Below are 144179 nucleotides of genomic sequence, written 5' to 3'. Positions count from 1 at the left end.
GATCTGATATGATGGAACCACCATTGTTTTCTCCTCCCGTAAAACACTATTGTAAAACCACCAAATCACTATCGCTACTTCAAATATTCTTTGAAGAGGATCCACGTTGGGAATCTTATATCTAGAATATCCAAAGACTCTCCATAACATTAAAATATTAGATCTAGAACATCCGACCACCATCAGATCTAGATCTAGAAACTACCATCGAGAATTTAATCGTCGTGGTCTATGCGCTCCATCACATTACCTTACTATTGTGAATTACCATCGTCACACCAGTCTTGACTATCGTGAAACTCAACCACTTCTCCAATAAGCTCAGATTTGTAAATCATCTCTGATATGGAAACAAGGTGCAAATAATGTGTTCAATGAAATGCATTAATGAGATATATAAGTTTTAAAGTTGTGAATGAGTGTCTGAAATTTTGTGTTAAGCTGTGAATGAGTGTCTGAAATGTTATGTTAAACTATAAATTTTATTTTTTTCTTTTCCATATCTGATTTTAGAAAGGAAGGCTGTTGACGTTGATGGCGGTGATGGATGGTGGTGATTGTGATGGTGGTGGTAGAGTTTAATTTTGACTTCTACAAAGCTATAAATTAGTCTATAATGGACTATATTAAGTTATGAATAGATTGTATTAAGTTGTGAATTTTGTGTATTTGTGAATGAACGATATTAAGTTGTGAATGTAGTGTATTAAGTTGTAACTTATATATATTTTTTGTGTTAAAATATGAATGAAAGTATGAATGAAAATATTTAAATGCAAAAAATCAACATTTTAATATGTTTAATTAAGATTAGTAGGTTAATAAACCACTAATTGTCTTGTGTGATGTGTTTTTTCCCAAAGACATTGACTTAATCCTTTATGTCAGTTATATTTAACCTATTTATTAGAAAACGAAGAAAACATACATATACAAAAGGTGTATATGTGAAATATTTTCCAATGTGTTTTTTTACGTCTGTGCATGCATGCACCATTCGTATATGTGCAAATTTAATTATTATTTTTTACAAATGGACATAAATATAATCAACTTATTGCTTTAAGTTTTTTTTTTAAAAAAATAACATAAAAGAGTTCGCGAGTGTATGAAATCTTTTGGTTTGCACCTGGGAGTGAAATGAAGCACCTTGGTGCATGGATGCACCATCCATGCTCAAGGCACGCCACTCTAAGCATAGAAGCACCACTCTTGAAGCATGGTGATCCATTTGAAAGGTTGATGCACCATTGGCAAGCCAAATACACCACTTAGAAGCGATATGCACAATTTGTGAGAAGGGTGCACCATTCATGGAGGAGATATGTTAACCCTTGCTCAAGATGCACCATCTTGGTGCAAGTTGTGCCATTTGGTTCCCTGATGAGCCATGATATCCCTTGATGAGCCACATATGTTATGGAGTCCTCTATGGTCTTCAAGATTGTTTAAGGATGCTCAGAAGTTGAAGATGCTCAAAGAATACACCATGATACACCATGTAACTCCCCATTTCTAGTATGTGATTTAAATATAAGTATTTTCCTTCCTTAAGAGGAACTCGACGAGTATGTAGCCCGACTCGTCGAGTATAGACGGGATTTACACACGTTCTTAGTTGGAGACTCGACGCGTCCATATTCCAGACTGGGAGAATCCGCTTGTCTGGATGAAACCCTAAATCCCAGGGTTTGTACCCTATTTAAATGTCATTATAGCCTCCCAACCCAGCCTCCAGCACCTTTAGAGCATTCCTATGTAAAACCCTAGTCCTCCTTTGTTGAGCTTAAGTGTTTTGTGATAGTTTGGGAATTGTAGAAAAGAAGGAAGGAAAGAAGTTCCATAGAAGAGAAAGGAGATCCAAGAGCTAGCTTCCATCTGTTTCTCATTCAGGTAATAAAGTTATTACCTTGTGTATTCCTCCATTAAGCCCTCTTGTATGCTTTTTATGTCTCTTTTGGAGCCTTTTATGATTCAAACTCGAGATATGAGCTCTCCTATGGATGGAGACCATAGATCTGGATGTTATTGAAATATAGGAACTCAATGTAGCTATCTTTATGAGGAAATAGCCTTGTTCCAAACCCTAAGCGCTTAGTATTGGATGATTTTTGGTATTTTAGCCTCATTCTCGTATGCATGCACGTAAATTTGGAAACTTTACATGCAAAACCATCCCTGGAAGCCCAGATCTATGAATTGGATGCACTTAAATCAACTAGAATCGGATGTATAGTAATGTCATGCAAAGGACTTGGCGAGTCGACGTCGTGACTCGGCAAGTACAAGGCAATATTCTTGTCCCCAAGATCAGACTCGACGAGTTGTTCATACAACTCGGTGAGTCACAGACAGACATGTTCATATGATGAAGGAGCACTCGATGAGATGTTCTTACAACTCGGCGAGTCGGATGAAGTTAGACTCGATGTTAGTATCAAAGAAGAACTCATCGAGTCTGCCAAACTTGATGAGTGGAAGCGGGTAGAGGATTAGAATGGATGATAGGGACTCAGCGAGTTAGCGGCCCAACTCGGCGAGTCTGATCAACTGAAAGTTAACTTTGACTTGGATGCTGACTTTGACTAGGGGTAAAATGGTCATTTTACCCTAAGAATAGTTATCAATATTTTAAATAGTGTTTATGGGATTTGTAGTCGGGGAGTTTCGGAGCAGCAGACAGGCAGTTTCAGATTTAGCATCTCAGCAGCCAGCGTTACGAGGTGAGTTTCCTTCCAGTAGGAACGGGTCTACGGCCACAATGTCGGCCCATTTTTTAGCAGTAGTTCCAAACTTCGGTCTGATGTAGTAGTTTAGGGTGCTTGATGTCTTTATGATTCAAGCATATGTTTGTGTTATGTGTTCCGGACTTCGGTCCGATGCAGTATGCAGTATATGTGTTTATGCTAGTAGTTTATGATTATGCTATGCTATGTTAAGTTAGTTTCCGGACTTCGGTTCGATGCAGAGGGCAAGGCCATAGATAGTTCCGGACTTCGGTCTGATGCAGTTTCCGGACTTCGGTCAGATGCAGTTTCCGGACTTCGGTCTGATGCAGTTTCCGGATTTCGGTTCGATGCAGAGGGCAAGGCCCTGGTCAGTTTTCGGACTTCGGTCTGAGGCAGTTTCCGGACTTCGGTCTGATGCAGTTCCGGATATCGGTCTAATGCAGAGGGCAAGGCCCTGGTCAATTTCCGGACTTCGGTCCGAGACAGTTTCCGGACTTCGATCTGATGCAATTCTGGATTTTGGTCAGATGCAGAGGGCAAGGCCCTGGTCAGTTTCCGGACTTTGGTCCGACGCAGTTCCGGATTTCGATCCGATGCAGAGGGCAAGGCCCTGGTCAGTTTCCGGACTTTGGTCCGTGGCAGTTTTCGGATTTGGTCCGATGCAGTTTCCGGATTTCGTCCTGATGCAGAGGGCAAGGCCCTGGTCAGTTTCCAGACTTCGGTCCGAGGCAGTTTCCAGATTTCGGTCCGATGCAGTTTCCGGATTTCGGTGCGATGCAGTGGGTAAGGCCCAATACGTGCATTATATGTTATTGTATGGTATGTGGTAGTTTTGGGGGAGCTCACTAAGCTTTGTTCTTACAGTTTCAGTTTTGGTTTCAGGTACTCCTGCTAACAAGGGGAAGAGCTCAGGTTGATGGCATGGCACACACCACAATCACAGTTTTATCCTGGGAGTTTATTCAGACATTTTGATATGATATTGATTTCAGTTTGATTTAATACATTTATTATGGAATTTTGAGATACACGATGCATGGTTTTGTTATATAACATTTGATGTTGTGGCTTTTAGTAATGTTAAAACAAAAAATTTTGGGTTGTATTTTTGGGATGTTACAAGTTGGTATCAGAGCCTTGGTTTGAGGGATTCAGGCACACTTGCTGGTATGATTGGACTCAAACTAAGGAAATGGTAAAAGGTTTTCAAAAAGAAAAATATTTTCAAAAGAATTTTTGAAAAAAGAACCTTAAAGGAAAAGAGTTTTTGAGAAAGAGAAAAGGGTGTGGTGCATGCGATCAGCCGAGCTCAAGTAAGTACTCCCAAATTACCCATGCAAGTTTATATTATTATTATTTGTTTCAGTTTCAATAGAACTGTATGCTAGAATAGGACTAAGGATCTAGGGGATGGCTTAAGTGCCTGCTTTATGTGCTTCAACTTCATGAGAATTGCATGCTAGTATTGAGTAGACAGTAGTAGGATAGCATGTTAGGGTTATGATGTTAGGTTTTGAGCAATCTAACACTTCCTAAGTGTGCATGCAACCCTAATAAACCTTGGATCTATGTTTGTCTAAATACATGCAAAATAATAATTTTCCAAGGTTTATAACCTATCTAACATGGCATGGGGAACATTTCAACATAAAAGAGTTAGAAGAGATTACATACCTTTTGGTGAGTTTGGTTCTAAGGAGTTTGAGGGCCAAGCACCAATAGTGTGAATGCCTCAAATGGAATCACAAACACCACAAACTCTTGGAAAACTTTGAGAGAGTATACACCTTGTATAAAATCGGCCACACACAAGCACACACACACTAGTTCACTAGTTTTCTCTTAGGCTCCATTTCATGCTCCATAAGCATGCTTATATAGTGTGCATGGTTAGGGTGAAACCCTAATAACCCATGTCTTTTCCTTTTCCAAGGATCCATGGGTTAAAAGCTCCATGGATCATCCATGGACTTCCACATAAGCCTAGCCCATTAACAAATGAGTATTAGCCCACACTATATAAAACAAATAGCCCATAATCTAATTAGTCTTCCTTTTAATCTCCAAATTAATTCATAATTAATTTAAGACTAAAACTAATTAAATAACGTAACTTCATATTAATATATTATAACTCATAATATATTAATAAACATATGTGTATAAATCTCATAAAATTATCCATAATAGTTTGGATGAGATGCAACCCAAATGGACCATGTCGGTCGGGTCAAGTATATACCAAATAAGTTATCGACTTAGACACCTTATCCAACAGACTCCCACTTGGATAAGTCTAATAACTATATTTGCCTATAACTTCAGGAACCAACCAGCAATCGTAGCTCTCGAAAACTCCCTCGAACAATGAAGACTCTATCAAACTATGAAGCGCCATTTTAGATAAGTGATCACACAATCCTCCGTTCTCATGATATCAGCCGGACAAACACATGGAACTGTGTCTTGCTTATTGTCTAGCAGTTGTTTCTCGATTTTCCGATTTGTTTGACGAAGAACTTCACTGAACACATCGGTTTAGTTCTGACCAGGCCTGGTACATGGGTCAACACAAAATCATCGAGGGGCCCAGATATCGCTTCTATTTCTAGAAGGAACAGATAAACTTCGACTGATATGCTTGTTCTACTACTTATTGAATTGTACACAAAGGCACGTTTTATAACATCAAGTTACTGATGTGTTTACGTGCAATCAATGCACAACCAACTCATAGGTAACAACTCATATCTCTAGGTTTAAAGATTTATATGATGTTATCGTCTCACGATCACTCGAGATAAATTCCATGAAGTGATACAAGTGAGCGTGAGTTTATACCAATACTCATAACTTATGAGTACTCATGAATGTTGCAGCAACCATTGCCATGTCTAAACACCTTTAAGGCATCTACAAACCCATTTCATGACAATCTTGATTCATACCTACTTCCGACGTATGATCGATTGTGGAGGTTTGAATAAATTAATTATTCTGGAAGTCAAAACATGCAAAACTGAAACAATAGTAAATAATTGACAATGATAGTAACACTTTACTCATAAATAAATCACAAATTTTATTCATCATCAAACGTCAATTACATTTTACAAGTTTCAGGAAAACTATCTAATCTGTAAGACTGATATCGTCCCTCAGTCTGATGCGTCTTGCATGCTGAAAATGCTTAACCCTTGTCAGTCCCTTCGTAAGGGGATCTGCAGGATTCTCATCCGACGATATCCTCCTTGTCACAAGGAGTCCTTCTTCAATCTTGTGTCTTATGAAGTGATATTTTCTGTCAATGTGTCGGGATCTGCCATGATCTCTTGGTTCCTTGGCTAAGATAACCGCACCATTGTTGTCACAGAAAATCTCTATAGGTTCCTTAATAGCTGGTACAACTCCAAGGTCTCCGATGAAGTTCTTTAGCCATATCGCCTCCTTTGCTGCTTCACTCGCTGCTATATACTCTGATTCACAAGTCGAATCAGCCACCGTCTCCTGCTTGGAACTCTTCCAAGAAATTGCCCCTCCATTTAAGGTAAAGATCCAGCCCGACTGAGAGCGGAAATTATCCCTATCAGTCTGAAAACAAGCATCACTATACCCTAATACTCTCAAGTCATCACTGCCACCAAGGATAAGGATCCAATCCTTAGTCCTCCGTAGGTACTTGAGAATGTTCTTTACCGCTGTCCAATGAGCCTTGCCAGGGTTCCCCTGATACCTGCTGACCATGCTCAAAGCAAATGCCACATCAGGACGGGTACAAGTCATAGCATACATGATCGAGCCAACTGCGGAAGCATACGGTAATTGGCTCATCTCAGCTATCTCTGCCTCTGTACTCGGACTCTGAGTCTTACTCAGTTTGGTATTGCTTTGGATCGGTAAATCTCCTTTCTTGGAATTCTCCATGTTGAACCTTTTCAACACCTTATCCAATTAGATACTCTGACTAAGTCCAATTAGTCTTCTACTCCTTTCTCTTAATATCCTTATCCCTAGGATATAGGTAGCCTCCCCTAGGTCCTTCATAGCAAAGCACTTCCCAAGCCAGGACTTAACCTCCTGCAAGGTTGGGATGTCATTTCCTATGAGTAGTATGTCATCCACATACAGTACCAAGAAGCTAACTATACTCCCACTAGCTCTGACATACACGCAAGACTCATCTTCGCTTCTCGAGAAGCCAAACTCTTTTACCTTCTCATCAAAACAAAGATTCCCGCTACGAGATGCTTGTTTTAATCCATAAATGGATTTCTCAAGCTTGCATACTCTATTAGGGTACTCTGCACTAACAAAACCCTCTGGCTGATTCATGTACACATCCTCAGCCAACTTTCCATTAAGGAAAGCGGTTTTGACATCCATTTGCCATATTTCATAATCATGAAATGCTGCAATGGCTAACATAATCCTAATAGACTTAATCTTTGCTACCGGCGAGAAGGTTTCATCATAATCGATACCTTGAGTTTGAGTAAAACCCTTCGCAACCAGTCGAGCCTTATAAGTATGCACTTTTCCTTCCATGTCTGTCTTCTTCTTGAAGATCCATTTGCACCCGACTGTTTTACGTCCTGGTACATGGTCAACCAAGTTCCAAACTTGATTGTCATACATGGACTGTATCTCGTTGTCCATAGCCTCCTTCCATTTAGCAGACTCCGGGCCTGCCATGGCTTCCTTAACACTGCTGGGTTCATCCAAATTTACCAGTGTACCATCACTAATAAATGTATCACCTTCCGTAGTAATATGAAGACCATAATAAAATGAAGGTGTGTTCCTAACGCGTGTGGAACGCCTCGGAGGTACAGACTCGTCAGCTGGATCAACAGGAGTTTCCTCCTCAGGTTGATTGCTAGTGTCTGAGGTTCCTTCACCAATTGATTCTTGAATTTCTTCAAGATCAATCTGCCTCCCACTGTCTCCTTGGCTTATAAATTCTTTCTCGCGAAAGATCCCTCTTTGTGCTACAAAGACCACATTCTTACTGGGTCTGTAGAAGAGGTAACCAAAGGATTTCTGTGGGTAGCCGATGAAAATAAACCTTTCACTTCGGGGTTCAAGCTTATCATGAGTTTCACGCCTCCCGAAAGCTTCGCAACCCCAAATTTTGATGTGGTCCAAATTGGGAACCTTCCCAGTCCACATCTCATGAGGTGTTTTGGTAACCTTCTTTGTAGGGACTAGATTAAGGATATGGGCGGCAGTCTCTAAGGCATACCCCCAAAAAGAGATTGGTAACGAAACTCGACTCATCATAGAGCGAACCATGTCCAACAAAGTTTGATTACGCCTCTCAGCTACACCATTCAGCTGTGGTGTCCTGGGAGGAGTCAATTGTGAGACAATCCCACACTCCTTAAGATAGTCAAGGAACTCGGTGCTAAGATACTCACCACCTCGATCGGATCGAAGCATCTTAATGTTCCTGCCCAATTGATTTTCTACTTCCTGTTTGAATTCCTTAAACCTTTCAAAGGTTTCTGACTTATGTTTGATTAAGTAGACATACCCATATCTACTAAAATCATCAATAAAAGTCACATAATACCGATTAGCATCCCTTGTGGCGGTTTTAAATGGCCCACATACATCAGTATGTATTAGGTCCAACAAACCTTCACCCCTCTCATAAGTTCCAGTAAAGGGTGATTTTTTCATCTTTCCAAGTAGACAAGATTCACAACTATCATCCGATTTAAGGTCAAATGATTCCAAGACTCCACTCTTTTGGAGTTGGCCTATGTGTTTCTTGTTTACATGTCCAAGACGACAATGCCACAATGATGCTTTATCTAGGCTAGTAGAAGAATCAATATACAACACATTATTTCCTAAGTTGTCTACAATCGACACAGTTTCATACACACCATCACAAGGTAACGCTTTAAAATAAAACACATTTCTAAAGAAAGCATTAATACCACCACATTCATTATCAAACGAAAAGGTAAAACCTTGTTTGTACAAAGCATGAAAAGAAATAATATTCCTCGCCATTTCAGACGAGTACACACAAAATTATTCAAATCTAATTTTAACCCATTATTAAGCAATAAAGTATAAACTCCAATCTTGGAAACAGGTGAAGCCTTCCTATTCCCCATGATTAAGTTTATCTTCCTGTGCTCCACATCCTCACTTCTTCTTAGGCCCTGCAAATCAGAACATATGTGAATACCACATCCTGTATCAAGCACCCAAGAGTTAGAATATGTTGAGTAATTAGACAATATAGTGTAAATACCTGCATGGGTGGGTTTCACTTTCCCATCCTTTAGATCCTGCAAGTACTTAGGGCAGTTTTGCTTCCAGTGTGCCTTTTCATGGCAATAAAAGCATTCAGCATCCTTGGGAATGGCAGAAGGAGTGGCAGAACCATTCTTGGTCTTTGATGAGGAGCCTTCAAGAGACTTTCCCTTGGTACCCTTCGAAGGGTGCTTCCTCTTCTTCCCTTTGCCTTGCCCAATAGCTAAAACAGGGGTAGATGTTGGAGTAGGAATAGTAGAGGTAACAACCGCCTTACCCTTAAGACCGGATTCCGCGGTCTTCAAGAGTCCTTGAAGCTTGCTGAGGGTAACTTCCTCCTTGTTCATATGATATGTCATTCGAAAATGATCATAACAAGAAGGCAAGGAGTGCAAAATGATGTCAATTGCCAACTCCTCAGGGATGTTAACATTCAGCTTCAGCAAACGGTCCACATACCTTTGCATCTTTTGCATGTGACCCGTGACGGATTCACCGTCCTTCATGCGGGTAGTTATTATGGAGGAGATTATTTCATACCGCTCCTGACGAGCACTCTGATGGTACCTTTCCATCAGGTCTTGGTGCATCTCAAAAGGGAAGAAATCTTCATACGACTTTTGGAGCTCGGCTGTCATCGTGGCCATCATGATACATGCCACCTTAGTAGCATCTCTCTCATGAGTCCTGAATTCAGCGATCTCCTCAGGAGTAGCAGTAGACTCATCAAGTTCTTTTAACTCCTTATCGAGGACATATTCCTTGTCCTCATAACGAGTAACCATCCTGATGTTCCTAATCCAATCCATGAAGTTGGAACCATCAAAGATGACCCTCCCACAAAGATTCATGAGAGAGAAAGAACCAGTTGGGTTAGAGCCCGAAGCATTAGTGTTGGAAGACATCTGAAAAGAGAGTAAGTTTAGATTAGATATATATATGATCCTTAATAAGACACCCAAATGTAATATTAAGGCTAGGATCCAATCACAATATATTACACTTAGAAGAGGGATGCCGTAATCTAAGTAATAATATATTTGAAAGGTAGGTGAATGACGATTCACCAATTTCCACCATGAAAACGAAATGATTTATTAGGTTTAATTGGATTTGAAATTCCTAGATTCTTTTGAAATTCATTGAACTTTTCAATGGCATGTTTCAATCTCGATTGTGCCCTTCAAGTTTTGTGACTGGGATGCCGAGGATCACAAAACAAGGTGTGAATAACCATGCTAATTCACTTGGTACTCTTAATATTATCACCTAATCAATGTGCCGGTTAACCACACACGCTCCATTGATCTATGACAAACATTAAGTCACCCTTCGTGATCCTTACTAGTCCTAGTTAGTGTGCCGGTTAACCACACACGCTCCACCAACGACTTGGTAAGGTACAAAGTGTGAATTCAATGGACTAGCACCATGTTCACATTTTCCTAAAATAACTAAGATTGGGAATTAAAAGAGTTTAGTTCTTTTATAATATTCATTATACTTTTAATGAGGATTTAAAGTCATTGTTCTACCCGTTCGGCTAACGACCCTCCACCGATCAAGCAAGCGGTGGGTGAGAGTATACACCCATTAAGTCGCCATTTTATAGGCAACAACCTTATACCCACCTTATAGACCGGCTTCGTGAATGAGGCCTACTAATGGTAAAATGACTTATTCTTATACATATACATAATAATTAACCATTAATGTTATAAATAGTATAAGGGTTGAATTTTAACTATTAAAACTCTAAGGGTTGGGATTAAAGTTTATTAAAGTGTGTGAAACTTTACAAATTCCAAAACTTGAGGGCAAGTTTTGTAACTTTGCAAAACTCTTCATTTCATAACTTATGAATTAAAGGTTCATAAAAATGAAGACTCTTCATTTTCATGTAACTTATGTGTTTTAAGTGTGTGTTAAATAAAAGTGACCTTTGGTAATCCATAACTTGAGGACAAATTATGGACTCCATTAAAACACATAAATGATAAAGAATTAATCCTAAACAATTCAGCAAATAATTCCTATCATTTTCTGAATTCATAAGAACATGAACATGATCATCAAAAATTCAAGAATTATATGAACACATAAAATCATGGAATTTTGATATATGCTATTGTAAATGGATTAGAACAACCATTACACCAACTAAAATAAGTTTTATAACACCAAAACAATTTAGGGTAATGTTTCTAGTCCATTTCCAGCAGCAAAAGTCGAGAATCTGCACTCTTTCGATCCTACTCGTCAAGTGCATGAACTGACTCGTCGAGTAGGTTGAAGTTTGCCTTGGACTCGTCGAGTCCCCCCAATGGACTCGGCGAGTCCACCATGCAGACAGCAACGATTTCGACTTTTTTCACTATTTTGCATCAAGTATCAAACAAGCAAGCCTAGGCTCTGATACCACTGTTGGGTTTTGAGAAATCTAACACTTCCTAAGTGTGCATGCAACCCTAATAAACCTTGGATCTATGTTTGTCTAAATACATGCAAAATAATAATTTTCCAAGGTTTATAACCTATCTAACATGGCATGGGGAACATTTCAACATAAAAGAGTTAGAAGAGATTACATACCTTTTGGTGAGTTTGGTTCTAAGGAGTTTGAGGGCCAAGCACCAATAGTGTGAATGCCTCAAATGGAATCACAAACACCACAAACTCTTGGAAAACTTTGAGAGAGTATACACCTTGTATAAAATCGGCCACACACAAGCACACACACACTAGTTCACTAGTTTTCTCTTAGGCTCCATTTCATGCTCCATAAGCATGCTTATATAGTGTGCATGGTTAGGGTGAAACCCTAATAACCCATGTCTTTTCCTTTTCCAAGGATCCATGGGTTAAAAGCTCCATGGATCATCCATGGACTTCCACATAAGCCTAGCCCATTAACAAATGAGTATTAGCCCACACTATATAAAACAAATAGCCCATAATCTAATTAGTCTTCCTTTTAATCTCCAAATTAATTCATAATTAATTTAAGACTAAAACTAATTAAATAACGTAACTTCATATTAATATATTATAACTCATAATATATTAATAAACATATGTGTATAAATCTCATAAAATTATCCATAATAGTTTGGATGAGATGCAACCCAAATAGACCATGCCGGTCGGGTCAAGTATATACCAAATAAGTTATCGACTTAGACACCTTATCCAACATATGCCTGATAGTATGAGCTTAGCATTGTGTGCTACTACAATTTCTCGTTATGAGGATAGATATGCTTGAGTAGTTTACTGTTTCTGAATGATGCTTGCTTTGTGCTTTGTGGAACTCTGAGTGATGGGAGTTAGCCATTAGGTGAATACGTCACGTCACATGTGAGCAATGTCACATAATCTCAGAGGGCTGGATTTAGCCCGATTGTGCAGCTCTTGTCTGAGTCTAACCGTTGTAGGGACGAGTCTTTTACTCGAAGGATTATCTAAGCCTCGTCACATGTGATGGTATTCAGGTGATGGCTAATTGGCATTAAAGGAGGTCTTCAGCAGTTGAGGACTGGTTTGGGCGGAGTCAGAGATTTCCGTAGGGAAAGCCTAGGATCAGAATAGCAGAGATCAGTAGCAGCAGTAGTGACTTGGTGGCGTCAAGGCAGTTCTTGAGAACAGTACGGATAGATGTGGAAGCTAGTATGAGCCTTTACTACTGAAAGCAGAGGATCCGTACTTGAATCAAGGAAGGCTGAGATGAGACCGGGAAACTGTAGTAGTTATCCCTCGAGATATATCAGTGTTTCTAACGTTTATCATGGTGTGTTTTCAGAATGGTGGTTTTACGTCCTAGGCCAGTAGTCGCCAGTTCAGGAGCCAGCGAGGGATCAAGATCAGGCTCGAGGGCCGAGCATCTAGCTGAGCAGACCAGAGAGTTCATCACCTTAGAGGTTACTTACACCATACTTGAGCAGACTCATGTGATCGTCGGTTCGATCAAGGAGGGTATTCTAGAGTTGATGGACGAGAGGTTGACCACATTCCGTGCTGAGGTGGCGGCAATGATGAGGTCGTGCACACTCACCTTCAGGAAGTTCCGGGCTTGTGGAGCTCCAAACTATCATGGGGCACAGGACCCCATAGCGAGTACTAGGTGGTTGGCAGATGTGGCCAATGCATTCCACACCAGGAGGTGTCCCCAGGGGGACAAGGTCAGACTAGCATCCTGTCTTCTGAAGGATAGGGCACGCGATTGGTGGGAGGAGATCGGACATGTCATCGGGGATGATGTAGCACTTGATGCGATGACTTGGGATAATTTTACTACCATGTTCAGAGCCGAGTTTGCACTGGTTATTGAGGTGCAGCAGTTAGCCAGGGAGTTTCAGGATCTCACCCAGACTACAAAGACAGTGGCAGAGATTACCGCCAAGTTTAGGGAGATGGCTCTTCTCATTCCTCAGTACGCAGCTGATGAGGAAATGAAGAAGTCCCGTTATCATGAGATGTTACAGAGTGATATCCGTAAGTTTGTGAGCCAGTCTAGTTGTAAAACGCTGGATGATATGATTGCGAGGGCTCGTGAGAGAGAGATAGATTTGGAGATGGAGAAGAAGACGAAGCCAGAGGCGGCATCTGGCATAGGGATTTCGGGCAAAAAAATCTAGAGGACAGCATAGCCACAGTCAGTGTGGCAAGTGTGGGAGATTGCATGATGGGGCGTGCAAGCAGGTAGTACCGGTTGCTACAAGTGCGCCCAGACCGGGCATATGAGTAGATATTATACAGCTACTGCCACCACCGCAGCATCTGATCTGATATACTTCCATTGCAATCACATGGGACATAAAAAGTCCTAGTGTCCAAGTTAAGCAGCAGCAGGGAAGGTGGTAGCACCTGCCCCTGCAACATTGAGGATTACAGACAGCCGTCAAGGCCTGAGTGAGATGCCAGTAGCGAAGAGTAGAGCTTTTCAGATGACAACTGAGGAGGAGCGAGCGACTCCTGACATGGTGGCGGGTATGTATCTTTCTCTTATCTCTTTATTGATATTGATTGTTTCTCATGATTATATGTTTTCATATAGGGTCGTTCTTAGTAAACAGCATTTCAGCTACAGTATTGTTTGACTCGGGGATACCCGATCATTTGTCTCACTTGCGCTTAGTAAGAGGTTTAGTAGAGCTCCGGGGGAGCTGGATTGTCCACTTGAGGTTGAGATAGCAGACGACAGGACCGTCAGGGTTGCGAGAGTACATAGGGGTTGTTCGCTGCAGTTATTTGATGAGCAGTTTTCAATGGACTTGGTTCTTATTCCCCTTCGATGGAATAAGGTTATAGTGGGTATGGATTGGCTGAGCCCCAATAGGGTAGTGATTGATTGTGAGCTGCAGTTAGTGAGGTTTCGCACTCCCAGTGGAGGAGATTTAGTGATTCAGGGCGAGAGGCCATAGCGTGGACCATTCCTTTGTTCTTCAGCGAGGGTGAGCCATTGCGTTAAGCAGGGTTGCACAGGGTACATCACGTATGTTATAACTGCCTGGGAGAAGGGTAAGGCGATAGTTGATGACGTACCTGTGACATCCCCATTTTCACGGCCAGAAAAGACCGATTTGTTTATGCTTTGTTTTATAAAATCAGAGTAATCTTTTAAAGAAAACAGTTGCGGAATTTGTTCCCAAAACAAAATATGATAAAAATTATCAAAGCATTTCTCGAAGATAATGTATTTTCATTTAATAACAAAACCTCGTGATGTCATGTTCCGATACAGACATATAAGCATAAACAGAACTTACATTTAATTACACAATTGATTTATATCTCCTTTAAATCTCTCTGTGAAATATGTCTTCGTATTAATACCTGTGATACAAAGAAATCTGAGTGGGTCAGGCTTGGGAGCCTGGTGAGCATATAGGGTTTTCAACCCACAATAATATAATTATTATATTCAACCATCAAACAAGCAACTCAATTACCCATCCCTATTATCTTCTTTATTTCTTAGGATTTTACCCTAGGAATTCAACTACCCGTCATTCATTCATTCCTAAGGATTAACCTAAGGAATTAGCACAAACTTCCATTGCTACATAAGGCGCATTTGCCAACATTATCCTTTAAGCGCCTCTGCCAGGATTACGTCATACACTATGAGACGCGACTGCCAGGTTTATGACATTCTCTTTTAGGCGCATCTGCCGACATTATCCTATAAGCGCATCTGCTAGGATTATCCTATAAGTGCATCTGCCAGGATTACGACATTATCACATACCAACTATCTCATCAACCCATGTTCTACCCAACATATTTCTAGATATAAAATACATATACAGTTTAACTCATTTAAAAACTATATAAAACATCCATCCCACACTCATCTCAAATAAACAACAATATATAAACACATAGCACGTATTTTATAACAAATACTTCATATTTATGTGTTAAAAGAAAGTAACTACACACTCACCCAAACATATACTTAATACAGTCAAACAATACTTGTATTATACCCGTGTTTATGAAAGGGACTATACATCCATACATATAAACAACTTTATATTATACACATAGCACGTATTTTATAGCAAATACTTAATATTTATGTGTTAGAAGAAAGTAACTACACACTCACCCAAACATATACTTAATACAGTCAAACAATACTTGTATTATACACGTGTTTATGAAAGGGACTATACACCCACAAATATAAAAAACTTTATATTATACACATAGAACGTATTTCGTATAAAATACTTCATAATTATGCGTTAGAAAAAAGTAACTACTCACTCACTTGATCAGAAGATGATCGGACAGCACTACGGCTTGTAGAAGTAGTATTCTTTGGTAGATCTGGAAGATTTTCACAAAAACCGGACTTCTCGCGGACAGAGCTTCGGCTCAGGAATTGCACTTCTCGGGATCTTCGGGGCCTCGGGACTTGCTTCGGGTCTCGGGAATAATACCGGGGCTTCGGGATGATTCTTGCACGAAAAACGATGCAAAAACGCGAGAGAAAGGGAAGAAATGAGCAAATAACTCGGCTGCCCTCGATACCCTTTTATAGGGGGCTAGAAACCCAAATTACGCTGGGCGTAATTCTAAATTATGCTGGGCGTAATGTGGATCAGATCGCTGACTCCCCCCATGGATAATATCGGTTAATTTATAATTAAATTAATTATCGAAAATATTTAATAAACTTCAAAAATTCATATCTTCCTCATACGAACTCTGTTTTCGACGTTCTTTATACCCCGCGTAGGTGAGACTATGCTCTACATCTTTCGTTTAGACTCTGTCGGCTAATTTTGAATTTATTTTTATTATTTATTTTTAGTAGGCCGGGATAGGAAAACTCCGTTATAAAATCATAACTTCTTCATCTGACGTCCGTTTTCGCCTATCTTTTTTTCATTTTACTACAATTAATGAGATCTTCGATTCTCATTTAGATTGTTTCGACTAAAAACCGCTCGGTCTCAAATCGAGTATTCGGGCTGCATACCGTTAAGTCGAAACTTCGAAAAATCATAACTTCCTCATACGAAGTCAGATTTGGGCGTTCTTTTTATGCACGCTCATGGTTTAATGTATTCTACGACTTTCATTTAGATTGCTAAGACTAAATATCGCTCTAACGTAAATTCACTTTTTACGTCGCGTTGTGTCGTGCCGGTTCTATCGCGAAACTTCGACAGGTCATAACTTCTTCGTTATAACTCGGATTCCGGCGTTCTTTATATGCACGGAAACCTTGTAACATATACCATAACTTAATTAAGATTAACTTCAAAATAATCTTCCATCAAAAAGTCATTTTTGACGCTTAACGTCTCTAATTGACTAGCCTGGATCTACGGGCGTTACAGTACCAGTAGTGCGATCCGGGCGTATTCCCGGGGGATTTACCTAGGATACCTCCAGAAAGACAGGTCGAGTTTCGGATTGAATTGGTTCCTAGTGCGGCTCCGATAGCCAAGGCACCGTATCGGTTGGCTCCTCCACAAATGCAGGAGTTGTCTACACAGTTGCAGGAGCTGCTAGACAAGTATTTCATTAGGCCGAGTAGTTCACCATGGGGAGCCCCAATCCTATTCGTAAGAAAGAAGGATAGGTCGCATCGCATGTGCATAGATTATCGGGAGCTGAATAAGGTAACGATGAAGAACCGTTACCCACTCCCGAGGATAGATGACTTGTTTGACCAACTTCAGGGAGCATCTTGGTTCTCCAAGATTGATATGCGGTTAGGATATCACCAGATGCGGATCAGGGAGGAGGATGTGCAGAAGACCTCTTTTAGGACCCACTATGGTCATTATGAGTTTATGGTGATGACATTCGGGATCACCAACGCTTTGGCCGCATTCATGGATCTCGTGAACCGCGTATGTAGACCGATGTTGGATCGGTCTGTGATAGTATTTATTGATGACATCATGGTTTATTCCAAGACTCAGGAGTAGCACGAGGAGCACCTGAGAGAGGTGCAAGAGACGCTGAGGAGGGAGAGACTTTTCGTGAAGTTCTCCAAGTGCGACTTCTGGTTGCGCAAGGTGCAGTTCCTTGGACACCTCGTCAAACAGAAGGGTATACTAGTAGATCCGGCCAAGATAGAGGCCGTGATGTAGTGGGAGGTCTCGAGGTCTCCATCTGAGATTCAGAGCTTCCTAGGCTTGACAGGCTACTATAGGAGATTCATCCAGGATTTCTCCAAGATAGCAGTTCTACTCACCCGACTGACCAAGAAGTCGGTGCTGTTTCGTTGGGGGCCTGAGCAGCAGGTAGCATTTGAGGCCCTTAGAAAAAGATTATGTGAGGCGCTGATTCTTACCATGCCAGAGGGTGTACAGGATTTTGTAGTCTACTGTGATGCTTCGATCAAAGGTATGGGAGCAGTGTTGATGCAGTGGGGGCATGTGATAACATACGCCTCTAGACAGTTGAAGCCTCATGAGAGTAACTATCCAACGCACGATTTAAAGCTGGGGGCAGTGGTGTTCGCCCTCAAGATTTGGAGACATTGCCTCTATGGGGTCCGTTGTACCATTTACACGGATCACAAAATTTTGAGGTACCTCATGGATCAGCCGAATTTGAACATGAGGCAGCGCCGATGGTTATACGTGGTAAAGGATTATGATTGTGAGATCCTTTATCATCCGGGTAAGGCCAACGTAGTAGCCAACGCCCTAAGCCGCAAGACGGTAGCAGCACCGATCAGGGATATTTGTCTGAGGATGACAATGATTACTCCCTTGTTGGAGCAGATTAGAGAGGCACAGGTTGAGGGACTGAAGGAGTTGAGGCAGAAGTGTGAGAGGATTGTGGGTCGAGTAGCTTCCTTTGACTATGACAGTCAAGGATTGTTGACCCTTCATGGGAGAGTATGGGTACTGTACTGGGGCGGAGTACGGAAAGTGTTGATAAACGAGGCTCATAAGTCTCGTTTCTCCATCCACCCAAGGCGACGAAGATGTACAAAGATCTTCGACCCGACTATTGGTGGCTCTGCATGAAGTAGGACGTGGCCTAGTATGTGGAGAGATGCCTAACCTGCAAGAAGGTCAAGGCGGAACATCAGAGACCCGACGACACGATGCAGCCGTTAGACATTCCTGTGTGGAAATGGGAAGATATCACTATGGATTTCATCACTAAGCTTCCCAGGACCGCAAGTGGAGTTGATTCAATTTGGGTCATAGTGGATTGGCTGACCAAGAGCGTGCATTTCATACCAGTTCAGGAGAGCATTTTGGCCGAGAAGCTAGCCGATATTTATGTGCGCGAGGTGGTGGCACGGCATGGAGTGCCTGCATCAGTAGTATCAGATCGAGACGTCCGGTTCACTTCCAGGTTCTGGAAGCGGTTTCATGAAGAGATAGGGACTCGTCTTCACTTCAGCACCGCCTTCCACCCTCACACGGACGGGCAGAGCGAGAGGACGATTCAGACTCTCGAGGACATGTTGTGGGCATGTGTTCTAGATTAGGGTGGCAGTTGGGATACATATCTTCCATTAGCGGAATTTTCGTATAACAACAGTTACCACACCAGCATTGACCGACCTCCTTTCGAGATGCTTTATGGAAGGAAGTGTAGGACCCCGATTTGTTGTGATGAGGTTGGTCAGAGAGTCATCGGGAGTACGGAGGTGGTACTCAAGACTACAGAGTTGCTCCAGCAGGTCCGTAGCAGACTGCAGACTGCGCAGAGTTGGCAGAAGAGTTACGCCGACAGGAAACGTTTGGCCTTGGAGTTTCAGGTGGGCGATATGGTCCTCCTGAAGGTATCACCCTGGAAGGGTGTTATCAGGTTCAAGAAGCGGAGCAACCTGGGCCCCAGGTTTATTGGTCCTTTTAGGGTTTCGGCGCGGGTGGGTCGGGTTGCTTATTAATTGGATCTTCCAGCAGAGCTTAGCCAGATCCACAACACTTTCCATGTTTCCCAGTTGAGGAAGCGTTTAGTGGACGAGTCAGCAGTCGTGCCTTTGGAGGATATTCAGGTTGATAGCAGACTAAATTATATTGAGAGACTAGTTACGATCTTAGATCGAAAGACGAAGACCTTGAGGAAAAAGGTGGTTCAACTAGTAAAGGTGCAGTGGCAACACCGGAAAGGTTCAGAGTGAATGTGGGGGACCAAGGAAGAGATAAGGGAGCATTATCCAGAGTTACTTTTGGATTCAGCAGCAGCAGACTTTGAGGACGAAGTCTAAGATAAGTGGGGGAGAATTGTAACACCCCATTTCTGGTATGTGATTTAAATATAAGTATTTTCCTTCCTTAAGAGGAACTCAACGAGTATGTAGCCCGACTCGTCGAGTAGAGACGGGATTTACACACGTTCTTAGTTGGCGACTCGACAAGTCCATATTTCGGACTGGGAGAATCCGCTTGTCTGGATGAAACCCTAAATCCCAGGGTTTGTACCCTATTTAAAATTCATTATAGCCTTCATCACCTTTAGAGCATTCCTATGTAAAACCCTAGTCCCCCTTTGTTGAGCTTAAGTGTTTTGTGATAGTTTGGGAATTATAGAAAAGAAGGAAGGAAAGAAGGTCCATAGAAGAGAAAGGAGATCCAAGAGCTAGCTTCCATCTGATTCCCATTCAGGTAATAAAGTTATTACCTTGTGTATTCCTCCATTAAGCCCTCTTGTATGATTTTTATGTCTCTTTTGGAGCCTTTTATGATTCAAACTCGAGATATGAGCTCTCCTTCGGATGGAGACCATAGATCTGGATGTTATTGAAATATAGGAACTCAATGTAGCTACCTTTATGCGGAAATAGCCTTGTTCCAAACCCTAAGTGCTTAGTATTGGATGATTTTGGTATTTTAGCCTCATTCTCGTATGCATGCACGTAAAGTTGGAAACTTTACATGAAAAACCATCCCTAGAAGCCCAGATCTATGAATTAGATGCACTGAAATCAACTATAATCGGATATATAGTAATGGCATGCAGAGGACTCGGCGAGTCCAAGGCAATATTCTTGGCCCCAGGATCAGACTCGACGAGTTGTTCATACAACTCGGCGAGTCACAGACAGACATGTTCATATGATGAAGGAGCACTCAACGAGTTGTTCAAACAACTTGGCGAGTCGGATGAAGTTAGACTCGATGTTAGTATCAAAGAAGAACTCGTCAAGTCTTCCAAACTAGACGAGTGGAAGCGGGTAGAGGATTAGAATGGATTATAAGGACTCGGCGAGTTGGCGGCCCAACTTGGCGAGTCTGATCAACTGAAAGTTAACTTTAACTTGGATGCTGACTTTGACCAGGGGTAAAATGGTCATTTTACCTTGAGAATAGTTATCAATATTTTATATAGTGTTTATGGGATTTGTAGCCGGGGAGTTTCGGAGTAGCAGACAGGCAGTTTTAGATTTAGCATCTCAGCAGCCAGCATTACGAGGTGAGTTACCTTCTAGTAGGAACAGGTCTACGGCCACAATGTCGGCCCGTTTTTTAGCAGTAGTTCCAGACTTCGGTCTGATGCAGTAGTTCAGGGTGCTTGATGTCTTTGTGATTCAAGCATATGTTTGTGGTATGTGTTCCGGACTTCGGTCTGATGCAGTATGCAGTATATGTGTCTATGCTAGTAGTTTATGATTATGCTATGCTATGTTCAGTCAGTTTCCGGACTTCAGTCCGATGCAGAGGGCAAGACCCTGGATTGTTCCGGACTTCGTTCTGATGTAGTTTTCGGATTTCGATCCGATGTAGTTTCTGGATTTCGGTCCGATGCAAAGGGCAAGGCCCTGGTCAATTTCCGGACTTCGGTCTGAGGCAGTTACAAGACTTCGGTCCGATACAGTTTCTTGATTTCTATTCGATGTTGAGGGCAAGGCCCTGGTCAGTTTCCGAACTTCGGCCTGAGGCAGTTTCCGGACTTTGGTCCGATGCAGTTTCCGGATTTCAATCCGATGCATAGGGAAAGGCCCTGATCAATTTCCGGACTTCGATCCGAGGCAGTTTCTGGATTTCGCTCTGATGCAGTTTCTGGATTTCGGTCTGATATGGTGGGAAGTCCCAATATGTGCTTTATATGTTATTGTATGGTATGTGGTAGTTTGGGGGAGCACACTAAGCTTTGTTCTTACAGTTTCAGTTTTGGTTTCAAGTACACCTGCTACAAGGGGAAGAGCTCGGGTTGATGGCACAGCACACACCACAGTCACAGTTTTATCCTGGGAGTTTATTCAGACATTTTGATATGATATTGATTTCAGTTTGATTTGATACATTTATTATGGCATTTTGAGATACGCGATACATGGTTTTGTTATATAACATTTGATGTTATGGCTTTTAGTAATGTTAAAACAAAAAAATTTAGGTTGTATTTTTGGGATGTTACACACCACCAAGATGAATGATGCACCACTAGTGTTCATAATGTGCCACATGTGCGTCATGATGCTTCACTATGGCTCATAGTGGTTCATCATATGCATTGTTGATGCTTATGTGTTGTTTGTCATGGATGAACGTTCCAGAAGATGTTGCATGGTAGATTGTGTTTCGTTGACACCTATCATGGGCCTATGGGCCAATGGGCTTTGCTCATTAGGATTTTAGGTCTAATCCCTTCAATATAAATAGGGATATTTACTAGTTATTTGACGTGTCATGTATTTTACAGTGGTAGGCGAATCTCTGTTGAAATTGTACTTGTCATCTCTATGTAAGAGCTCATAAATAAAGAACTCTCCCTTCGTACCCGTAGGCGTAGGTCACCTTGACCGAACCACATAAATATTGTGTCTTGAGTAATATTTTTTGGTTGTTTTCCGCTTTACTTCCTAACGTATCTATTTAAGCAACCATTGTAGTTGTTTAACTCAAGGTTTGGGTTTTCAAACCTTATCTACGCAATCCTTGTTTTCACATTATTTATGAGATTTATTTAATAATATAGTTTATTAAAGATAATATATTAATCTGAAATATATACTTTAAATAAATTATTTTACATGTAATATTTAATAAATGTAAAAACTAAAGGTTTTAATTATTAAAAAAATAGAAAAGTTGTAAACAAAAAATACGTTAATAATTGAAGGACTCAACTTATAACTTATAAGGTTCAATAATGATAATACATATAAGGCCATTCAAAATGTATAGCAAGAAGGGATTCGTGGTCTAGATGGCCACGACCGTGGTTCATGCACACCAACCTGGACCCTCGTGGTTCGTCATAGTCGTTGTCGAGGGTGATGCCAACCAGATTAGAACGGCCAATCAAAATCATTTAACATTTGACTCTTCATTTGACAATGTGTAATAGCTACTTTTGACATTTATTTATTTATTTATTTATTTTACTTTTACATACATAAATACCACTATAAACCTTTATAAATACCACTACAACCTTTCCTATATTTCACACCATTATTCTCTTATTTTATTTACAACCACACATTTGTTTTACTCTACTATTTCGAAAACAATGACTCTCAAAAGGATGAATTGGTCAGAAGAGGAAGAAGAGAAGTTATCACAAGTATATGTGTCGGTTTCCAAAGACGAAGATAGTCAAATATGTAGAGATTTTTAGGGAAAAGTTCAAAGCGATTTCTAAGGCTTAATGGGTTATTTAAATTTAAATCTTGATGACATATGTTCAAAGTGGCACGATATGAGGGTTAAATTTTGCGATTTCGATAGAATTTATAACTTTGCTATAAATAGTGTACACGAAGGTAATATGGATTTGGTTAATGTGGCAATAGATTAATACAAAACACAAACAATAGATGTGTTATATATCTCAAAGCTTAGCAAAAGTTGAAGAATTCCCCAAATGGAAAAACATTGTTTAAAAAAATAGGTTTAAGGGTAATTGTTTGTGTTTGTAATACTTATTGTTTTTTTCTATTTTGTTTTATGTTGTTTTTTTAATTAATGTAATGACTTTTTTATTGAATAAAAAACTAGTTTTATATATATATATATATATATATATATATATATATATATATAGAGAGAGAGAGAGAGAGAGAGAGATAGGAACGGGTGTGGATTTTTTTTCGGTGAGGATTCGTGAGGACATCTTAAAAAAATGAAAAAAATATATATATAAATCATGAAATCGAACATAGTATTATATCGGAAAGAAAAAAGATTGAAATTTTTTTTGGAACATTAAAATTAAAGCATGGATTATTTTTATGATCCATGATTCACTTTTTATAATCCATGATTCTATTTTAATGATTCAAAAAAATTCTAATTTTTTTTCTCTCCGATATAATGCTATACTCGATTTTATTATTATTATTATTATATATATATATATATATATATATATATATATATATATATATTCTTTTTAATATATTTTTAAATTAAATTTAATTAAAAAAATAATATGGAGTAGAATGTTAGTAGTTAGTAGGATGTGATGACATCCACTTTATAATAATAGTTAATAATAGTTAGTTGTGAGTATGTGGATGATTTAATATAAGAAGTTAGCTATTCTAAATTCTAAGTAACCTATTTCTAACAAAAAAAAATTATACAAAAAAAATAAATAATAATAATAACTCAACCTATTTTTAGCAAAAATAAACTCTTGAATGTAGGGTGGATGTTTTGACATCCAATCATCGTATATAGTTATCCGATTAAAGCTCTTTGCCTCTACTATCACTCCTATTCCCCCGGTATCGCATCTTTTGAAACTGCATTTACAGTTTCATAGTGTATCGAACATGCCCTCCCCACATCCACTTTTTTACATGTACAAAAACATGACATCAGAATAATTCCTATCCCCCTTCCCTTCACTTCTTCCTCCTTAATTTTGAGGTTTGATAATTCATTATCAAAGTTAATTTCATCCATACATCATGGCTTCCTTTGCTTCGGTACGTATATGACATCAATTTCTTCACAATACTCCTTTTGCATGTAAAAAATAGGAATTTCTTTTTTGGATCACATGGTTGTAAAAAATTGGATGAACAAATGATGGAATGCTTTCATGCAGAGGTATATGCGATCGATTTCTTGCTACAATCATTTGTGTGGAACGAAACGCGGGTTTGTTTCCTCAACCATCCCCAAGTCTGCATCCGCCACCAAGACCGACATGAATACTACCACAGCCAAGCTTAAATCAAGAGCCGATCTTTTCCCGATATATATATTGCTTGGATTCACGGGTGGAGCTGTGTTTCTTGCAGTGAGGAGCGTTACAATGCAGCTGTTTCATCACCCTGGAGTGCAGGTAAACAAGACCAATAGAAGCATGATGCCAGAGGTCGATAGTCCAGACTCAGCCCTCGCCTCTGGAGACAAATTCATCAGCAAATCAGTCCTCCGAAAAGTGGCTCACATTCAGAAACGTGATGACGCGGTGCCCATGGATGGAACTGCCAATATTTACTCAACCCGGTTCGCTTGCATTGCGATTAATTCTTCACTTCATATTCATCAATTCTTGGTTGTTTTTTTTATTGTCTATTCTTACGTGGATAAATTGTTAAAACGCAGATCTAGCGACTCTACGAACCTGAAAACAGTGGGAGTTCAGCCTAGAGCCAATCGCGGTTGATTTAATTTGCATGTGCGTTGTTGGAATGTGCATCTCCTAGAATAATAAGATATTTGTTGCTACCAATGCTAGCTCTTTAATTTTGGCTTTCTTTCATGTTGCTTCCGTACACTAATCATATATACTTCCGATATAAAAGTAAAAGCTTCTATTATTTATTAAAGGTTTCATTAATATTACAAGTTTTCATCTAGTATATATAAAGATATATAAAAGCTATCGAGATCACTTTACACCGAACCATTCATGTAGACTCACGTTTCTGGTTTCTACTTTTCTGGTTCTATTATTAACATTTATTATTTATACAATAATTACGCATGATGATGGTCCATACGCATCCTTCCCAACCAACAAACATAGATACATAAAAGAGATCCATAAACACATAGACTATACAAGTATACTTATCCAAATCATCCACCACATTGTCTTCGTTGTATCATTAATGTAATCAGAAAACACAAAAATAAAATCAAGTAACTTATAGACCATAAAAAAGGTTGGAGAAATTAAGGGGGTGTTTGGGAAAACGTTTTAAGGTTAAAAGTCCTTTTTGTAAAAGGATTTTTTGGCTAGTAACTTTTTCCAACAGAAAATCTTTAAAAAATGTTTTAATTTGCTTTTAGAGTAAAAGTGAACTTTTCAAGTTAAAAAATCTCAAAAATCACAAAAAGATAGGATTTGTGATTTTTAAAACACTCTCTTTTCCTTCTATACAAAAAATCATTTTAAAAGATCTTTTTCAATACTTGAACATCTTTTTGATTTTTTTTTAACTTTTTAGAAAAATTTAAAAGCCAAAAGTTATTTTAAAAGCTATCCCAAACACCTTCTAAATAGCCTCCTACTTTTTGAATTTATTATCCTCCTACATATTTTAGATGGTGATAAGTATTATTAAATTTAATTTAAATTTGATTGAGATTTTAAATTTATAAACTTATCATGATCTTAGATTGGTAGAAAGAAAAATAATAACAAAAGGTTAGATATTTGCTCTTTAGTTTTGGCCTTCTTGTTTCGCTATTTACAATTTAAAATATATATAAAACAAGAATAATGTCCCACAGCCCACCTCACTCCCAACCCAAACACCACACCCACACCCCTACCCCCCCCCCCCCCCCCCCCCCACCCATTCACCCACAACATTATTCTCCTTCTTCGTGTTGTTGTCTACCATCTCCAATTGTAGAGTCATTGGTTAAAGAGAAATAGCAACGTACAACAATGATTTACATCAAATGCTCTCTACGTGTCGCACACATTTATATTACACGCACATAATCATTTTAGTTTCGACACTTTATCACTTTTCCAGTTCACGAATAACACAACATTTACCACCTTAAACATGATTTCAGTCACTTCCTAGGATCACCACAATATTTATCAATGATATGCATCCGATATAATGTTGAAATCTCATAATATTTATAAAATGACCAAATTACCTCTATGGTAAAATTACCCTTCTAACATAAATATTAAGTTTGCAAAATGGGTATTCCATTATAAGATACAAATTTATTGAAGTTATCTGATAAATTGAGTATAATATCGTCCTAAGAAATTTAGTCTCATTCATTGATAATGGTTGAATATAAGGGCGGATCTAGTATGTAGCATGTATCCTTCAAATTTCCCGTTAAATGGAAATTTAGTAAAAGTTCGTTGAAATCCATCGGAAATCCGAAACAGTATCATGAATCCGTTGGAAATCTATCAAAAAATCTGATAAGTGTGAATTTAATGTAAATCCGTTAGTTTAGTGACGATTTTGTGATATAAATTAAGTCGAAAATGAGATTAGTTCTAGACTTCTAGTAGTTTAACCCTTAAATTTTTTGTACAACCCCTGAAATTTTGTACAATTTTGTACAACCTTGAGTTTTCTTTCTGTGAGTGGATAACCATTGATAAACCATTACTTTGAAAAACTGGAAAAAGGCTAGATTTGTCTTTGTCGCTGATTACCTAAGACACATTCCTCGTTCCTTCGTTTGCTAAGATTTTATATTATTTTAGTCATAAGAAATCCTTTTCTATGATCTAGTTGATAAGTGGAGGTTTGTTTAAGAAAAATAAAAGTTTATTTAACATCACTCCAAACATTAAATTTTTTAATTATTAAGCGGATAATTATGACGCATCAATCTCATTCCCATTTAAACGCTTATATTTGTTGCTAGAAAACATTAATTTTTTTAATTATTAAGCGGATATCTTTGTTATTTAGATATTTATTGGTAATAGTAAATAAAAAAAATTCTAATTTGCATTTACATTTTAAAAAAGCATAAATTAAACATGAAGTAGTTGTCAAACATTACTTTTTAAAAAAATTTAACTAGGTTAATAAAATTTCAAAAAAGCAGTTGTATATTGTGAACCAAGGTTGTCAGGATCGGGATCTTACCTAGGATCGTTTTTAGGTTTGCAAAATCGGAATCGTAAGATCGGGATCGAGATCCTAAGATCCCACAAAATAGAATATAATTTTAATTTATAATATTAATCATAAAAAATATTTCAAACATTTAATTTTTCGTTCAAAAGTTATAAAAACTTTAAAATATTAGTCATAAGTCACAATAAAAATGATAAATAGTAGATTGGTAAAGGGTAAAAGACATAAAATGGTAAAAAACATTCATTTGAAAAAAAAAATAAAGGAAGGTAGGATCGGATCGGATCTCGATCCTACGATCCTACCTACGATCTTACGATCCTACCTGCGATCCTACCCAAAATACGATCCTTTTACGATCCGGATCGTTTTTCATATATAGGATCGTAGGATCGTACGATCCTACGATCAGGATCGCGATTTTGACAACCATGTTGTGAACATTGACTTTGCTGTTTTCATCGTTTTAAAAATTCTACGCGTCTACCATTTGATCTTTAATTAAATCAGACTATAAATATACTAATACACAATTTCCTTTATTATTCTAATTTCAGGTTACATAAAAAAAATCACAAAAGCCCACTTGACTTCTATTTTATCATTGACAAAATTGCAAAAATATCTTTGTCAAAATTATTCGGTTTTTGTCTAAAAAGTTTTGGTAGTACACAAATTGTCCATAGTTGGATCTTGTTATTAGTTTTGGTCCCTCAAAGTAACAACCGATAAAAACCACACTTAATCTATATATATATATATATATATATATATATATATATATATATATATATATATATATATATATATATATATAAAGGAGGGTATTTTCATGATCAATTGCATCCAAATGTGGTGCCTCTACTTTTACTAGGCATCAGACGCTAATCTTATCCTTCCATTTAAGAACACATGTATCCTATAAAATTTTCTTCTTACTTTCCAAAAACACACTTACATGGCTACCATCTATCCCCCATTAAATTTTAGAATTTTTTATTTAAGTCATCCATCAAGTATTGGGTGTTTTGTATTCATTTGTAGTTTTTGTTCATTATTTTCTACAATTAGGCTTTCCAAAAAATTTCTAAACTTTTGATTTTCGAGATAAAGGTTGAAGTTTTTTTATTCTTGTAATCTCAGTATCTATATCTTCTATGCTTTTTGTTTTTCATATGACATCTCATTTGAAATGCATGGTGATTTGGAAGATTTAATATTTTTTTCTATAGTTTGATAAAATGTTTGAGAGAGTTAATATCATGGTCATTCAGGCGATGATTTCAAGAAAATTACACCATATGTACATCTTTCCTTCCCCTGTATACTTGTCATAGAGGAGGTTCAACACACAAAACTAGAGCATATATATGATGCAATAAAGAGAGGAAATGGAGTATCTATGGGTTCAATTATGTGTCCCCTCCTCCTCCATGAGTTCCAATCAAAAAATCTAAGAAACTATCTATGTTGGAAGAAAAGAAAATCAAGAAACTACTAGAAGTAGTTAAGACTCGTAGGGAAGCTACCAAGGTCAAGACAATAGCAGTCATGAAGAAGAGACTAGGAATTGGCATTCATTTTTTGTAAAACATATTCTGATTCTTGATTACTTTTTGTAAAATCCTATTTCACAAACAAAATTTTCATTTTTAACTAAGGAAAAACATCAATTCCATGAAACCCAAGTTAAAAAAAACTCATTTGTTCCAAAATACAAGTGTTTGGAAATCAGAGTAATATAATAAATGCGGAATCTCCAATGTTGTTGATGAGTGTTTACAGTCTTGCCTTCGTATTCTCACGATCACCAATGGCACATGAAAGATATTTAATCCACAACTGTAATCCAAAGCTTAGTGATTTCTCCCAAAATACCACACACCACAATACGCATACAATGCATGCACACATGAGCCTACAATTTGATCGGGCCACCTCACAAGGCCTATCGTATACCTGGACCATTCTCCTTGGGTCTCTAGTCTGTGAATGGTTCCCCATCCATGCCTACAACATACATATGGTCCACACATGGCCTACAACACATTATTGGCCCACCCGGGTATCTTGGCCTACCACACAAAGCAAAACCACCTTAACACACCACTCGATGTGTTGACATATAAATCAAACAAGCAATCAAACAAGAACATAAACACAAGCAACTATATACATTAGTCTACTTGTCTAATAGTTTACTACAACATATCGGACCAGGTACAGTACTCTACATCACCACTAGCATATCATTAATGAATACATAACTATATGAAATCATAGGTGAGATAGACAATCGAACATGTGATCCCACTTTACAACCACAACCAAACAAAGAACAGGCAAGAAACCCTAGATCAAGAGTTTGCAAGCTATCCTACTTGACTATATACAACCCTTGGGCACTCAACTAGACGATCACCGACCCTGGTACTCAAACCAACATACTACTACTCATATATCCTAACATACATGGATATAGAATGTAGCATATAGTATAGTGAGGAAACTCACCTAAACCGAAGACCCAAGAAAACACAGCAACGACCTCACTTCCTGCACCGATCGCACATGCGAACCGACTAGTCACTAAACATAGATATATCCTTAATCAATAACCCAAGTCTATCAAGTTTGACTCAAATTCAAATGGGTTAAAACTCAAATCGTCAACGGTCGACCAAGTCAACACTCACCACGACGTGGAGACCTCTTGGCCATGTCATGGGTTCATCAGGACAAAATAGTCGCGAAGTAGCGAACCACCATGTCATGACAAGCCCATTATCATGTCGTGGAAACTGGCAGATTGCGATATTCTTCATTGAGAGCTTAATCCTAACAAATATAAACGCATAACTTAAGATCTAGTCCTTTTCAATGACTTAATGGATAAAGTTTCCAAATTTATCCATTAGGACGCCACTACAAGGAAAGATCTACACTTCTAAATCCAATAAGTCCTTAATGAGGCCAAATCTTGAGCATGGACATAAACTACTCCGAACACAACCCTTTTCTCATTAATTAGAAGCCTATAGACCTCAGAAATCCATCACAAGCTCTGGAGTCCTTCAAACTCCAAGAGCATCAAAGGAAGGAATCAAAATCATACAAAAATGAACTTAAACTTGCATCAAGAAGATCAACGGTCAAGATGAGGGCTTTTATAACATCCCAGAAATAGAGGTAAAATTTTCCATTTTTAAAAAAGATCATCAATCCAAATATCAGGTGTCTCAAAATCAATCATAATATAGTGTATCAAAATCATCAGAGTAAAATAGTAATGAATGTGGAATCATAAGGGGGGATGTTGTGCGAACATGTCAGGACGTTCCCTTTCAAACCAGAAGGACTTGAAACATAAACTAAAACCGTAAGCACAAAGTTTAGTGAGTTCCCCAAAATACCACATTCAGTGGTGGAGCCAGGGTTAACGTAAAAGGGTATCCCGAACCAATGGGTTCGGTTTCTCGGTTTTTCAGTTTTCCAAACTCAGTTTCGGGTTTAAACCCAAACCCATTCAAAGGTTTAAGTTGTTGAGAATTGAGAATCTTGTGTTGCTTATATAACAAATGTATAGGGGCTATGTTTCATTTTATGGCCGATGTGGGACAATTTTAAAATTATAAGAAATAAGAAAGAAGTTGAAGGGATATAGGATAGAAACTGATAAACAAAAAAAATTAACATATGTCAAGCCCAAGATTCAAACTTCCAACCTCCGAAAAAACACCATGTCATCATAACCAACTGAACCAACTAGAGCTTTTGTTATTTTTTCGCAAAACACATTTATATTAAGGAACGCAAAATAAACAAAAAATTTCGGAAAAATTTATACTACTAAAATATTTTTGAGGGGCATCCCGGGATACCCCGGGATCCAATGTAGATCCGCCAGTGACTACATTCCATACTAATCAGTTGGCCCAACTCTAGGGTATATTCCTGATGGAAAATGTGACATCCCCAATTTCTCGGTTAGAAAAGACCGATTTGTTTATGCTTTGTTTTATAAATCAGAGTAATCGTTTAAAGAAAACGGTTGCGGAATTTTTTTCCAAAACAAGATATGATAAAAACTTATCAAAACATTTCTCAAAGAGAATGTATTTTCATTAAATAATAAAACCTCGGGATGTCATGTTCCGATACAGACACATAAGCATAAACAGAACATACATTCATTTACTCTAGTGATTTACATCTCCTTTAATCTCTCAGTGCAAAGCAGCTTCGTATCGATACCTGTGATACAATTAAACTGAGTAGGTTAGGCTTGGGAGCCAGGTGAGCATATAGGGTTTTCAACCCACAATAATATAATTATTATATTTAATTATCAAACAATCAACCCAATTACCCATCCCCGTTATCTCCATTTATTTCTTAAGTACCTTCCCTAAGGAATTATCCTAAGGGTCATCTCCTATATCATATTTACCGCTCATCTCCTTACATCTTATATCCTTATATGGTTGTTCCTAAGAACTTTTCCTAAGGATCATCGCCTACATTGCATAGACAATACTAATTCGGGGATCACTCCCTCAATATATGTCTAGTAAGGGTTAGGGTATCATCGCATGATTACGCAGCCACAACATCGCCTGGACTCGTAAATCATAATAAGGGTTAGACTATCATCGCATGAATACGTAGCCACAACATCGTCTGGACTCGTAATTCATAGTAAGGGTTAGTCTATCATCGCATGAATAGGTAGCCACAACATCGTCTGGACTCGTGATTCATAGTAAGGGTTAGAGTATCATCGCATGAATACGTAGCCACAACATCGCCTGGACTCGTAATTCATCACCTATAGGTTATGAGCTTGCTGGTGTTTCCACGGGGTCATCTAGAATAGTCCGTGGTCGCCATCTATACTCTGGTAGATGACTACATCGCCAAATTGCCACATCGCCTGTCAAGGTTATGGTATCTCCATTCATCTCACATCACCTATTTATCATCACCTATCTATCTTCACCTTTCTATCATCACCAATTTCTCATCACCTATTTCTCATTACCTAATTATCATCACACATCATCTAATTCATCTACCCATGTTCTACCCAACATATTTGTAGATATAAAATAGATATACATATTAACTCATTTAATACCTATATAAAACATCCATTCCACACGCATCTCAAATAAACAACAATATATAAACACATAGCACGTATTTCATAGCAAATACTTAATATATATATATATATATATATATATATATATATATATATATATATATATATATATATATATATATATATATGTTAGAAGAAAGTAATCACATACTCACACGTATAAACAACAATATATATACACATAGCATGTATTTTATAAAATACTTCATATCTATGTGTAAGATGAAAGTGACTATACACTCACTTGATCAGAAGATGATCGGACAGCACTACGACTTGTAGAAGTAGTATTCTTCAGTGAAACTGAGATCACTTCTCACACCGGGTTTCTCGCGGGCAGAGCTTCGGCTCTGAAACTCTTTTCTTCTCGGGATCTTTGGGCTTCGGGACTTGCTTCGGGTCTCGGGGTTGATACCGAGGCTTCGGGGGGTTAAAATTGCATGTAAAACGATGTAATATGGGAGAGAGATGAGAGAATGAGCAACCAAACTCGGCTGGCCCTTCAAACCTATTTTTAGGGCAAAACTGGCCCTTTCCACGTCGTGGAACCTTTTGCCACATCGTGGGCTTGATCGTCACTGCATGTGTCATCCCAAGTTGCATCTGGGGGACTCCCGGAGGTGTCAGGAGACTTTCCACGTCGTGGTCTCGGATAGTTTTGGGGTTTCGCGCCCCGAACTTTAGAAATTCATAACTTTCGCATACAAACTCCGTTTTCGACGTTCTTTATATCGACGCGAAGGTGAGATTATGCTCTACAACTCTCGTTTAGACTCCATTGGATAATTTTGACTTTATTTTTAATATATTATAATTATATTACTTATATATTATTTTTAGTAGGCCGGGACAGGAAAACTCCGTTATAAACTCATAACTCCTTCATCTGAACTCCGTTTTCGTCTGTCTTTTTATCGTTGGACTACTATCGATGAGATCTTCAATTCTCATTTAGATTGTTTTGGATAAATATTGCTCTTAACATAAATTCACTATTTACGTTACGTTGTGTCGTGCCGGTTCTGTCGCGAAACTTCGACAGGTCATAACTTCTTCGTTGTAACTCGGATTTCGGCGTTCTTTATATGCACGGAAACCTTGTGAAATATACTACAACTTGGTTAAGATTAATCCTTCTAAATAATCTTCCATCAAAAAGTAATTTTTGATGCTTATCGTCTCTAAATTGACTAGCCTGGATCTACGGGCGTTACAGAAAACATAGGTTACAAAACAATGCTTTAAGCGGAAAAACATTTAACGATTAAATGATTAGGGCACATGCAACCTAAAGCAGATCTATGTCTATCACATAAAGTAAACACACTATGAACTATAAAACTAAAAAAATAAACCTAATGAAATCAAAATTCATAAAGGAAGATTACATGCCTCTTGATTTGTTATAGTAAACAAATCTAAAATCCTTCTTGAAAGCTTTTGGAAGTGAGCACCAGAAATCTTGTGCCTCTGATGGTTCACACCCAACCCTAGTAACTAATAGAGTTGAAGAGAGAGGAGATAGATGATAGAAATTTTGGCCTTGGATCTTAAGAATGAAGTGGCCGAAAATTGAGCCTTAGGGTTCGTTATATAGTGCAACTTAGAAACCCTAAAATGAAAAAATATATATATTCAAATTGGTAATTATCAAGCTTCCTATTTATCGGCAATGAATATTTCAGATGCCCTAGAATATCCTAGAATATCCACCCCTTCCAAGGAAGGTTTTGGACTCTCTCTTTTTTAACTATTAAACAATTACACTTTAACCCTTGCACTTTTAATTAATCCAATTATCTCAAAATTAATTTTGATCAATTCTTAATTAACTGTTACTATTTCTAATTAATTTATTATTTTCATAATAAATTAACAAATTCATTTATTTCTATTAATTAATCATATAATAAATCCATAAATCAGTCTCTCTCTCTCTCTCTCTCTCTCTCTCTCTCTAAAAGTCATCATTTTCAATTACTAGGTTTGAGGGCAACCCAAAAGGACTTTGCTAATAATTCAAGTATATATTAATTCAGTTATTGTCTTAGACATCTAATCCAACAGTGTCCCACTTGGATAAGTCTATAACTGCAATCACTAGTATAACTTCTAAATTAGGCAGCAAAGAGTGTTTCTATAGTAACTGTCAAACTCTGAACTAAACATACATTGGTCCAAAGATAAGTGATCAAATATTCATCCGTTCTACTAGATATCGTACGAACATGAGACATGGATTATAATCAATCTTATTTTGCAAGTTTTGTTTCCTGATTTCCTGATTTGTGATGACAACATAAGAATTCAAATTGAACACATCAGTTGAGTCCTGATTGGGCCCAACACTATAAGTCAACACTAGATCACCAAGGGGCCCAAAGATATCAGATAAAATTTTACTTATATGCTTGTATCATTTACTCACCAAATCATGCATGATATTGCGTTTTATAACATCATGTTACTAACATGTTAATGCAATACCAATGTACAATTGACTTGTAAGTTACAACTCATATATCTCCGTTTCAATATTATAAGATATTCTCGTCTCATAATTACTTGTGATATAATCCATGAAGTAATTCTTTGAGTGTGAGTTTATCTCATACTTAAATCTCCATTTTTCAGTACTCATGAATGTTGCAGCAATACAATTGCTATGTCTAACTCCCTTAGACAATCTGCAATCTAATTCATGACAGTCTTAAATCTCTACTTACTTCCCAAAGTATGAGTAAATGTGGAGTTTGAATAATTAAATTATTCGGGAAGTAAAACATGCAAAACGAAACACAAGAATAAATAGTTGACAAAGGAAGTAAACAAACTAATAAATAATCTCTATTATTTAATCACCAAAAATAAATTACATTTATTTTGTTACAAGTTTGAAATGAATCATCTAACTACTAAAACTAATATCATCTCTTAATCCAATGCTTGTAACATGTTGATTTTGTTTAACCCTACTCAGAGCCTTCTTCTAAGGATCTATAGGATTCTCTTCTGATGATACCCTCTTCACAATCAGGTGACCTTCTTCTACTATATGTCTGATATAATGCTACTTTCTATCGATATGTCTTGATTTTCCATGATCTCTCGGATCTTTATTCAAAGCATCCGCACCTTTGTTATCATAGAAAAATTCCATAGGCTCCTGAATGGTTGGGACAATTCCAAGATCTAAGATGAAGTTATTCAACGAAGTTGCTTCCTTTGATGCTTCACTTGCCGCTATGTACTCTAATTCACATGTAGAATCAGCCACTGTATCTTGCTTGGAACTCTTCCAAGTCACTACTCCTCCATTTAATGTAAATAACCGGCCAGATTGAGAACGAAAGTTGTCTCTATCTATTTGAAAGTTGGCATCACTATACCCTGTTACTCTCAATGTATCACTGCCACCAAGAACTAGAACCATTCCCTTTGTCCTTCTCAAATACTTGAGAATGTTCTTAACTGTTGTCCAATGAGCTCTACCAGGATTTCCGTGATAGCGACTAAAGATGCTTAAAGCAAAGGACACATCAAGGCAAGTATATATCATAGCATACATGATCGATATTAAAGTCAAAGCATAAGGGACTCGACTCATATCTACTATCTCCTCATTCGTAATTGGGAGTGGTACGGTACCAAGTTTTTTTCCTCAAAACCGTGTACCGTACCAATTATAATTTGCACAAAGTTTTACCTACCAATATTGTACCAATGATACTTGGTACCAACTTAGTTGGTTACCAACAAATTTAGTTGGTACATATTGGTATTGGTATATACCAAAATATTTAAATAATATTTATACTTGAAGAGTTTAAGACTATAATCTATATAAGACTTCACATTATAATCATCACTGAATGGTTAGAAAGTTTTCCAAATATGAAAGCGAGTTGAAGTTGTGGTCGTCGCTTGTTTTAGTAAATCCTTTTAGTGTCATGTACCTTCTTTAACCTTGTGTTAGTAATTTATTTTACTATAATGTTTCTTTCAAAAAAGAATCAATATCAATTGAATTATATTAGTAACTCCGACTATTACTTTTTAGTTGTTACTCCTAACTAAAACTTGAAAATGTAAGGATTGATATATATATATATATATATATATATATATATATATATATATATATATATATATATATATTGGTTGGTATGGTACAACCGTGGTATTCAAAATTTTGTATCGTTACCGTACCAAGACTACTTAATTGGCATGGTATTACCGGCCAAACATATTGGCTACCAAACATGTTGACTACCGATTTTATTGGTTCGGTTGGTAACATGTTGGTTGGTTCTCTGTGGTACATTTTTATCAGCCCTAGGATTTTAGTCTTACTCAATTTGGCATTTCTCTGAATACGTAGCTCTCCTTTCTTGGGATTTTCCATACGAAATTTTAGTACCTTGTCCAAGTATGTACTTTGACTAAGTCCAATTAGTATGTTCTTTCTATCTATCAAAATTCTTATCCTGAGAATATAGGTAGACTCACCTAGATCCTTCATAGCAAAACACTTTCCAAGCCAAGATTTTACTTCTTGCAAGGTTGGAATGTCGTTTCATATGGGTAGTATGTCATCAACATACAATACTAGAAAATGTACATATACTCCCACTAGATTTTACGTACACACAATACTCATCCTCACTTCTAGAAAAAACAAACTCTTTGACTTTCTCGTGGAAGCAAAGATTCCAGCTACGAGATGTTTGTTTCAATCCATTGATGTGTAACGACCCGTTCCCGGTATGTTGATTTATTGGTAATTATAGTGAGTTTTTCAAGAGGGACTCGGCGAGTTCTAGCCTGACTCGCCGAGTAGGGTCGCGCCTGAGGGCACGCGTGAGCCGGGGACTCGGCGAGTCCATATCCCTGACTCGGCGAGTCCATCTGTCTGGGTGAAATCCTAAATTCCCCGGGTTGCCCACTATTTATACCACCTTATAGCCCCCATTCTCGCCTCCCTCACCCTGAGAACGCAGTGATAGAGCCTTAAACCTCCCTTGAAGAGCTTATATGTGTTTTGGTGCCATTTTGTGAAGGTGTGAAGAAGGAGAAGAAGGAAGAAGCAAGGAGAAGTGTTGTAGTGCAAAGATCCAAGGCCAAATCAGAGTTAATTGAGGTATTTTCGGAGTTCCATCTTGTTATATGCTTTAAACTTCCATTAGAGCTCTCCTAAGAGCTAGTTGATGCTTGTTCCAAGCCTTACACTTGCATGAACGTCTTATTAAGTCGATATATTTATGGATCTGAATGTTGGGGTGTTGTAGAGCCCAGATCTACTGTCTTTTTGGAGTTATATTGCATGATAACCATAGATCTACCCATTTTATGCATCTTTTAGCCTTATTTCCCTTATTCATGAGGTTGTGCACGTAAAGTTGGAAACTTTACGTGGTAAATCAGCTTATTGGACTCAGATCTATCAATTGTATGCATTGGATTCAAACAAAATCGAGTAAAAATCTGTTGCATGGCGGAAACTCGGCGAGTCGGAAGAACGACTCGACGAGTTGGGTCGCGAGTCCCGAGTTCTTCAGTTTTATCAGTGTCGAGTGGACGAGGTGAGTTAGAGAGTGGAATCAGCGAGTTGAGGGTGAACTCAGTGATGGAGGGACTCGGCGAGTTGTTCATCAACTCGGCGAGTCCAAGGCAATCTTCTTGGGATCAAGAACAACTCGTCGAGTCTGTTCATACGACTCGGCGAGTCGGATGAAGATTGTCTGAGTTCTTGGATCAAGAGGGTACTCGTCGAGTCGATGCCAGACTCGACGAGTAGCAGTGAGTAAAAGTGAAAAGTGAGAGTAGGACTCGGCGAGTTGGGTGGCCCAACTCGGCGAGTCAGCCCAAAGGAGAGTTGACTTTGACCAAGGGTAAAAGAGTCATTTTACCCCAAGCGCAGTGTTTAGTATTTGATTGAGTGTGTTTATGGACTTGTAGCCGAGGAGATTCAGGAGCAGCCGCCGTTAGCTTTCCGAGCCACACACTCAGCAGCCAGCTTACGAGGTGAGTTTCCTTCCAGTAGGAACGGGTCTAAGGCCACAATGCCGGCCCGTTCAGTTAGCAGTAGTTTCCGGATTTAGGTCCGATGCAGTAGTTGGTATGTTCGATGCCTTCGTGGTTCGAACAGGAATTGTGTGCTATGTTTTATGTGTTAAGTACTATGTGTTCCGGGCCACGGCCCGATGTAGCATGTCGTATATGTGTTATGCTAGTTGATGTGTTATGCTATGCCATGTTCAGTCAGACAGTTCCGGACTTCGGTCCGATGCAGTTAGTTCCGGACTTCGGTCCGATGCAGGGGACAAGGTCCCAGTCAGTTCCGGACTTCGGTCCGATGCAGCTAGTTCCGGACTTCGGTCCGATGCAGGGGACAAGGTCCCAGTCAGTTCCGGACTTCGGTCCGATGCAGTTTTCGGGCTTCGGCCCGATGCAGTGGGCAAGGCCCAATATGTGTTTATATGTTATTGTATGGTATGTGGTAGTTTGGGGGAGCTCACTAAGCTTCGTGCTTACAGTTTCAGTTTGGTTTCAGGTACTTCCGCAAGCAAAGGGAAGAGCTCGGGGTGACAGCATCGCACACACCACAACATAGCCTTTATCCTGGGGATGTCTTTTGATGTTTTGGATTGATGTTGTATGATACAGTTTTCCGCACAATATTTTATTATGTTTTGGGGATACATCGCGTATGTTTTATGTTATGATACTTATATTACGGTTTAGATTATATTGAAAAACGAAAATTTTTGGGTCGTGTTTTTGGGTCGTTTCATGATGGATTTCTCAAGCTTACACACTCTATTGGGAAACTTTGCATCAACAAAACCCTCTAGCTGACTCATGTAAACAACTATAGCTAACTTTCCATCAAAGAAAAGTGGTTTTAACATCCATCTGCCAAATTTCATAATCATGAAAGGTAGTTATGGTGAGCATTATCCTTATAGATTTAATCATAGCCACTTGTGAGAAGGTCTCATCATAGTCAACCCCTTGGGCTTAAGTAAATCCCTTCATAACCAGCCATGCCTCGAATGTGTGTATATTTCCGTCCATGTAGGCCTTCTTCTTGAAGATCCACTTGCAACTAACTGTCTTTCGACTAGGTTTTTGATCAACTAAATTCAAACTTGGTTGTTATACATGGACTTGATCTTGCTGTCTATTACTTCTTTCCTTTTAGCATCCTCAAGGACTTCCATTGCTTCCTTGTAGTTTGTTGTTTCATTCAAATTTACCAGTGTTTGATCACTGATAAACGTATCACCATATGACATTATATGGAAACCATAGAACGTAGGTGGCATGCTAACTCTACTAGAAAGTCTAAGAGGTAACAAACTGTTAACAGGGTCAACCGGAGTTTCATCCTCTAGTTGACTGCTAGTATTATCTAAGATTCCTTCATTGGTTGGCTCTTTAATTTCTTCAAGGTCAACTGTACTCCCACTATCCTCTTTGCATATGAGCTCTCTTTCGCAAAAGACTCATCTTCGTGCTACAAAGACCACGTTTTCACTAGGCATGTAGAAAAAATATCCAAAAGACATTTGTGGGTAGCCAATGAAAATAGATCTCTCACTTCTGGCTTCTAGCTTGTCATGAGTCTCTCGTCTAACGAAAGCTTCACAACCCCCGACTTTGATATGTGCTAACGAGGGAACTTTCCATGTTCACATATCGTGAGGTGTTTTGGCAATCTTTATAGTAGGGACGAGATTTGGGATATGGGTGGCTGTCTCTAAGGTACACCCGCATAAGGAAATGGGAAGAGTGGCTTGACTCATCATGGAATGAACCATGTCCAATATGGTCATATTGTACCTCTCAGCTACACCATTAAGTTGTGGTGTCCTATGAGGAGTCAATTGTGAAACTATTCCACATTTCTTGAGGTGGTCATGGAACTCGATACTAAGATACTCTCTGCCTCTATCATATTGGAGCATCTTTATCTTCCTGTCTAATTAATTCTCGACTTCATGTTTAAACTCTTTGAACTTTTCAAAGGTTTTGGATTTATGTTTGATCAAGTACATATAACCATATATACTATAATCATCCGTAAACGTTACATAAAATCGATTATCATCCCTTGTGGTAGATCTGAAGGGTCCACACACATTTGTATAAATGAGGTCCAACAAACCCTCACATCTTTCACCAGATCCAGCGAAAGGTGATTTTTTCATCTTGCCTAAAACACAATATTCACATTCATCATTTGGCCTTAGGTCAAACGATTCCAAGACTCCATCTTTTTGGAGTTAAGAGATGTGTTTCTTGTTATTGTGCTCAGGACGACAATGCCATAAGCATGCCTTGTCTAAACCATTAGACAAATCAATGTGAAATACTTTATTTCCTAAGCTATCAATACAAGTCACAGTTTCATATACACCATTACAAGGTAAAGCTTCAAATATATAAACACCATTTTTATAAACCATAATTGAACTATTCAAATCATTAAACTAGTAGCGAAAACCTTTTCTAAACAATGTATGAAATGAGATAATGTTTCATCTCATTTCTGACGAATAGCAACAATCAATTAAACTAATCCTAACATCACTACTAAGCACAAGCTGATAAGGCCCAATCTTGGTAACAGGAGAAGATCGCCTATTTCCCATGATCAGATTCATCATCCCATGTTCCACCTCCTTACTTTCTTTTAGCCCTTGCAAACCATAACAAATGTGAAAACCACATCCTATATTAAGGACCCAATAACGAGTAAATTGTGAGTTATTAGTTTGAATGGCGTATATACCTGCTAACGATGGCTTCACCTTGCCATCCTTGATGTCTTGCAAGTATTTGGGACAGCTCCTCTTCCAATGGCCCTTGTCATTACATTAGTTACAAGTGGCCTCTTGGGAACACTAACAAATGGAATGTCTGAGTTAGGCCTCGCCTTTGGCCCATTGCTGGATGACCCTGCATAGGCCTTGTTCTTCCAGTTAGCTTTAGGAGTAGCCTTCCTTTTCTTCCCTTTTCCTTGTCCAATGGCGAGAATGGGAGCATTAGTAGAAGGGGCCGAATTCTTTCCCTTTATTCCCAACTCAGCAGTCTGTAGCAAGTTGTGGAGTTGGGCCAATGTGGTTTCTCTGTTGTTCGGATGATAAGCCAATATGACCTGATCATAACAACTTGGCAAGGAGTTTAAGACCATGTCAATGGACAACTCCTCGTCAAAGTGTACAATTACCCTAACAAGGCGTTCCACGTATCTTTGCATTCTTTGCACATGGTTGCAGACAAACTATCCCTCTTTCATCTTGCAAGCCATAAGGGACTTGACCACTTCATATTTCTCTTGATGATATCTCTTTTGGTACTTTTCCACAAGGTAATTTTTCATCTCAAATGGCCAATAGTTCCCATAGAAACTCTACAATTCAAGATTCGTTGTAGCGACCATGATGCAAGCAACTTCTGTTGCATCATCATAGTGTTTCCTATAGGAGGCTTGTTGTTCAGGAGTAGCAGTGGCTTCATCGATTTCAACGAGATTTTCATCAAGGACATATTCTTTTCCCTTAAATCAACGATCCATCTTGATATTGCACATCCAATCATTGTAGCTGGTGCCATAAAAGGTCACATTGGACATGATGGTAGGGAGAAACCTGAATGGTGGGAAGACAATGATGGAGCAGAAGCATCACCAGGAGTAGACATCTATAGAGAAAAATAATTGTTTTAGTTAGATGACAATTATCCTTAATATGTTAATCCATAATAAACAATTAAGGCTAGGATCCAAAATAACAATTCACAACTAAGAAGAAGGTTGTCGTAATCTTATTGCAAATTTATAAAGGTAGGTAAAAGCAATTTAGCAATTTTGAACCATGAAATTCCTAGATCTTTTAAGATTCATTAAATCTATCAATGTAATGTTTAATCGTAGATTATGCTCTTCTATTTGTGACTAGGATATCGAGGATCACAAACAAGATGTGAATAATCATACAAATATGTTTGGCACTCTCGATATCATTTATCATCTAATTTTAATGTGCCGGTTAACCACAAGTACTTCAGTAATCAACAATAATTTTCGAGATTCCCATTATTACTCTTTATAGTCACTATTAGAATATCGGTTAACCACACACGCTCCACTAACTACTATGAAGTATAATGTGTTATTTTATGGATTAGCATACTTTTAACATTTTTCCTAAGGTAACTAAGAATGAGATTTTATAAAATAGTTTATTACTTAATAGCATTATAATTTTAATGAAGTTAATGTTCTATCAAATCCGTTTTGCTAGCGACCCTCCACCAAACATGGAAGCGGTAGGTGAGAGCGGACACCCATTCAACTACCATTATGTAGGCAGCTTCCTTATACCCCACTTATAGTTTGGCTTTGTGAATGAGGCATACTAGCGATCTACTGACTTAGTCTTATACATATAGTAATTAACTTTTAATATTATATATAAGATGTATTTTAAAACTTTTCTAAAATACTAGGTTTATTAAAATTTTAAATTAAAGAATTAATTTAATTTAAATAAACCAATTAATAGTTGACATTAATTATTATAATTAATCAATATCTAAATTAATTATTTACATACTTAAAAAATTAATTATATCAATCAATTAAATAATTAATCAAGTAAAAGATTTATCTCCTAATTTGTAGGCTTTTATTTAATTATCAAATATGCAGCAAATTCGGATTTGGCATATATAAAACAGATAATTACCAAATAATAAGCATACAAAACAGATTAGGCAGATAAACTCGAAGAAATCGAATTTTTTCGAATCTCACGTCGTGAGCATCAATGCTCACGTCGTGAGATGCAAAAAAAAAATGAAAAATTTTGTTTGATCGATTCACTAATATGCAACTAGATGAAATACAACCATAGGCCCTGATACCACTGATGGGAAATGTAGGTTACAAAGCAATGCTCTAAGCGAAAAAACATTTAACAATTAAATGACTAGGGCACATGCAACCTAAAGAGGATCTATGTTTTTCGCATAAAGGAAACATACTATGAACTATCAAACTACAAAAATAAACCCAGTGAAATCAGAATCCATAAAGGAAGATTACATACCTATTGATTTGTCATAGTAAACAAATCTAAAATCATTCTTCAAAGCTTTTGGAAGCGAGCACCAGAAATCGGGTGTCTCTAATGGTTCACACCTAACCCTAGTAACTAAGAGACTTAAAGAAAGACGAGAGGAGTGATAGAATTTTTGGCCATGGTTCTCAAGAATGAAGTGGCCGAAAATTGAGCCTACAGGTTCATTATATAGTGCAACTTGGAAACCCTAGATAACCTTAAAATGAATAAAATAATATTTATTCAAATTTGTAATTATCTAGCTTCCTATTTATATGTAAGGAATATTTCAGATGCCCTAGAATATCCAAGAATTCATCCACCCCTTCCAAGAAAGGTTCTAGACTCTCTCCTATTCCACTATTGAATAATTGCACTTTAACCCTTTCATATTTAATTAATCCAATTTATCCCAAAATTAATTCTACTTAATTTCTGATTAATTCTTAATTAAATATCACTATTTCTAATTAATATATTATTTTCATAATATATTAACAAATTCATTTATTGCTATTTATTAATCATATAATAAATCCATAAATCAGTCTTTCTCTCTCTCTCTCTCTCTCTCTCTCTCTCTCTCTCTCTCTCTAAAAGTCATCATTTACAATTACTATGTTTGAGGGCAACCCAAAATGACTTTTCTAATAATTCAAGTATATAGTAATTCAGTTATTGGCTTAGACATATAATCCAACAATTCTAACCCAACATACAATCATGGGCCCAACCATGGGATATATTCCAACCCAACATTCAATCATGGACCCCATCCTGGGGTATGTTTCAACCCAAACATGCAATAATGGGTCCATCATTAAGCGTTATTTCAACCCAAACATACAATAATGGGCCCAACCTTGGTTTGTATTTCAACCCAATCATACATGCAAGAGTCATAAAGAGAGCTAACATTCTATATAACACAATCCAGTGGCAAGGTATTGGTGCTTTCTACCCATAAGTACAGTGAGAAGACTCACCTCAATAGTTAGCCAGATAAAACTCACACTCAAGCAGCTGCTATCTCCTCACACTAAACATATCCAAAACAACAATTAGCAATTAAGGTGATAATCCATAATCAAGTGTCCATTACATACTTTCTCTCTCTAGGTAAAATTACATTATTGTAACATCGTGATTTTTCACCCAGTTTTTTTTGTTTTAAACACTTTTAATAGATTACATTTGCGGAAGACTTATTATGAATATTTTAAAAACATCAACAATGTTACTTTTATATCAAAACAAACCCATCAAAATTTAAAGTTCACAAAAACAATATGATGAAAACCTAACATGTCCAAAGATAGTAAAATAATACTACCAAAAAAGCTCACATCCTCACCAATACATCATGTCAAGCTACTTGTTCCAATGCACAACAATCAACAAGCAAAGAACAAGTGTTAGTATAAGTTAAGTGAGTCAATTATAGTATAATGTTAAAAGAACACACATATCATAAATGGATCACACAACACATTCATAAATAATCAAAGACTCACAAGCAAGACATAACAACATCACACCGCAAATCCAAAATTGTTTAGCTCAATTAATTGTATTCTTCTTTTAGAGTTTTTTTAGTTACTCTCCTCAACCACGCTGTAAATAATTTTCTCTTTTCACTGCTAAAATATTATTAAATAATATTTATCTCCGCTTTATTTTAATAATTGTTCACCGCTTACCATCACTATACTTATTATAGTAATACTTCCTAGTTAATATCTATTTATTCACTGCAAACCCCAAGGCAAGTATCCCGTTTGCTACTAACGTGACTAACACGACCAAATGCACCAGGTAAGGCATGACTCACACTCATAATCATTGCTAACGGTGCGTTGCATTCGCTACTCCGACATTACGCATGCATATACGTGCACTATCATTAAGGATTGCTACAAATGGTGTCAATTCCACCGCGTTACACCTCGCAATCTCATGTGATGTTTCTAGCCCCACCGTTAGACCAACATCATTGCAGTCCACCCACCGTTCGGATCATGTCTCGAATGATCTACTAGAAAAATCATTTGATGCCGCTTTTGGCGTAAGCTCTTTTCTCGTAGGTGTTATTCAACCCATCGGGTCCCCATAATAATCCATATAGGGTATATACCTATGTCTAGGTTACTACCTTTCACCCCACTGGTGTATTCCTTTTTTTAATTTAATAATAATTAATCAATTAAGGAGTTACATTTTTACCTTCTTCAAGTAATCATGCAAATATTATGAATTTTCTTTTATTACCATATTACTTCTTTAAGAGTTCATTTTCATGTAAACATGTAATTTTTTTATTTAATTATTACATTATGTGACATCCCCAAAATATCAGCCTAGAAAAGACCGATTTCATTTATGCTTTTTAAAATAATTTCAGAGTAAATCATTTTGATTTATAAGAGTTGCGGAATTTGTTCCCAAAAACAAAATATGATAAAATAATATTTATCAAAACATTTCATCAAGAGATGCATTTTCATTATATAATCAAAACTCGGGATGTCATGTTCCGATACAGACCATAAAGCATAAACGATAACATTACAAGTCATTCAACAAATATATACATATATAGACTTGTAAACAAAACAACTTGATGATTCATCTATATTATGCCCTCGCGCCACTACGTGTAATACAAATAAACTGAGTGGGTCAGGCTTGGGAGCTTGGTGAGCATATAGGGTTCTCAACCCACAATAAATAATTATATTTAATTCCACCATCCAACAATAACCCGATTACCCATTCCCGTTATCCTCACTTTATGTCCCTAAAACAACATCTATCTCAAGGGACCTAATCTAGGATTTTCATCGGGACGGACATTACTACTAAGGGGTTTCCTTAACAATAGATATCCTAAAGGCAACCATGAGGGGGATAGAGTACACCGGTAACCACATCGTTCACAACACCTACAGGCTATGAACCTACTAGCATTCTACTGGACTATCTAGAAAGAGTTTGTGGTCGTCATCCATACTCCACTAGATGACTAGGTCAACATCAACAACATCGAGGCCTTTCATCTATTTATCACACATCAACTATCTACCCATGTTCTACCCAACATACTAGTAGATAAAATATATATTTTTATACATAGTTTAAAACCAATATAGCACGTTCAATCAATACATATTCCATATAACAGATGAGGCACACACACATAACACGTATTTCATAGAGAATAAATCAGATCTATGAGATAGAAGAAAGTGAATATACATTCACACTTATAACAACAAAATATACACATAACATGTATTTTATATAAAATACTTCATAATTATGTGTTAGAAGAAACTAACTACACACTCACTTGATCAGAAGATGATCGGACAGCACTACGACTTGTAGAAGTAGTATTCTTCGGTAGATTTGGAAGATCTTCACAAAAATCGGGCTCCTCGCGGGCAGAGCTTCGGCTCGGGAATCTTACTTCTCGGGATCTTCGGGGCTTCGGGACTTGCTTCGGGGCTCGGGATTGATATCAGGGCATCGGGATATTTCTAGCACGTAAAATGATGCAAAACGGGGGAGAGAGGAGAGAATTTGGCAAAAGAAGTTGGCTGCCCTCGCATGCCTTTTATAGAGGCTGAAGCCTTGCATTACGTTGGGCGTAATGCTCTACGCGGGGCGTACGCTTCGAAAATCGTCATCGCTTACGTCATCAGAGCTCTTGAGTGCGAGGCGGTGCATGCATTGGGGTACGCTGGGCATACTGAACTACGCTGGGCGTAGTTCGGATCAGACTGGTGACTCCTTCGGATATACATCCGAATTAAAGATTAATTAATAAATATTAATCATTTAAAAACTTTAGAAATTCATATCTTCTTCATACGAAATCCGTTTTCGACGTTCTTTATATCCACGCGTAGGTGAGACTACGCTCTACAACTTTCGTTTAGACTCCATCGACTAACTTTGAAATTATTTTTATTATTTATTTTTAGTAGTTCGGGACAAGAAAACTCCGTTATAAATTCATAACTTCTTCATCCGAAGTCCGTTTTCGCCTATCTTTTTATCGTTTCACTACAATTAACGAGATCTTCGATTCTCATTTAGATTGTTTCAGCTAAAAACCGCTCGGTCTTAAATCGAGTATTTGGGTTGCATACTGCTAAGTCGAAACTTCGAAAAATCATAACTTCCTCATACGAAGTCAGATTTGGGCATTCGTTTTATGTACGCTCTTGGTTTAACGAACTCTACGACTTTCGTTTAGATCACTAAGGCTAAATATTGCTCTAACGTAAATTTCACTTTTTACATCATTCAGCGTTGTCGGTTCTGTCGCGAAACTTCGACAGATCATAACTTCTTCGTTATAACTCGGATTTCGGCATTCTTTATATATTCGGAAACCTCATTTCAACTACTACAACATTATCCGTAGATGTCAAGCTTATCTAGCATTTCATTTTGACGCTTATTTTTTATTCTTAATTCAATTAAGTCACACAATTAAGCACAAAACACATAATACTCAAATAATACACTTCTATTATTTCAAAACGGGTTAAAAATGTTAACCTAGACTATTATATCAACATTAATGACAAGCCCAGAAACACAGGCGTTACACATTAAACATCACACACTACTTTCATCCAAAACACCTCCATAATGGTTTTACATCACTATCATGCTTGTCCTAAAACAACTTAGGCAAATATTTTCAAACAAATATTGACATGCTTACATCACATAATATCCGTGTATAACACTCAATCTAACATGATGCTATAACTAGCATGCAAACACCATAGATTCTCTTACACATAAATCAATAAAACATCCATGGCACATTACTCAATACTAAATAGGGTACATACATCCTAGGTAACTAGGTTCATCCCATTTCGTCTAAGATATGAGATTCTTTTAATAATGTACTTGAAAAACCACGAAATTAACTCATAATTGCCAAAGATGTGTCCTCTCCACACTTCAAACCTTGTTGGAACTGAGGTATCAAACTTTAACATGTTAAAACACAAATAAAGGGATTACTATAAGTTTATATGAACAAATAATGACAATTTGCTACCCAAACATGCAAATTAGTTATTAGGTCAAATTCTCAAATTTTGACCTAAAACAATGGCATGTTCAAGGTCACTTTATCCCCATTTAAAACTACAGAATTTATAATATTTCTTCATATTCTAGTAGTTTAGACTTTTAGTTTTTCAGAATGTGTTCGCAAAAGCCCATACGACTTTTATCGAATTTTATATGAATTTTACAAAAATTGCACATATGTGCAGTTAATTTCTAACCAGTCGATGAAAATGATGATTTTCACCTTGGTTAGAGACAAAATTAGGTCATGGGAAAAATCAGGGAAAAAATAGACTGAAAACTCAAAATTTGAGAGTTTACATATCCCAATGCGACTCCTGATGATTTTCTAGATTTTTTTTCAAAACAGGGACAAAATGGAAATTCTCCTGAATTTCCCATCTTTGAAGCCATAACCAAAATTGACTATAAATATGGAAATTAAGTTCTTAACATTAGCAACATGTCAAGAAGTTAAAATAACAATTTCAACCTTAAACTATGACTCAAAGTACATTGTTTTTTAAGGGAAAACAATAGAAAACACCCTTAAGGCTTGAGTTTCCTCCACCATTAAGCCACATATAAATACCTTTAGGAACGGTTTTGATAACCTTATAAATGGTCCAAAACATGTTCTTCTATACAAAAAAATTCCACACAAAAAATCATTAGAATTAAATTGAAAGAAACATGAACTTCTGACACCAAATGCAGGGCAATTTCTTAATCACCAATTCCAACTTATAATAGGGCATTTTGGGAGACTTTTGACGGAAAAAAATAGCCTAGAACATGACTGGAATTCGGCCATATGACAATCCATAAGAATTAAGATGAATGAGAACAAGATTAGTCAATAAACGGGAAGCAAATTGACTCGTAACTTCAACCAAATTATAATCAATTGAAAAGAAATCACATAGGAAAGAAAACCAAAATCTTACCAATAGAAAGGACTGATTATCAGACTCAATTGGAACATCAATTTGGTGCTCCTACACTTCGTTCTACCGATAATTTCAACATGTATCCCCCCCACCTCTCGGTTCATGTCGCCTCCCCATCACCCTCGCTCTTTTTTTTTAATAGATGCACATATGGACGCCTGGGACTGGACTCTATGTTGTCTTGCCCTCTTTCCTTCAAATTTGTTTTTTTTTTTTAATTTTATCACATTATGATCGATGCATAATTGCAGGTAACCCAAGAACATGTTGAAGTGGAGTGATGCAAATGTATGGCCTAAGGACGAATCGATTACAAGAAACGTACATCCAATCCATGTATAAAGAAAACGGGCGTACCCACTACAAACATCATAACACCCATTGATCCATACCCTTGGGGTTACATGTGATTTTTCAAAATAGCCCCCACAGTCCAATGTTTTAATTCTAAACATCCCTAACCCTAATAAGTTGACATTTTGAGTTTCCTTTAATGACATTTCAACCCTTCTGCATCATATATATACATTTTAATGAATTATATAAATACCTCATTTTTTCCAAAATCATTTAATTAAATTAAATATCAGTTACTTGTTTTAGATATTAATTAATATCTTTTTATTTAATTATTCCATTTTAACCTCACAATACTATAATCATTTGCATAATTATTTATTTGAGTAACGAAAAGCTAATGTCGTTAACGAAGGGAAATTCAGGTTGTTATAATTTTACCCTTCCATAGCCATGATCCACTCAACTTGACCTAAAGTCCATGTTAACCAAAAGTCAACATCTAGGGGGTATGTCATACGTAACATGCTCTACACCCAACGTAGAGCCTTTGAATGTAACTCAAGACAAAATCAGGCTTTGCGCTGCGTAGCCAAGATTACGCCCTGTGTACCTACACTATTTGCCAACTTTCTCAATAAGTCCTTAATACCTTTATACCAAACTTCCAACTCCCAGATCTGAACCTAATGAACGTCTAAAGTGATAAAGTTCCTGACTTTATGCATTTGCATGGCTTAATGGAGCACAAGACCAAACCCTAGTTCCATATCATCCTCCAATGACCTTAAATCTTGCGTGGGTGAAAGATAGAAACCAAGATCCCATTTTTATGATATGTGAACCTCATAAACAACAAGAAATGACATCCTTAAGCTTTGGAGTAACTCTTACTCTCAAAAACTAAAATCAAGAGACTAGAAGCATGCAAACCAACAAGCTAACCTAGATCTAACCTAATAAATCATAAATGTGAGAACTTTATACATTTTGAAGTTGGAAAATAAGATGAAAGCTCTGGATCTTCAAGCTTGAGCCACACCAATCCACAATGATAGACTTTTATTTCTTCAAAATGCACCAAAGCACTTAAAAGGCTCAAAACAAGATCACAAGGGATTAGGGTTTCGAAATGACTGTCTGGGAGAGTAAAGGTTGAGGTTAGAGATGCCTCAAGGGAGTTAAGGTCCTTAAACCCTAAAATTTTAGGGTTTAGATACTACATACCTACGCCCTACGTAGGGTTGGTACGCTTTGCATATGACTTTAATCCCTCGTATCCTTAATCCCTCATATGCCCTACGTAGGACCATTTTGTAAAAGAAATTATTACTTAATTTAAAAAGGCAATACTTGGGATACAGATGTTACAACTTTATACCTCCAATACCTCAAAAATATGAAGGAGATGATGATTTCAAGCTGGTCTCTTGCTCCCTTGCACCAAAATGATCTTTCTCCTTCCTTAAGCTCCACCAAAATCCAAGAATGGGGTCTTCAATTAAGCAAACAAGCTTTTAAACAACCATGGAGGCTAGGGTTTCATTGGAGAAGGGTTGGAGACTGAAGGGGATGCCCTAATCCATGAGATTATGTGATTAAATATGTAGGAAACGCTAAAAATCATGGGTTTGGGCTGCAACAGCTGTCATGTCGAGGCCGCCATCCAAGATGTGCGTTCATATATTAGGCATGCGATGTCATGGTGCTCCATTCATTATGTCATGGTACTAGTTTTTTTCCAAAAACCTTACATTTGATCCCTCTATGTCTTCAACTGACCCATCATAGAAAACGGATGTTACAATTTTTTTTACAGGTGAACTCAATTTTAGAAGGGATTTTTTCAGTTGATTTTCTTTCATGTGTTTCAAGTGTTAAAGTATCATGGTGACATCAATGACTATGGGGGTAAAAGGAGGTGGTGTGGGAGAACTACCATCTCTAGAAGGCAACAACAATGCTAAGGAAGAAGAAGGGTGTTGGATGGAAGTGGTCGCTAATGACGATGATATAGGAGGAGAAAATGATTCACACAGATGGAGGTGTTGAGAGGATAATGAATTACAGGGAGGTGTGGTGTTCTTATTAGCCGATGATAAGAGGGAAAACTCTCTATTGATTTTAGGTTTTTTACAAATATTGTACATGTAGTTTAGTATTTTAAAAACAAGTTTAAAGACGAAAAAGTCTTTTTCTTTGTATTAGATAATGTTGGTTTTTAAAGTTTGTTAACAAGAGAGACCAAAACCAATACTAAGATCCAACTTTAGATCATTGGTGCATCATCAAGCTTTTTTGGACCAAAATCATATAGTTTTTACAACCATAAGGACCATTTTGTAATTCTATCTTTATCATATATATATATATATATATATATATATATATATATATATATATATATATATATATATATATATATATATATATATATATATATATAGGAAAAGTGAATATGTAGTTGTTATGTACCTAAGCTTAGGTATAGAACCTTTTAAACGACGTAGTTTTAAACAAAACAAATCCAATTTTATTTTCTCTTAGTTTTGTTTTTATAGAATACCATTGAATTAAGTTCAATTATTGAATAAAAAAGATTAATTATATATATTTTTATTGCAAATAATTATTGAAATTTATTATGAAAATAAAAAACCAATATTTTTTTAACGAATACAACTCAAGCGTTTTGTCTTTCAATTGAAAAACTATATCCAGTGATTTTGTGAAAATGTTGATTGAGTTATGACATGTTCTTCTTTTATCTTTTACTTTATTCATTTTTATTTAGGATTTAGTAGAGTTAATTAAATGGTCACGACTTTTAATGCTTTCAGTTCTTAAACAAAATGAAGAAAAAGAACATAAATGTGATTGACTTACTAAGTCAAATGATTAAGGAAGAATGATAAAAGAGATATAATGATTAGTATGGATATAAATGAATCAAAACTACATTTTTTGGAGGGTTCTAAATATAAACTTAGGTACATGACAACCACATATTCCTTAAGCTCTATATATATATATATATATATATATATATATATATATATATATATATATATATATATATATATATATATATATATATATATATATATATATATACACACACCAGATTAGATATATAATAACTAGAGTAAATTACACGAATGGTCCCTATGGTTTGGGGTAATTTGCTCGGTTGGTCCCTAACTTATTTTTTTAACTCGGAAGGTCCCTATTGTTTGTTTTTGTTACACACTTGGTCCCCACTGTTTGTTTTTGTTACGCACTTGATCCCTATTTTACCTAAAAATACTATTATTTAAATAGAGAAAAATATTGAGGTAGGTAAGATAAGGAAAGAGGTGTGGAGTTTGGGGTCTGTTTATTTAAATAAATAAATAAATCAAGGGAAAAATAGTATTTTTAGGTAAGACAGGAACCATGCACGGAACAAAAACAAACAGCAGGGACCTTTCGAGTTAAAAAAATAAGTTAAAGACCAAACATGCAAATTATCCCAAACCATAGGAACCATTCGTGTAATTTACTCTAATAACTATTATAAATTCTTTTCAATTTTAAATTCAGATTTATTCAATTTCTTGCAAAACTAATAATAAGGTAAGAAAGATTTTTAGTTTTGTACTATACAATCTATACAAAACAAATAATATAATAAAAGAACATTATTTTTTACCCATGCCGACCACCCCCTTCCTATCAACAGATCCCCCTTAATCCTCGCCTTTTGCTTATCAATGTTTCTTCTCCCCCCGTTTTCTTTTTGATTTTTTTCCCATTGACTTTTAATTTATCATTATAATAATGAATTTAATATAACATATCTTTTCTATTTTAAAATTTCCCGATACCAATAATATCAATTAAATGTTGAATGATTTATTTTGGCTTTTCTTTAAGGTGAGTGGTCTTTTTCAGAACCTTTTAATTTTTTAATGTTTTTTATATAATAATATCTAAGAGAAAATATAAATATGTGAAATATAACTAAATCAACTTTAGGTAGTGTGTTTGTGGATCACGCGATTTGTTGCGCGTTTGACTAAGAAACAACGAAAAGAAGCTCCCTACTAACTAATGTGGAAGCAAGTGAAAAAAATCAAACATATACATACACGGCTCCTGTATGTATATATATTTCTAAATTCGTACCATGTTCATCTCCACCATCATCTGAGCACGATAACGAACAAAGCAAAGCGAAAAAAACCCTAATTTTGACCTGTTCGTATATCATTTTCTCATCTTCTACTGATCTCTGGTTTCTATATCTAACTATATAAAAAATCCTTTCATGGAGATAGCAACAAGGCGAAGCAGAGTCGTACTTGAGGTGGCTGTACTTTCCCTAATTTGCGGTGTTTCATTGGTCTTCGCTGGAGATATTGTACACCAGGACGATATAGCACCTAAAAGACCTGGATGTGACAACAACTTCGTTCTGGTATACTTCGATTTCAGTTCAAATTTAAGTTATCAGTATTATTAACTTCTGCTCTTGAGATTTTTATATCTTGGTTGCAATATTTTTCTTTACTCTTTTTATAATTATTCTAACTTGGTTATTGAATCTAGTTTATTGTCAGTTTCATAGACTAGGATACGTGGTTTGAAGAATCAGTTAATTATTCCTTTTTTAACAGTTTAATGAATGGAATTTTGTTAATTTTATCTTTCCAATCGCCGTTTCATTTTTTTCCCTAATGCATTTCGTTGACTAAAAATGACAACTGTTAGCCTGTGATCTATGATTCCGGGTAGAAAGTGGAGCTTTTGTTGATTTGGGTTTTAGAGTTTGGTGAAGTATGATTTGGGATTTCTCTGTCCAATTCAGCGTATCTTTAGAAACTTGATGTTTGTTCTTTGCATAACAGGTGAAAGTTCCAACTTGGATTGGTGATACCGAAGAAGAAGAATTTGTAGGTGTAGGTGCCCGATTTGGACCTACTTTAGAATCAAAGGAGAAGGATGCTACTAAAAGCAGAGTTACCCTTTCAGACCCTCCTGATTGTTGTAGTCCACCAAAAAACAAGGTTCAGTTTTCATCTTTTATACTCCTTCTCCCCCTTCACATGTGAAGATTGAAGATTGTTATTAAAAGCTTTTCAAGTTTGCTACTTATATCAGAACTCAGCATTCGGAGGTGTTATTGTCTGTAGCTTACGGGTGAAGTTATCCTGGTGCACCGAGGTAACTGCAGTTTTACAGCCAAGGCACATGTTGCTGAAGCTGCAGGCGCTTCAGCAATCCTTATTATCAACAACCAGACACGTACTACACTTTCTTTTACATGCCTTTTCTCTTACTTCCATCTTCAAGATCTAAAATTCTTTTTTCTATTTATATATAAAGTTAAACTAACATATGATTCGCTTCTACAGAACTCTTCAAGATGGTGTGTGAAGCAGATGAAACTGATGTGGATATTGGCATCCCTGCAGTCATGCTTCCACAAGATGCTGGTGCAAGCTTGAAAGAGAGTCTTGAGAACAAATTAAACAGTATGGTTTAACAACTGAGTTTAGATATTCTTGTTGTCTAGTTATTTTTCTCTATTATTGATATAAATGTTTTTCTCTCAGTTTCTGTGCAATTATACTCTCCAAGAAGGCCATTGGTTGATGTTGCTGAGGTGTTCTTGTGGCTTATGGCTGTTGGCACCATACTGTGTGCATCTTACTGGTCTGCTTGGAGTGCCCGAGAAGCAGCTATTGAACAGGATAAAATATTGAAGGTTTTTACTTTTTATCATTTACAAAGAGCAAATAGTCAAATAGTCAAATAATAATAATAATAATAATGTTGTTGAATCTTGGCAGGATGCTTCTGATGAATACTTGAATACAGAGTCTTGTAGATCAAGTGCTGTGGTGGACATTAACACAACTTCTGCAGTTCTGTTTGTTGTGATTGCGTCTTGTTTCTTGGTGATGCTTTACAAGTTGATGTCATATTGGTTTATTGAGGTTCTGGTTGTCCTATTTGCCATTGGTGGGGTCGAGGTGTGTGTGTGTGTGTGTTTCTTTTTACAAAATAAGAATTTCATTGCTTTGATGAAGTATAAGCTTTAGCTCTTCTAATTTTCCAGGGTCTGCAAACATGTTTGGTGGCCTTGTTATCATGGTATGCGACTTCCTTTTTTTTTATTTTTTCTTACTTTTATTCACCCAAAGTTTATATAAAAGGTAGATCAGTCATCATCATCATCATCATCGATTGCAGTTTCAAATGGTTTGAAGATTCTGCAGAAACATTCGTGAAGGTTCCATTTTTGGGAGGTGTGTCGTATTTGACTCTGGCTGTTTCTCCATTCTGTGTAGTATTTGCTGTTGTATGGGCTGTTTATCGCAGAATATCCTTTGCTTGGATAGGTCAAGATATACTTGTAAGATCATTCTTATCTATCTTTCTTATAAATTCGATTGAAACACTTATAACATAAGTAGATTCGTTCTTCCTCTTAAATCAGGGTATTGCGCTTATAATCACAGTAATCCAGATAATACGAGTGCCTAACCTCAAGGTACTTCTCTAACTCCATTATCAACTAACTTCGCTTTTCCCATTTATGTTAATTTTTTAACTTTTTCAATTTTTTTTAATGAAATTAGGTGGGAACGGTTCTCCTATGTTGTGCGTTCATGTATGATATTTTCTGGGTGTTTGTTTCCAAATGGTGGTTCCATGAAAGCGTGATGATAATGGTGAGGTTCTTTATGGCTTTTGATCATCTTTATCAACTTTATTTTTATGGAATCAAGATAATATAACTTTTTTTTTTTAATGAAGGTGGCTCGTGGCGACAAGAGTGGAGAAGATGGGATCCCGATGCTACTGAAAATTCCACGAATGTTTGATCCTTGGGGTGGATATAGCATCATTGGATTTGGTGACATCATATTGCCAGGGCTATTAGTCGCCTTTTCTCTAAGGTTTGAACGATTGGAGTTCATTTTATTAAACTTTTATACAATTTGCACAATCATGGATCTCTCACTTGTACCCTAGCAAAATAAAGGGGTTATAGGTAATTGTGAGATGAAATAAAGCGAAATAGGAAATATTGCAAATTCATGATACAGGTTATAACTTAAAGGTTTTAACATTATTCGTTTATTTTATATTAAGGTATGATTGGCTGTCAAACAAGAGCCTGCGAGCTGGATACTTCTTATGGGTGATGATTGCTTATGGATTAGGTATGCTAATGCTATTGCTATTGCTATTGCTTGTGATATTATTTATAATCAAATTCATATTTTAAAGACGTGTAAATATTAAATATCCAATATGCTTTGATACTTTTCAGGTCTGCTAATTACCTACATTGCTCTGAACTTGATGGATGGCCATGGTCAACCTGCCTTGCTTTACATTGTTCCTTTCACAGTTGGTAAGCTTCTAAATTCCAACATGAAAAACTAGACTCCCAACATATACAGAGTCAGAGTGGGTGGACAGTGACAATGAGATTGAAACTGAGACTGACACTGAAACTGGCACTGACAGATGCTTGAAAGTAATAAAAGTTGAAATTTGCAGGTACGTTGCTGACATTGGGGAAGTACAGAGGGGATTTGAGGCACTTGTGGTCAAAAGGAGAACCGGACCGGCTTTGCCCTCATGTTCAGCTTCAACATGAGGAACAATAAACTCGCGTTCCCCTTGTTGCATATGCAAATAAAAAAAGTTGTTCCTTTTAGATATAATATGATATGTAAGCGTGTTGTTGGTAATGGTCGGTGATACATTGAGAAACAAACAGTATAGTTAGATTAGAAGAGTTTCGGTTGCTTATTGTTGTGTAACTTCATACACCAACTTAATGTATTTCCACAAATACAATTATCTCATCTCATCTCATCTCACGTGTTAAACCAACTATATATATATATATATATATATATATATATATATATATATATATATATATATATATATATATATATATATATATATATATATATATATATATATATATATATATATATATATATATATATGGAAAAGTGAATATATCCTTAATTGTATATAAGCTTAGGTATCCAAACTCATTATACTACGTCGTTTTGTATCGTATGAATATATTGTAATTGTCCAATGTTCTTATAATTCAACTTCTAACTTGATTTATTTCGAAGATTTTTATAAATTTCACATTTATTGTCCTATTACATAATTTTTATTTTCATCTATAATATATATAGACTACTAGTGTTAGACAAAAAGATGTGATGTAAGAGGAAGATAATAATGAAATTTTGGAAATGTTGAGGTAAATAAAGTTAGGGGTTAAAATTTAAGAATATTATAATGAAAATATCAAACAAAAAGACGTATTATGGTGAGTTTGGGTATCTAAGTTTATATACCCTTAAAGGTATATTCACTTTTCCCATATATAATTACTAAATTAACTAGGCAACCAAATGTAATAGAGCTTCGTTATCAAATTTTCATCACATCCAATTTGAAGTGGTAAGTTACCATCTCGTTCCAACATACTTTTATCAATATGATGGTATTTGATAGTTGTTGCCACCTTGAACCTTTATGATTTCCTTCATACACATTTGTAGAGTTAAAAATGTATTGTTAAGTTGTTGAGATTTCATTTTTTTTTTCAAAAGATGTTTGAACCAATTCATCAAATGTACCTAAAGCCTTTTTTTCTTGATGTGATTGGATTGTTCGAAAGAATTTAAGGTCTAACACATTTAAAACGCAAGGGGGGGGGGGGGGGGGGGGATTATGGTTTTGACATGTAAAACCATTTTTCATCATTATGGACAACATTAAACATATCATGAAATATGGGAATATGAATTTATATTGACCAATTAACTTTAGATAATCAAAATTATAATCTTGCTCTCTTATTCTCATGAGTAAGAGTTGGATTGATGGCATTTGTGTGTGGTCGAAGTGCACCTTCCTTGATTCGTCTATGCATAGTGGATTTAAAAACATTTAAAGAATTTGCAAGAGACCATATATTAGATCGATGACGTAATGGAATTTCTAAAACTTGATTAAAATTAACTTGTACCTTTTTTTTCCAACAACCTTCGACATATTTGAAGATAAAACAATTGATAGTCCATGATCAATCTAAAATTTAACCTAATGTCAAAAGCAACTAATAGTCTGGTTTGATACTGTAAAACCCAAAATCTGGAAGACCAAGAAAGGAAAGAAAACCCTAATTTTAAGGGGTGACTCGGCGAGTCCAAGGAGGAACTTGGCAAGTCCGAGCGGGATCCGGGTCGAGGAGTAAGTGACCGACTCGGCTAGTCGGCCAAGGGGACTCGGCAAGTCTATTATGTGCAAGGAAAACCCTAAATTCGGGACTTGGAGCCTATTTAAGCGCCTCATTCTCTTCCCTAGGGTTCCTTTACTGCCTCTCTAACCCAGAACACCAAATCCTAGCCGCCATATCCATTGTTTGAGCCAATTGTTGCCTTGAAGAGTGCATTAAAGCTTGGAGAAGGAAGAAGGATCTTGGAGGTGCAAGAAAGGGCTATAGATATGGGATTGGGAAGATATTTCTGAGCATTTGGAGGTAATAAACTAGTTCTTGGACTCTTTTGCACCTAGATCTATGTGTGAGTGTTGGGGCTTTTTAGCCATAATGGTATCCATTTGAGTTAGAAGCCAAACCTGAAGTTGCTACTTCGGATCTAAGCATATTATGGTCCTGAGAAGCATAAAGTATATGCCCTTGAATTGATTATGGAGCCTCTTTGCCTTAAACCCTAGTTTATGGTGTATTTTGCCTAGATCTCCTTCTCTACACGTAAAGTTTGCAACTTTACGTGAGGAATAGGCTTGGGAAGGGTATATCTACAGTTTGGAGTCTATGCATGACTCAAAAGTTCTCTGCATGTAAGGAGATCTGAATGGACTCGGCGAGTCCTTTGAGTGGACTCGGCGAGTAGCATGAAGATTAGGAGCAACTTGACGAGTCGGATGAACAGCTTGTCGAGTCAGATGAAGATTGCCTTGTACTGTGACATCCCCATTTTCATGGCCAAAAAAGACCGATTTTGTTTATGCTTTATAAAAACCAGAGTACTTCTTTTCATAAAAATGTTGCGGAATTTGTTCCCAGAAAAATACGATAAATACGTTATCAAAATATTTTCGAAGAAACGTATTTTATTCATTTTAAAACGTTTGGGATGTCATTGTCAATACAGAAACATAAGCATAAACAGAACTTACAATTATTTACACTAGTGATCTACATCTCTGTAATCTCTCAGTGTAATGTGACTTCATATCAATACCTGTGATATAAATAAACTGAGTGGGTCAGGTTGGGAAACCTGGTGACTACATAGGGTTTTCAACCCACAATAATATGATTTTTATGTTTAAACAATCAAACAATCAAACAATCAATCCAATTACCCATCCCCATTATCTTCTTTAATCTTAAGGATCTACCCTAAGAATCAGCTATTCCTCGTTCATTCATTCCTAAGGATCATCCTAAGGAATTGGCACAAAGTCCATCACTGCCACGGTTTACACAACGGTTTAGGCATCAAGTCTGCATGATCACCAGGGTTTAGGCATCAAGTCTGCATGATCACCAGGGTTAGAGTACACCGGGTTAACACATCGTTCACAACACCTACAGGTTGCGAGTCTACTAGTGTTCCACTAGACTGTCTAGAATAGTCCGCGGTTGTCATCCATACTCTGCTGAATGACGGGGCCATCATTTGGGAAAAAGGCTTCTCACATCGTCCACCTCTCACCCTCACCTCGTGGTCTATAACACCTCTCAACTCATCATTCAACTCATATTCCATCTATTATATTTACCCATGTTTACCCCAACATTATCGTAGATATAAAATACATATACAGTTTAAATCATTTAAAACATGTATAAAATCGTTCATTTAGCATTGACAACAAGTACTCAGATAATCTGCACACATAGCATGTAATTTATATAAAATGTTTCATATCTATGTGTAAGATGAAAGTAACTATGCACTCACTTGAAAAGGTGGTAATTCCGAACTCAGACAGCGCTTCACTTCTTGAAAAAAATAATTTCCTTCGACGAAACCTAGTATTATTACCACTAGAGTTTAGTCTATTATTCACCAAGACTAATTAATAGTCTAGCTATTATTAGGGGTGTCAATTTATGACACGACACGACAAAAATACACGACACGAAACGAAATCGAGACGAAATCAAAATTCGAATTCGTTTTCGTGTCGTGTTCGTGTCAAGTTTAAAAAACACGATGTCGTGTCGTGTCGTGTTCGTGTTTACAAATCCACACGAAATTGACACGATTGAGCATGTATTTGTCGTGTTTTCGTGTTTGTCGTTTTTATCGTGTTATATATGATTAAATATGAATTAAATAAAATAATAGTTATGTAATATTATCTTTTTCGTGTCGTGTCGTGTTGTCGTTTTTTTAATTGGTTCGTTTTCGTGTTAGTGAAAAAAAACACGACATCGTGTCGTGCCGTGTTCGTGTTACAAAAAACATTGTCGTGTCGTGTCGTGTCAGACAAAAACACGACACGATGGCCCGATTTGACAGGCCTAGCTATTATTACTATTATATAACCGTTAAATAATACTTATATAACCTATAATAATAGCCTAATTTCTTATTATATGTTCTTAATAACGTTAATATAATTAAATAAAAACTATATTGAAAATAGCGTATGCGTAGTTCACTTACAATGTGTTTTATAGAAAACCAGGCTTTGCTTGGAGCATCATTCCCATGCGGAAAAGCTCTTCTTCTTGGAGCCGTCGAGCACTCAGGGGCTTCCGCCTTGTGCTAGGGAGGTTCCTTAGGCTTTTCGGGGGGTTTCGGGGCTAGAGAGAGGTTCTAGAGAGAGAGTAAAGAGAAGAAAGAATGAGAAATGTGTGAAGAAAATGAGGGTGGGAGATGTTCTATTTATAGGGTGAAAATGGCTGAACTTGATGCCACATGTCACCATTTAGTGGCAAGACTTGGGGAGAAAGCAATGACCAACATTGTGCCACATCACCCATTTTCGCACAACACACTTCCGACTTCTAAAATCCGTAACTTTCACATACGACCTCCAATTTCGACGTTCTTTATATCCACGCGTAGGTAAAAATCATATCTACAACTTTCATTTTGACTTCGTCGGCTAATTCTCAACCGGTCTTAAATTTAACAATACGAGACGTTTAGACTGTTAAATGACCGCGAAGAATTCGTAACTCCTTCATACGGACTCCGTTTTCGTCTGTCTTTTTACCGTTGAGTTCCTATTAATGAGATCTTCAACTCTCATTTAGGTCGCATAAGCCAAAAACCGCTCAAACTAACATTCGAGTTTCGGGTTGTACACCGCTAAGCCGAATCTTAGAAAAATCATAACTTCTTAATACGAAGTCAGATTTGGGCGTTCTTTTTATGGATTTTCTCGATTTAACATATTATACGACTTTCGTTTAGATCACTAAGGCTAAATATCACTCTATCATAAATTCACTTTTTACGCTTCCCGGTGCCGTGTCGGTTCCGTCGCGAAACTTCGACGGGTCATAACTTCTTCGTTATAACTCGGATTTCGACATTCTTTATATGTACGGAAACCTTGTGACATATACTACAATTTGGTTCAAATTATTTATTCTAAATAATATTTTGTCGAAAAGTTATTTTCGACCCCTATTATCTTTAAATTGACTAGCCCGGATCTACGGGCGTTACATGTACTCGGCGAGTCTGCTCTTGGACTCGGCGAGTCAGGTCGCGAAACCCCAAACCCTTCGAATTGAGACTCGAATCAGTGAGTCGAGTGGAGACTCGGTGAGTTGGTCAGGTCAGGACTTGGAAATCGGTAGATTCGGCGAGTCGAGACGCGAAAGGAAAGACTCTGAACATATGAACTCGGCGAGTTAATAGGGTGACTCGGCGAGTAGGGTTGACCTGGAAGGTTGACTTTGACCAGGACTTTGACTTTGACCAGAGTTGACTTGGTTGTCTCTCGGGGGTCAGTTAGACTCAGTGTTGCTTTGATATTGATAGTTCGGGGAGCAAGGGGAGCAGAAGTTCAGAGAGTTGTCGGGCAGCAGCTAGTGAGATCATCAGCAAGTTCAGCCAGTGCATGTGAGTTTCCCTTTGTGTGAATGGGTCTAAGGCCACAATGCCGGCCCATGTAGTTATGAGTAGAAGGCCTAGGGGTTAGCCCTAGGCACAGTATGCTAGTATGATAATCAGGACGAGGTCCATTAATAGCGGGCGGGTGCCCAAGGATTTGTTTATATGATAGTTTATACTTGTTGTCTGTGTGATACATGTATGTGCCTGGTAGGGAGGTGAGTGTGGGCGAGGTCCCTTATCTCACCAATAGCAGAGTGTGGATGGTGTTCCACATCTCATTAGTAGCAGAACAGGGTGAGGCCCAAGTTAGGGAAGGAGTGAGAGTGGGCTAGGCCCGTATCTCACTACCAGTAGGAGCGTGGATGGGGTTTAATGACTCATCAGTAGCAGGATAAGGGCGAGGCCCAGGATAGGCGAGGCCTTAGGACAGGATCAGTCGTATGAGTTTAGCTTATGTGTTATGATATGTTTATGTGTTATTATTTGATTGCGGGCGAGGCCCTGTGACAGGCGAGGCCTAAGTCAAACAGATCTGTATTCGAGCGGGGCTCGAAGCCAGGCGGGGCCTGGAGCGGCGGGGCCGTTATAGCGGGCGAGGCCCGAGGCAGGGGGCGATGCCCAGGATAGCGGGCGTGGCCCAGTATGTGCAGTATGTGGTTATGCATGGTATGTGGTAGGGTGGGGAACTCACTAAGCTTCGTGCTTACAGTTTTCAGTTTTGGTTTCAGGTACTTCCAGCAGCGGAGGGAAGAGCTCGGGGTGATCGCATGGCACACACCATTGATTAGACAGCCTGGAAATGTTTTACTCTGATAACGAACATGTGTTTTAGAAATTAATACTCTGTTTATGTTTTGGATTGATGATTTTGCTTTAAGTAATGTTTTATTAAAAAAAAAAAAATTGGTCTTGAATTTTGGGACGTTACATATACCAAGAATTATGAAGCTACATCACTTATAGCATCCCTTTGTAACTCTCTAAAAAACTTCCTTGAAATAAGGCTTCATAGATAGTGTGACGTTGTTCAGCAAGAGTGTTCTTTTTAATGACTATAATATCGGCATGATCCATACAAATCGAATGAACTTGGAAGAAAAAAACAGGATGTTTCTGGGAAAAAAAAAAGTAGCAACATTAAACAATTTATCAATAGTTAGCTAGAAGTGGAACTAGCCTTCTAACCGTAGCAATCATAAATATTATGTAACACTCGTGTTTCTTATTGGTTTAGCTTTCTATTTATCACGAACCAAAGATGGAGTTTTGGAAAGAAAAAAAAATGTTGTGCCACGATGTGGCAGTATGTTGGTCATAACGTGGCAGCAATTCGAGTAGACGAATTTGACAAGAGTAGTCACATAACTTAAATCTAGTATGTGAATTGAAATAGGAACAGAGAATTGAAGGAATACCACCTAACGAATTTGACGATGACGTTTAATTAGATGGACCTTTCTTTGTTCGAGTAGGATAAAAACAACAACCACCGAGAAGAACATAAGTGGAGAAATACAGCAACTATCGACGATTCATTGGAACCCATCTCCAATATTTATTCTGTTTCGATCTAGGTTACGGCAGAATCCGACGAAGCAAGTTGCTTCTAGGGCTTCGACGGTGAGCTCTAGTGGGTGAGGCAGTGGTCGGTGGAGGGAGCAACGGGTCAGAAGGTTGGATAAAGGTTCTTCGTGTTCTGGTGTGTGTGAAAGAGAGACGATGGAGGAATATGGAAATGTTGGAGGTCAAACAACGTAATAACCTACACATGTGATAGAAGATTCAAAGTCAAATCTTACAGGGAACGAGTAGCAATCACCACTTCAACACAATTAATTGGAGTTATAGACTAAACTGTCAATCTTTTAAACAGGTGTAGAATAAAATTAATATATATATATATATATATATATATATATATATATATATATATATATATATATATATATCCAATCAAAATAAAGTATTTTTTGGAAAATTCTTTTAATCTATTTACAATATAATGTTATATTTAAGTATATTTATTTGAATTTTATAACTAATAATCCTGAACCATATCATTTGTTATATAGTATTTATTTGAATTTTAGAATACTGTTAACTTTTTGTATTAAAAAATATTATTTCAGAACTAATAAAAGTATTTATATCATGATAATTTTATTTCTGCGGGTAAACATACATCTAATTAGTTGTAGATAATTTAGTTACCGAAACACTATTCAACAACTTGAAATATACTACAATATTAACCATTTGGGTTGTGGTGACTTGGTAAGGCATGTGGAAGATATGGTGGATAACCTATTGATCCATGTTTAAATCCTGGCACCACTCAGCCCTTGTGGCCATGGAGGTTCGTCTGCAGTGACTCCAGGGCATGAGGCAAAGCTTTATGTTTGCAGCGGGGATTAGTCGGTGCGCGAAAGCTGGTCCGGAAACCCTCGTTAGGGAAGTTACCTTTCCAAAAAAAAAAAAAATTACTACAATATTAATATATAATAAAGATCAAATACAAATAATAAAGTTGTACACATTATTTTTTTTACTAACGTGACAACATATTTAATGATTTATTTTTTAAGATGTCCGATCTCATAAATAATTTCTCTCTAGTAATTTAATTCATAAAATCGTTATATACATAATACATGCTTTTAGGGTGAATATATATAAAGGGAATTTGGGTTTTTTAGCATGACTAACACGTAAAGCCTGTTCCGGTGACCTTATCTCTCTGCCTCCTTTTTCCGGTGGTAATAGGATGGGGAAAATGTTGCCGCCGGAGATGAAAACTGGCAAGAAATCGTTTCCTCCGATGTCAAAGTGCGATTTATCATCGGTCAGCCACCTCTCAATTGCTGCGGACCTCGACGGAACCCTACTGAAAGCGAGCCTTCCTTTTCTATACTACGTACTCCTCGCAATCGAAGCCGGCAGCCTTCTCCGTGGCCTAATTTTGATGCTCTCTCTTCCGATCATTGCAATAGTGTGTATTTTCATCTCCGAAGATTTAGCCGGAAAGATACTGATATTCCTCGCATTCTTCGGGGTTAAGGTCAGCGACCTTGAGAACGCTTCGCGCGCCGTCCTGCCGTGGTTCTACGCGATGGATGTGAGGAGCGACAGCTTCGAACTGTTTAATAGTTGTCGGAGAAAGGTAGTTGTGACGGCAAACCCGACGGTGATGGTGGATGCGTTCGCGCAGGAGTTTTTGGGAGCGGATAAGGTGCTTGGAACGGAGATCGAGGTGGATCCGTGGACGGAAAGAGCTACCGGATTTGTGAAAGCGCCTGGTATTTTGGTCGGAAAATTGAAGAAGATGGCTGTTCAAAAGGAGTTTGGAGAAGATATGCCTGATATCGGACTCGGTGATCGGAAATCTGACCACGATTTCATGTCCATTTGCAAGGTTAGATTCCCTCTTAATTTCTTGTTTCAAAAACATCTTAGAAAAGTTCCGATATTGATCCAACATAAAAAAATTCCCTCACAGTGAAAACCCATGAAAATACTAAGATTAAGGTATTATAACAAGTTATAAATTACACAACATAATTTAAAATACTAAAACATAAAACGTTTTAGGAATCAGAGAATTTGGGTATCGATATTTAATTGTTGGTTCTACTGTTTTATTTAAACTTTTCAAGCACTTCCTTTCTATCACGTAAAGGATATAACCAACACGTTCAAAAAAAATCAAAATCAATTTTGAGAACAATTTTTAGTTGCTAATTTATAACAAGTTACAAATTACACAATATAATTTAAAATACTAAAACATAAAACGTTTTAGGACAAGAGAATTTGGGTATCGATATTTAACTGTTGGTTCTATTATTTTATTTAAACTTTTCAAGCACTTCCTTTCTATCACATAAAGGATATATAACCCACACGTTCAAAAAAATCAAAATCAAAAAGAACAATTTTTAGTTGCTAAAATATCTTTAATATTAAATACTACATCACAAATCTTTTGAAGATGTCATTTTCTAGGCTCTTAGTTGATCCAGCAGTTATATATAAAAGTGGAAATCTCCTTGGGATCTATGTTCATAGGTGGGTATCCACTCCCAGTTATATCATATTTTTAGCCGACACAATACGATAAAATTATTTTTATATAACATGAACACGATACGATTTATTTTACAAACACAAAGATAATACAATGAAAACACACTAAAAACGACACGATTTGTTTTACTAACACAAAGACAACACAATGAAAACACGCTAAAAACAACCAAAATGACAAACACAAAAAGGATAAAATAAAATAAATTTTTAGTTAATTTAATTCAAATTTAATCTTACAAAACACAATAAACACCCATTACTATCGTGTTGAATCTTGAACACGATATGATGTCGTGATTTTTACACTTGATGTGAACATTAATTTGAATTTCAGTTCTGTTTTAATTTTGTTTTGTATCTCGTATTTTTGTAGTGTCATGTCATAAATTATCACCATGATGGATTTTAAATTTTATCGATTGTAAAAAATTAAAATTAACTGGTTATACTCAACCACTCACAATAAGTTATCTATTCATGTAAAATAAAACATTTATAAAAGCATGAAAATTCTATTTACTTTATTTTTATAAAACCCATAATTCATTCGAAGCCAACATCTTTTCCCTTGATTTGAGTTGAAATTTTTGAAAGGTTAATGTCTTAACAACTCAACCAACTATTACGTTTAGGGCCTAAACTGCAAACATATCGTTTTCATGTTGGGTTGAAACTTAAACAGGTCAAGATAACTAATCTTAACCAGATCTATGTAATTATCTGTCAACTCATTTATTTTCGTGTTGAATTCATGTTGGGTTGATGGGTTTAGGGTTTGAATCTTATAAATATATAATGTCGTGCTAGATATTGTAAATATGTCATGATTGAAATACTAAATATGATGAAAGAGTAGCACATGGAGAAGCGGAAAAAAAAATGAAAAACAAGTGGAAAAGAAAAAATGAAAACATGAATTATTACTTTGGAGGCAAAGGGGTGGAATTCACAATAAGAGGAAATCAACTTTGGAGGCAAAGGGGTGGAATTCACAATAAGAGGAAATCATGTTGAAGGAGAAACCCCATTGATGTTTGTCTCCAACTAATTTTTTTCATCGATTTTGATTTTTTGCCATACTTTTTTTTTTTTTTTTTTTTTTTTGTAGTATGAGAGAAAGACGCAATCCATGTTTGTCTCCAACATTTTCACCAACAAAAACTTGCCGTTCAACATTGTAGCTATTGTGAGACGGTGTTTGCCGCCGGCAATGTTGTCAACGTCGTTTTTTTTCTGACAGCAATTCATACCCCCATACCGTTTATACTAAACTGAAAAAAGTTAAATTTATTAAAATTTAATTCTATAGAAAAATGGGCATAATAATATATATATTTTTTAAAAATTACTTTTTATAAAACATAGAAAGTAAAATCGTCTCCAAATGTCATGAAACACTATTTAAGTGAGTTTGGAATTAAAATTGAAAATAAATTTTCGTATTTTAATTTAAACAATATTAGTTTTTATGAAATAAAATTGAAATTTGTCGTCTCTAAAATAAAGAAAAGTTAAGGGGATCTTTATATTACTATATTATTTAGTGCAAAAAAAAAAACGTAAAAATGTTATTGTTAAAGGGTCTTGTCTTTTTAAAGAAATTCAAGTTTTTTTAAAAAACTATTGGATAGGAAAAAAAATCTCTAAATCAAAAATCTCACTGAACTTTCGAATTTTTAAAAAATCTGCAAGATTATAAATATTTTTTTAAAAAAATAATATTAAAAAATAAGATGATTTAATATGTTTATGATAATTAATTTATTATGATTCGAACAATGTTATTATACAAAACTTGATTCGGCTGAAAATCATCCTAAATCATATGTTCCAAAAGAACATTATTTCCTAATGAAGATGGATGTATCGTCCTTTCCTGGCATGTTGCTAGAATCTCAACTTTTGTGGTCGTTAAAGTGGTTTTCCATATGGAAGTATTCAATAAAGACTCCACCCAAAGACACGCCACACATTATCATAACGGTTTTTCGATAGATAATGCCCCAAATCCTATTTCCCCTAACCATGGATCATCATAAACTCGTTGCGGACGACATATTTAGAAACCATTTTATTCTAGATTAAAAAATCTTTCTATCAATTCTTTTGAAAATCAATGGCCTATTCATGAAAGAATTTCGGTTTCACTGTAATTATCGATTCTAAAATGTATTCCACATTATTTTTAGGTTCCCAAAGGAACTCTTATAGTTTTTTGGTATTCCTTCGAAAACTATACCATAAATATCTCATTTAATGCTGTGAAACTTATCACCTATGCTTTTCATTGCGAGTTCAACGAAGCACCAACAAAAAAATTGTTTACCCTACTCCAACCAATGGTATTGTGTTGTCCTTCAATCGGCAAGTCACATGAACATATGTCAAAAAACATACATTGTCATTATTTTCGGACATCCTATCACCCACTACCTAGGTGGGATACAATAACATCGTAACAAATGCTCTTTAACCTATCAACCAAAATACTATCACAATTTTCCCTCATCTCATGTATGATGTTATCATGACTAAATCTTAAGAGGTGTTTGAGATTGCTTATTTAAATAGCTTATGTTTTTTTTTAATAAAAATGTTTATTAGCTTATCTGGTGTGAAAATAGAGTTTAGGGAAAAATATTTAGATTCGTTTATCCGATACCAAACAATATCTAGATATTTCCAACTCCAAGTAAAATAGGAAAGTATATAAAACAAGTTTTGCATTCATGTTATAGTCTAATTGTTTGAGATATGAAATTACACATATTAGGTCTAGTCTAATTGTTTATATGTGAAATTACACATATTAGGTCTACTGTTCAAACCTCAAACATTGATACGTCCAAAATATTGCTAGCGATCTAAACCTCTTAATTAATAACATACCGACTTGTTATAAATTATTTTAATATATTTTGTATTTAGTAAAATTGTTTTTCAGTTTTATTTTCTTTCTATTTGATTTTTATATTTCTTTCTGAACGGCTGAGAAAAAAAAAGATGCTTGGGACAAAATTACAAAGAGTAATCTAACAATGTGTTTAATAACCACTTGGACCGATTAACTTTAGCATTTTTACATCTACTGGTGAACAAATTAAGTAAGAACAATTTTATCAAAAAAATCAAATGTAATTATTTTTATATAACTTTCTTAAACCTATAAAGCAAATCAAATTTATCAAACAAGTCATATACTAATTATTTTTAATTTAACTTTCAGTTTAAACCTATAAAGCAAATCAAATTTATAAAATGTATGATAGGAAGTAATGTTACAAAAATATATACTTTACTGGTATTAGAAAAATATAAAAGTAATACTTTATTTTAATGTTTGTTATAAACATACTAAAATATTATAAAATAATTATGATTTATAATTTTAACTCTGTTTGGTGTATTCTATGAGTTTCATTTGATGTATATGTTTAAATAAACTCATAAAGTTAGAAAAGAAAAAAAAAAAAAAAAAAAAAAAGTTGTAGAAATAAAACGAAACTGAAAGTATAAGCAAATAAAACAGATATTCAATTAAAAAAACATTTTGAATATTTAATATCATACATTACTAGCCAAGAGGTTTGGGTTTCAATTTTCAAATTAATTTTGTTCAATATTTATGGCTATGGATGTTACCACACCTGATGGCCTTACAATATCTCTATGTTGATTTGGAATTTTATTGCCACATCATTGGTTAAAATTGAATGCCACGAAAACAAAAAGTCGATATCAATCAACATATCAAAAATCGAGTGGGCAATAATCATAATGTTGCTATTTTTTGAAGCCATTGAAAAAACACGGGCCAAATAATATGGTCAAACCTTATCCGGATAAGCCTCAATTGGGTGGACTTCGATCATACGGTCTAAGCCCTACTCAATTGGGCCAAATTTCTCATTATGGTTCGTGCTAATTTCTAATCTTAAATCTATGGCTATGCGTTAATTACTAACTAATAATAATTGATTTTTTTTAGGAGGGCTACATGGTGCCAAGAGACCATTCTGCAAGCATAATTTCACCATATCGTCTAAAAAACAAAATGATCCTCCAGCTCCACCACAACCACAACCATAATGACTCTCCACTCCAACAACCAAGAAACGCTCTAATCACCACCTACATTCGACTGCCATTCACATTCATCCATTCATTTGTCAGTCTCTACTTCAATCTTTCACTACTTAAAGCAATCATAAGATCCGCAATTTATTAAGTATGTTATACTCACATATATATGTAAACCGAATAATTATTGTAATAAAAGAAACAGGTTTAATTGTCTTGTATTAACATCAAATATAGCAGTAACAAAAGCAAACACGGAAATTGAAAATACTGTTGATTCTAATCAACGGTGGTAACCTGTTGCCATTCTCCATCAACAGCTTCTTTCCACATGGTGACATTATTATCCCCAGCAGCCACAGCCAAAAGATTACCGGTTAATGACCAAGTTACCCTCCAAACCGGAACCTTAAAATCAAACAAAACCTTCCCATTCCAATTATCACCTTCTTTCCCCACAGTCCATATCACAACAGTCCCATCCTCAGAACAACTTGCAATAGTCGATTTCGGAAGCCCCAAATTCGGGGCCCACGCAACACCCCGAACCCAATCCGTATGCATTTGTAAAGCTGGAAAACAGTCCATTCTCCAACTCCCATTGGATAACTTCCATACCTTCACCGTGTTATCGCATCCCCCAGAAGCCAGCTTTTGAACCGGTTCAAAACTACCCGACCCGACCAAAGCCCCGGGAGCCATCGACGGGGCCCACGAAACCGAAGTCACTCCAACCGGGTGAGCCTGGTCGATCCGTGTGGTGTCCCACCCGCCATCTGACCTGGCGGTGTGGACCGTGATGTTCCCGTCGGAAGACCCGCACGCCAAACATAACCCGAGCTCGTGTGGGGCCCACGCGATGGAGTTGACCGAGGATTTATGGTCGGTGAAAGTGTGGACCTGGGTCCATTCGTTTGGGTTGGTTTCTTTCCAGAGGATGACGGTTGCATCGTAGGAACAGGATGCCAGGAGGGACCCGAACTTTGGGTGGGCCCACGCGACTTGCCAGACTGGACCGTTGTGACCGGTTAAAGTAGTGAGGTGTTGGGAAGTGGAGTTGTTGGTGACACCGATTATTTTGATGGTGGAATCGGAGGATGCAGATGCTACTCGTTTTCCGTAATAGTCCATGCACACATCATGGACAGTGTCTGTGTGACCCGTTTCGATTTTTTGTGCAGGCATGTTACAAGATAACTTTAACACGGACCTACATTTAAAAAAAAAAAATAACTTTTGATAAAACTAGCTCAAATATGTCAAATAACATAAAAGCTAGCTTATAAACAACTTTTTGGTTTGCCAAACATGACAACCTAAAAAAGCTCGAAAATAAGCTAGATGTAGTGTGCTAAACAAGTTTCTCGAGAAGCAAAAATAACTGTAAACTATGCATTGATTGAATTTTTAACAACTTATGTCCTAACATTCACCTTGGTCCAGTTAAAACTTGTATGTCTTGCATCATTGAATTATTATTTATGATTATGAATGTGGTGTTCTACTATTGTTTGGTTTGATAGAGCACAACAGCAACGTTGAATTTTGTAATGCAATAGAATATGGATTGGAAAAACAAGGAGGATATCAAAAACTTGTTGCAAATGACGTTATACATGAACCATGGTATTAATTTTCTTGATGCCTTATCTGTATTTTTGAATAACGAATGAGAAGAGTGGATATTGTTTGTGGTTATTTTGTACAATTCTTTTTTACTGGTAGATAAGTTGGTGGTTGTGAGGAGGTGCATAATACACACCATGAGAACCATTGAAGAGAAAATCAATGGCAACCACTAATATTAGCATCAAGCTTACTATTTTTCTTTAGTTTTCTACAAGAGTCTAATGAATCTTCAAAACTTGCATTCTAGGTTATAGGTATCAAGGTATGGTGCATGTTATCAACAAATAGGGGACCTATTAACTCTTGAGATAAATCTACTAAGTTTTGAACATCAAATGAGATAAGAACAACTTACTAACAGATAAAGAAAATAGGGATAGTTGCATATTGTTTCAAATAACATATAACTACACCCTAAAATCAAAGAAAATACAGTAAATAAACATCACCTACAAGCAAGTGTATCAATTATTACCTACAAGAACACTATCAATTGCTGAATCCACAACAAAATATGATGTAATGGAATTGTGGAGAGCTTATGGTTGAGATTTTATTGTATGAATATTACTCTCATATGTTTACACACCCAGCCAAAAATTCATGGAGGACACATGATCTCATATTCTCAACTCGACTTGAACAAGTTACCAGGGCAAAAAGGAAACGGAAACGCAATAGAGGTGGATAGAAACGAAATTCATGTATCAACAAGTTATTACCTAATAACAATATATGAACAAACACGACACAGATACCAGGTAGACGATCAGACAAAGATGTAGGAAAATATACAATTATACAGGAATGCACATACAATCAGTAGAATATCAGAGAGGAAACAGAACAGAAGACCAAATCTAGAGATTATCAACGAGGGGAAACTAATGGAATTCATCAAATCACATAAATAATCAATTAAACTAAAACAAACAGTATCCGAATAGAGTAAATAAACATAGACCGAAAGCACAAATCATCAGCGATTGATTATACACGCCTAAAAGGATTCTATTCTGAAGAAATAAACATCAATCAACCACATAAGAATTATTATCGACAAACTAATTATCACGCCTCAGTAATTAAACGAACGTACTTACAGCAGAGGCAGAAAGCTCTAGATGTGGAGATCAGAGATGGTGAGACAGTAGCTTCGGCGCCAGAGATTTCAAACAGCAGAGCCACAAAAATCTAAATTTGTTAAGCGGATGAGTGAAAGAGTAGTTTTCGCTGTGACGATCTTAAATGATTAACAGTAGAGGCAGAATAATGTAGATGTGGATTTCCGATGTCGGAGCTCGTAAGAGTGCCCTCCGTCGAGGTTAGGGTTACATGGACCGATGGATGTGCTTTTCCGTTTTTGAAAGATATTGTAGTTTTTAGAGCAAATTACATAAATGATCCCTCAAGTTTGGTCAGAATCATATGTTTGGTCCAATCGTTTTAAATTTGATAGTTCGCATTTTTATGGTTTCAAACAATTACAATATTGATCATTTTTGTCTAACTTTGTTAGAAAAGTCTGTTAAATATGTGTACAGTGACCGATCGACTCCTATTTTATATTTTTCTTGTTATTTGTTATTGTATTACTTTTATTAAATTAATTTTAATAACAATAAAATGAAAAATCTATAGATCATCACCACCAAAAACTACCGTATACAACCATTGTTTATGTCTTTTTTTTATTGTCCGTCGTTTTTGTTATTTATTTTTTATGAACCCCTAACCCAACCTCATCTAACGTCCACCACCTAATATTGTCATCGACCACTGACCACCATACTCTCATCCATCAACAACTTGATGGGTTTTATGCATAAGAAACATTCCTATGTGCTCATACAAACCCTAATGCTTGGATCTAGGTTTCACTATTGAACATGCTTTGATTCCAAGACTTACAAACCCTAATCTAGCATATTGACAACAAAATTAACATATAGAATCAGATCTAGATGTTTACCTCTTCAAAAGTTGGCTTAGATCTTCTCTTTCTTCTTCTTTTGAGCCTAGAGTCACAAATGCAACTCCTCTAATGGTTCACAAACCCCACAAGCAAGAAGGCAATATGAGAGAGGGAGAGAGAGGCTAGAAATCGGCCTAGGGTACTCTTAGAATCAAGTGGTAGCCGAATTCAAAGCCCTAGGGGTCATATTTATACTTACAGGTTACTAGGGTTTCAATCTAAACCCTAATGGACAGCTTAGCCACCAAGCAGCCCATGAAACCTTATGGAATAAGGCCCTTGGACGAAAATATGATGGTTACCCATCATAATTTCGTTCCCCCTTAAGCCAATTAGGTTTCCTTAACCAAAAACTCAACTATCATACATTTGATAGTTTATACCCCTTTATTCAATTAATCTCTTTTGACCACTAAATTAATTCTTAATTAATTTATGACCAATACTAATTAAATAAATATGATTTATCCTTTAATATATTACTCTTATAATATATTAATAAATCATAATATTCTCTCTTTCTCCTTAAATTACCTTGTCAAGTTGCTTTGGAGAAGGCAACCTAAAAGGACCATGCACAACCGGGTCAAGTACATACCAAATATAGTTACGGGCTTAGACACTATTCCAACAGTCTCCCACTTGGATAAGTCTAGTAACTATATCTCACATATGACTTCAGAATCCGATTAGCAATCGTAGCTCTTATACTTCACTGTCAACTCTGATCAACTTGTCCTTTAGATAAGGGATCGTATAATCCTCTGTTCTGGATATCATGTTGACAATGCTTATTGTCCAACAAAAGTTCCTTGATTTCCGATTTGTTTGACATAGAATTTAGTTGAACACATCAACTTCATTCTGATCGGGCCCGGCACATAAGTCAAACCAAATCATCAAGTGGCCAATATATCACTTTTATTCTCATAGAATAAAAGGAACAGATCAACTTCGACTCATATGCATCTATTATTTACTAATGGATCACACACAATAATGTGTTTTATAACATCAAGTTACTGATGCGTTTACACATTATCAATGTATAACCAACCAGCAAACAACAACCATATCTCTAAGTTTTAAGACTATATGATGTTATCGCTTTGCGATCACTTAAGATAAAACACCACCAAGTGATACAGCAAACTCGGGTTTAATCCAATGCTCAACTCATATTCATAAGCACTCATGAACTTTGCAGCAAACCTTTGTTGTGTCTAAGACCTTTTAGACAATCTACAACCAATTCATGACAGTCTTCATTCATATCTACTTCCAAAATATGACCGACTGTGGACCTTTTGAATAATCATATCATTCAGGAAGTCAAAACATGCAAAATGGAAACAATAGATAAATAACCAACATAATATAGTAGCTTTACTCATAAATAACACAATTTATTTATTCATCGAATGTCAAGTACAAACTATCTATTACACATTTCCTATCTAATCCAAACTTATATCATCCTTCAGCCCAATGCTCCTAGCGTGCTGCAAGTGTTTGACCCTACTCAGTCCCTTCGTAAGGGGATCTGCTGGGTTCTCTTCTGATGATACCCTCTTCACAATGAGGAGTCCCTCTTCTACCCGATGTCTGATGAAATGGTATTTTCTGTCAATATGTCGAGATCTGCCATGATCTCTCGGTTCCTTGGTCAAGGCAACCGCTCCTTCATTATCACAGAAAATTTCCATCGGCTCCTTTATGGATGGCACAACTCCAAGGTCTCCAATGAAGTTCTTCAACCATATAGCCTCCTTTGACGCTTCGCTTTCCGCAATATATTCTGATTCGCACGTTGAATCAGCTACGGTCTCTTGCTTGGAACTTTTCCAAGTCACTGCTCCTCCATTTAGGGTAAAGACCCAGCCTGACTGCGATCAGAAGTTATCCCGATCCATCTGAAAACTAGCATCACTGTACTCTCGTACCCTTAAGTCATCACTCCCACCGAGGACTATAAACCATTCCTTGGTCCTCCGAAGGTACTTAAGAATATTCTTAACTGCAATCCAATGAGCTCTACCAGGATTCCCTTGATATCTGCTAACCATGCTCAAAGCAAAGGCCACATCAGGGTGAGTGCAGGTCATAGCGTACATGATAGAGCCTACTGTGGAAGCGTAAGGTACTCGACTCATATCAGCTATCTCTGTCTCTATACTCGGGCTGTGAGTCTTACTCAGCTTGGTATTGCTTTGGATTGGCAACTCCCCTTTCTTGGAATTTTCCATACTAAAACGCTTTAGTACCTTTTCCATGTATGTATCCTGACTGAGTCCTATCAGTCTCTTTTCCCTGTTTCTTACTATTCTTATTCCCAGAATATAAGCAGCCTCTCCGAGGTCCTTCATAACGAAACATTTCCCAAGCCAGGACTTAACCTCCTTCAAGGTTGGGACATCGTTTCCTATGAGTAGTATGTTGTCGACATACAATACGAGGAAGCTTACTATACTCCCACTGGCTTTGACATACACACAAGATTCATCTTTGCTTCGCAGAAAGCCAAACTCTTTAACCTTCTCATCAAAACAAAGATTCCATCTGCGAGATGCTTGTTTCAATCCATAAATGGATTTCTCAAGCTTGCATACTCTATTTGGATGCTTCGCATCGACAAAACCCTCTGGCTGATTCATGTAGACATCCTCAGCCAACTTTCCATTAAGGAAAGCGGTTTTCACGTCCATCTGCCATATTTCATAATCATGAAACGCAGCTATGGCAAGCATCACCCTAATAGACTTTATCTTCGCAACTGGTGAGAAGGTCTCATCATAGTCAACTCTGGGAGTTTGAGTAAAGCCCTTCGCAACCAATCGTACTTTATAAGTATGCACTTTCCCATCCATGTCCGTCTTCTTCTTGAAGATCCACTTGCACCCGACTGTCTTACGACCCGGTATATTATCAACCAAATTCCAAACTTGGTTGTCGTACATGGACTGAATCTCGTTGTCCATAGTCTCTTTCCATTTTGCAGACTCCGGGCCTGCCATGGCTTCCTTATAGCTTCTAGGTTCATCCAAATTTACTAGTGTACTATCACTAATAAATGTATCCCCTTCAGTAGTAATATGAAAACCATAAAACTGGGGTGGAACACTAGCCCTAGTGGAACGTCGAAGAGGTAAGGACTCGTCAACAGGCTCAACAGGAGTTTCCTCCTCAAGTTGAGTGCCAGTGTCAGAGGTTCCTTCGTCACTTTGATCTTGAATTTCTTCAAGTTCAATTTGCCTCCCACTGTCTTCTTGGCCTATCAATTCCTTTTCTCGGAAAACTCCTCTTCTAGCAACGAAGACAACATTGTCACTCGGTCTATAGAAAAGGTAGCCAAAAGACTTATGCGGATAGCCGATGAAATAACACTTCTCACTACGAGGCTCTAGTTTGTCGTGAGTCTCTCGTCTTACGAAAGCCTCGCAACCCCAAACCTTGATATGTGCCAACGAGGGAGCCTTCCCTGTCCACATCTCGTGAGGAGTCAGTTGGATTAGTGTCTAAGTCCATAACTATTTTGGTATGTACTTGACCCGATGGTGCATGGTCCTTTTGGGTTGCCTTCACCAAAGCAACTTGATTGGAGAAATAAATAGAGAGAGAGGTTATTATGATTTATTAATATGTTATAAGAATAATATATTAAAGGAGAAATCATATTTGTTTAATTAATATTGGTCAATAATTAATTAGGAATTAATTTTGTGATCAAGTGTAATTAATTAAACTAGAGGAGCTGAATTGTAATTATGTGATAGTTACAAAATAAGGTAAGGAATATCTTATTATTAGGGTGAACGAATTTGAGGTGATAAGGCCTTAGAATTCGACTATGATAAGGATTCAAAGATTATCTTATAGGTTGCTTTGTGGATAAGCATCTAGATAAGGATAATGACTGAAACCCTATCTGAACACCTATATAAACACCCCTTGGCACATGAATTCGTGTATCCCTTCCCAAGAAGTCCTAAGGATGAATTCTAACCTCTCTCCTCTCTCTTTATACCTTCTCCATTTGCTCTTGGTGTTTGTAAGCCATTAGAGGAGTGACACTTGTGACTCTAAGCCTTCCAAAGTCAATTCAAGGAGATTTAGGATTGTTATTGCTACATAACAATCAAGGTAACATCTTAAACCTAATTATATGTTAATATCGATTTCCATATGCTAGAATTAGGGTTTATAGTCTTGGATTCAAAGCATGTACAATAGAGAAACCTAGATCCAAGCATTAGGGTTTGTATGAGCACATAGGATGTCTTATGACCAAAACTCATCAGTGGTATCAGAGACTAGGATGGTTTCAATTGTATTGATGCATTGTATATCTAAAAAATTTGATTTTTTGGTGTTCTAGAGGCTGGACTCGCCAAGTCCATAGCTGAACTCGCCGAGTCCAGGCTTGACTCGACGAGTCAACTCGTCAGATAGTGCTTATCTCGGGATTTCTTGCTGTTTTTACATATGGGTAGTTACCTTATCATGTTAGATCAATATTAATCTGAGTATATGATATATTTGACTATATTTTTGATCTAAATGAAGATATTTATCAATTAATAAGATAATTGTTTCCTTATAAGATAATTGATTAATTATGTTGAGTAAATTGATAAATTGTTTTGCAAGAAATCATTAAATAAATCAAGTATGGATAATTATGTGATTAAATGTTAATTATTTGTTATTTGATCCTTGTTGTTATGAAAAGTTTCATATTTTCCCCTTTTGGTTTTATAGTTTAAATTTGAACCCAGAAGTTTTGTTGTTTTGAAATTTAAATAGTTAAAACCCTAATATTTTGAAAAAAAGGTTTCAAAACTTGCCTTCAAGTTTTGGGGTTTAAATTTTGATTAAAAGTTTAATTAGGAATGTTAAATTCTAAAACCCTAGTAATATTTTGAAAAGTTCAAATACACCCTTATGGTTTTATTAATTAATTAAGGAGTATAATTAAAAGAGATTTAATAAATCCATAAAAGTTTAGGTTAACCATTTAATTGAATTAAAAGTGTAATTGTTAAAGTTAACCACATAGTATTTTAAAAGTGTAAAATGCGCCCTATGCTATATATAACATTAAAAGTCTAACATTATATATGTATAAGTAAAAGTCAGTCTTACCGTTAGTAGGCCTCATTCACGAAGCTGGTCTATAAGGGGTGTTTAAGGAAATTGCCTATAATATGGCGATTGAATGGGTATCCACTCTTACCCACCGCACTCTTGACTAGTGGAGGGTCGTTAGCCGAACGGGTAGGATAGGACGAAACCTTCCATTATAAGTATAATGAATTACTAAAGTAACTAAATGTTTTTCTAATTCCCAATCTTAGTTACTTAGGCAAAAGTGAATTGATGCAATTCCTTGAAATTACACTTTGTGCCCTTGCGAAGATGTTAGTGGAGCGTGTGTGGTTAACCGGCACACTTAATGGTTCTAAGAAAAGGTAGCAAAAGGGTGACTCGATGTTTGTCATAGTTCGGTGGAGCGTGTGTGGTTTACCGGCACATCGAATAGGTGACTGTAACATGTGAGGGCACCATGTAGTTTGCATGGTTATTCACACCCGCTTTGTGATCCTCGGCATCCCAGTCACAAACTAGAGGGGCATATCGAGATTTAAACATGCCATTGAAAGTTCAATGAATCTCAAAGGATCTAGGAGTTTTCATAGATTTAAAACTTAAATTCTTTTTCGTTTTTCATGGTGGAAATTAGTGAATCGTCATTCACTTACCTTCAAATATTCTGCAACTAGATTACGACATCCCTTTTCTAGGTTGTAGCATATTGTGTTGGGTCCTAGCCTTAGTATCTCGTTTGGGTGATTTGCTAAGGACTCAATCTATCAACTAACTTGAATTTGTTTTCTCCCGTTTTGTAGATGTCAAAGTTCGACAACTATGGTCTTCCCAAATCACGTGGAACAAGCATTCCACATGAAGATGATATTCCACGATTCGATCGAGGAAAAAGAAATCATGCTTCACTTCCTCCTCCTCCTCTAATTATTCTCCCTAACCCACAAGATTGTAAAATTGAAAGGTTCAATATCACTAAGGCCCTATTGGAAATGAAACATGAAGATGGTAAATCCGTGTGTGCCCACGTTCTAGGAATGAAATCACACATCGATAGGTTGATTATGTTGGGTGTGTCATTTCCCGATGAGTTGGCTGTGAACTGGGTTCTGCAATCACTCCCTGAATCATATAATGAGTTCAAAAGAAAGTATTATATAATGGATCATGACGACAACCTCATTGACCTAACTTACATGCTCATTGCTGCTGAATCATAAATGATTTGGCGAAGCAATGGAGCATATTTGTTGGGAAAGTCAACCGACCATGCTTTCGAGGATGTTCTAGGAGAACCGACCTGCGTTTGCTGCCAAAAGAAAGGGCGTTGGATACAAGTCTGCCCAAAGAGCCTGAAGAGTCCAGAAGATGGGAGAGTCAAAGTGTATGGCTGCGCTTCAGGTAAAATCCACTATCTAACTCCGTTAAGTTCCTATTCATTGATCCTTAATACATGATGTGATAAGATTGCATTTGAATGTTTTGCAGGATCGGTGAAAAGAAAGGAAGCTTGATAAGAGAGCAAGACGAATCTAATCACAAGAGATGGATCCTGATCGCATGGACTTGAAGATTGGATTTTGAGCTTAGATAGTTATGATAGAGTTGTTAGAAATTTTCCTTTTACATAGTTTTCAATAGATTTTGCATTGTAAGGACAAATGTTTTTTCGCTGCTTTTATAAATAAAATAAATTTTGTTTGACTTATTTATTTATTTATTTACTTCCTTGCAATGAAATCGTTATGAAAATTGATGTTTGCATATTTCTACAACGAATGGATATGATTCTTAGTTATGTTATTTATGGAAATGTCGAGAATTTACCAAATAGGGAGAGTTTCTCATCGCCCAATTTTCAATTGGACAAAAACTTGGAATCATGCAACTTGGTTGCACGATGAATGAGAAATTTCATATTTGGAAATTAGACAAATTTGTTGACAAAGTGTCAAGTGAAGGACTAGGAGATCGAGTACACAAAGTTGTGTGTTGATCAAGTTCACCATAAGAGTAACAAAGATATTCGTCATGATTTACTAAAGGCTTAGTAAATATGATTACACTTACAAGATTAAGTATAATTCGGAATTGATTAAAAGGGTTTAAATCAATAGCAAAACGAATAAGAATCAAGTAGGCAGAAAGATAAAAGTTTCTCCGTTCTAAGAAGAAGGGAGAGTACCTTTTATGCTTTATGATAGGTCTTTATGATTAAGAACCATATCTCAATTGATCCTCTAAGTGAGTCTTAGTACAATTGTATGTTTATGAAGAGGAATCAAGGATTGAAGAAATGGTTAAATCAAGAAGTTCATCATACTTCGTTCCAATAACAAGTCTTAAAGTTAAGATTGTGACAATGAGTGAAAAGTGTTAGAAGGTTTATAACGTTCATCAAATGTGGAAAGTTGTGATGTCTTGGATAAGACAAAGACCAACTAGGACCAATTTATGAAGTGTTTTGATAGAAGCTACACTAACTCTTGAATATATGTTTTGTCAAGAAATGGTTATTGACAAGAGAATCTTATATGTCAAGGAGTCAGTGGGAGTCTTAATGATCTTGAAAGGTTTCAAGAACAAATCAAATAAACCTTATCGATCATCACTAGCACACGAGTTGAAGTTTTGCAACCTATCGTGTTGACATTATTTTGTTTCTGTGTTGTTCCATTTGAGTTAAGTATGCATATGAGTCCTATGATTTCTCATTTTGAATGCATAAAAGGCAAGGCACCTGAATCAATGAAAGGTACATTGATAGGAAAAGGTGAGTTGCTTAACTACTTGGAAGACGTGGTGGGCAGCTGTGCTACCATAAGGCAAGAAATCAAGATTAAGAAAGTTCGGTCCATATGAGTTTGAATTTGTCATAAAATTTTTTTTTCAAATTCACATGGATAGGAACATATACACCATTAAAATCTAAGTGTCATAAGATTTCCTCCTTCATGAAAATGATTGTGAGAAAATGCTTTCACTAAGAAAGATTTTAAGAAGATAGTGATTGTAAAGTTGCATTCTCAAATTCAATTATGGTTACGGTATCCCTTTCCATGATTTGAATTGTGAGGTTTGGCAATTAGTCTTAATAGTTTAGACACACATATGAACTATCTAAAGCAAAGGTGTATAAGCTTAAGAGGCCTTGATAAAAGATTATCAAAGCATTAAGTATTAGAAACATGGACTTAAGAAATTCAATAGGTATTGTTTTCTGAAAGTTAAGATGTTTGTGAATACATGTCTAAGCTAGTGGGAGCATAAGTGTTATGTTTTATAGTAATCATCATGATAGTGGGAGCATAAAAGTTATGATTGTATGATTATTATGGAAAGTATTGCAAGTTGGCAATATTAATTATAGAAAAACAAGAGTTATACCTTGCAAAGTCGTAAGGGTTGTAAAGTTGTTTTGCTATAATTAAGGGAGAGAATATTATGCTTCATTTCAAATCTAAAGACTTAGGTTGAGAAATGTTAATAAACTTAGCCAAAGGTACATAGTGTGTTCTTAAAATTTCGATTATGATTGCGGAATTCCTTTTCACAATTCGAATTTTGAGAACATAGCAAATAAAACATTATGCGTCGTGTCCCATACGCTTCAGGTATAGGATCGATTGCAAATGCTTTAATGTTTGACCATTCTAAAATTTTCCAAATGTCTAGCGCATTTAGAGGGAAAAAGGGACTACAATTGGTTTTGACTAAAATAATTAAACAACTATCAAAGGACAATCCAAAGTTCGATGAGGATTGGTCGCTTGTGAGTAGTTGGAAGTATAGTATTGGAAAATATGGAAATGTTTCCATATTGGATGGACCATATCGACATCATTACAAATAGAAAAGATTCTATTAAGAATGAGTTGTCATGAGGAAAATATGGAAGCGTGTTCATATTAGGAAGTAAATATTGAAAATCTATGTCTAGATTAGAAACTTTTATGCAAAAGGATGTTCAAAGGAATGTACTTTGAGAGAGAGACATCATATCTAAGGAATTGTCTTGTAACAATGTCCGATAGAGGACTTTGTAATATTATTGGCAATAGTCTTTGTGACTTTGGTGCAGTGACATTACGAAAGGATCGTTGCATAAAGTGTTAGAATCTAGCATATTCTATAAGTAGCAAGAATTTGATATTCTTGCACTTATGAAAAAGGATTTTGAGTTGTAAAATGAGAATGATTGGAAATGTGTTCAATTTGTCTATTTCACAAAAGTAAGAACCATAGGTAAACATTGTGTGCATGCTAGGAGCATGGGACAAGTGTTGGAATTCAAGTAAGAAGTTGATTACCCGAAACGACAAATAATAAGTAATCAATATGGTGATAAATAAAAGGCGTTTTATTTATACTCAAAGGTTTGAGGCCATATGGGATTAGTATTATTCTTGTGTTTCACATTTGCATGTTTTGACTTCCAGAATAATTGAGTTTATTAAGAATAATCGAATTATTCGAACGGGCCACAGTCATTCATATGTTGGAAGTAGATCTGAATGAAGACTGTCGTGAATTGGTGTGTGGATTGTCTAAAAGAGTATTAGACATAAGCAAATGTTTGCTGCAACGTTCATGAGTGCTTATGAATATGAATTTGAGCATTAGATTAAACCCACGCTCACTTGGATCACTCCATGAATTGTATCACGAGTGATTGGTGAGACGATAACATCTTTTATTCTTGAAACCGAGATGTGTGAGTTGTATCTTGCTAATCGGTTGCACATTGATAATATGTAAATGCACTAGTAACTTGGTGTTATAAAACATATTGTTGTGTGTGATTTAGTTAGTGAGTGCAAGAAAGCATTGTATCAAAGTTTATCCGTTCCTTTTATCCACGGTAGGATAAAAGCGATATCTTTTGGGCCCCTTGATGGTTTAGTGATGACAAACGTAAATGCACGGCCGGGCTAGGGCTAATTTGATTTATTCAATTAGTCTGTCGTCATAAATCAGAAACCAAGAAGTAGTACAAAGAGAATGATTCGAAATCATATCTCATACGATATCTAGAATGGAGGAATATATGATCCCTTATCTAAGGACACGCGTATTTGATAGGATCGGAGTTGACAGCGGCTTTGGAAAGCTACGATTGCAGATCAGGATCTGAAGTCATACGCATAATAGTTATTAGACTTATCCAAGTGGGAGACTGTTGGATTAGTGTCTAAGTCCATAACTATTTTGGTATGTAGTTGACCCGATGGTGCATGGTCCATTTGGGTTGCCTTCACCAAAGCAACTTGATTGGAGAAATAAATAGAGAGAGAGGTTATTATGATTTATTAATATATTATAAGAATAATATATTAAAGGAGAAATCATATTTGTTTAATTAATATTGGTCAATAATTAATTAGGAATTAATTTTGTGATCAAGTGTAATTAATTAAACTAGAGGGGCTGAATTGTAATTATGTGATAGTTACAAAATAAGGTAAGGATTTTCTTATTATTAGGGTGAACGAATTTGAGGTGATAAGGCCTTAGAATTCGACTATGATAAGGATTCAAAGATTATCTTATAGGTTGCTTTGTGGATAAGCATCTAGATAAGGATAATGACTGAAACCCTATCTGAACACCTATATAAACACCCCTTGGCACATGAATTCGTGTATCCCTTCCCAAGAAGTCCTAAGGACGAATTCTAACCTCTCTCCTCTCTCTTTATACCTTCTCCATTTGCTCTTGGTGTTTGTAAGCCATTAGAGGAGTGACACTTGTGACTCTAAGCCTTCCAAAGTCAATTCAAGGAGATTTGGGATTGTTATTACTACATAACAATCAAGGTAACATCTTAAACCTAATTATATGTTAATATCAATTTCCATATGCTAGAATTAGGGTTTATAGTCTTGGATTCAAAGCATGTACAATAGAGAAACCTAGATCCAAGCATTAGGGTTTGTATGAGCACATAGGATGTCTTATGACCAAAACCCATCAGAGTCTTGGAAACCTTCTTGGTGGGAACTAAGTTAAGTATGTGGGCGGCAGTCTCTAAGGCATACCCCCAGAAAGCTATTGGTAATGAAGTCCGACTCATCATAGAACGAACCATGTCCAACAAGGTCCGATTACGTCTCTCAGCCACACCATTCAATTGTGGCGTCCTCGGAGGCGTCAATTGCGAAACGATTCCACATTCTTTTAGATAGTCGTGAAACTCAAGACTTAGGTACTCTCCTCCTCGGTTTGACCGAAGCATCTTGATTTTCCTGCCTAGCTGGTTCTCCACTTCATTCTTAAACTCTTTGAACTTTTCAAAGGTTTCCGACTTTTTCTTGATCAAGTAGATATATCCATATCTGCTATAATCATCTGTAAAAGTCACGTAGAAGCGGCAAGCATCCCTTGTGGTGGATCTAAAGGGCCCACATACATCGGTGTGTATGAGATCCAATAAACCCTCACCCCTTTCACAAGTGCCAGTAAAGGGTGACTTGGTCATCTTCCCAAGTAAACAAGACTCACACGTGTCATTGTCCCTAAGGTCGAATGACTCCAACACTCCATCCTTTTGGAGTTGGGTTATGCGTTTCTTGTTGACATGGCCAAGGCGACAATGCCACAAGCATGCTTTGTCTAGACTAGTAGACGAATCAATATTCAAAACATTATTTCCAAAATTATCAACGATCATCACAGATTCATAAATCCCATTACAAGGTAATGCATTGAAATAAAAGACACCATTCAAATAAACGTTAATAGAACCATTACTATTATCAAAAGAATATCTGAAACCTTGTCTAAACAACCCGTGAAAAGAAATAATGTTTCTTGCCATATCTGGCGAATAACAGCAATTTTCTAAATCTATTCCTAACCCATTACTCAACACTAAAGAATAAACACCGACTTTGGTCACAAGCGACGATCTTCTGTTTCCCATAATCAGGTTCATCTTCCCATGTTCCATCTCCCTACTTCTTTTTAGGCCCTGCATATCAGAACAAATGTGGTAACCACACCCTGTATCAAGAACCCATGAAGTAGCAAATGATGAGTTATTACATTTAATAGAATACATACCTGCAAATGTGGGCTTGATCTTCCCATCTCTTATGTCCTATAGATATTGTGGGAAGCTTCGCTTCCAGTGGCCCTTTTGGTGGCAATAGAAGCACTCTACTTCTTTTGGATCGGAAAAGGGTTTAGTAGGGCCAGCTTTGGTCCCACTTGAGGACGAACCATCACGGGGTTTCCCCTTATGGTGGCTCTTACATGGAGCCTTCCTCTTTTTACCCTTTCATTGACCTATCGCAATCACAGGAGCGGCCACAGCAGGGGACGGTGCAACGGATCTATCTTTGAGGTTGCTCTCAGCAGTCCTCAAGAGTCCTTGGAGCTTGCTCAAGGAGACCTCCTCTTTGTTCATATGGTAGGTCATCCTAAACTGATTGTAGCAGGAGGGCAAGGAGTGGAGGATTATGTCTATAGCCAAATCCTCATCAAACTTAACATTAAGTTTGAGAAGACGATCAACATACCTCTGCATTTTCTGCAAATGAGAGGTTAGGGATTCTCCACTCCCCATCTTAGCGGTGATCATGTTAGTAATGATCTCATAGCGCTCTTGCCTCGCGCTCTGGTGATACCTGTCCAGCAAATCCTGATGCATTTCATATGGATACATGTCCTCATAGGACTTTTGGAGTTCGAGGTTCATGGTGGCCAACATGATGCAGTGAACTTTCGTGGTATCACGCTCGTGGGCCTCAAAGGCGGCCAATTCCTCGGGAGTAGCAACATCTGGGATGATCTTCTCAAGCTTTTCATCGAGGACATATTCCTTGTCCTCGTAGCGTGTGATCATGTGAATATACCTCATCCACTCGTTGAAGTTTGAACCATCAAATGTCACTTTCTGACATAAGTTCATCAACGAGAATGACCCAGAAGCGTTGTTGTTGTTGTTGTTGTTTGCAGACATCTGAAAAAGAAATGAACAAAGTTTGATTAGAAATGAATCCCTAATTAAACACCCAAATGAGAAATTAGGGCTAGGATCCAACAACATTATTTACAACTTAGAAAGGGATACCGTACTCTAAAAGTAAATAATTTGAAGGTAAGTGAATGACGATTCACTAATTTTCACCATGAAAATCGAAAAAGCAATTTAGGTTTTAAATGTATTGAAAACTCCTAGATCTTTGAGATTCATTGAACTTTTCAATGACATGTTTAAATCTTGATATGCATTTTAAATTTGCGACTGGGATGCCGAGGATCGCAAACAAATTTGTGAATAACCATGTGAATCAACGTGGTGCACTCAATGTCTTTATCACCCAATCAATGTGCCGGTAAACCACACACGCTCCATTGATCTATGACAAACATCGAGTCACCCTTCGCTAGTAATGTAATCCCCAAATTGATGTGTCGGTTAACCACACGCGCTCCATCAACATTTGACAAGGGTACGAAGTGTAATTCCATGGATTAGCATCATTTTCACATTTTACCCCAAAGTAACTAGGAATGGGAATTTGTAATCATGTAGTTACTTTATAATTAACATTATACTTTTAATGAGGAGAAGGTTGCCCTATCCTACCCGTTCGGCTAACGACCCTCCACCAGTCAAGCAAGCGGTAGGTGTGAGTGTACACCCATTAAGCGCCATTTTATAGGCAGCAACCTTATACCCACCTTATAGACCGGCTTCGTGAATGAGGCCTACTAACGGTAAGACTAGCATTTTAAGTTATACATATATATATATATATTAACTAAACTTGTAATAATATATAATAGTATAGGGTTGAATTTTAAACTTGTAAAATTCTAAGGGTTTGAAATTTAAATTACTCAAAATTAAACTTTTAATCATAAATTCAAATTTCAAAACTTGAGGGCAAGTATTGAACTTTTCAAAACATAAGGGATCAAATAACAAATAATTCAAATTAATCAATTAATTTCATAATTATCTATATTTGACCTAATCTTAATTTTAGTCATTAGATAATTACCAAATAATTTTAAATAATCCATATTTATCACATAAACAACTAATATTAAAAGATTTGAAATTATCTATTATTTTGGCAAGGATAAACACTTAATTAAGATAAAATTCGGATTTTAACTTCATAAAACAAATTAAGCATCAAGTCCAAGTCAAAACAACAGCCAAAACCCGAAAATCCCTAATTCTGACGAACTGACTCGCCGAGTCAGACCTGGACTCGCCGAGTAGGGGTCAACTAGCCGAGTCCAGATACTGACTCGCCGAGTTGAGTCGGACAGGGACCAAAAAATCGATTTTCAGCAAATAAGGCAATTAAGCATCACATTCAACTGAAACCAATCAAGGCTCTGATACCACTGATGGGTTTTATGCATAAGAAACATTCCTATGTGCTCATACAAACCCTAATGCTTGGATCTAGGTTTCACTATTGAACATGCTTTGATTCCAAGACTTACAAACCCTAATCTAGCATATTGACAACAAAATTAACATATAGAATCAGATCTAGATGTTTACCTCTTCAAGAGTTGGCTTAGATCTTCTCTTTCTTCTTCTTTTGAGCCTAGAGTCACAAATGCAACTCCTCTAATGGTTCACAAACCCCACAAGCAAGAAGGAAATATGAGAGAGGGGGAGAGAGGCTAGAAATCGGCCTAGGGTACTCTTAGAATCAAGTGGTAGCCGAATTCAAAGCCCTAGGGGTCATATTTATACTTACAGGTTACTAGGGTTTCAATCTAAACCCTAATGGACAGCTTAGCCACCAAGCAGCCCATTGAACCTTCTGGAATAAGGCCCTTGGATGAAAATATGATGGTTACCCATCATAATTTCGTTCCCCCTTAAGCCCATTAGGTTTCCTTAACCAAAAACTCAACTATCATACATTTGATAGTTTATACCCCTTTATTCAATTAATCTCTTTTGACCACTAAATTAATTCTTAATTAATTTATGACCAATACTAATTAAATAAATATGATTTCTCCTTTAATATATTACTCTTATAATATATTAATAAATCATAATACTCTCTCTTTCTCCTTAAATTACCTTGTCAAGTTGCTTTGGAGAAGGCAACCTAAAAGGACCATGCACAACCAGGTCAAGTACATACCAAATATAGTTACGGGCTTAGACACTATTCCAACACAACTATCTATTACAACCATGGTTTTAATCTCAAATGCAAAATCAAAAATCAGGAAAGTTTACAATTTTGTGTGTTTTAAGAGGTTTAATAGAGACTTTATTTTTTATTTTTTATTCTTAATAAAAAAGTTGGTTTTGTCATAAAAACCTCCGAATTTACATAAAAAATCGGTTATGCCCAAAATCGATTTTTTTTGCAACAGATGCCTCACATTTTGCCCTCATGTTTCATTTTAATGTTTTTCACTGGTTCCCCTTTCCCAACCGGTTACATCCCCCTTTGCAACCGGTAACCTTGTTAAGACACTCTTCTCCGTTTCTCCTCTGTTAACAAAGTACACTCTGTCAACATTGAGATACGCACCCTGCCACCCTTCCATGCTACTACTTTTCCAGACGTAGGTAATAGGAACTCAAACATTAAACTCCATATGGTGAAGCATTGTTGTTATCTGAAGCACTCCATCTGGTGAAGCATTCTCGTTGTTTGGAGCTAGGTTTGTCGAATGGTAAGAAATTACGGTATGATCATGGTTTTTGCGAGAAATCACATTCTTTAATTGCTTACTTTTCATGATAATGGTTGCAATTGTGTAGGGGTTAGAAATGGGTTTTTCAAACGATGGTTACGACGACCCATTAGCAGGAATTTACGAGTCATTTTCTGGGATAAATGAGATGGATTTTGAGCTGACGGGATTTAAATGGGTCATGAACCACGGCAGAAGTTTGTATCAAGGCTTGATAAATGTAAGGATCATTTTCTTAACATTCTACTTTGTGATGTGAACATCATAAATGCAAGTATGACTGATGAGGTGAAAGATTGAGTGGACCATGGTAATGCTTTGCAAAGCGATGAGGAGGCAGAGGAAGTAGTCACTAATAACTACAGAATACATTATCCAAATGTTAGGTGGGATAAGATGGAATCTAAGTTAGAGGATGTGTTTGAATCACCTGCACAATTGAAATTATGTGTGACAAACTACGTAGTAAATGGAGGCTACCAAATATACTTTTAAAAGAGTGGCAATAGAAGAATTGTTGCAAGATGTAGTAAGAGACATGAAGATAATAAATGCCCTTTTAGACACTATGCAACTTGGATGTACAATGATAGAACCTTCCAAGTTAAGGCAATGAATTCTGAGCATCTTTGTTCTATAGTGTTTAAATTTAGGTCTATTGTTACCCCAAAATGGATTAGAAGACACTATGTTACTGAGATAACAAATAAACCCAAGGTTAAATTTAGGGAGATGATCAGTGACATCAAACAAAGGTATAAATGTGTAGTATCTATAGGTTAGTTAGAAGGGAAAAATAATAGGCAAATGAACTGATTGAGGGTAAATCAAATGAAAATTATGCAAAAAATTGGGATTATGCCCAAGAGTTGTTGAGATCAAACCATGGGTCTACATGTAAAGTTGGTGTTACTAACAATCCAAATGAGAAAAATTATTTTAAAATGTTTATATTTGTTTCAAATCTTTAAGTGTTTGTTGAAAAATAGGGTGTAAGAAGGTAATAAGCTTAATGTGAATTACTCACAGCCATAGGTAGAGATGCTGATAACCAAGTGTTCCCAATAGCTTGGGTTGTTGTTAATGTGGAAAATAATGATAATTGGACCTGGTTTCTGGAGCTTCTGAAGGATAATATTGACCTTGGTACTAGTGTAGATTTGGTTGCTATTTCTGATCAACATAAAGTAAGTTCCCTTATAATCATAGTGTATTTCAATTTGGTTATTTTAATATGGTTAAAAATGCTAACATGATATATTTGTACATGAGAACTTGATGACACTTCACCAGTTGAGATGGTAATTTAGTTTTTCCCTTTATATAGGTTTATTATTGCTTGCATCAGGACTTAAATGAGGATGAGCCTGATATTGATGAAGGTGAAGCTGACTTTGTAAATGATGTTCTAAATGATGAAGGCGAAGGTGTTGAAAATCAAGATGATGGTGATGTGATTGAAGGTGAAGGTGACGGTGTTAATGATGGGAATGAGATTTTTGATGATGTTCTAAATAATGAGGTTGTTGATGATGGGAATGAGGTTGACAATGATGGGAATGAGGTTGATGATGAAGGTTATCGGATAGTGCCTAAGACAAGGAAAAGAAAGCCATCAAAGAGGATCACTAAATTGAAGCTTAAAAAGACAGATTTTGATAAAGATGGGAGTGGTTCCACATTTTCAAATCCAGTGAATTTGAAGTAGTTAGGTATGTATATGGGGGATTTAGGTGGGGATGGTATAATTTGGCATTTGCATAGGAAACTCTTTTTGGTACATTTTGTACATCTTAGTTTATACACCCACTAAGTGCACATTTCATCGAGTTGTTCTCATGGCATTTTAGGTTGCCTTTTGGGGATATGTTTTAGGCAATTTGGTACAAATGGAAGGATGGTACATGTTAGTTGATCTTTTGTAATCTTTTATATTGATACATGAATATGATGTAATGAATCCCCCATTATAGTTATAATATGTTTGTTATGTTTATATTGTTTTTTATCCGTACCATATGCATCTATATTACGTACCATTTGTAACTACATTTAGCCAATTTCATCTATAGTATGTACCATATGTTTGTTATGTTTGTTATATACCATTTCATCATTGTACTTTACCATTTGCATTTCACAAATATATTGCAACTAAAATCTTCATCCAAAACAACAGTTACTAGCCAATTTAAGCATTGTACTTCCATTTGCATCTATATTATGTATCATATGTTTGTTATGTACTTTACGATATGCATTTCACAAATAATTTGCAACTAAAATCTTCATTCAAAACAACAGTTACATAAGCATAAATATTTTTACATAGCCAATCCAAAAGTCGATCCAAACATTCTACCAAAAGCCAATCCAAAATGATTTACATCTTTAAAGCAACTATTGTCACCATTACAAAAATAAGAACTAAGAGCCCTACAATTATTTCTACCGAAGTCTTCAACTGTCCATGCCCCTGCCCCTGCTTTGTGTGAGTTGGGTCGATAATGTGGCCATCTTCCTCATTGTATCATTTGAAAAAAACACAGTCCTCTCCTTTCACCTAGAAAAAATAATAATTGGTATAAATTACATACCTTTTTTCAGGGTTTCTCAAGAAATTTTAAAATTAAGGTAAACTGTTTACCTGGTAATTAGGGCACCTATAAAACTTTTTTCCATAGTTCTAAGGTGCTCAAGCAACAGATACCTTACACACATCTCCACAGTCACATCTAACTATTCTTTTCTTTCTTGATGTTGGACCACCTTGGAAGCTTGATTTGGCAGACGAAGTCGACATTTTACAAAGACACAAGGTAGAAGACGGGGGAGAGGATAGAAGATGGGAGAAAGACTTTGGATTGATGTTAAGGGAAGACGATGATGTTTGGGGGTTAAAAAGGGGATGTAACCGTTTGATAAAGTGGAACCGGTGAAAAACATTAAAATGAAACATGATGGGAAAATGTGAGGCATCTGTGGTAAAAAAAAAAAATCGATTTTGGGCATAATCGATTTTTTATGTAAATTCGAGGGCTTTGATGACAAAAACCATAAAAAAAAATTGTATTTTGCCTGTCACTTGTTGCAGTGGAGCTAATACATTTTGTAAATTGAATTTGATCGTTAGATTTATAAAAGTTAGATATCATTGCATTTGTTGGTATATCAATATCAAAGGTTACTGAATAAATTGTCGATGGATGGAGGTAAACACGAAAGTTTAAAAAGCCGAGAGATGAAAATGACATTTTATAAAGTTCAAAGTCGATGGGACAAAGTGGCGTTTTACAAATCTGAGGGGCGGTAACTGTAGGAAAATCATATTATATATATAGTACGGGGGTTAAACATGAATGTTTAGAAAATAAATGGGTGAAAGTGATATTTTACAAAGCAGAATGGTAGAAAATGTTATTTAACAAAGTAGGGAAGTTTAAGAGATGAAAGTGATATTTTACAAAGTAGAAGGGTAAAAAGTGTCTTCTACGTTTTACAAAGTAGAGAAGTAAAAAGTGTCATTCTACTAAATATAGGAATGGCAACCGTCTTGGTTTTTAATATATAATTAATTTTAAATAAAATATATTAAAAAAACATTTAAAAAAATGTAACTTTAATTAAAAACATACAAAAGTCATTTTACAAGTGAAATTGGCCAAAAGGATTAGCGTCTTAGTTTTAAAACCATAGGAACCGAGCGCATATGAATTTCAATAGTTGTCTTTATTACGTCTCGAAACCATATAGATCAATCATGTAACTCTATCTATGTATAATGACATAGGATGCAGGATAAATCACAAGAAAACATATATACAAACACTAATTTTCAACAACAAATGTATACATTGTACAATGTATAATAATTATGTATTTTTATATTTTTGTTTTGTATTTTTTGTAATCTTGAAATAAGGAAATAATAATAAAATCTTAGTTTTTTTCAAAATAAAATTAACTGTGTATAGTTTTCATTAATCTTAAAAATAGTAAAAGTTGATTATAAATAAAAACAAATCATAATAAAATATTAAGTTTGTTTGAGTTGCTAATAAACCAACACAAAATAGTATTGTGTTTGTTTGGATCACCATAAGAAGACATTCTAATAACATGTACTAAGGCAATGGTTCTTTTATCTATGTCTTTTTCTTATTTCCTGTGGCAGAGTTTGTTCAGTTTTTTATCTACCTAAAATTTGTAATTTTGTAATGGTGAAATATCTTTGATTCCTTATTTTAGGGATCTCGGGGAAGGGATGCATTTGTATTTCCCAAATGCATGGCATGGTTTACCATAAGGGTAACAAACTTAATCAACTTTGATCTAGAATCAAAGGGTTGTAGGTAGTGGCCCATATGTCAAGAGTTGTGATAAGGTGCGCTCTAGCGAATTTGTTAAGGGTTTAGTGTATGCTTGAGGCGAATGTGTACAATTATGAGTATTCGGCTTAAAAGTTAATCTAGAAATCATCTTCTATAGCTTGTAGCAAGAAACAAACATGAAAAATTCTTTTAACTCATGAATTCCTAATGTTATTAGCATTTTCATACCTTTCATGTGGATTGAAATGCTAATACTAGTTGAAGGTCAATCATGTAAATGTAACCTAGTTTTTGGTTGAAGTGTTTGAATTAGGTTTACAAAAATCTGAAAACAAACATGATAAGTTTTTACTAAGTTACAAAATCAAACCTGTCTTTCAAAGGTGTTTGCATCCATTTATATATGATCGAATTCAAATATTCTACCTTAAGTTTCAGTCTTTCAGATGAAACCGTATTTGTTTTTATATAATCAAATATATTTATTGATTCCTATCATGGTAAAACTTCTTAATAAAAAATCATGATTTTATTATTTAAAAATGATTCATCAGCCATATGTGTATATTCTAACATCAAACCCATGAACCATCTTTAATCCATTTTATCATTTTTTGTACCGAAATGATATTATATGATATACATACTACTTCATCTTCAATTCATTACAACACTTTAAACATTAAAAAAAAAAAAAAAAAAAAGGCTTTTTTTTTCAAACTTATACAGATTTTCAAAAGTACCCTTTTTATTTATATTTTTATTTGAATATAAGCTTTTTTTCCAAATTGTAACCATTCTTTTTTTTACCGCCTTAAGTTTGTAGATTATATAATTAGACAATTATATGTTTTATAAAATATATTATACGTCAAATATATGTTTTATTTAAGTATATAATATGTTTTAAAATAGCATTAACTTTTTAATAAGTTATGAAAATAAAATAAATTCAATACATACCATAATTTAACATCAATCCAAATTATATTATCATAAGTTACAAATATTACATATGAAATGCCATTATACAAACAATAAACTATAAATGAATAAAATTCAAGATTGAATGACCAAATTATACAATAGAAACTTGGAAAACAAATATGATTCCGTTTTGGTGTAGAAATTTGTGTTTGATTGGAACAATTTTATACCAGATTTGGTGTAAAAATGAGATAAGGTGTTGAGTTGTAGATGTACCACATCTTTATTTTATTGTTATGCAAATTAACAAATTAATGCAAAAGTAAAAGAATGATTAATCAATTGGGGAAAAATCGTTATTTATCAACTATAGCATCAACACCCATGGAATCCCAAGTTAATTAGACAAAAAAAAAAGATCTTTCTCATGTTCATGGATTGAGGGAAGAATGTTGCAGAAACTAGCAAGAAATTCCAAAGGAGAATAATTAGAGTTAGGTTTAATTATAACTCATCTTTCTCATGTTCATGGATTGAGGGATGAATATTGTTCTTTTTGTTGTAGTCATCTGCAAAAACATCATCAAATGAAGGATCTCCTGGTCTTCGAAAAAGCCGATCCCCAATCTTAATCTCATATGCCTCGGGTTGACTTAATATAAATTCTTTCAACTGAATAATCAATCAAAAGTCAAAACACAAATTAACCAATGAAATAAAATACAAAAAACAGGGTAACAGTATAAATGGTTGAATTTGAAAAAACGAACCTCTAGAGTGTCTTGACCTTTTTCCAGAGTGAACATGATTGTACTCACATCAACACCCATAAATTTCACCTCAATGGCTCCTGTTCTTGCAATTTTGCTCCATTTCATTGCAATTTCTGTTATCATATCCTGCAAAGTATGAATTATGAAATCATGATCCATCCATCTTCCAGCTATATTCCTCAAAACAGCAATCCTTAAGTATATTCCCTTATAAGATTATTATGTTAACACAAAATTGATAAGTAAAGTAAGGCATATGAGAGCAGTTATACCACCTTCTATGACTCTAAAGTTTAGGGAAACCCTTGTCTACTTCTCTAAATTTGACTAATTTGTAACTAACTCTGATTTTTGAAATCTAAACACCCACCCGAAATATCAATGGCATCAATTGCTGAAAAAATCCACAAAAGTAACGAGTTCTATTCCAGGACATACAAATTGTGAAAAAATTGTTGGCTGTAATTTCGCGATAGATGTTGCTTGTCTCTACTCTCTATTGAACAGGTAAACAATGAACAGCGAAACAATTACGGATTATATTTGTTGACAACATGCATTGTTCAGTATAATTTTGAGTGAAACTCTGGTTCTAGACTTATAGATCTAAAACCTAGCCTGTGATAGATGAAGAATCAAGAGCTGCATTTTGACTTTTTTATGCTAGTCAGCATTTTTTTAATACTTTCTATAAAAGATAATTGATAAAAGTAGGTTTGATATCAGTTTCTTGAAGTTGAGAAAATAACGGATTTGATCGCTCAAAAACAAATCGCAGCTCATCTAGGGTAACCATAGGGAAAACTTGGAATGCGGATGCAGTTTATCGATTATCAAAGAGAAGAAGAATCAAGCTACCGGAGTTCGCCGAACGCCAAACCGAAGCTTAACGAAGCCAAATGACGGCCCGTGCTGACGTTTCATCATCTCATCCTGCATCTTAGCCAAGTCCATCTCCGAGAAATCCGTCGGTGGCGGATCAAACGGCTCTTCTGCTACTTTCTTCTTCCGTCCCCATTCCTTCCACGCTTCATCCTCCTCGTCGTCCACCACATCATCTAGTTCATCAGGAATATGAATCCTCGCATTTTTCCCGCCTAATACGCCGGTGTTTCCAGATACAATTAGAATCACAAGGATGAGTAGGAGACGGATGTGGATCGTAGAAGACACCGCCTCCACCAGCGCCGCCGCGAATCTCGTATGAGTCGCCATTGATTTCGCTGTCTACTGTTTGTGATATGGAACTCTATATATACTGCTCATACATATTAGCTAACAGCTTTTCCAACTGAAAGCAGTCTTCACATACGCACCCTTGGCGCATATTAGCACTGTGAAAGTCCCCGTATATGAACACCCTTTTAGGTGGGACTACACAATTTAATGACGAAATAAAATAAAATTTTTTTTTTTTTTTGCTTCACTCCATTAAACAATAAACATGAGAATAAGCCATTATATTTTCACCATGACATCGTTATATAAAAGAAAAACAATAACTTGTGATTTTTAAAATTGATTTTGAAAAAGTGTAGATTCCTTCGTGCCACTCATAGATTTGGATTCATCATTGATTTTGAAAGAACATTTTTAGACAGATTTGGATTGATCATGTTAGCATTTATATATTTGCCTTCGTGCCACTCATAGATTCTTGTTAATGGTAACTTGAGGCTTGAAAAAGGGCGATATATTTCCATATTCTTGTTTATTTTGGCCATGGATGGTTTTATGTGGCTATTGAGATGATATTGATGTTGGGTTTTTACCATGTGTCGAGATTGGGAACGTCTTGGTAGCTTTTATACAATTTACAACCTTATTATTGTAATGCAGAAAAATTATCATATGCATAAAAAATAGTATATTTTGCATGAATAAACTATTCGTGTGAAAAACATCATAAATGATTATCATCTGATCTATTGCCGTTCAAAAAAAAATCATCTGATCTATTAAAAACTACATTGTACTTTTATATTACATAAAAGTTATAAATACTTTATAACAAAAAAATCATATACAATTTTCAAAAGGCAAATCACTTTTTTATGCAAACACTCCAATTGGATACAGAATTTAATAAACTCCCTGCCTCATAATGATACAATCCTTTAACAATAACAAAATTAAAAAGCTTTTGAATCAAATCAGCATTATTAAAATTTTAAAACTAATTGTTAAAAGCTACACTTAGAAGTTGTAATTCACAGATGAGCCTCATCGAATTGGTTTTTTATCGGACAAAAGAGAAAAGTATAAATAACAAATGGATGAACATTATACACAAACCGACCTTAGCTCAGTTGGTAGAGCGGAGGACTGTAGTTGGTTAAATGCTGTTATCCTTAGGTCGCTGGTTCGAATCCGGCAGGTCGGAACTAATTTTTAATATTTTGCATTTTTTCGTGAACTTGTTTTAAATGTTTTATTTATCTTATTGAAAAACGGCATGGTGACTTTTCTTACTACAAATTATATTTTACTTTTTGTAAATAAAAATCTAATATTTTACGTTAAGGTCGTAACGAGTGGATGCCGAGATGCATACTAATGGATTATGTTCACTTGATCCATCTAAAATTTAAAAATTTACGATAATTTATATATATAAAATATTCAAAATATACTTTAATTATTTTGATTGAACTACCCAATATGTTTGGAAAAAATGAAAGAACTATAGATAATAGAAGGCATATTATATTTTTGATATAATGGTCTCACATTGATATAATTAAGAAAATTGCTAAGGGTTTTCAATTATAAATAAATATTTATATTTTCAAATTTTTACACCATAAGCTTATTGGTGTCTAGTTTGGACCAGCTAACTCTAAGTATAAGATGGTTTTTGTTAGGAAAAAAATAATAATAATAATCGATTTTGGCTCGATCCTTTCATCACCAATTTTTATTCATGTGGAACTAGTTATTTTTCTAGTTGAACCCAATTTTCTCTTGAACCATCTCGGTTAAACTCGGTTAGTGAACCAAGTGGTTTTCTGTTTTAGATTTGGAAGATAATTAATTTTCGGATTAACCTCGAAGTGACACGTGGCATGATCAAGGCCACACCTTCTTCCGCACGACTTGCCACAAGATCGCGACACCTAGCATGAGTACACCTAGTGTAGCTTGTGTACGCCCAACGTACTGCAGTATGTCCAGCGTACACCTTGTGTACACCCCGCATATTCGGTTGTTGGCAGTTATAAATAGATGGCGTTTTTCACTCTTTTCTTCACACTTCTTCAACCAATTCTCTTCCAAACCTCCCAATGTCTTAAGACCTTTTCTCTAGCACTTCCTAGGTGTTAGAAAAGAAGCCTCGGAGCGCCATAAAGCCCCGAGAAGTTGAGCTTTCGACTTAGAAATTCTACCCACACAAAGTCTGGTTTCTCACTAAACCACCTGTAAGTTGAGTTATGCTTACCATACTTCAGGTATAACTTATGTTTAAGTTCATTATCATTATTATGAACATATAAACAAGATTTATCATTATTATGTTTAAGTTCGTTATATTGATTGATCTACTTACGGGGATGATATCTAGGCTGGATTTAGTGAGGTGTTTAAAGTGGGATTTCCAAAGAGTACACTTCGTATACCAAACAGACCCTACCTCCGATATGATTCTACCTGGTTGTTCCTTACTTGATAGATTTTGAAGTAGACTTTGAATTAATGGTGAATCTAGGCTAATAATTAGCTGCAATAAATATTAGACTAAGACACAATAATAATGATATTAGGTTACGTCAAAGGAAAAGACAATTGTTAGAAGCGAAGCGTTGTCCGAATTTCAAGTCGTCACGTTAACAAGTGAGTGCATAATTACTTTCATTTTACACATAGATATGAAGTATTTAATTTTAATACACACTATATGTGCTTATTATCTGTTTTCCTGATATCTATGCTAGATGAATGATTTATACATGTTGTATTTGATTTAAACTGTGTATGTATTTTTATACCTATAAATAAATTACGTAAAGATAGGTAGATGAAAGATGATATGGATGATGAGTGTAACAGCCCGAAAATTTCAATAAATTTAAACCTTTCAAAAGCGACTTTACGTATTCATATGGTGTCTAGGGCCTAGATCTCAGTTGTTATGTTTTAGAGTGAAGTATTATGGCTTTTGGGTCAAGATTTAGGTCTTAAAGAACTAGGGTTTGAGCTAAACCCATTAAGAAGGGCTATTAACCCTTAAAAGGACACTTTCGATATGTAGATGAAGTATGGGGCTTAGATCTGAGGGATAAGAGCTTAATCTATTGAGATGGCTCAACAGAATGAAGAAATCGTAGAGCTCATAGAGGAACTCAACGAGTTGGGTCGAAGAATTCCGAGTCTGTAAAGGGTGAAAACTCGACGAGTTCAAGGATGACTTGACGAGTTGATTGGTGAAGTCTCGATTCTATGGATAGGATGAACTCGACGAGTTGGATTGTGATTTCAGGGTTCATGATTCATGGAACTCGACGAGTTAATGGACCAACTCGTCGAGTCAAACCATAATGTTGACTTTGACCAAACGTTGACTTTGACCAGGGTGTTGACCTTGACTTTGAATTTTACCAAAGTTGACCCTTATGGGAGTTATGAGTATGAAAGGGGTAATTAAAGGAAATCTTGTATGTGTAGGAGTTTGATTGGAGCTGATTCAAAGTTGAGGACAATTTAGCAACTTCACGATATTTGAGGTGAGTTACCTTTCAATAGAAGTGGGTCGAAGGCACCAATATCGACCCACTAGTAGTTGTTTATAGTTGAGATGATTGTGTTTGTGATAATTGACTAATATGTCACTATCAGTTGTGATTTATGTGCTAGGATGCTATGATATTATGCGATAGTGGTAGGATGGGTGAAATAGTCATCGGTTACCATTTGAAAGAGACCGAAGGGGTAGACAATACCCATATATGCCTAGCAGTATGTTTATGGTATGTTATTATGTGGTAGTGGTAGGGGTGAAATAGTGCCCATAACCGGTTGAGATAAACCGGAGGGTAGGTCGGGCACCCATATATGTCTGACAGGGGTAGGTCGGACACCCCAGTATGTCTGATAGGGGTAGGTTGGGCACCCTTGTATGTTTAATAGGGGTAGGTTGAGTACCCTGGTATGCTCAACAGGGTAGGTCGGGGACCTAGATATGCCTGACAGTATGTCTGTTGTATGGTATGTGGTATGATGGGGGAACTCACTAAGCTTTGTGCTTACGTTTTTCAGTTTTGGTTTCAGATACTTCCTCTTTGAAGGGAAAGGAGGCGGCATGACTGCAGCGCATCACACCTGAAACGACCCAAAAATACAACCCAAAAATTTCGTTTTTCGATATAATCAAAACCATAATCAGAGTGTCATATAATAAAACCATATGTGATGTATTCCAACATAATAGAAAACATTGTGGGGAAACTGTATCATACTACGGCAAATCAAAACAAACTAAATCAATCCCAGGCTAAAAGCTAAAGCTGTGGTGTGTGCGATGCTGTCACCCCGAGCTCTTCCCTTTGCTTGCGGAAGTACCTGAAACCAAAACTGAAACTGTAAGCACGAAGCTTAGTGAGCTCCCCCAAACTACCACATACCATACAATAACATATAAACACATATTGGGCCTTGCCCACTGCATCGGGCCGAAGCCCGGAAACTGCATCGGACCGAAGTCCGGAACTAACTGCATCGGACCGAAGTCCGGAACTGACTGCATCGGACCGAAGTCCGGAACTGACTGGGACCTTGTCCCCTGCATCGGACCGAAGTCCGGAACTAACTGCATCGGACCGAAGTCCGAAACTAACTGCATCGGACCAATGTCCGGAACTAACTGCATCGGACCGAAGTCCGGAACTGACTGACTGAACATGGCATAGCATAACACATCAACTAGCATAAACACATATACGGCATACTACATCGGGCCGTAGCCCGGAACACATAATACTTAACGCATAAAACATAGCACACAAATCCTGTTGGAGCCACGAAGGCATCGAACATACTAGCTACTGCATCGGACCTAAATCCGGAAACTACTGCTAACTGAACGGGCCGGCATTGTGGCCTTAGACCCGTTCCTACTGGAAGGAAACTCACCTCATAAGCTGGCTGCTGAGTGTGTGGCTCGGGAAGCTAACGGCAGCTGCTCCTGAATCTCCTCGGCTATAAGTCCATAAACACACTCAATCAAATACTAAACACTGCGCTTGGGGTAAAATGACTCTTTTACCCTCGGTCAAAGTCAATTCTCTTTTGGGCTGACTCGCCGAGTTGGGCCACCCAACTCGCCGAGTCCTACTCTCACTTTTCACTCCTACTCGCTGCTACTCGTCGAGTCTGGCATCGACTCGACGAGTACCCTCTTGATCCAAGAACTCAAACAATCTTCATCCGACTCGCCGAGCTGGATGAACAAACTCGACGAGTTGTTCTTGATCTTTAAGAAGATTGCCTTGGACTCGCCGAGTTGATGAACAACTCGCCGAGTCCCTCCATCACTGAGTTTACCCTCAACTCTCTGAGTCCACTCTCTAGCTCACTGGGTTCACTCGACACTGGCAAAAAATGAAGGAATCGGGAACTCGCGACCCAACTCGTCGAGTCGTTCTTCCGACTCGCCGAGTTGCCGCCATGCAACTGATTTTTACTTGATTTTGTTTGAATCCAATGCATACAATTGATAGATCGGAGTCCAATAAGCTGATTTACCACGTAAAGTTTCCAACTTTACGTGTACAACCTCATGAATAAGGGAAATAAGGCTAAAAGATGCACAAAATGGGTAGATCTATGGTTAACATGCAATATAACTCCAAAAAGACAGTAGATCTGGGCTCTACAATACCCCAACATTCAGATCCATAGATATTCCAACTTAATAAGACGTTCATGCACGTGTAAGGCTTGAAACAAGCATCAACTAGCTCTTAGGAGAGCTCTAATGGAAGTTTAAAGCATATAACAAGATGGAACTCCGAAAATACCTCAATTGACTCTGATTTGGCCTTGGATCTTTGCACTACAACACTTCTCCTTGCTTCTTTCTTCTTCTCCTTCTTCACACCTTCACAAAATGGCACCAAAACACATATAAGCTCTTCAAAGGAGGATTAGGGTTCTATCACTGCGTTCTCAGGGTGAGGGAGGCGAGAATGGGGGCTATAAGGTGGTATAAATAGTGGGCAACCCGGGGATTTAGGGTTTCACCCAGACGGATGGACTCGCCGAGTCAGGGATATGGACTCGCCGAGTCCCCGGCTCGCGCGTGCTCGAATTCGCGACCCTACTCGGTGAGTCAGGCTAGAACTCGCCGAGTCCCTCTTGCAAAACTTTACAACAATTACCAGTGAATTAACATACCGGGAACGGGTCGTTACAACACCATTATTTTTCTACACTATGATGTTCTTGGGATTTGTACTGTGATATTATTATGACTTGTTTTAAGCCGTATGACTTATGGGTTTTTATGATATGGGATAACTCAATGATGTTTTAATAATTTGTTTTATGAATTATTAAATTAAAAATTAAATTTTTAGCATTGGATTTTGGGATGTTACAATATTTCTTCCCAGCGGAGTACGCCCTGCATACCAAGAGAGTATGCCCAGCGTACACTGATGTTGAACAATAGTTGGGCACCAACTGCGTACGTGCAACGTACCACTAGGTATGCCCAACGTACTCAACCCAATCCCAAAACTCCGTTAAGAGCTTATTCTATTAAGTTCTTACATCCAAAATTCATACCTAAACCCAAAATGATGTTCTAAGTTATAAAGATTCCAACTTTAATGACTTTGCATGGCTATAAAGTGTTTAATGTCCAAAACGCTAAGTTCTTAACCCAATAAGACATCACAACTCTTGCATGAAATAGATATAAGGGACAATATCACATTTTTATAGTTCATAATAGCTTCATGATGGATAAAGTTACCAAATTTATCCATTATAGTGGTCCCAACAAACAAGAACTAGTCTTTAAGTCTCAAAGGGACCCAAAAGTTCATCTTTTTCAACTTAATCCATTAAGTACAAGTCTTCAACTTTCAGATCTGAGTCAAAATGATGTTTAGATTGATAATGTTTCCAACTTTATCCATAACAATGTCACAAACTTTCAAGATCTAAACTTTATACACTAAAATGATCAGAAGCCCATAACATCCAAAACTAGTTAGATCTAACAAATGCATCATCAAGATTCAAACTTTATACCTCTAGAAGATAGATCAAGGTGAACAAAGTCCAGATCTACAAGCTCCAAAGTAACCAACACTTCTCCAAGAAGTTCCTTCTTCTCCAAGGTTCATTATGCATACTCCAAAGCACTCAAAACATATTCTTTTAGCACACAAGGCTCATTTAGGGTTAGGGTTTCATGGAAGGGGTGTTGGAGGGGTGAAGGCTGAGAATGGAGTGGGTTTGGAGGAGTTAAGGAGCTTAAATATGGATCAACCCACGAAAATTGGGTTTGGACATTGATTGCGTACGCCCAATGTACTCAGGGTACCTCTGTACGCCCAACGTACTTAGTATAACCCAAAACTGACCAAACTTCAAACAGGCATAACTTCTTCGTTCTAACTCTGATTTTGACGTTCTTTATATTCACATAAAGGTAACGAGAAGATCTATACTCCTATAAACTCATCATTGCCTTAAAACTTTTCGAAAAAAAAATCCAAATTTCATAAATGCCCGAACTGACACTTAACTGAGATATCCTTTGGCGCCAAAACACAGACCGAACTCCCCCATGTGACTGACAAGTAGCACCGAATGACAAGGTCCAACTCTCGAATCACAGCTCTGAACTCAATCGCCTACAACCACCATGTGACTAACTCCATCAAAATCCTGAATTCCCTAAAATACCCTTAAAGTCAAATTTAGTCAACCATGGTAAAGGTCAAAGTCAACAGTTAAGGTCAACAATCCATGTTGACCCAACTCATCGAGTACATCTACTGACTCATCGAGTTCTTTCAGAACTCAGAAACCGCGAAAACCTGAATCAACTCGTCGAGTTCGTATAGTGTCCAGAAGGTCGAGGAAACCCCGAGCCAACTCACCAAGTTGGCATAGCAACTCGTCAAGTTTTCCTTGTCTTAACTCATTCAACCATCTCCCAATTGAGTCTAATGCTCCAAATTATAGATCTGGTCCCCTATGACTGAGATACCACATAAATTTGTTAACTTTACATCCATGCATGGCATCGAAGGGGGTAAAACACTCAAACATAGCTTAATAATGGTTTTAGGGTATGGAGGAGGGCCAATATTTGATAAAGATAACAACTTTCTGTCAAAAGAGGCCATGAAACGTCTAGATCTGAAGTTATAGCTACATGGCATGCTCAAATCCAAGAATGACTCTGATATAAGCTAATAATGACCATAAACTCTCAAATGAATAGATCTAACAAATAAAGGACCAATGTATCAACTTTATACCTCAAAATGCTTTCCACAACAGACAAACACAAGATCTACAACCTCTTCCTTCAGCCAACTTCTTCAAGCTTCTTGTTCATTCCAAAAAAGCACCAAAAGTCACTATCCAAGCTCACACACTCACACAATGAGGGAAAAAGCACGAACTAGGGTTTTCTTTGTACAAGGAGGCGATGAAGGAGGCTACCTAAGGGGTATAAGGTCCTTAAATCGGGTAAAACACCCTAAAAATTAGGGTTTCATGCTCAGCCACCAACTCGTCAAGTTGGGTCCTTCCAACTCATAGAGTAGGTCATGAAAAGTACACGACCATTAAAACTCAACACGATGAGTTGGCGCCTGTAACAACAGCAAAATTCAGGTCAAAATTTAAACTTTTATAAAACCGTAATTAAGTATACTAAGTGGTAGATATTGTAACAAGGTTTTCATACATATAAAGAACACTAAAATCCGAGTTATAACGAAGAAGTTATGACCATTCTAAGTTTCCCGACAAAACCGGCAATACGAAGCTACGTAAAAACGCAAAGTTTCAATAAAACACTTGTTGACCTTAGGTGTCTAAATGAAAGTCATAGATATCGTCAAACCGTAACCGTACATAAAAAGAACGTCCAAATCTGACTTCGTATGAGGAAGTTGTGATTTTTCTAAGTTACAGATATAGCAATAGACAACTAAAAACTCGAAATAGAGATTGAGAGACTTTTGGCCAAAACAACCTAAATGAGAATCAAAGGGATCCACAATTCTAGCACAACGGTAAAAATTCTGACGAAAACGGACGTCGGATGAAGAAGTTATGGAACTTTAACGGACTTTTCCTGTCCCGACCTATTAAAAATATAATATTAAAAATAAAGTCAAAACTAGCCAACGGAGTCTAAACGAAAGTTGTAGATCGTAGTCTCACATTCGCGTGGATATAAAGAACGTCGAAAACGGAGTTCGTATGAGAAAGATATGAATTTTTGAAGTTTGTTAATTAATTTAAATATACATTAAATTAAAGCCCGGTATTATCCGAAGAAGGAGTCACCGGTCCGATCCCTCGTACGCCCAGCGTACCGACGTACGCCTCGCATACCCGGATGCTAGGCTCCAGTTCGGCCACGTCGCCCAATGCTCCAACCGAGGATGCGGTCAGCGATGACGTCCCGTACGCGCCGCGTACGGGAGTACGCCCCGCGTACGTGTGCCCTCCAGCCCCTATATAAAGGATGCGAGGGTGCCGGCCAAAGTTGCTCAATTCCCTTCTTTCTCGCGCCGAAACTCTGCGTTTAAGCCCCCGAGACCCTCCCAACGCCCCGGTTTTCACCTTCAAGTCCGGAAGGAAGGTTTTGTGTTCCCGAGATTCCCCAGAATCCCGAGGAAAATCCGTTTCCCGAGACAAAACTCTGCCCGGTTTTCCATCTTGCTATCTTCAAACTTTCAAGTGAGTTCATACCCCTTTCAAACACACTTTAAGTACATTTTAAATGCTTTTATACTCTTTTAGGTGGGTGGGGGGGGGGGGGGGAATACAAGTAAACATACGGTTATTATCGTGTATTTTATAAAGTTCCACTTCGCTTGTTTTACCGAATAAATCACTTGGAACTCATTACTATTATGGAAAACTCCTGTCATACTTTGTGTGCATTAGACTTATGCGAAGTATATAATGATTTCAAAGTACCTTTCATTGTTAAGTTGTTTTATACATTCTAAAAACTTATGATTTATGCTTTGTCAAACATTGTGAAAAAGGATAAACTTTGCATACAAAAACTATCACTTTAATACAGGCTTAGTTGGGAATCCATGAGACGTGTATATCTTCAAACGTTACTTTTCTTTATTAGAAAGTAATGCTGCAAGTCCTGTCTATAACCAGAGTCTCCCGTTCGGAGAACGTGTCAAATGTGTATAGATCTATACGGGAAGTCATGATCCCGCGCCCTGACTGTTAGCTACAGTCCGTCTTGTGGGGTGACAGTTGTCATAGCGCTGCGACGCCTGAAGAACGTCGTTACAGGCATATTATGTTTAGTATGGTTATAAAACTCATCGGATATACAATTATTATGGTATTATGCTTTTATGAACGAGTAGCTATTAAAACTATTCTTCATCTAACAAATGCAATCTTCGTATAGCTTTATTATATAAAACTATGACACAACTTTTGAGAACGTCGGTTTCTTGCGATTTTCGGTCTTAGAGACCGCCATTTATGTTAGGAAAATAAGGGTTTTTCCTGCATACAAACCAAACAACTAATAGGAAAATAAGGGTTTTTCCTGCATACAAACCAAACAACTAATAGGAAAATAAGGGATTTTCCTGGTGCAATTATTTACAACTTATAACACGAACATTCATATGCATTTCATACTTTTATAAGAAAATAAGGGTCTTTCTTGGAAAACACAACAACTCGTATCTCAACCATTAGGGAAAATATGGGATTTTCTGGATCTAATACATTCACTTTCAACACAACAAATCACAACTCTTTACATTTGAAATGCTGCGTTTTCTGGAAAACATACACGAACTTTCGAATGGCGTACATTTTCTCAAAACACTACTCATGAACTCACCAACTTAATTGTTGACACTTTTTCTTTGAAGTAACTTGTATTCTTAGGGAACCGCTAAGCAGATTTGGAAATCAACTTTTGGGGATTAACGTACTGACGTTAATTACTTCTTTTGAAAGATGTTTATGTATTTAACTTTTGAACATGTAACGAATACAATTATGTAAACATTTGGAAACTTTAATGTATATGGTGGTGTGTACTTTCCTTTCTATGGACTGTTATGATAGTGAATATGACGTCCTCCGCCCCCGATCGTTTCCACCGTTCTGGTTTGGGGGTGTGACAGATTGGTATCAGAGCATTGTTTATAGTGAATTAAGTATATTAAAACCATTTTTGGTATACAACTATAAACGCAACTGGGCAAAAACACTCTGAGTAAGAGTCATACTTTTAAAATTAAATTTATTTAGTTTTTGTAAAGTAGGCATGCATTCATTTCATATTAATAACATGGTCAGTATCATAATTAAAACAATATAGAAGTATTATAAATAAGTTGTGCAGTGCAGGTATGCCTTGGGACATGTAATCGGAACTGGGAAGAATGTAGCCTGATCAACTACATTTGTCCAAGGGCCGACTAACGTATGCCAAGGAGTGTCTGCAATGGACAACAAATTTAAAACTTACCAAAAGCATATCGTTAAAGAACACTAAGGGAGTATTCGAGTGCCTTCAACCCTTAAACCTAAGAGTAAATTCCATGTGCTTTAGCTTATAGTCAATTCTTAACCCTATTCTCGTATAGACTCAAATGGCTGGATTCCATCACCCCGGTGACCCCTACTACCCCAACCAAGGTAATGGAGAAGGGATAGAGAATGATCCTGAAGAAGGAATACAAGAAGAATCAGACTCAGATCCAGAGAACAATAACCTACCCTTAACGACTCCAACTCAAAATCCTAATCCTCGACCAGAATTTCATGGCTCGACGCTCCTTTGGGCAACTAACCTGAATAGGTGGAGCCGCGAACAGGATCAACCCCTTCCATTCAACGGAGACCAAAGCTTCTACAACCTAAGCGAAGGGGGCTCAGCAGACAGAGCCCTTCCTATATTGGTTCGTCGGATTTCTTGCATTGGTGAACAAGGACGGACGACCATCCATCGAATTGAGGAAAATGATGCGAACACTGGAGTCAACACAGTTCGCATCCGACAATTTGGATTAGCTCACGGGAGAATCGTAAATCAAAATGAAGCGTTACAGAGAGAGCTAGCGGCAACTCAAACCGAAGTGATAGAACTTCAGGCACGCCAGGCAAGACATGAGCTATGTATGCTCGAGATGGAGCGTCAGTTGGCAGAATCTAAGGCCCATGTAGCCAGCTCACGTAACAAATAATACTTGTCTGACTTTCAAAATTTTGTCATAGCATAAGACCTCGGATAAAGTCCTTACTTTTCTTAACCTTGTAATCGGAGACCTTTAGATAGGTCAAATTTTCCTAACTACAAAATGTAATGCACCATGTCTTATAATATATGATGTATTTCCTTTATTAAACCCTTTGCATACCTCTCCAATTCATGAGTTTATCTACTCTCCTTATTAGTCGAACTCAAAACCCTATTCAGGGGTAAACCAAACTTCTGATATAACAAAACACTAATGCGCGACTTTCAAATCATTAAAACTTATAGTTCTTCTTGTTATTTCCTTATCTGAATCATGTCGCCAAAGAAAAACGATCAACCCATCAACCAAACATCAACTCTTCAGATTGATGCAGCTACCTTTCAAGCTGCAGTCTCGGCTGCCGTATCAGCTGTTCTGACCCACCTTAACGCTAACAACGCGAATGTTAGCAGGATTGTTAACAATAACTCCAATCCAAGTAACAATCAAATACCTCAACGAGCAACAAACTACCACGAAACCCCGAATCCCAATCCCAAGAATAACAAACGAAAGCTCTGGGCTAAAGCTAAAGGAAAATCACCCCAAGGGACGAGCAAAAGACAACAACATGTGGCAACCTTCACAGCCACGACATCTGTACATCCTACTACCATCCCTTCTGGTATCCCAATTGTACCTACACCAACTAGGCAGTATGCCGGGAACCTACCGGAATGCAATAAGTACGGCTTCCATCATCTAGGTAGTTGTCGTCCGTTACACTGCTTTAAATGCAACAAGAACGGGCATACTACCAATTGCTGCTGGACTCGGACCCAACACATTACCTCAAACACCAATGTCGAAATCTCTCGAATATGCCATCTATGTGGCGTAATGGGACACTTCAAGAGGGATTATCCAACAGAGAAGGACGACGGCGAATCCGGAGGAGTTTGACCTCAGAATGGAAAGAAGCAACGAAAGAACCTACTATAGTATACGTTCACTTCCAATCGTCAGTATTATGTATGTCTTTTTAAAACATGTTTAAAACTAGTGCAACTAGAGTCTTATCTTTTGCGGGATCCCGTCGGTATAGGGATGCTCGTACTGCGTATACTTACCTTTTGTAGTATACCTTATTCGCAGCAATAGTCTTATAGTAGTCTAAAGTGCTGTAACTCTGTTGATGGTTGCACGGTTGTGTTTTGTCTGTAAACATCTTACGTTCAAATCTAATGTCTTTAAGTTTCCTTATGATTCCGGCATTATCATATGACTTGATTCAATTTGATCCCCACAAAAACAGCTTCATACGTACATCTCTTCCTCCGAAACTTTCTTGCTAGCAAAGCCGTCATTCCAGAATACCAAAGTACTCGTGCATAGAGCACTTATTGTTTCTCACCCTTTCCGAAGAAAAATTCAACAAACCGCCCCGAAGTACCACACGTGTAGTACGTCAAGTTCAATCCAAAGACCCACAGTTTCAAGCCTATTTATATACGGCTCATATACCTGAGACTATGATTGATGAACCTGGTATGGTTTCTACTATGAACTCCAGGACGGAGACTTCCCAAGACTACGAGTGACCTTGCTGCCATGCAAATAAACTTAAAAGCGATTGGGACAAGGAAGACAGATAGAACAAAAGTACCTATCCTTTCCCTTAATTCATGAGTAACCATACTCGTACACCCAAAAGGTCGTACAACGGCAGCAAGCCTAAGTGCAACCGATGCAACTTTCATCATCACGGACCCTGCCGTGAAATGCATTGCGTTAGGTGTAATAGAAAGGGACACACCATCCGCTACTGCAGAGAACTAGCCCAACCAATTACTCCAGCCATAAATATAGGAGTAGACCGTGCTTGTTATGAGTACGAAGCAGCGGGACACTTCCGAAGGGACTGCCTGGAGTCGAACATAATGAATACTGGTGGAGGAGGCCGAGTATTCGCAATGGGCCAAGAGGAGGCTATTGCAGACCCCACGGTTATTCTGGGTACATTTCTCCTTGATAACTTATTTACGTACATTCCATTTGATAGTAGGGACGCAGAGGAGTTCCGTGAGTCACAAGTTTAATATATATATATATATATATATATATATATATATATATATATATATATATATATATATATATATACTCGAACGAACACCCCAACCATTAAACAAAACTTTCATAGTAGTAATAATGGAGATAGACTAAAAAGCACTGAAAACACACACGTAGAATGCACTATTTCACTAACGAACGTCTTACAATGACAAACCCGACACAAAACACCAATTGGTTTCTACTTCCAAAACCCCGAAGTACTCATGTGAGGAATCTTTACAACCTTCTCGTAGTATCCCCCAACAGATCATTTAGAAATACCACGCTTACAACAAGTCAAATCCAAGCTCAGAAACTAGCAGTGAATCCAACCATGAACTTCAAAACATGGCTGCCCAAATTCATCGAGTGAATATGCTAACATTTAGAAGAACATAAGTAAATAAACCCAAAACCGCACGATCCCGATCGGTCGAAGTGATAGGCGGAGTAATGAAGGTCCGCTGAAACACGCACATTAGGATCTAGATTCATAAAGGAACAAGAGGAACAAATGGACCATAAGCACTTACGCCTGCCCGCAAGTATTGGAGTCCCGTCAAAATGCGAATTTCGGGACGAAATTCTCTCTAACGGGGGGATAATGTAACAACAGAAAAATTCAGGTCAAAATTTAAACTTTAATAAAACCGTAATTAAGTATACTAAGTGGTAGATATCGTAACAAGGTTTTCATACATATAAAGAACACTAAAATCCGAGTTATAACGAAGAAGTTATGACTATTCTAAGTTTCCCGACAAAAACCAGCAATACGAAGCTACGTAAAAACGCAAAGTTTCAATAAAACACTTGTTGACCTTAGGTGTCTAAATGAAAGTCATAGATATCGTCAAAACGTAACCGTACATAAAAAGAACGTCCAAATCTAACTTCGTATGAGGAAGTTGTGATTTTTCTAAGTTACAGATGTAGCAATAGACAGTTAAAAACTCGAAATAGAGATCGAGAGACTTTTGGCCAAAACAACCTAAATGAGAATCAAAGGGATCCATAATTCTAGCACAACGGTAAAAAGTCTGACAAAAACGGACGTCGGATGAAGAAGTTATGAAACTTTAACGGACTTTTCCTGTCCCGACCTATTAAAAATATAATATTAAAAATAATGTCAAAACTAGCCAACGGAGTCTAAACGAAAGTTGTAGATCGTAGTCTCACCTTAGCGTGGATATAAAGAACGTCGAAAACGGAGTTCGTATGAGAAAGATATGAATTTTTGAAGTTTGTTAATTAATTTAAATATAAATTAAATTAAAGCCCGATATTATCCGAAGAAGGAGTCACCGGTCCGATCCCTCGTACGCCCCGCGTACCCGGATGCTAGGATCCGGTTCGGCCACGTCGCCCAATGCTCCGACCGAGGGTGCGGTCAGCGATGACGTCCCGTACGCGCCGCGTTCGGGAGTACGCCCCGCGTACGTGTGCCCTCCAGCCCCTATATAAAGGATGCGAGGGTGCCGGCCAAAGTTGCTCAATTCCCTTCTTTCTCGCGCCGAAACTCTGAGTTTAAGCCCTCGAGACCCTCCCAACGCCCCGGTTTTCACCTTCAAGTCCGGAAGGAAGGTTTTGTGTTCCCGAGATTCCCGAGAATCCCGAGGAAAATCCGTTTCCCGAGATGAAACTCTGCCCGGTTTTCCATCTTGCTATCTTCAAACTTTCAAGTGAGTTTATACCCCTTTCAAACACACTTTAAATACATTTTAAATGCTTTTATACTCTTTTAGGGGGGGGGGGGGGAATACAAGTAAACATACGGTTATTATCGTGTATTTTATAAAGTTCCACTTCGCTTGTTTTACCGAATAAATCACTTGGAACTCATTACTATTATGGAAAACTCTTGTCATACTTTGTGTGCATTAGACTTATGCGAAGTATATAATGATTTCAAAGTACCTTTCATTGTTAAGTTGTTTTATACATTCTAAAAACTTATGATCTATGCTTTGTCAAACATTGTGAAAAAGGATAAACTTTGCATACAAAAACTATCACTTTAATACAGGCTTAGTTGGGAATCCATGAGACGTGTATATCTTCAAACGTTACTTTTCTTTATTAGAAAGTAATGCTGCAAGTCCTGTCTATAACCAGAGTCTCCCGTTCGGAGAACGTGTCAAATGTGTATAGATCTATACGGGAAGTCATGATCCCGCGCCCTGACTGTTAGCTACAGTCCGTCTTGTGGGGTGACAGTTGTCATAGCGCTGCGACGCCTGAAGAACGTCGTTACAGGCATATTATGTTTAGTATGGTTATAAAACTCATCGGATATACAATTATTATGGTATTATGCTTTTATGAACAAGTAGCTATTAAAACTATTATTCATCTAACAAATGCGATCTTCGTATAGCTTTATTATATAAAACTATGACACAACTTTTGAGAACGTCGGTTTCTTGCGATTTTCGGTCTTAGAGACCGCCATTTATGTTAGGAAAATAAGGGTTTTTCCTGCATACAAACCAAACAACTAATAGGAAAATAAGGGTTTTTCCTGCATACAAACCAAACAACTAATAGGAAAATAAGGGATTTTCCTGGTGCAATTATTTACAACTTATAACACAAACATTCATATGCATTTCATACTTTTATAAGAAAATAAGGGTCTTTCTTGGAAAACACAACGACTCGTATCTCAACCATTAGGGAAAATATGAGATTTTCTGGATCTAATACATTCACTTTCAACACAACTCTTTACATTTGAAATGCTGCGTTTTCTGGAAAACATACACGAACTTTCGAATGGCGTGCATTTTCTCAAAACACTACTCATGAACTCACCAACTTAATTGTTGACACTTTTTCTTTGAAGTAACTTGTATTCTCAGGGAACCGCTAAGCAGACTTGGAAATCAACTTTTGGGGATTAACGTACTGACGTTAATTACTTCTTTTGAAAGATGTTTATGTATTTAACTTTTGAACATGTAACGAATACAATTATGTAAACATTTGGAAACTTTAATGTATATGGTGGTGTGTACTTTCCTTTCTATGAACTGTTATGATACTGAATATGACGTCCTCCGCCCCCGAACGTTTCCGTCGTTCTGGTTTGGGGGTGTGACAGCGCCTCCCAACTCGTCGAGTTGTCCTGGGAAAATACATATAAAGCTTAAAATTTATTCTTGAAATTTGGGATGTCACATATGTCTTAGCTGTTGTAGCGCCTTGGCCATGATCAGGATCAAACATGTGTCAAGATCCATTGTGTTAGTTGTAAAGTTTTTATTAATAAATTTATCGGGATCTCTGTTATTAAGAGTAAAAAAAGTTTCATTCGGATCCTGAATCTTGAGACAGATCGTTGAGGATCCTAGGTTGCCAAAGTTCAGGATCTTGGGATGCAAGACGGAGGGTGCTGCCTCATGAGGCTTGTAGATTTACTGTAACACCCCAAAATCAGTTAGGCCAAGAAGGAAAGAAAACCCTAAGTCAAAGGGTCAACTCGCCGAGTCTAGTGAGAAACTCGGCGAGTCTGAGCGGGATCCAGGTTCAGGAATTAGTGACCGACACGACGAGTCGGCTAAGGGGACTCGGCGAGTCTGGTCTGAACGAGGAAAACCCTAATCCCGGGAATTGTATCCTATATAATGGGTGTTATGTCCCTCCCTCAGCCTCCTTATCATCCTAGAGAACCTGTAAACCCTAGATTTTGTGTGAGCTTCCATCATTTGAGAGAAATAGCTTTGGAGGAAGGAAACTTTGGAAAGGAACTTGAAGATCAAGAAGGTTGCTTCAAAGGGGAGGTAAAGATCCGGGATCTACTTCAGTTTGTGTTCATCTTGGAGGTAATAAGCTGCTATCTTCCCTCCTTTGCATCTAGATCTACTTTTGTTATGAGATTTGGGGGTTTTATGGTTGTTTGAGACCCAATTCGAGTTTGGGGCCTAGATATGTCGTTGCCACTTCAAATCTAGTGTTGGAATGGTCCAATATGTCATAAAGCATCAGAAGATGAGTAGTTGGTGAATCCTTTTTGTCCCTAAACCTAGCCCTAGAGTGTTTTGAGCCTTGATCTCTTTAGTTGTACGTAAAGTTTGCAACTTTACGTGAGGATTGAGTTTTGGGAGTATGGATCTATGAGTTGGAGCCCCTGCATTGCTCGAAAAGCCACTGTATGGATTAAGAACTGGTGCAACTCGGCGATTCACATGGGTGGACTTGGCGAGTTGGATGAAGTTGGGCAGGAACTTGGCGAGTTGGAAGAACAACTCGGTGAGTTGGTTGAAGATAGCCTTGGACTCGGCGAGTCTGTTCTTGGACTCGACGAGTCTGGTGTTGAGGTCCTAGCCTTTTCTGGTAAAGCTGAGAATCCGTGAGTCAAGGGACAACTCAGTGAGTTGAGATGGGATTTTCATAGTTTAGGGACTCGACGAGTAGGGTCAGTCAGGAGTTTGAATTTGTCTGAGGTCTTTGACTTTGACCAAGAGTTGACCAATTGACTTCCAAGGGTATTTTGGTAATTATTGGTATTTATTGGGTTCAGTCTTTTGGTATTATCAGGGGTGGAGTTCGTGTCGGAGGTTGGAGCAGCGTGATCTTATCTTTTCAGTCAGCAGATTGCAAGGTGAATTTTCTCTTTGTGTGAATGGGTCTAAGGCCACAATGCCAGCCCATGTAGATACGAGTAGGAAGACCCGGGGGTGAGACCTAGTCACAGTATGCTAGTACGATATTTAGGACGAGGTCCAATGATAGCGGGCGGGTGCCCAAGGAATGTTTTATATGTTAGTTTATACTTGTTGTCTATGTGATACATGTATGTGCTTGGTAGGGAGGTGAGTGTGGGCGAGGTCCCGTATCTCACCAATAGCAGAGTGTGGATGGTGTTCCACATCTCATTAACAGCAGAACAGGGGCGAGGCCCAGGTTAGGGAAAGAGTGAATGTAGGCTGGGCCCGTATCTTACTATCAGTAAGGGCGTGGACAGGGTTCCATGACTCATCAGTAGCAGGACAAGGGCGAGGCCCAAGATAGGCGAGGCCTCAGGACAAGATTTGTGAGTGTATGTTAGCTTATGTGTTGTTATATGCTTATGTGTCATTATATGTTAGCTGGCGGGGCCCAGTAACAGGTGAGGCCTAAGTTAAACAGATCTGTATCCGAGCGGGGCTCAAATCCAGGCGGGGCCTGGAGCGGAGGGGTCGTTATAGTGGGCGAGGCCTGAGGTATGGGGCGAGGCCCAAAATAGCGGGCGTGGCCCAGTATGTGCAATATGTGGTTATGCATGGTATGTGGTAGGGTGGGGAACTCACTAAGCTTCGTGCTTACGGTTTTCAGTTTTGGTTTTCAGGTACTTCCGGTAGCGGAGGAAAGAGCTCGGGGTGATCGCAAGGCACACACCATAGATTAGACAGCCTGGGAATGTTTTACTCTGATAATGAACATGTATTTTGGAAATTAATACTCTGGTTATGATATGGATTGATAATTATGTTTAAGTAATGTTTTATAAAAGAAATTTTTAGCCTCGAATTTTGGGTCGTTACATTTACATCCTTATTCTCTCTACTTTCTTCAGAAGCGTCCTGCTATCTTCCTATTGTTCAACGACCTGTCGCTCTAGTCTCTTCATTATAGCAAATATTTTGTTGTTGGAAATCATAACAGGAGGATCCTAGAGTCCCGTAGTGATCGGAGAGGTGTTCTTCTTCGAGTTTTAGATACTTTCTTAGGAGCTACAGTTGGTGGTGGTGGAAGGCTTTTAGAGGAAATGGTAGGAATCAAGGAGGAGGAGAGAGTTGATTGAATAGACATGATTTTCTGAGGGATTTTAAACACCATGCCCCCATGATGGGCGCTTTATTGTTTTGGTCAAAAAGTAATCGAACTAAAATGGACCAAAGTGTATGAGAGGCTGTGATGTTCAATATAAAGCAAATAAGTAAAATAAGTCAAAGAAACACAAATCGTTTACAAGGAAAGCCCTTGATCCTTGTTAGGATCTCCGACATAAAGCCTTGGAAGGTGATAATGATCACATACCTTGATGTTTTTTATTGTTTAAAATGAAAATTTCAGAGAAAATGGAATGTGTATGAGTATAGGTGATAGTATTCTGCCAAAAAATTGTGTATAGTGTGATGATTACAAGTGTTTTATATACTAAAACCCTAACAACTAGAACTTCGAGATTTTCGGGATCCTTCGATGTTACTTATATCCGTTTGATTGACTTAATCCTCTAGGTCTTTTACATAGTTGCGATGTCTATCCATTGCGTATACGAGTTTGACCAGTTATTTCTGCACATGTGAGAAAGACAAAAGAATATATGTTAGTTATCAAAGTAGCTATGGGATCCCAGCCCTAACACCCACAACCCCTAAAATCCTTGAAGGAGATAGTGTTGACTCCAGACCGACTAGCGGCCATATCAGCCCTAAGGATCCGAATACGATCCTCCATCAACTTGACAATACCCTCCTTGATTAATCCAAACATCACCAGGGTCGCATCAATGATGCCTCTAGTAATCTCAAATGCGATAAACCCATGTAAACCTACATCAATTGGTTCGACGCCCGAGCCCAAACCGGATCCAGATCCTGAACCTCCTGCCCCACCGCGTGTCATCAACGTGTTGAAACATAACATAAAAAATAAGTATAGAAACAAAGAGGTTCACACTCTCAAAGTTTTTTGAATTCATCATGGACTTCCTTGTCTTGGGTATAGATCATGTGCTTTCAGTAGTACGGGCCCAATATTACCTTCCACACCTATTCATACCTTTCCCATGGACCGTCATGATTCCTCCAAGTCGATTCCTTTCTATCTATTACCCCTTTCATACTATAGAGCGCCTGTGCGTCAAGGCATATTCCAAAAACTTCTTGAGGTTCCTTCCCTCACCATTATCTTCTATCAGTTGCAAAAGGAACTCCCTCTAATACCACCTAACTACTACATAGATACATCTACATATTATCGATAATATATAATTCTTTGAATGAAAGGTCCTACATTACAATGGTCAGACTCAAACAAGAGTTACGCAATAAAGTTAAACTTAACCTTCTAGAATTATCTAATCTCAAAAATTTGTAACCAAACGCACTCGTACATTAGTCAGTTGGTACTAATGAGAATTCCTAAAAAGCACAAAGCATGCAACATTCAAGCATAACACAATTTGAATTAGTACACAACCTATACATGTCATTCTATCAGATGACTGATCTCATACTAGCATGCAAATCTATAAACTCATACAATAGGCACATAAAGGCATCTCCCCTAGCATTCTATCATGCAATCCTGAGCATATCTTTATCCCTAATTTAGCATGCAATTCTCATATCATAGCGTAAAAGATATAACATGTATGTGTATTTTAGGAAGACTTACATGAGCTCGATTGATTGCATACATCACACCCCATTCTTTTGTTAAAATCCCTTATTTAAAATGTTTCTTTTTATGCAAAAATCTACCAAATACTCGATTTGAGTTCAAACACACCTGAGAGTATGCCCAAATCCCTCAAACCAAGACTCTGATACCAACTTGTAACATACCAAAATTTCCAGATAGAAATTTTCATTTCAAACATCTAATAGTCATGTCAAAACAACCAAACGTGTATCATAATGAAAAATAAAAACATCAGAGTACAAATCCCAAAATCACATAATGTGGAAAAACATGTGCGGATGCGGTGCGATCAAGCCGGGTCCTTCCCTTTCGATCTGGAATTACCTGAAACACAAACTGAAAACTGTAAGCACAAAGCTTAGTGAGCTTCCCCAAAATACCCCATATAATACATACATAACAGTCAAAACATAACTTGGTCTATTTTAACCCCTTCGGTCTCTTTCAACCGATATTGGGTATATTTCACCCCCTTCGGTCTCTTTCAACCGGTACGGGTCTATTTCATCCCCTTCAGTCTCTTTCAATCAGTACGGGTCTATTTCATCCCTTTCGATCTCTTTCAACCGGTATCGGGTCTATTTTACCCCTACAACTAGCATACAATCATAACAACAAGAGTCATAGAGACAACAAGCACATGCAAAACATAGCGGAAATTTATCATAAAGACAAGCATTAATTTCTAAACATGATCTAATGGGCCGACATTGGTGACTTCGGCCAAGGAGTATAGTGAAGGAAACTCACCTTAGACTGAAGATATTAAATCACACTCGAGTTGCTAAATCGCGGAATCCTCTCACTAAATCGCAAATAATAAAGCCCTAATTAGAAATCAGGTCAATAACCTAACCCGAAAGTCCATACCCTAACTCTCGGTTTTAAGGGTAAAAGGTTGCTTTACCCTTCCCTTATTGGGGCTAACATACCAAGGCCCAAATCCAAACTAGCTCAAAAGTCCAAAAAGGCATTCTAAGCCCAATATGGGCCCAAATTCATAAAAGGCCCAAAAGAGAAAAACTTACACTCCAACAAGGGCCCAAAACCCTAAAACCTAATATGACCCGAAACTGAAAGACCAAAAACCCTCTTTCATGAGTACACTAAGCGTACCCTCAGTACGCCCGACGTATTCAGATGCTTTAACAGATCGGGATTCCAGGCGTATACGCTCAACGTACATCTGCATACGCTCGACGCACGCCCCGACTAGCTAATTTATTATTTTAAGGTATTGATTAGTTAAGACCTAAGGTGCAACTTTAGATCTAAGCTTATTAAAAAGTATTAAGCCATAAAATTGCAAACTTTGTGCTTTTGCACAACTTAAAAGGTCAAATCTTGGATTTTAACATAATAACGTCATGAAAACAACCCTCAACCCGTTGCATGGTTGGGCTTAAACCATCAAGACACCCTTTTTATGATCAAGGGACATCAGAAACACTAAGATCTATCATCATAACCTTCTGGAGTAGCTTATACTCTCAATAAACACTTTAAGGGACCAAAAATAACCCAAAACCCTAATTACCTTGAACTAAGAGATGAATCATCAAGATAGGAACTTTATACCTTCAAGAAGCTATAAAGGGTGAATAACCTCATGATTTACAAGCTTCCTCTTGTCGAATGCTTCTTCAGTAGTCTTCTCATTCTTCAAGATACACCACATACACAATGTCAGTTTCTTTAGAAAATGGATGAGGGTTTCGAGGTTAGCTCAAAAAGGAAACGGTTGCTGATAAGGTGAAGGACTTGGGTTAAATAGGGTGCAACCCCTAAAAAATAGGGTTTGCTCCTGACTCACATCCGCCCTGCGTACGCATGGTTATGCCCAACATACCTGGGGAATGTCCCAAGTCATGTACGCTCACTAGTACGCCCGATGTACCTTTTATACGCCCAACGTACTAGGGTCCAAGGAAATATTGAAATAATTACTAAGGGTTTTACCTGACAAATCGGGTGTTACAATTATGGCGTAATCAAATTTTAACCACTTTTTTCCTTGTATAAATGGAATGTAAATGTTCTAGGAAAAGGTTGAACTCTCATGTATACAAATTGATCATAAGAATTTATCTATCTCATCAAACACAAAACAAAAGGTGCTTTTTGTGTTTCACATTTAAAAGTGTCCTGACTTATACACTGTCATTCTTAGATTATTAAAAATCTAATTTCGTGATAACCCATGCTATAGGGGCGAAATCACAAAATTTTGATAGTGATTATAATCACGATTCTAGAAAATATCCAAGTACATTGATATTCTTATGACCTAAAATCTAACAAGACCATTGAATACCTATAAGACATGTTGAACCATTCTCTCCAACCTAACTTTATATACCCCACCTAACTTGTCATTCCTAGGAGTTTAGATGAAGGAGGTCCATAACTTATTTAAAAAATAATAATACTCTAGTATCTTCATATTTTATATTATAATTAATTCATTATTTTTATGATAAATTGCATGAATGAATTCTTAGTTTCTTACAATTACTGAGCCCCTAAAGACACACATTTGTTTTTGTTAGATTGCCCTTTTAAGGGCAATTATGGACAATCGTTTAATAAGAAGTAGGTGACAACTTTTGAAATATGTAAAATTACATTAAGGACAATTGTTTTAATATATATATATATATATATATATATATATATATATATATATATATATATATATATATATATATATATATTTTAAGGGTGATTATGGAAATCGATTTCAACAACTTAGTAGCATTTTGTTAAACGCTAAATAAAGTAACTTGTAGATTTAAAACGTGTTGTATAAAGTAAAAACTAAATGCTCGTAATGTCAAACAATTTTTTTTATTTAAACTAGAACGTTTTATTAAAAGCTAAAATATAGAAGCTCCCGATCACTTCTAAATGCTCCGCACTAAACATATCCGATACGATTTGGTCTCCATTAGTTAGACCTTACAAAATACTAATAAACTTGCCATGTTTTATTTTGTTTTATCTGCTAAACAATCCACGACACACCAACTACTTATTAGGTACAAATTATTTAAACTAATTTAAAAAAAAATAAATCATATTTTAGATGATTCTTATACCATCACGTATTTTAAATGCTTATCTTTTCTCATTGTTGCATTATCTCTTTTTCTTTATATAAAAGAAATACTAAAAGTTATATTTCGAACTCATTATCAAAATATAATATATATATATATATATATATATATATATATATATATATATATATATATATATATATATATATATATATATATATATATATATATATATATATATATATATATATATATATATATATATATATATATATATATATAGGATATTACTGAAATGCTCACAAATAAGTATTTAGAAGTTAAAGTTACAACAAGATTTCAATTATATTGGTTTTAAAATATAAATTAACTCGTCTTAATTGAAATAATGAATATAAGGTCAGCTAAACAAACACCACTTTTTTATAATTTATTAAATAAACATCATAATGATTACTTTTAAAAAAAAACAACATTAGTAATTAACTAACAATTACTTGTTTATTCTTAAATAATAATTAATATTACTTTATTTCTTATTCATAATTATTTATTATTAATTTTTTTAAGTCACAAGGAGTTTTTTTACAAATTATTTAAATACTTTTTATATTTTTTAAAACTTTTTTACAATCTTTTTAAACTTTTTTATAACTTTATAAACATTTTTATACAATTTTTTTATTTTATTTTTACACAATATTTATAAATAATTTTATAATTATTTTTAAACTATATCATTTTAATTTTTTTTACAACCTTGTAAAAACGTAACTACAGTATTTAAAAAGTTTGTCACATAAATAAAGATATTTAAAATGGATGATTTCTTACAAGTTTTTTAAAAAATGTTTAAAAGTTCCAAAATGTCTTTTACAACTTAAGTTTACCTTTTGCACATATTTTTTTACAACGTTTCAAATATAAAATAATTAAAAAATGATTTAAAATAATTTTAAAAAGGGTTAAAAATGCTTAAAGTGATTATATAAAAAGTTAAGTTTTTTTTTTTCCTCTAAAAGATTTATGAGATTTATGAAATAATATATAAAACGTTTACGAAAAAAGCTTGTATAAGTAAAATCCTGCAAAAATAAATTGGAAAAAGTAAAATCATAGATAACTCTGATTTTTTTTTTTTAAAAAATATCTTAAAAAAAATCTTATCAATGATTAACTTTTTTATTTATAATAAAAGACATCTTAAATGAAGGGTCAAAAAATTATAGATATATTTTAAATCACGAAAATAAAGTTAATAGAATAAATAAAATATATTAAATAGGAAGATAATGATAAATATTAAAAATCAATAGTTATAAATATGCATTAGGTTTGGGATAAGTAAATTAAAAATACATAAAAACAATAATTATAAGGCTAAAAAGACGAAAAAAATGAAAAACCATGATAAAAGTATTCGAGCCAGCAAATTTAAGACAAGAAAAAGTATAGTAATTGATGGGACCCAGCCAAATTAACTAGAGTTTACGGAACCCCAACCTTGGTTAACCAAATATTGTGGGACCATCTAAAAAAGAGAGCTCAGAGCAATATATTCCTCCTACACGCAAACCATTAGAAATAAATGGGGTAAAAATTAGACAGTTCTAGGGTTTGACTGATGAAATTGGGCGTGAAATCTCCACACACCACTAGGTGAGAGAGAAAGAGAGCCTGCGCGCAAATCAGATGATTCTTCCGGTAACTTCGGTGGCTCGCCGTCTTCAAGATCCATCGCACTAGTGGCCCACACGATCTGATTCGTGCGAAAAAAACAATTTCTGAAATTCTGCCAAATTGTCGATTTTTTCTCTCTTTTTCGGGAAAGGAAAATTTTAGTATTTTAGAGAGGGAAAGTGGCCGTTGAGACTTGAGTGATCGTTAGGGGTTAAACGACAGCGTTAATTTGGAAGGATTTGGATTAATTACGGTGTTTCGATTTTTATGTTTTGCAATTTATTTTTTCCTTTTTACTCATAGAAGATATCGTACAATTTTTGCATGCAATCTGGTGGTGGGGCTCAGCAGGGAGGGGGTGGCCATGGGCGAAACATGGTGCCCGGACCACCGTCCTCATCTGCATCGCCGTCTTCTTCATCTTCAGCAGTGTCCGCGCCCCATTTGGGTTTTGATCCGATGAAGCAGCAGCATCAACAGCAAAGACAGGTTAGGGTTTTTTTCTGATTTGATCACTGATATTAGCTACTGAATGAACACTCAGTTGGAAGATTCTTTAGATCAGCTCAAGTAAATTTTGGCACACAGTCATCATTCTCTGTTCAAATTGTTAATAGAACTGATCTAGTCATCATCTTCTACCAAATTAGCCACAGAAGATACTAACTTTGTTCAGCTGTGATACTATATTTGAACAAACCTATAGTCTATGTTTCAACCATATTAACTCTGCTTCTCTGTTTATAGCTGGAACGAGGTAATCAGTCTTGGAAGTATAATATTTAACTATGTTAAAAGTTGTTGTGGTATCTTACTGTACTCACTTAAAGTGTCTTGTCAACTTGATTTCTTAAGTTAAATGAGCTAGAGTTAGGTCTGTAAACAATCTGCAATTTCTTTCTACTCCCAAGAAAAAGATTTTGAAATGCACCCGTGGACAAATGTGTCCTATTAATCTGACTTCGCCACTAACTTTTTAACTTTTTTTGAGTACTTTTATGTTACTGCTCTGCGAAGAGTTAATCCAGATGGTTTTGATGTATGTGTACATTGTTTATGCAGTCTTTGCAACAACAGTTACTTCGAAACCCGGATGGGAGAGAAGCTTTATTAGCCTATCAATCTGGAATTCGGCAAGGAGGAGTATTAGGAGGTGGTGCTGCCTCGGGTTCTGGCTCTATGCAAATGCAACGTGTAGCTCAGCAGCATGGGCAAGAGGAAGGACAGAATATGAGACAGGGTTTTGATCAACACATGATGAATCCAATGCAGCAGGCTTACATGCAATATGCCCTCCATGCTCAACAGGCCCAACAGGCCCAACAGAAGTCATCTCCTGTCATGCAAGCCCAGCAGCAAATGAAAATGGGAATGATGGGGAAACCACCTGACCATTTTGGCCTAGGAGGGAAGCAGCCAATGGAGGAAGGCCACCAGACAGTTTCTGACCAAAGTCAAAGTCAAAATCAGAATCAGAAACATTTTGCCATTCCCACATCCCTAGGGAATAATAATATAAGACCTATGCAAACTCCACAAGCTCAACAGGGTGTCCATACTATGGGAAACAACCAGATGTCAATGGCTGCTCAACTGCAGGCAATGCAGGCTATGGCTCTTGAACGTAACATTGATCTTTCACTTCCTCAAAATGCTAATCTGATGGCGCAACTAATGCCACTCATGCAGTCTAAGATGCTTGGTCAACAAAAAGTCAACGAAAGCAACATGAGCCCACAGGTCTCGATGTCAAAACAACAGGTCGCCTCTCCACAACTGACAAACGAAAATTCTCCCCGTAGTGATGTGTCTGGGCATTCAGGGTCTACAAAAGCAAGGCAGACAATGTCACCTGGTCATCTGGGTTCAAACTCAAATGCAAGTCAAGGTCAGGGTCAGCAATTCCCCATTCATGGGAGGGAGAACATGAACCAGTTGCCACCTAGGCAACCCACCAATAATGGTATTGGTAGTGGAGTGTCTTCTATGCCTCCCCCACAGTCACCTGCTAACATGAGCCTGGGTCCAGATCATCTGTTGCAGTTACAGCATGCTAGGCAGCAGATGAATAATAGGTCTTCTCCACAGCCTCCTGCAGCTTCAGCTAATGGTGTTGGATTGGAAAACCCTTTAACATCTCAGAAACAACAAACACCACAAGGCCAACCACACCCAGGCTTTACAAAGCAGCAACTACATGTTCTCAAAGCCCAGATTCTGGCTTTCAGGCGTATAAAGGTTTGCAGAACTTGTTTTTTTTTTTTTTTTTAAATATATTTTTCTTTTATCATCTCAGGGGTTATTTCTTTCCGACTTAACGAGCTTAATGGGCTAAGCACGTAATATGGACAAATATTTATATCACTGTTGTTTTTTGACTTAATTCGGACAGAATAGCTTACTGGGTTAAGCAAAAAACTTGGTTTAATGTATTTGGGCACTACTTGTTTACCTATTTACCCCCCCCCCCCCCCCCCCCCCCCCCCCCCCCCCCCCCTTTTTTTTTTTTTTTTTTTCTCCAGACAACTCCTCTCATGTTCTCCCTTCATGGCGACCTAAGAATGTTTTACATTAGTTTTGATCTGAAAAAGCTTTGCTTAATGGTTTTTTGAATTTGAATTTTTAGACCATTTTCATTTACGTATTCGAACATTTCAAACACTTACAACCTCAAAAATCATTTTACTTAAATAAAAAATTTATTTTAACGATATTTTTCTTATAATCATCTTAGAAAACTGAAGTCTAATAGCTTCTTAAGATCAAAACTAGTGTAAAACCTTCTTAGGTCAACATATTTGTTAGAGCTGAAATTTATTCACAATCAAAACAATTCTTAACTACTATGTCCGGTTAAAACTACTATTAATCGTATTTATGATTAAATTTCATGATCAATCTAAGCTGCTAATCTTATTGTAATTTAATATATTTTCATCTGTATTGTTATTTATAGAAAGTAAACTCTGATTTATAACTGTTCTTAAATAAAGTCATCTGTTATTTACCATCATTTCCATACAGAAGGGTAAAATGTTCATTTACTCATTTTCCGACGGTTCATTCAGTACGACACTTTATTCAGACATACACCATTACCCATTCAACCACTTTATCCATATGGGCTTAATGATAAAAAAAAAAAAAGAAAAGAAATAACCCCTCAGGCTACTTTTTTTGGGTACAATTCTCTCTTTTTTTTGGTGGACTTATGGATTTGACTTGATGGCAGAAAGGAGATAGAACTCTGCCTCGTGAACTAGTACAAGCTATTGCCCCACCTCCCCTTGAAGTACAGTTGCAACAAGTGGCTTCCCCTGCTGTAGTAGCTAACCATGATAGAGCTTCAGTTAGAAGCCCTGTGGAGTCCAATAACAAGGATCTTCAAGCTGTGACTATGTCTGCTGGAATGAACACCTTGAAAAGAGAAGCGTATGAGGATAAAGCAACAGCTAATGCACAAGCCACACCTATAATAAAGGAAACTCCATCAGTTCCTCCCCCTGCAAAAGAAGAACAGAGAATTACTGCATTTCCTCCTAAACAGGAACATGAGGTAAATGAGGGTGTAACAGACAAGGGTAAGGCAGTTGCATCAGGATCTGATGTTGTCCCTGAAACTGTCCAATCTAGATTGACTTCACAACCAGGGAACTTACCTCAAACAAAAGATCCGGGCCCTTCCAGAAAGTACCATGGTCCACTGTTTGACTTTCCTTTCTTCACTCGGAAACACGATTCTTTTGGATCAAGTATGATGCTCAACAACAATAACAATCTATCTCTAGCATATGATGTGAAAGATCTTTTTCTTGAGGAAGGTACTGAAGTGGTTAACAAAAGGAGAGATGAGAATTTAAAGAAGATTAACGGTTTGCTGGATTTGAATCTAGAGAGAAAAAGGATAAGGCCAGATCTTGTTTTGAGGTTACAAATTGAGGAAAAGAAACTCAGACTGCAAGACGTACAAGCACGTGTAAGAGATGAAGTTGATCAGCAGCAACAAGAAATAATGGCTATGCCAGATAGACCCTATAGGAAATTTGTTAGACTATGTGAGCGACAACGTATGGAGCTCAACAGACAAGTGCAAGCTGCCCAGAGGGCGATTAGGGAAAAACAATTGAAATCAATCTTCCAATGGCGTAAGAAGCTTCTAGAATCTCACTGGGCCATCCGTGATGCACGGACTTCTAGAAACAGGGGTGTTGCTAAGTACCATGAGAAGATGTTGAGGGAGTTCTCAAAGAATAGAGATGATGATAGGAGTAAAAGAATGGAGGCTTTGAAAAATAACGATGTGGAGAGATATAGGGAGATTCTTATGGAACAACAAACTAGTGTCCCGGGTGAAGCTGCTGAGAGATACGAGGTTCTTTCCTCGTTTTTGTCTCAGACAGAAGATTATCTAAATAAACTTGGAGGCAAAATTACAGCTGCCAAGAACCAACAAGAAGTAGATGAGGCTGCAAATGCTGCATCTGTAGCTGCAAGAGCTCAGGTATTTTCTACTTTTGTGTTTACGGTTTTTCATCTCATATATAACTTATGATTGTGAATTTGTTGAAAAACAAAGGGTTTATCTGAAGAAGAAGTGAGAGCTGCAGCATCTTGTGCGAGAGAAGAAGTTTTAATAAGAAATCGTTTCTCTGAAATGAATGCACCTCAGGATAGTTCTTCTGTCAGCAAGTAAGCTTCTATTGATTTTATTGCTAGATGATTAATTTGAACTTTATAAGATGGTCTTTGTAACTCTTTTGCTTCTTCTTCTTCTTGTTGTTGTTGTCAACAGATATTATACTCTTGCACATGCTGTGAGTGAAAGGGTCATACGACAACCCTCAATGCTGCGGAAAGGAACTTTACGTGACTATCAACTTGTATGTCCCTTTTATGTTTCATTAGATGCAGTAGAAGATAGATTTATGCTCTCCTTTTATCTAAAACTATAATTGATTTATTGGTTTTCCTTCCAGGTTGGACTGCAGTGGATGCTTTCATTGTATAACAATAAGTTGAATGGCATATTGGCAGATGAAATGGGTCTTGGGAAAACTGTACAAGTTATGGCTTTGATTGCTTATCTGATGGAGTTCAAAAGCAATTATGGCCCACATCTTATAATTGTTCCAAATGCTGTTCTTGTTAACTGGAAGGTTGCTTCACTCACTTGATTAAGTTCCTTCCTGTTAATAATTTTTTTCTTTGGTTCTTGTATAACCTTGATTTTTCTGTACAGAGTGAGTTACATACTTGGTTGCCAAATGTGTCCTGCATTTACTATGTGGGTAACAAAGATCAACGATCAAAATTATTCTCTCAAGTAAGATTTCACAGCTTCTCTTCTTTTTCCCATTTCAAATTCTTTAATTTACATATTCTTTTGCTTTCAGGAGGTTTGTGCTATGAAATTCAATGTCCTTGTGACAACCTATGAATTCATCATGTTTGACCGTGCAAAACTCGCAAGAGTTGACTGGAAGTACATAATCATCGATGAAGCACAAAGAATGAAAGATAGAGAATCCGTTTTGGCTCGTGACCTTGACAAATACCGCTGCCAGAGGCGCCTTCTCCTCACAGGCACCCCCTTACAGGTCTGTAATCTGTTAATGTTAAGTCTCTGTCTGGTCAACATTCATAGTTTGACCATAATATGGTATAATTTAATAAGTGCTGTACTTTTTCCTCTCTTGCAGAATGATCTTAAAGAGCTGTGGTCATTATTGAATCTATTACTCCCTGAAGTATTCGACAATAAGAAAGCTTTTCATGATTGGTTCTCACAGCCCTTTCAAAAAGAAGTCGCCCACAATGAAGATGATTGGTTGGAAACCGAGAAAAAAGTCATCATTATCCATCGACTTCATCAAATCTTGGAGCCTTTCATGCTCAGGCGCCGTGTAGAAGATGTAGAAGGCTCACTTCCTCCAAAGGTAAATCTTTCATTTCATTCTCATAAAAACACCACCAAGTTTTCTCTTTGCTGTTTGGCATAATTTAAAAATAACAATTCATCACATCACATCACAGATCTCAATCAAGTTACGATGTAAAATGTCGGCTATCCAAGGTGCAGTATACGATTGGATAAAGGCCACGGGTACTATCCGGGTTGACCCGGAAGACGAGAAACGAAAGGTTCAAAAGAGTTCAATGTACCAAGCTAAAACATTCAAGCCATTAAACAACAGATGCATGGAGCTCAGAAAAACCTGCAACCATCCTCTACTTAACTACCCATATTTCAACGATTTCTCCAAGGATTTCCTTGTGAGATCATGTGGCAAATTATGGGTGCTTGATAGAATCCTGATAAAGCTTCAAAGAACAGGGCACCGAGTACTTCTTTTCAGCACAATGACAAAGCTTCTAGATATTTTGGAGGAATATTTACAGTGGCGTAGACTTGTCTACAGAAGAATCGATGGTACAACAAGCTTGGAAGACCGCGAGTCAGCAATTGTTGACTTTAATAGCCCCGATACAGATTGTTTCATTTTTCTGCTGAGCATTCGTGCAGCTGGACGTGGTCTAAATCTTCAAACAGCCGACACAGTGATCATATACGACCCTGACCCAAACCCTAAAAACGAAGAACAAGCGGTTGCTAGGGCCCACCGTATTGGTCAAACGCGGGAAGTCAAAGTTATCTACATGGAAGCTGTGGTTGATAAAGTCTCGAGTCATCAAAAGGAAGATAACTTCAGAAACGGAGGTAGTGTCGACTCGGACGATGACCTGGCGGGTAAAGACCGATACATCGGATCGATCGAGAGTCTCATAAGAAACAATATTCAACAATACAAAATCGATATGGCTGATGAAGTCATCAATGCTGGAAGGTTTGACCAGAGAACAACACACGAAGAAAGACGGTCAACCTTGGAGTCACTGTTGAAAGATGAAGAGAGGTATCAAGAAACTGTACACGATGTCCCCTCTTTACAAGAAGTCAACCGAATGATTGCTAGAAGTGAAGAGGAAGTTGAGCTTTTTGATCAAATGGATGAGGAATTCGATTGGGCTGAAGAGATGACCCGGTACGATCAAGTACCTAAATGGCTTCGTGCCAGTACACGGGAAGTGAATGCTACAGTTGCGCGTATGTCTAAAAAACCACCTAAAAACATTTTGTACACAGATAATATCGGTGTGGAACCAAGTGATATGGTGGATGTTAATGAAAAAAGAAGGGGAAGATATAAAGGAAAGAAGAATTATGCTGAACTAGATGATGACATAGAGGAGTTCTCTGAAGCTACATCTGAAGAGATTGTTAACGGGGGTGATTCTGAAGAAGATGATGAAACACCTGTCAATAATGAGGGACCGGGACCCACCACGCAAGATGACATGTATCTTCCTAGTACTAGACACAATCATAGGTTGCAAGGATCTGGTTCTTCTGGATCATCTTCAGGTAGCAGACGAGTCATCCCGGTACCAGTGCCTTCTATTTCTTCTCAGAAATTCGGTTCACTTTCTGCATTAGAATCCCGGCCAGGTCCTCGTTCCAAAAGATTGGTATGTATGCCTATTTTATCAACAACTTAAAAAGAAAGAAAACCATGCTACTTACATAGTATCTAACTTTTTTGTTTTTTGTATATGCAAAAATTGCAACAATCAGCATGATGATCTTGAAGAAGGGGAGATTGCCATGTCTGGAGAATCGCATATGGAAGTTCAACAATCTGGTAGTTTGAACCATGATCGCGAGGAAAATGAAGATGAACAGGTGTTACAACCGAAGATAAAACGGAAGCGTAGTATTCGAGTTCGACCAAGGCTTGCTGTGGATTCTCTCCTTCGTGTTGACTCCTTTCAAGCTGACCGTAGACTACATGGCATTGGGAAGACTCAGATGCATAACACTCAGCCTGAACAAAAAATGGTTCAAGAGAAAAATACTTACAAGAATGATCATCATCATCATAGCAACCCCGCAACCTCATTGAAGGCCAAACGAACTCCTCCGGCTAACCGGAAAATCCCAAACAAGGCCAGTCTTCATGTTCCAGGGAAACCAACCAGACCAAATCCCATATCTACACCTTCAGATGCTGAGCACTCACACTCACTCTCGGAAGTGAAAGTAAAGAATGGAAGTGGACCCATCATGACTGAGGCTATCCAGAGAAGGGTATGTATATGTATTAGTATTACATTTACATTTAACAATGATCTTGGTCAAATATGTTATGTTGAGTGTTGACTGATGACTGAGACTGACTATCTTGGTTTGCAGTGTAAAAATGTGATCACAAAGATCCAGAGGAGAATTGACAAGGAAGGGCAGCAAATTATTCCGTTGCTAACTGATTTGTGGAAGAGAACCGGAAGTCCTGGTGGCAGCGCCGGAAACAATCTTCTTGATTTACGAAAGATTGAGCTTCGTGTTGATCGATTGGACTATAATGGAGTTATGGATTTGATAGCTGATGTACAGCTTATGTTAAAAGGCGGAATGCAGTATTTCGGATTTTCCCATGAGGTATGTATCATGTATGAAGCCTTAACCGGTTTGACCGATTTTGATTGTATTAATTATGATAAAACAGGTGAGATCTGAAGCAAGGAAAGTGCATGATTTGTTTTTCGATATAATGAAGATTGCATTTCCGGATACGGATTTCCGAGAAGCCAGGAGTGCACTGAGTTTCTCTGGGTCCATGGCTTCTTCCTCATCTCCAAGAGGGATGCTGCCACCCATTGGTCAAATCAAGCGACCAAAACCAATGATGGAAGTCGAGCCCGAACCGAGTCTACCCCCGAGGCCGGTTCCACGTGGGTCCAACTCCATCCCGAGTAGAGAGACACGGTTCGGTAGGGGTGCAGCCCCAGCCCCAGCCCATAGTCTGGAAGAACCTGGTCCTAGAGTGTTGACCCATCCAGGTGAGCTTGTTATATGTAAAAAGAAGAGGAAGGATAGAGAGAAGTCTGGGGTGGTGAGACCTGGGAATGGTGGAGGGTTGGGTGGTCCTGTTTCGCCGATTGCTCGGGGGATTAGGAGCCCGGTTCAGGGTCAAAGTAGAGGGGTAGGTCAAAGTCAACAACTGGTTGGTCAACAAGCTAATGTTGGTTGGGCAAACCCTGTTAAGAGAATGAGGACAGATGCAGGGAAGAGGCGGCCGAGTCAACTATGATGATGATTTGCAGGTTAGTGTGTATGTTAATGTTACAAGTTGGGTGGGGTGGCTATATTGGTTTTGAAGGTTAATGTGGATAGTGGTATATACTTTACTTGTTTCTCACAAGATCCTTCTTTCATCTTTGTTATCAATGATGAACTGTAATGCCCTATGTTGTGTTTCTTGATTTCCAGTCTCCTTCATAGCGTCTTGTATGTGTTACAGTGTTAGTTACAGTCTTTTATCTGTGTGGTGCCCTTAAGGTACATCGGAGTCCTTGGTGACTGAAAATCACTACTAAAATAAAATGCAACTCGGTTCCTTACTCTGCTATTCCATGTTCAATTGTTCATGCACACGTGCCTGAGTGTTTTGCGTAAATTTAATTAAAATATACTACTACTTATATTTATGGTACTGAAATTCAAACTTTCATTTAGTTGTATTATATTATGATGCTCTTTTATATTTGGTTGCAAACTTGCATTTTTTTTTTTATCGTTTTAGGTAGGCAATATACGGTTTGAAGCACCGGTTTACCATTAACATTGCTCGTCAGTTTTTTTATTTTTTTGCTTAATCACTACTAAAATAAAAGCTAACTTTGGATCAAGATTGATAGAGATCAAGAGATACATTCACCGTCCTATTTCAATAGCCAAACTTATTTGCTTCCTTTACCAAGGATATGTTTTTTTAGAGATCAGTAGCAATCAACTACATATTTCAGGTAAATAATAATGGAATGGAAGGGAAGTAGGAATATTTTCAAGCCCGATGTCATACAAAAATCTTCTGGAAATCACTCAGAAACACCCTCTTCTCTTTATAGACCTAACAGACATGCTGTCACGTCCAGTTGAGATATTAAATGGTTTGAGAGAACTTGATCATAACCTGATCAATTTATTTACCGTGTTGCGTCTTGTCATCCTGTTCTGTTTTGTTTTGTTTTGTTTTTCTTTAAATTTTTTTTCATATTAACACTTTAAAGTTTAGACTTTGTAAATTAAACACTAAACATGTTGCAATAAGTAGGAGTTAGAAGAACAAAAGGAAAAATAAAAAGATGGAAAGAGTCTGAGTTGGAGAGGCTGGTTTAAGGTAAAACTGAATCCGAACCGAGAAGTTAGGTTTTTCGGTTTTGAAAACCCATTGGGTTTAGTTTTTGGATAAGTTTGGTTTTTGGTTTCGTGGGTCATTTGTTTGGGCTCAACCCATGGGTTGATGGGCTTAAATCGTGAGTCATGTGTTTTAATCTATTTTCAACAATTCTAAATAAAATTAAAACAAATACTGCCAAATTAAATACCAAACAAAAACATTAAAATTATCCAACTAGTATAAAGAAACTAATAAAAAAAAAAATAAAAGCCAAATAGTTTAAAGAGAGTAAGAAAGTTTAAAAGTTAAAACTAGATGATGGGTTTTGGGTAATTTTCTATTCAATTTTAAAACTATTGGGTTGGTCGGTTTTAGTGAGTTGGTTTTTAGTGTGCAACCTGAAATTCGGTTTTTGAAAAATTGTTAGGGATATGTAGGGGTTATGGTGGAGAACCGGATTCCTAATGGATCACGTATGTTTGCTTTCCAAATTGAAAATTTTACTTTATATCCGGGTTATAAAAAATCTAGTTTAGGATAATCCAACTGGATACTTACGAATCTAAGCACAAAAATATAAGCCACATTGCTAATAATTTTTAAGATTGTTATAGAAGAGAGAGATATAAGAATGGTGTGGAACGACTTAATAGAAGACACGTGTGGAAAATCGGGCCATGGTGTTGTGTTGTTGTTTGACACGACACGACACGACAAAGTTCTATGCAAAACGAATACGCTACGACACGATGTCATGTTTTTTCAACTGACACGAAAATGAACCGATTAAAAAACGAAAAACACAACCTGACATGACACGACAAAGTAACATAAAATAATAATTATTGTATCTAACTAATACTTAATAATATATAACACGAAAAACACGAAAAATAAGACAGACAAATGCTAAATCGTGTCAATTTCGTGTCAAATCGACATGACACAATATCGTGTTTTTTACACTTGACATGAACACCACACGAACACTAATTCAAATTTCAGTTTCGTTCTAATTTCGTTTCGTGTATTTTTGTCGTATCGTGTTATCAATTTACATTCCTAATAGAAGAGTCGTATTTATACTTGACAATTAGCGGGGCCACCGTCTGGGGATCTACCCTTGGACCCCTGCAAGGGGGTCCTTGACCCTGCTCTTTTGTTGTATCGACTTATAATTCGATCTTATATATGCATGCACTCCACACACACCAAAATATATAATATAGAGTACAAATTATAAACCCATAAGCTCACATATAGTTCCAATTACATAAAATGTCTGTGACTCTAAAATCACCAACAAAAATCTCAACCTAAAATGAACAATTTGGGTTCGGTTTTGGTTTTGGTTTTGCTCAACCCTAGTCATGAGGAGAAGGGAGTGACCTAGTGGCATTGCGAAATTTATTTTACCTAGGCGGTAAGTTGTTTCCACATTACAAAATGACTTAATCCCAAAAATTTCTTTTATATATGATTTTGCATTTGCGTTTGACCTTCCAAGGTTTTAATGGATCAAGAGATGGGCCACGCGCACACACATGCTTAGCCTAACTGATGTTGCAAGTGCGTGAAGTGTCTTGATTTAGACGCACTTGACACTTCGCATTGGTTGTTGACGAACTTTTATTTTTTAGCAGGTTCGGGATCGGTCGAGCTGGATCAAATCGGGTTCACGAAATTCGAATCGCGCAACGATTCGAGATGAAATCATCTTGAAGGCCCAGAAAATGGCTTGCTTGGAGAGCAAGGTGTCGCCCTAGGGTTTCTTGGGGTCGACCATAATGTTTTTTTTTTTTTTTTCTACCTTCTAGGTTCCTGCAACTATAAATTCAACTCCCTAGGAGCCGTATTGACAACCACGAAAAAAATTGACCTCTCTCTCTCTCTCTCGATATATATATACACACACAATTTCTTCCATAATCAATTTGCATTTATTCCTCCATAGTTGTTGGAACGAAGAACAAAATGAATCACATCCTGGGTATTTATGCTGAAGCTTACATCCCTAGAGCGACGTAAAAACCTTTAAGGACATGAAATTCTTCCATGAAGTCGTTTACCGACCAAGGATCTAGAACTACGATGTTGGTTTTACTTTACTATTTCGTCTTTTAATTTCGCCGGATAACTAGACAGTTTGCTTTTACCCGTTTCTTATTAATCAAATTTGACCGCAAAAGATCGATTTGGTTTCTGGATGAAACTCGGTAATTGAATTAATAATAATTTAATTTATTATCAACGGCATCTCAACGTTTAATCTTCGATAATTGTTTGCTCTTATGAAAACGTTTTGAATATTTAATTATAAATATTATCTATCCACTCGTTTGTTTATCGATACTAAATAATTTGTTATTAGTTCATAATACTAATTATCAGATTGTTTAAATATTAAGTCTGAAATTCAACAATATTAACGGTTTTTATTTATCGTGTTATAAGTTTTAGACTCATGACCTCTTTATTAATATAAAATTATAAAAAAAAGATTGAAAAATAAAATATGGGAGAAAAAATAAGTCAGTTTAAAAAGACAAGACAAATATAAAAATAAAGATGAAGTGAATACCTCCGAAACAAATGCCATTAGACCATTTGATATTCGTGGTCTACGTGGCCACGAACCACGAATATGAACACCATCCTAGGGTGTTTGTGATGGCTAGTGGTTGAGTATTTTTGTGGTAAATATATCAACCTTTTAGTGGTAGTATAATAAAAAAATAAGAGGGATATAGTGGTAAATATACAAACCTTTTAGTGTTTATCTATGGTAATGAAATGACATTCACCATTGGTGGATACACCCAATCACAACATTGAAAAAATTGGACCCAATTACCTACCATTCTGGTAATATACTCTGCTTTGTACAAGGAAGCTATAGGTTCTTAAGCGTTTTTACAATGAAATCAATTTTTACCACAGTTATATCATGTTTGTATTAATTTTCACAATGAAATAGATTTTTACCAACCAGATATATATATATATATATATATATATATATATATATATATATATATATATCAGTTTGTTACCATAACATAAACTAATAAGAAATCCACTCCCCTGCAAAATATTGGTAAAAACATGTAAATCGGCTGCCTGAACACTACAACACACTCAATTTAGTTATTTTAGCTTGCAAAAGTCATGCAAACAAACCGAAAGACGTTAAAAAAAAATGCATCCCACCTTTGGGCGACCCCACTAACCAATCCTATGACCAATATGAGAAACATAAATCACACTACATATATAAAGCAAATTACCCACACAATACATGAAGAAAACCAGCAAATTTATGTACATGAGATGAAAATAACAGTGGGATTAGGATTTTCATTTTTCATCCCTTCCCTTTTTTACGACAACGTTACAAACACAACTTGAACAACTAAACCATAATATACAAATAAATACCGACAACTTAAACCAATCAATCAATTGGGTACACTACGGGTCCACGGGGCCCGCTGCCATGTCATCATCTCCCGAGTCATATTCATCTTCGGTCAGCTCCTCATCGCTCGATTGCTCTTCCGGAAGACCACCCATATCTTCCGCCTTTGCATACTTCTCGCAGTACTCTATTCAATGTACAACTTTCAATGCACGGTGTACATGTTATTCTATTTATAGCTATATTCCCAAACAAAGTGCTACAGTTGACTTTTTAGGTCAAACAAGCCGATCTTTGACTTGGTAATTGCTACATCATTGTAAGTTTTTTGATAGAAAATTGATATTAACCAAGTCTCAATAACAAATACTATGATAATTAATTATTTCTTGTGAATTTTGTATATTATCATCACTTGAATATCAAAAGTCAAATGTAGTAAGTTTGACCTCAAAAGTAGAAATCAATGAGTTATGTAAGCAGCCTCTATGGAAAATGCAAAGTGTGATGATTTTCCAACATTTGAATATGCACCACAACCACAATTACTCAAAGTTCTAAATGTTACAAGTCAAAAATAAAACACATCAAAAATCAAAAGGCTTTTAAATTCATAGAGAAGAGATGAGCTTTTAGTATTACTTTTTTCACTTCTTTACTTTTTTGCTTTTCTATCTTTCAAGTACTACAAAATATCAAGAAATCAAAAAAAAAAAGTATGGAAATGGACTTGGGCCCTATTTATTTTTGAAGTACAACACAATTGACAGTTATCAAGAATTCAAAATTTTCAAAAAGAAAGTAGAGACATGGAGTTAGGCCCTATTCCCTTTTTCCCCCATTATATGTTGTCTATGAAAATATTTGAGCAAATGATGCCACACATTGGAAAATGGAAAGAAGAATTAAGAAAGGGCAAATATGTAAACAGCTAGGACTATTCAAAAAGTTAGGACTTTTAAGCTTTTGGCATCATGCATATAACATGAAGAAAGACTAAATCATACTTAAAGTTAAGGGCGAATTTGCATACCTTTGACTCTTTGTTCATAAGAAGATTTATCACGCATCAGAAGAGCTGCAGCCTCTCCATTCAATGGATCAGAAGCATTTGGGTACAACAAAAGTTGCGGAAGGAACACCTCAAACACATTCACCAAGTCTATCAAAAAAAAGAAAGATACTAAAATATATCAAAATCAGTGTCACAAAATGAACATACTGTAATTTCCTTATTACATCTCAAAATAAAAAGGGTTAAAGTTGAAATTGGTGACTCAAGTTTTTTCTTTTTGTAATTTTAATGAAACAAAGAAAGTATGTATGTTGTATATTACCGAACATGGGGCTCCATGTTTGATTAATCACATCCAAGCAAACTGAACCAGACCTGAAAAAAAATCAAATTATGATAATCTTGAACGAAAACAAGATCATGAATTGGATTTTTCAACCTAATGATTTTAAGATCACACACTCACATTTCATCTACATTTGGATGATAAATTTTGTTAACAAAGCCAATGGATGGAGATTTATAAGGATAAGCATCTGGAAGTTCAACCCGTAGCTTCCACACACCTCCATGGTATGGACCTGTATAATTCATGATTATATTTGAGAAGAAAAATAATTAATCCAAACGAACATAAAATATTCCTTTTCTTCTTCTATATATGAACATGTTTTATGTCTTTTGAGATCTTCAAATGTTTTCGTTTGACAGAAGAAGGTCAAAAGCTGAAAAGCGGCTTCTGATTTGGAGATAACGATTCCCAAATGCAATAAGACTCAAATTCAAATAACTCCAATCATAAAAAGCCAAAATTTAAGCAAAAAAATTAGGGAATAAAGATCAAAATATAATATAACCCTGTTCATATGTACACAGAGATACAGACCAGTAAATTTTTATCTAGCTAAATTTCGTGAAAAACAAAAGAAAATAAACAAGGACCAAAATCATATAGATGAAAATTTTGTTCAAAAATTAGAAAAAAGCAAGTCAAAATCTCATCTAACCCTGTTCGTATTACTTGAATCTAGCTTTAATTCAACAGTACCCACGAAACCTAAGATCATAAAGCATAAAAAAAATGGAAACGTAAAGGACAAAAAAGTAGAACTTACTGTCAGCAGGTCCATGGAAATGCACATAAAACTCTTGCATCCCATCATTGATCATCTCCACTTTGTAATCACTCATCATCCTAGTTCATAGTAAATCGGTTGGGAAATTAATTTTGTTGTATAAACAAATTCCGAAAAGATTAAAAAAGCATAAAGTATGATATATAATTGATTTTAAATCCAAATAGCGAAATTAAAGAACTTACAACTTCATCAAGTCCATCTCTCTGCGTTTGGTAGGAGAAGACATTTTTGTGATTTTCTTTTGAGAATAAAATTGTTCGAGTTCACCGAGAGAGATAAGAAAGAAAGAGAGAGATGAGAAACAACTCACAAATAAAAAATGGTTTTGGAGTTTGGAGTTTTGGGGTCTGGAATTAAAGAAACAGGGACACCCCACCCCTTGTACCAAAGGAGAAAATTGCGTCACAAGGGAGAAAACAACAAAATTTATTTTAATATATATTTATAATATAAGGGCTAATCATAAAATAAAAGATGAAGGTTTGATATAGAAAGGGAATATGATTTATGAATGTAATTAACTTTTCTGTATGTTCACATCTGGGTAACTATCTTTCCATAAAATAAAAGATGAAGGTTTGATATAGAAAGGGAATATGATTTATGAAGGTAATTAACTTTTCTGTATGTTTACATCTGGGTAACTATCTTTTTTTTGTACATATGTAGGTAACAAACTTTTTGGAAGTGTTCATATATGACCATTATGACCTGCTATAGCAGGTTAAATCCTAGATGTGAACTCTTTCAACAAGTTTGTTACTTAGATGTGTACAAAAAAAAATAGTTACCCAAATATGAACAAAATAAAAATTAAAAATTAAATTACATGAATGGTCCTTATGGTTTGGGGGAATTTGTGGTTTTTGTCCCTAATTTATTTTTTTTAACTTAAATGCTCCCTACTATTTATTTTTGTTGCGCGTTTGGTCCCCGTCTTACCTAAAAATACTATTGTGTCCTTATTAATTTATTTTTTTAATTAATTTTCTTATCTATGTGTTTATTTTATACATATTTAAAAAAATTAATAGACCACACATATTTGTATCTCATCGGATGATCTCTACTGTTTATTTTGAATTAATTTTTTTTTTTTTTTAACTTGGATGATCCTTACTGTTTATTTTTGTTACGCGTTTGGTCTTTGTCTTATCTAAAAATACTATTTTTCCCTTATTAATTTTTTAAATTAATTTTCTTATTTATGTATTTATTTTTTATAAAAAAATTAATATACCCCAAATATATGTATCTTATCACCGTAAATCTGAAACCACATTTGAGAAATTTAATTTGAGTCTTACCATTCACCATCTCATCTCTGATCCTCCCCATCTTCTATTTCTTTTCCATCTTTAGTAACATCAACGTCTTCACCGTCCTTTTTTTTTGGTACTTCAACTTTGGAGAACCAACACCATAACCTACTGTCTCTTCATATTTAGTGGGTTGTAGTGTTGTTTCGACGGAGTTGAAGGGCCGAAAAAAGAAGTGATGATGAAGACGTCGATATCACTAAAGATGAAAAATAAATAGAAGTTGAGAATGATGAAAGATGGGATGGTGAGGAGATACAGATATGTGAGGTCTACTAATTTTTCTTAAACATATAAAGCATAAGTACACAAACAAGAAAATTAATTAAAAAAATTAATAAGGGCACAATAGTCTTTTTAGGTAAGACAGAGACCAAGTTCGTAACAAAATTAAATAGTAGGGACCATCCGAGTTAAAAAATTAAATTAATTAAAAAATAGATAGTAGGGATCATCCGATGAGATACAAATATGTGTGGTATATTAATTTTTATAAATATGTAAAAAATAAACATAGATAAAAAAAATTAATTAAAAAAATAAATTAATAAGGACACAATAGTATTTTTAGGTAAGACGGGGACCAAACGCGCAACAAAAATAAATAGTAGGGAGCATTTAAGTTAAAAAAATAAATTAGGGACAAAAACCACAAATTCCCCCAAACCATAGGGACCATTCATGTAATTTAATTTTTAATTTTTATTTTGTTCATATTTGGGTAACTATTTTTTTTTGTACACATCTAAGTAACAAACTTGTTGAAAGAGTTCACATCTAGGATTTAACCTGCTATAGCAGGTCATAATGGTCATATGTGAACACTTCCAAAAAGTTTGTTACCTACATATGTACAAAAAAAAGATAGTTACCTAGATGTGAATATACCGAAAAGTTAATTACCTTGATAAGTCATATTCCCATATAGAAAAGACAAATTTGTAAAAATATCCTTATATGTATTTTTTTGGGGTTTTGATCCAAACCACGAGTTTTTTGGATTGGTGGTCCTTTTGAGCTAGTTTGCTTGCATTTTTAGTCCCTATCCAAACTAAAATGACTCTTATACCCTTAATGAATTTAGTTTTCATTTTTCTTTTACTTTTTAAAATTGTTATTAATAAATATAAAAGTGGGTCCACTTATCTCTCTCTCTCTCTATACCTTTATACTCATCTCTTAAAATACCGACCCTTTTTGCTGCTTCGTTTTCGACTTACACTCGACGAGAATGACACAAGGGAGGAAGGAGGAGTTGGTGGTGATCGAAATCAATGGCTGACAATGGTTGGAGTCCTCACAGTGGCAGCAACAAGGGTGGGAGCGGGTGGTTCGCTAAAGGCTTTGCAGATCGCTAGGAGGGAAGCCGATCTCCGGCCACCCCTATGGTTTAATCTCCAATCGGCAGCCACAGATCAAAGGAGCAAAGCAGTTTCAGTGAGGTGACTAGGCAGTGGTTTAAGGAAGAACTTTTAAAGCCGATGATCTTCTTAGTCTCATTCAACTCGTCACCGGCGACTTCATATGCAGGGAAGAGGAGTAGCAGAAACGACGATCGTTTTGGCCGCCATTAATGGTGAGAGGGGTTGTTTTTGTCCTGTAACACAAGCAATGAAGGAGGGGGGGTCTTCACCTTCGTGGGTTAGTTGAACAATCGAAGGTGATGGCTGGAACAGGGTAACGGTGGTGGTGAGGGGCTGAAGATGGTGGTGGCAATAAGGCTGCTCCGGTGCTCTTCTCTGCTATATTCCTTTTTTGTTGTCGGCTGTGGATGTGGGGTAGCGCTCGAAGTGATTGTAGGGTGTTTGGGGTGATTAATCAACAGGAAAGAAAATGAGGGAGGAAGGGAGCTGCAGAGGTGGTGACAGTTTGTCTTATGGTGGCGATTTGCAACAGAGTGGAGGAGGAGGCGATCCCGCCGTCTGATGTGGTAAGGGAGGTTGCTCCGGCAACTCCCTCGTGGTTCTTCTTTCCGTTCCGGTGGCACACCCATAGAGAGGAAGCAACAACAACTTTTCCTTTAAATTAAATAGAAAAAAATATAAAAAATATATCAAAAAGGGCATTCTAGTCTTTTCAGTTTTCCGAGGGACCAAGATTACAAGCAAACTAGCTCAAAAGGACCATCAATCCAAAAAACTCGTGGTTTGGACCAAAACCCCAAAAAAATGCATACCATAGGGACCATTTTTGCAATTTTGTCTATAGAAAATAGAGTAAATTACTGAAATCATTTTTGTGGTTTGGTCAAAATTGCATGTTTGGTCATAACTTTTTTTTGCACTCGGATCGTCCCTGTGGTTTAATTTTGTTGTATTTTTCGTCCCTATGGTTTGGTAAAAAATACATGTTTGGTCCCTAACTTTATGTATCCAAGGGACGAAAAATGCAACAAAATCAAACCACAGGGACGAAAAACGCAACAAAATCAAACCACAGGGACGATCCGAGTGAAAAAAAAAGTTAGAGACCAAACGTGCAATTTTGAC

At 36.7% G+C, this 144179-nt stretch overlaps 6 protein-coding genes and 1 non-coding gene across 11 annotated transcripts; 4 read left to right on the top strand and 3 right to left on the bottom strand.

Moving 5' to 3' along the window:
- The first annotated feature begins 54253 nt into the window (after positions 1 to 54253).
- LOC145041707 (signal peptide peptidase-like 2) lies at positions 54254 to 57992 on the top strand. 2 transcript variants are annotated; one of them, XM_078989862.1, is made up of 14 exons: positions 54254 to 54573; positions 55004 to 55162; positions 55289 to 55400; positions 55511 to 55630; positions 55712 to 55863; positions 55949 to 56131; positions 56218 to 56252; positions 56352 to 56514; positions 56599 to 56652; positions 56741 to 56833; positions 56919 to 57061; positions 57258 to 57328; positions 57439 to 57522; positions 57672 to 57992. In XM_078989862.1, the coding sequence occupies exons 1-14, from the start codon at positions 54424 to 54426 to the stop codon at positions 57779 to 57781; spliced, it is 1629 nt and encodes a 542-aa protein (XP_078845988.1). In that variant the 5' UTR covers positions 54254 to 54423; the 3' UTR covers positions 57782 to 57992. The 2 variants fall into 2 exon arrangements, with proteins under 2 accessions (XP_078845988.1, XP_078845989.1); XM_078989863.1 differs by having other exon boundaries at positions 54255 to 54573; positions 55257 to 55400.
- Positions 57993 to 65922: 7930 nt separating this feature from the next.
- On the top strand, positions 65923 to 71645 carry LOC145041706 (putative glycerol-3-phosphate acyltransferase 8). 3 transcript variants are annotated; one of them, XM_078989860.1, is made up of 2 exons: positions 65923 to 66674; positions 68457 to 68616. In XM_078989860.1, the coding sequence occupies exons 1-2, from the start codon at positions 66027 to 66029 to the stop codon at positions 68583 to 68585; spliced, it is 777 nt and encodes a 258-aa protein (XP_078845986.1). In that variant the 5' UTR covers positions 65923 to 66026; the 3' UTR covers positions 68586 to 68616. The 3 variants fall into 3 exon arrangements, with proteins under 3 accessions (XP_078845986.1, XP_078845987.1, XP_078845985.1); XM_078989861.1 differs by lacking the exon at positions 68457 to 68616 and adding an exon at positions 68156 to 68440 and having other exon boundaries at positions 65926 to 66674; XM_078989859.1 differs by lacking the exon at positions 68457 to 68616 and adding an exon at positions 71337 to 71645 and having other exon boundaries at positions 65930 to 66674.
- On the bottom strand, positions 71597 to 74424 carry LOC145041705 (protein transport protein SEC13 homolog B-like). 2 transcript variants are annotated; one of them, XM_078989858.1, is made up of 2 exons: positions 74157 to 74424; positions 71597 to 72638 (listed from the first exon to the last, which is right to left on the bottom strand). In XM_078989858.1, the coding sequence occupies exon 2, from the start codon at positions 72611 to 72613 to the stop codon at positions 71708 to 71710; it is 906 nt and encodes a 301-aa protein (XP_078845984.1). In that variant the 5' UTR covers positions 72614 to 72638; positions 74157 to 74424; the 3' UTR covers positions 71597 to 71707. The 2 variants fall into 2 exon arrangements, with proteins under 2 accessions (XP_078845984.1, XP_078845983.1); XM_078989857.1 differs by having other exon boundaries at positions 74161 to 74424.
- A 22006-nt stretch (positions 74425 to 96430) lies between these two features.
- Positions 96431 to 98178, bottom strand: LOC145041704 (uncharacterized). The gene is made up of 3 exons (XM_078989856.1): positions 97720 to 98178; positions 96859 to 96987; positions 96431 to 96760 (listed from the first exon to the last, which is right to left on the bottom strand). Exons 1-3 carry the CDS (start codon positions 98074 to 98076, stop codon positions 96593 to 96595), a joined length of 654 nt encoding a protein of 217 aa, XP_078845982.1. The 5' UTR covers positions 98077 to 98178; the 3' UTR covers positions 96431 to 96592.
- A 977-nt stretch (positions 98179 to 99155) lies between these two features.
- Positions 99156 to 99244, top strand: TRNAY-GUA (transfer RNA tyrosine (anticodon GUA)). Its single transcript is given in 2 exon segments — positions 99156 to 99192; positions 99209 to 99244. It is a non-coding gene; the product is annotated as a tRNA-Tyr (tRNA).
- Positions 99245 to 124475: 25231 nt separating this feature from the next.
- Positions 124476 to 134020, top strand: LOC145041703 (chromatin remodeling ATPase BRAHMA-like). Its single transcript, XM_078989855.1, has 13 exons — positions 124476 to 125050; positions 125624 to 126799; positions 127794 to 129062; positions 129138 to 129250; positions 129354 to 129441; positions 129538 to 129717; positions 129801 to 129884; positions 129955 to 130158; positions 130261 to 130497; positions 130595 to 132088; positions 132195 to 132707; positions 132813 to 133058; positions 133126 to 134020. Exons 1-13 carry the CDS (start codon positions 124886 to 124888, stop codon positions 133708 to 133710), a joined length of 6354 nt encoding a protein of 2117 aa, XP_078845981.1. The 5' UTR covers positions 124476 to 124885; the 3' UTR covers positions 133711 to 134020.
- A 4031-nt stretch (positions 134021 to 138051) lies between these two features.
- LOC145041702 (ubiquitin-conjugating enzyme E2 5-like) lies at positions 138052 to 140719 on the bottom strand. Its single transcript, XM_078989852.1, has 6 exons — positions 140554 to 140719; positions 140348 to 140427; positions 139699 to 139813; positions 139555 to 139607; positions 139251 to 139379; positions 138052 to 138404 (listed from the first exon to the last, which is right to left on the bottom strand). Exons 1-6 carry the CDS (start codon positions 140595 to 140597, stop codon positions 138271 to 138273), a joined length of 555 nt encoding a protein of 184 aa, XP_078845978.1. The 5' UTR covers positions 140598 to 140719; the 3' UTR covers positions 138052 to 138270.
- Positions 140720 to 144179: the final 3460 nt, after the last annotated feature.

The sequence above is a fragment of the Lactuca saligna genome, chromosome 4 (genome assembly GCF_052625555.1).
Source record: "Lactuca saligna cultivar CGN05327 chromosome 4, ASM5262555v1, whole genome shotgun sequence".
NCBI classification, from domain to species: domain Eukaryota; kingdom Viridiplantae; phylum Streptophyta; class Magnoliopsida; order Asterales; family Asteraceae; genus Lactuca; species Lactuca saligna.
Note: the sequence above shows the minus strand (reverse complement) of the source record. Positions and strands in the feature narration are given on the sequence as shown.

Coding starts and splice junctions, on each gene's coding strand:
- LOC145041703 (XM_078989855.1), top strand. CDS start 124,886: ATGCAATCTGGTGGTGGGGCTCAGCAGGGAGGGGGTGGCCATGGGCGA. Junction 132,708..132,812: donor CTGAGGCTATCCAGAGAAGG/GTATGTATATGT, acceptor CTTGGTTTGCAG/TGTAAAAATGTGATCACAAA. Junction 133,059..133,125: donor ATTTCGGATTTTCCCATGAG/GTATGTATCATG, acceptor ATGATAAAACAG/GTGAGATCTGAAGCAAGGAA.
- LOC145041707 (XM_078989862.1), top strand. CDS start 54,424: ATGGAGATAGCAACAAGGCGAAGCAGAGTCGTACTTGAGGTGGCTGTA. Junction 55,631..55,711: donor TCTTGAGAACAAATTAAACA/GTATGGTTTAAC, acceptor TTTTTCTCTCAG/TTTCTGTGCAATTATACTCT. Junction 57,523..57,671: donor CATTGTTCCTTTCACAGTTG/GTAAGCTTCTAA, acceptor TGAAATTTGCAG/GTACGTTGCTGACATTGGGG.
- LOC145041705 (XM_078989858.1), bottom strand. CDS start 72,613: ATGCCTGCACAAAAAATCGAAACGGGTCACACAGACACTGTCCATGAT.
- LOC145041702 (XM_078989852.1), bottom strand. CDS start 140,597: ATGTCTTCTCCTACCAAACGCAGAGAGATGGACTTGATGAAGTT. Junction 140,428..140,553: donor GAGATGGACTTGATGAAGTT/GTAAGTTCTTTA, acceptor ACTATGAACTAG/GATGATGAGTGATTACAAAG. Junction 139,380..139,554: donor AACATGGAGCCCCATGTTCG/GTAATATACAAC, acceptor TTTTTTTGATAG/ACTTGGTGAATGTGTTTGAG.
- LOC145041706 (XM_078989859.1), top strand. CDS start 66,027: ATGGGGAAAATGTTGCCGCCGGAGATGAAAACTGGCAAGAAATCGTTT. Junction 66,675..71,336: donor ATTTCATGTCCATTTGCAAG/GTTAGATTCCCT, acceptor GATTTTTTTTAG/GAGGGCTACATGGTGCCAAG.
- LOC145041704 (XM_078989856.1), bottom strand. CDS start 98,076: ATGGCGACTCATACGAGATTCGCGGCGGCGCTGGTGGAGGCGGTGTCT. Junction 96,988..97,719: donor TTGGCGTTCGGCGAACTCCG/GTAGCTTGATTC, acceptor CATACTTTGCAG/GATATGATAACAGAAATTGC. Junction 96,761..96,858: donor AAGGTCAAGACACTCTAGAG/GTTCGTTTTTTC, acceptor TTGATTATTCAG/TTGAAAGAATTTATATTAAG.